Below are 144179 nucleotides of genomic sequence, written 5' to 3' on the forward strand. Positions count from 1 at the left end.
CAAATAAAGAAAAACCCTGGAATGAGTAGGTGTCCAAACGTTTGACTGGTACTGTATATCATTGAGTTAATAACGCTGCATATAAACATGGTCTCTTTTTTTATTTCTTGAGTAAAGCAGCTCAAAAATGCAGCTGTTTCAGCTTAGCTCATTGCTTTCTGTGGTGGTGGGGCAAGCCAGCAGTAAATACAGAGCGTTGTGCCGTGATTGGCTCAGTGTTCTCTCACTCATGGGGACACTGCGTCACTACCAAGTCTAAGGGTAGATGTAGATAATTCTAGCCCCTTGGGTGCTGCCATAGAGTTACATTAGAAGTCTCCATCCAAGAAGGCTCAAGGTAATTAATTGGCCACAGATAAAATGTCAAATCCTCATATCTACAGTAGCTTTGATTGGACTGATTATGTCAACATCACACTTTCAAAATCTTCGCTAGCAGTCATCATCATGAATCAAGTCGACAATCTACTGGCAAATCCTTTTTAATCCTTGTCAATTGAAGAGAAATAATGAAGAGAAATTATAGATAAAACGTATTGGTGCTCATCGGCCATTGGACATAAACGTTACACAAAAAGTTGGAAATCGCAAATTCAACAATGATTGGTTTGGAAGGAATCAGTGGCTAACTGCAGGCATCGCCAAACAATCATTAGCCTTCTATTCAGTGGAGTGGCTGTGACTGTGTGGTCCCAAGTCTAAGATTAAGGGTCTTTTTTCCTAGTTTAAAATGATAAACAGTCAACATTGACCATGCTGTCAATGAAGAATGATTTGTGCCCCGCTCAAAACAACTGTTAACTTGGAACTGCAAAATCTGACTTTAGTAAGTTCAAGACAACTGGGAACTCTGGAAAAACGAGCTACGACTGGGAAAAAATATTTTGAACGGTCATCCAACTCGGAATTGTAAATCGGGAACTCAGGCCTCTTTCTAGAGCTACGACATGAAGATCACTGACGTCATCATGATTCAATTTTTTTTCTTCTTCTTCGATTTCCCAGTTGTTTTGAAAGCACCATTAATCCAGAGAATGCAAGACTTTGATGACAAAGTTTGATGACAAAAGAAATTACCATTACACCACCTTCCTGTTCAAGTGAGAACAGCACAACAAGGTGAGTCCAAAAATGTATTGTATGCCGCTGCATAAATGATGCAATATACCAGAGAGATATGCATACTGTAGCTAATAAAGAAATGCTAAGTATATGTTTTGTAGTAAGCTGTTAGTAGCGCGATATCAACCCAGAGCATATCGGACTGCATGATATCAACACGATATCAGCGCGATATCAACCCAGAGCATATCGGACTGCATGATATCAACAAGATATCAGCGCGATATCAACCCAGAGCATATCGGACTGCTTCTCTCTACCATATCACCGGATTCCTGCCGCTCAGGATCATTACACCGGATCATTACTCCGGATCATCGCAGCTAACTAGCTGCAAACGAGTGGCTACTGTTAACTAACGCCTCTGTCCCGAAGCAAGCACCAGCTAGCCTTGAGCTAGGCCCAAATACCAGCTAATTCTAGGGCTACAATACCTCCTTTGCCAATTGGCCTGGACCCTTTATTGTCGACACAGAGTCCAGCCATCACGACTGGACTGCCGACGTGATCGCCCGATGTGGTCTCAACAGGCTATTCTGTTACGATGTCACCAAAGAACCATCTACTAGCCCCGGCCCGCTAACTTTTCTGAATGCTGTGTCCCCTGCTCGCCTAGAGTAGTAGTGACTATCAAACGGCACCCTGACTCACCTATTGCTGCTCTTGTGACCCTATGATCCCTCGGCTACACAGCTGATGCCCCCTGGACTGTTTCAATAACACGGTAAACATTTTGTTTACCTGTCGACCCCAGCCTCGAACTCAGGTCCTGTATGTACCTAACTGACCCGCTCTGCACATTCATTGCCATTTACCCATTGTTGTCTTAGCTCTCCTGATCAACAACTGTGATTGTTATGCCTCTCTCTAATGTCAATATGCCGCTCTGTCTTGGCTAGTACTTATTTTTATTTCACTATAGAGCCCTGAGTCCCGCTCAAAATGCCTTTGATAGCTCTTTTGTCCCACCCCACACACATGCGGAGACCTCACCTGGCTTAACTGGTGCTACCAGAGACTGGTGCTCTCTCATCGTCACTCAACACCTAGGTTTACCTCCACTGTACTCACATTCTACCATACCCTTGTCTCTACATTATGCCTTGAATCTATTATTCCACGCCTAGAAATCTGCTCCTTTTATTCTCTGTCCCCAATGCACTAGACGACCAGTTCTTATAGCCTTTAGCCATACCCTTATCCTACTCCTCCTCTGTTCCTCTGGTGATATAAAGGTTAACCCAGGCCCTATAGCCCCCAGTTCCACTCCTATTCCCCAGGCGCTATCATTTGTTGACTTCTGAAAAGTGTAAATGCCTTGGTTTAATGCATGTTAACATCAGAAGCCTCTTCCTAAGTTTGTTTTATTCTCTGCTTTAGCACCGCCAACCCTGATGTCCTAGCCGTGTCTGAATCCTAGCTTAGGAAGGCCACCAAAAAATCTGAAATTTCCATCCCCAACAACATGGTTAAATAAAGGTTAAATATATATCTTTTTTTTTTAAGTAGCCCATGTGCCTTACCCTAATAATTTAGTCTATTTTCCCCTCTTAATTTCCGCTACTGTTCTGACTTTGTGGTTCACATGTAGCCTATAACCTGTTAATGAGAAATGTAATCATTGAATATTGTAATTTATTGCTTGCCTACATTGTACTCCCTCCTCGATTTTTAGCCTGCCAAAATCCCCACTTCTAATTTCCTTAATTTTGTGTCTAGAGTCAAATACTTTCTATTGAACAAACTTCATTTCAGGATAGGCAACCGAAATTAATAATTAATGTATGTGTGTTATATTAAACAGAGAGGGAGTAAAATGTAGAAAAGCAATAAACATTTCAGATCAACTACTATTCGAATAAGACATGGGAGAGATGACGAAGTTTGGCAAATAGATTTATTTATAGACTAATACACTTGAAACAAATAGCCAAACCGAAAACTGCAGACATTACTAGTGCCTCCCCCGCGATCAAACCGATATAAAAAAAATAATGAAACGCAGATCAGAAATATCAATTAGCATGCAAATCGAAGCAATGAAGAATTGAGTGTGTGTGCGTTCACGCGAAGTGGGGAGGAGGATTCTGGCAGGGGGGAAATTTTCGGCACAACACCGGCTCCTTTGGTGGTGGAGGTGATAGGAACCTTGGAAGTATAAAGATTAAGAAATTTACACCAGGAGGGGGAGCAGCGTCAACAAGAACTGCAAGAACTCGAATAACAATGAGCTGTGGCTCATGCAAGGCGAGGAGTCCGCACCTAGTGTTCCTACACGCGCCACAAACAGTGCTCTGTTTTGCCAGGGAGATGCTGCTGGCGGTGGCGCCTCAGACTACAGGGCTGAACAGGACTCAGCCACAGGAACAGCGCTAACCGGGTTGGCTACTGGTTGGACAGGTGAAGGCATTACCGGTATGATATGCAACAAAAGCGGAGATTGCAGAAGGGACCCCGACATTTCTGGGAGCCTGTCCTCCATCATATTTTAGGCAGGAGAAGCAGACAGCAGGAATAGTTGAACCCGACGACGGGAAAAGGCAGTCTAGATGTAATTCAAGAGTCGCCAGCATGGACGGTTATATTACCTCAGCGGGGACCTTAGCACAGGGGCAAGGGACCGAGGTGACCGGGGCAACAACTACTGCCACTGTGAAAAAGGACCCCCGAGTTTCCTTCTCAAATGCCCCTAGTAGAAAAGCATCGTCCTCTGTACAGAACCAACAGAAGATGAATTCTGTCTCATGTTTTAAATCTGAGGATATATCCCAGGTTGTGACAGATGAATGGGAACCAAATGACAATCGAACATACATGCAGCGGCAATTTAGTTCCATGCTTCAGCCTGGAGTTAATAAATTTTCACTGCGTATGTTTGGGAGCCAAAAAGCTGTTGAAAAGGAACAACAGCGCGTCAAATCGGCCGGTAATTGGATTATTCATCCATACAGCGATTTCAGGTAAGTGTAAAGTGGCACTGAGGTTGGGCGCAAATCGGTCATCCATGGGCTGAACAAGTATAATCATTTAACCAAGACACATAACTTTAATTTAAATCACAATTAACCAAATTGATATTACGCATTGGAAGTAAACTATGGAGGAATGTTAAATGTGCAGATTTGTTGACATCCATTTTTTGCTGTCAGTGAGGTTTGCAGCTTTTCATCAGTAATGTATCGCCACTAAATGCAAATCTGAAATTATAGACCAAAAAATATTGTCAAAACACCGAATCTAAAACCCGAAAAAGTAGTTTATACATTCTCCTCATCATTGCGCAGTTTTGATAGATTTGTGTCTCATGACCTTTTCCATGATGGAACATAGTTGGTTTAGGGACGCGTGTTGTGTACTGCTCAAAACTTAGTAGTTAACATACAAAGGAAAGGCCTATTTATAGTAATGTCTCACGTTTGTAATGAATAGTCTGGGATTTGCAGTGATGCCTCCTGCATAAATCAACTGACCAAAAATTACTTGTTGGTGGTGAAGTTACTTGGTAAACATAATATTAAACTATTATTTAGGCAGGCTAGCCTAGTGGTTAGAGCGTTGGGCCAGTAACAGAAAGGTTGCCAGAAGTTGACTGGCCACCCCACATAGCCTGGTTCCTCTCTAGGTTTCTTCCTAGGTTTTGGCCTTTCTAGGGAGTTTTTCCTAGCCACCGTGCTTCTACACCTGCATTGCTTGCTGTTTGGGGTTTTAGGCGGGGTTTCTGTACAGCACTTTGATATATCAGCTGATGTACGAAGGGCTATATAAATACATTTGATTTGATTTGATTTGTTGCTACATCGAATCCCCGAGCTGACAAGGTAAAAAAAAAAAACGGTCCTTCTGCCCAGTTAACCCACTGTTTCTAGGCGGTCAGTGTAAATACAAATAGGTTCTTAACTGATTTGCCTAGTTAAATAAAATATTAAAGCTGCAATATGGAACTTTTTGGGGACTAGATCAAATTCACATAGAAAAGTGAGTTATAGATCTGTCATTCTCATTGAAAGCAAGATTAAGAAGCAGGAGATCTATTCTATGTGAGCTATTTCCATGCTTCCCGTTCTTAAGTTTCATTTTTTAGTCTTTTACTTTCGGTTTTGTACACCAGCTTCAAATAGCTGAAAATACAATATATTTCACAGCTGTTTAGATGGTACAATGATTATCTACACTATCCTTGCTTGTTTTATCACATAAACTGAAATTAGCAAGCAGGAAACAGAGGAACAATTTCTGCATAGTGTATCTTTAAATACACCTGAAATAATTGTCCTATAGTTCCTTTATAAAAAAATGCTTTATGGGCAATTTATTAAGCATGCTTTCAGTTTATTTTTATTAAAGTCAGCCTTTTCTATTATAACACATTTTGTAAAATTCCCTTATCGTGCCTGATTGATTACAGCGTTGTACACAGATATCTGATATTTTTTTTGTTAAATAACTTGGTAAATTGAGTACAGTATGAACCATAATACCCATAAAACCTAGCTGTAAAACCCGAAAATGGTTTCAATTGTTTTTTCACCATTCATTTTTCCGTAGGGTAATTTCAAACTACTTCATAAGGTTTGTGTTTTGTGTATGCTTATCCTGGCATTATGTTTTGATAACCATAGACAAGGTAACTTTTATCAGTATATTCTTCTGTAATAACTTTCCAATAATAAAATGCTAATTTGCCGCTAATGTGGCTATCATACAGAACTACACATCCTGATGCAAGTTTTGACGTAACCACTCAAGGCGCAGGGTGGAAAGAACCTCCACATTTCTTCATGCAAACTCATCCATAAGTAACCTAGCAAGTAGATATTACAGCCTTTCTAGTTTCTCGTGTAAATAATTGATATTTTGTATTTCTTGTGTGTATTCTTGTTTAGCATTTTTCAAATGACCTAGCTAGCTACCGTAGCATTTTTCATTACTCTCATTTTTTAAATTACCCTGGCCTTTTTAGCTAACTAGCTAACCTTAGATCTCTCCGTCGATCAGAAGCAAGGATGGTTCTGTGCTCTACACCGGATTGTAACAAGTAACGTTACTTTGATAAGCACACGTGTATTTGATCGTTTTCCGTCCTCTGAGTGAGAGGCTTCGCTGGAGTTGTGTGATAAGGTAAGCCCTGTTTGCTAGCTGCTAACAAGCTATTTTGGTCAAAGAGCTGTGGTTAGCTAGATGCTTTTGAAAATTAGCTAGATAATCACCGACTGTAGTTACGTGTACAACACACTTTACTTTCCTTACAAGTAAAAAGAAAACCAACATAGGATAGCATAATGACTGTTTTGATATTTTATTATTTACCTATTATTAAGTTATTTGTGAGCTAGCCAGCTACATAACGTTAGCTCACAGTTTGCGTAGTCATACTTTTTCACTTGGTGACATGCTAGCTAACGTTAGCCTACCAGGGCAGATATACAGCTAGCTGAATATCGCCTGGTGAGCTAGGTAGTTAGGCACCTTGGTTGGCTAGTTATCTACATTAGCTAACATTAGCTAGCTAACGTTGCACGATATCTCACCCTGGTGTAGTGGGACTTTACCAATAAGCGGTGACATGTTGAAACAAATCAAATTTGATTTGTCACATGCACCGAATACAACAGGTGTGTAGACCTTACCGTGAAATGCTTACTTACAAGCCCTTAACCAACAATGCAGTTTTAAGAAAATAGAGTTAACAAAATATTTACTAAATAAACAAAAGTAAAAAGTGAAAAATAAAAAGTAACACAATAAAATAACAATAATGAGGCTATATACAGGGGATACAGAGTCAATGTGCAGGGGTACAGTTTAGTCGAGGTAATTTGTACATGTAGTTAGGGGTAAAGTGACTGCATAGATAATAAACAGCGAGTAGCAGAGGTGTAAAAACAAAGGGGGGTCAATGCAAATAGTCCGGGTGGCCATTTGATTAATTATTAAGCAGTTTTATGGCTTGGGGGTAGAAGATGTTAAGAAGCCTTTTGGACCTAGACTTGGCGCTCCGGTACCGGTTGTCGTGCGGTAGCAGAGAGAACAGTCTATGACTTGGGTGACTGGGATCTTTGACATTTTTTGGGGCCTTCTTCTGACACCGCCGAGAATATAGGTCCTGGATGGCAGGAAGCTTGGCCCCAGTGATGTACGCACTACCCCCTGTAGCGCCCAGGGTTGGGTAGGTCACTTTCTAAATGTAATCCATTACAGTTATTACTTACCTGTCCAAAATTGTAATCAGTAACGTAACTTTTGGATTACCCAAACTCAGTAACGTAATTTGATCACATTCAGTTACTTTTAGATTACTTTCCCCTTAAGAGGCATTAGAAGAAGACAAAACTGTACAGTTTAAGTCGGAAGTTTACATACACCTTGTAAACTCAGTTTTTCACAATTACTGACATTTAATCCAAGTAAAAATTACCAATCTGAGGTCAGTTAGGATCACCACTTTATTTTAAGAATGTGAAATGTCAGAATAATAGTAGAGACAATGATTTATTTCAGCTTTTATTTCTATCATCACATTCCCAGTGGGTCAGAAGTTTACATACACTATATTAGTATTTGGTGGCATTGCCTTTAAATTGTTTAACTAGAGTCAAACGTTTTGGGTAGCCTTCCACAACCTTCCCACAATAAGTTGGGTGCATTTTGGCCCATTCCTCCTGACAGAGCTGTTGTAACTGAGTCAGGTTTGTAGGCCTCCTTGCTCGCACACGCTTTTTCAATTCTGCCCACAAATTTTCTATGGGATTGAGTTCAGGGCTTTGTGATGGCCACTCCAATACCTTGACTTTGTTGTCCTTAAGCAATTTTGCCACAACTTTGGAAGTATGCTTGGGGTCATTGTCCATTTGGAAGACCCATTTGCGACCAAGCTTTAACTTCTTGACTGATGTCTTGAAATGTTGCTTCAATATATCCACGTAATTTTCCTCCCTCATGATGCCATCTATTTTGTGAAGTGCACTAGTCCCTCCTGCAGCAAAGCACCCCCACAACATGATGCTTCCACCCCCGTGCTTCACGGTTCTTTGGCTTGCAAGCCTCCCCCTTTTTCCTCCAAACATAACGATGGTCATTATGGCCAAACATTTCTATTTTTGTTTCATCAGACCAGAGAACATTTCTCCAAAAAGTACAATCTTTGTCCCCATGTGCAGTTTCAAACCATAGTCTGGCTTCTTCCTTGCTGAGCGACCTTTCAGGTTATGTCGATATAGGACTCGTTTTCCTGTTGATATAGATACCTTTGTACCTGTTTCCTCCAGTATCTTCACAAGGTTCTTTACTGTTCTGGGATTGATTTGCACTTTTCGCACCACAGTACGTTCATCTCTAGGAGACAGAACGCATCTCCTTCCTGCGCGGTATGACAGCTGCATGGTCCCATGGTGTTTATACTTGCGTACTATTGTTTGTACAGATGAACGTGGTACCTTCAGGCATTTGGAAATTTCTCCCAAGGATGAACCAAAGTTGTGGAGGTCTTGGCTGATTTCTTTTGATTTCCCCATGATGTCAAGCAAAGAGGCACTGAGTTTGAAGGTACGCCTTGAAATACATCCACAGGTACACCTCCAATTGACTCAAATTATGTCAATTAGCCTATCAGAATCTTCTAAAGCCATGACATCATTTTCCTGAATTTTCCAAGCTGTTTAAAGGCACAGTCAACTTAGAGCATGTAAACCTCTGACCCACTGGAATTGTGAAACAGTGAATTGTAAGTGAAATAATCTGTCTGTAACCAATTGTTGGATAAATTACCTGTGTTGTGCACAAAGTAGATGTCATAACCGACTTGCCAGAACTATAGTTTGATAGCAAGACATTTGTGGAGTGGTTGAAAACAAGTTTTAATGACTCCAACCTAAGTGTATGTAAACTTCCGACTTCAACTGTATGTTACCAATTGAACGATATCTATTGCAGGATAAATCAATGTTAAAGTTTACATAGCTGGCCATATATAGATGTTAAATGGTTTTTTTGTGTTGGTAATGTAGGCTTCTTCTAACCCATTGCTTTCTACTACATATAATAATATTATTAAATTATATCTTTACATTAAAAACCAAAGTCTGTCAGAATTCCAGTCATTTCAATAAATGTTATACCCCTTGATCTTCAAGAATAGTACTTGGAAATATGGAAGTATAGATTAGCCAAATAGTTTTTACCTGAGCATAACCCCAAAACTAAGGACTTATTAGCCAGCCCTACTCTGTTGTTTATGATTTTGTTGTCATAGAGACCTGATTGGGGCTCATTGATTCGAGTTGAAAAATAAATGCTGCGCTCATGGAATGGCATGCTTTGAGCGCCACTAAAAAGTGCTATTTACATGTGAAAAATGTATGTCATATGCTGTATTTGCTATAGGCCTATTGTTTACATTTTTGTTGGTGACACTTTGATATCTTGATAATATGCAGCTGTTTAAAGGGAAAATCATCAGATGAAAAAATAACAAAATTGTTGGACCTCTGTTTTGGTAAAAAGCTGAGGGATAGGCCTGGAGAAATGTAACCACTCTCAGATTAATAGACAGGGCTATGAATTTAAAGACTGGCCATCCATGATAGCAACATGATTGTTTTAACCATATTATGAGGGTATACAGTGTGTATTTACATTTACAATGTTTACAAACATTGGAGAAAAACAAGCTTATATTTTGGGTTCTCATGGAGTGTTACAGTTATGTTATATTCTTCAAGAATTAAAATATATAGAGTACCAGTCAAATGTTTGAACACCTACTCATTCAAGGGTTTTTCTTTATTTTTGACTATTTTCTAAATTTCTTCATAATAGTGAAGACATCAAAACTATGAAATAACACATATGATATCATGTAGTAACCAAAAAAGTGTTAAACAAATCAAAATATATTTTATATTTGAAATTCTTCAAAGTAGCCACCCTTTGCCTTGTTGACAGCTTTGTACACTCTTGGCATTCTCTCAACCAGCTTCTCCTGGAATGCTTTTCCAACAGTTTTGAAGGAGTTTCCACATATGCTGAGCACTTGTTGGCTGTTTTTCCATCACTCTGCGGTCCAACTTATCCCAAACCATCTCAATTGGGTTTAGGTCAGGTGATTGTGGAGGCCAGGTCATCTGATGCAGCACTCCATCACTTTCCTCCTTGGTCAAATAACACTTACACAGCCTGCAGGTGTATTGGGTCATTGTCCTGTTGAAAAACAAATGATAGTCCCACTAAGCGCAAACTAGATGGGATGGTGTATTGCTGCAGAATGCTGTGGTAGCCATGCTGGTTAAGTGTGCCTTGAATTCTAAATAAATCACAGACAGTGTCACCAGCAAAGCACCCCCACACAATCCCACCTCTTCCTCCATGCTTCATGGTGGGAACCACACATGCGGAGATCATCCTTTCACCTACTCGTCATTTCACAACGACGGTTAGAACCAAAAATCTCGAATTTGGACAGATTTCCACGGGGTTAATGTCTATTGCTCATGTGTCTTGGCCCAAGCAAGTCTCTTATTCTTATTGGTGTCCATTAGTAGTAGTTTCTTTGTTCCTTGTTTGTCAACAGTTGATGTTGAGATGTGTCTGTTACTTGAACTCTGTGAAGCATTTATTTGGGCTGCAATCTGAGGTGCAGTTATTCTAATGAATTTATCATCTGTCTCTGCTAGGTAAAGCCCTGCCTTATCTCAGCTCACTGGTCACCTTAGCAGTATCCACCCATAGCACGCGCTCCAGCAGGTATATCTCACTAGTCACCCCCAAAGCCAATTCCTCCTTTGACCACCTTTCCTTCCAATTCTCTGCTGCCAATGAACTGCAAAAATCACTGAAGCTGGAGACTCATATCTCCCTCACTAGCTTTAAGTACCAGCTGTCAGAGCAGCTCACAGATCACTGCACCATTACATAGCCCATCTGTAAATAGCCCATCCAATCTACCTCATCCCCCTACTGTATTTATTTATTTATCTTGCTCCTTTGCACCCCAGTATCTCTACTTGCACATTCATCTTTACATTAATCACCCCAGTGTTTAATTGGTATATTGTAATTACTTTGTCACCATGGCCTATTTGTTGCCTTACCTCCCTTATCTTACCTCATTTGCACACACTGTATATAGATTTCTTTTCTACTGTAAATATTGACTGTATGTTTGTTTATTCCATGTGTAACTCTGTGTTGTTGTATGTGTCTAACTGCTTTGCTTTATTCTTGGCCAGGTCACAGTTGTAAATGAGAACTTGCTCTCAACTAGCCTACCTGGTTAAATAAAGGTGAAATAAATAAAAGAATCTGCAGCAGATGTAACTCTGGGTCTTCCTTTCCTGTGGCGGTCCTCATGAGAGCCAGTTTCATCATGGTGCTTGATGGTTTTTGCTACTCCACTTGAAGAAACTTTCAAAGTTCTTGATATTTTCCACATTGACTGACCTTCATGTCTTAAAGTAATGATAGACTGTTATTTATTAACTACAGGTTACCCCTTTAAGTCTATCAAATGTGTGCGAGTTTGAGCATGTGTCCATTAGGCCTATAGATTTTTTTTATCAGCGTATATTACATTGGCTGGGATCCGCACTATGCAGCTGTTGCAAGAGCGCATTTTTCACTGGTTGTCCACTGGTTTCAAAAACAATGATTAAACTTCTTGAATTCAACCATTATTGGGTTCAAATACACATTTAGATTTGTGAACCACCATCCACAACGACCACAATCTGTAAATCGCAAATAGCTAAAGGGAGGGAGCAGCAGTGTGATTCACATACATGCGCTATGAAGAAATCAATAAGTGTTATCTGTATCGCCGTAGACTACATCACTGCTGTCATCCTTACCTCCAAGCCTTTATGGAAGTTGGATAATCTTTGGATGCCGACAGCAGTCGCACCATTGGAAGACATACCTTGGACCAAAGCCTATTGCTGTGCTTTTCCCACGATCGATCAAACACATTTGGTGTGTCATCATAGTGGTCTCTGTCTTGTGGTCAGACTCGCTCAGGTGGAACAAACTTAAACGTGCGCAATTTTTCAATGCTGATTAGAATGTCATTGAGAAAACAGGAAAGTGTGAAATATGTTTTTCTCGAAACATCCTTTCTGAATTGAAAAGTAATCCTTGAAGTAATCATCTAGTTTTTCCAAAGTATCTGTAATCTGATTATATAATTTTTTCTTGGTAACGTAATGGATTACATTTACCATTTTTTTTGTAATCCCTTAAATGTAACATGTAATCCTTTACTCCCTAGCCCCGTTAGCGTCTTACGGTCAGATGCCGAGCAGTTGCCATACCAGGCGGTGATGCAACCGACCAGGATGCTCTCGATGGTGCAGCTGTATAACTTTTTGAGGATCTATGGACCCATGCCAAATATTTTCAGTCTCCTGAGGGGGAAAAAGCCACATCTTCATTACTTTCTTGGTGTGTTTGGACCATGATAGTTTGGACACCAAGGTACTTGAAAATCTCGACCCGCTCCACTTCAACTCCAACGACGTGAATGGGTGCTTGTTCGGTCCTCCTTTTCCTGTAGTCCACGATCATCTCCTTTGTCTTGTTCATGTTAAGGGAGAGGTTGTTTTCCTGGCACCACACAGTCCCCGGCCACTAGAAGCACCGCTTCTGGATGAGCATTTTCTTGTTTGCTTACGGCTTTATACAGCTCGTTGAGTAAGGTCTTAGTGCCAGCTTCGGTTTGTGGTGGTAAATAGGCGGCTACGAAAAATATAGATGAAATCTCTCTTGGTAGATAGTGTGTTCTACAGGTTATCATGAGGTACTATACCTCGAGACTACCATTAACTACTCACCGACGAATACTCACAAGGCACCCTGACCTCCACCCCCTGTATTTACTTATTTTCTTCACGTGAATGACAGGGATTTGGGCCTTGTCTGGGAGCAACATTACTTATATCCTTTGCGTCGGACTCATTAAAGAAAAAATCTTCATCCAGTTCGAGGTGAGTAATCGCTGTTCTGATATCCGGAAGCTCTTTTCGGTCATAAGAGATGGTAGCATCAACATTATGTACAAAATAAGTTACAAACAGTGTGAAAAAATACACAAAATAGCACAATTGGTTAAGAGCCCGTAAAACGGCAGACATCCCCTCCGGCGCCATTCTTCTGAATTAGCAAATGTGCCTAACGTTAGTGATTAGCGCTAACTAGCTAACATTATTTAACATTAATTAACATGTCACCACAGGGAAAAGTATGACTACATGAACGGTGACCTAACGTTAACTAGCTGGCTATCAAAGGACTTGTGGGTTCAATGTTTTCCCGTACAAAACACAAAACGGTTTTGTTCCACGAGTGCATAGTTACACGACTAATAAAATGACCTGTGAAGTCAGTTATACACGTCAACAGGGATGGAAATTAAACTAGCCCGAGGATAGTACTTTTCAGACTGGGCTAGTAGACAATGTGCCAAACTAGCCTGACACAACAGTGAAATGGCTGTGAAATGAAAATGTGCCAAAATTTACAAACATCGCATGCCACAGATTTAGGACCCGGGCTAGTAGAAAATTGTGGTCTGCTGGCGAGTGCCCAAAATCCTTATGTTCCATCCCTGCATGTCAGTCCCTTTCAGATGATCCCCCTATCACTGTTTGTCCTCCTCAACGACCTCACCGCTGAGGGTTTTAACTTCCCCGTTGATAATTAGAATCAGAAGTACAGTCGTATAGCTCATCACAATACTAAACCTCTTCGGCAAATAGTACTCTAGACAGTCCTGATCATCTAGTTGAGCATTCCAGATAATTCCATCCCAGCAGAAATGTCCCATTCACATTGTAGGATTTTAGATGTGCAGATAGAGATGAAAGCCCAGTCCATTTTACAGTTACTTTAGTCAAGTGTAGATTTTAATATAGATTTGACCATTTTACTAATCAACTTAGCTAGCTAGTAAAAGTTTTTTTTTAAATCTTTCAGGTTGGTGGACTGGAAACCCAGTGGCAACAATCAGGTCTGTATCTGTAATTTTCCGGTGGGAAAGAGAAATGGCCCTGTATTTACCAGAGAAAGATCCAGACTGTTGATTGGGAAAAAAGAACGAACAATGAGGCATGAGGATTGGGTGTTGAGGGACCATTTGTCACATTGTCCAAGGTGGGTTTGTGTTATGATAAACAATGCATTTTCTGTCCAGATAAAGATGTTGATAGGGCATTGAGAAAGACCCACCACTGACCTAATGTCTCTTTGTTTTCCAGTCCAAAAGGAGTGCATCCCTTGTGCCATCTGGTGCACGGACATCCTTTGCCAGTGTGATCTGAGTGCAAGTGTCAAGTTGTAGAGACTACAACAGATCGAGCCTGTGGACGGACAGGTCAGTAACTCGTCAAATATGATACAATATTGTGTAAAACATAGAATTCATAAATGCATCCACATTTTTACTTTATGTCCCCTTTTCCCCATGTTTTAGAGATGTGGAGTGACATGCGAAACACCAGGCTCACCCCACGAGATCAGTGCATAATCAACGCCATCCTCAGCAAGGAGATATGCTGGAAATGAGTTACTCTCTCTAACTCTGGGGGTAAGACGTAATTTAAACATCACAGCTATAAATTCCCACTGTGCCCATTATAAAATGCAATATGAATTGTGTCGTACTAGTGAATGAAACTGGGAGGAGATGCACTCAGACCAGCCTTTGTGATTGAACTTACGTTAACTACATTACTTTAGTTGGCTGCTTTGAGCAACACTTGAATGTAATATAACCTATTCTAGGAGCCTATTGTTTGTGTATGATCTTTATTCATTGTTCACTTGTTTTTCAACAATTTCAGGTATAGGCAGGGATGACTGGGACCTTCAGCTAGTAAGACACAGGGAGCAAGAAATTATTTGAACATCACAGATAAATTCCCACTGTGCCCATGATCAAATTAACTACATTACTTTAGTTGGCTGCTTTGAACAAAACTTGTATGTAATATAACTATCACTTTTCAGGTATGAGCCAGATGCAGACAGTGTCGAAGAATCAAAAGTTTATTTCTAGTACAGGGGCAGGCAAACAACAGGTCAAAGGGAGGCAGAGGTCATTAATCCAGAGAGGGTGCAAAAGGTCCAGAACGGCAGGCAGTCTCAGGGTTCGGGCAGGCAGGGGTCAATAGACCAGTGAGGTGGGGCAAGGTATAGAACGGCAGGCAGGCTCAGTGTCAGGGCAGGCAGAATGGTCAACACCGTGAAGGACTAGAAAACAGGAGAAAGAACAAACAGGAGCAGGGGAACAAACACTGGTAGGTTTCACGAAACAAAATGAACTGGCAACAGACAAACAGAGAACACAGTGATAAATACACAGGGGATAATGGGGAAGATGGGTGACACCCGGAGGTTGGTGGAGACAAGCACAAAGACAGCTGAAACAGATCAGGGTGTGACAATTACCTATTCTGGGAGCCTAGTGTGTTTGTATGAACTATGTGGAATAATTTTGGACCATTGGCTTCCCTGAAAACAGTTGCTGACAAGCGGAGCAATAGGAGTCTGTCAGACATTGTCATGCTGGATGGGGATGGTGATGGAGGCTTTGGTGGTTCACACAACGAAGAAGCAGATATCCCTTCCAATGATGTGGAGTTGACGTTGGACCTGGTGCCAGGAAGGATTGTCTTCACAGAGGCAGTAAAACCCTCCTTCCTTCATATAGGAATCCTTCAACTTCACTGTCTCTTCAATAGTAAGGTCCCTTGCACCATAGGGACACTTGACCTCCAACACAGCTGTGGTGCCCACCCAGAATCCCAGACCCCGTGAACAAAAGCCCTCCTGCACATCCATCCCTGTAGCCATTTGATCTGAGGACCCTTTTTTAGCAGTGATGGAGTAACACGCTTGGCCCTAACCACTGCTCCATAATTTATGGCTGTCAACCTCCATCTTCTCATGGTGTGTCAGTTGGGGTTGGTGCAATGTCGAACTGTTGCCTGCCATATAGCTTTCGGCTGCTCCACCAACAGCGCCATGCCAACCAGGATGCCAGTTTGCCCGAGGTGCCTTTTTTAAATTTAAATTTAAATTATTTTTTACAATTTCCAGTACAGACAGGAATGACAGGGAGGGTAGCAGTTGTTCTGGCTCAGGTTCAGGGAGACATGCCATTCCACTGAACCTGCCCCAGAGATGGTTCCTTAGCTACTGAAGATCCTCCTCTGTGGGCTCTCAGGACAGAGGGTTGTAGTCTTCAGCCAGGTACAGGTCCTCCACTGACTGCACCTAGTTGGGCACGGCTGGCTTCCTCCATTAGCATTCCACATCCGTACGGCTGAAATTGTGACCCACCAAAATAGGCTGCATGGCTACCTGTATGTATTCAGCTCCACGGAGGCATAGAGGGAATCACCTGGTCACCTACAGAGACCTGCCAAGATGGAAGATGTTAAGTGCCACATGCCTTTCAATACATTCATTTGAACACCTTGAAATACATAAAAAATGTGCTGTATAAATAAAGTTTGATTTGAATGATGATATATTCTGGTTAATGATAATTGATTAAGTGTATCTTTCTTTGTAGAATGTTGACAGCTGTATAGAACACATTGTATTGCTAAGATTCTCAAACTTAACTTGATAGCTACACTCCGATACAGGATAAACTTTTTCTCTCATATTGGCCCTGACCAAACCAATAAGTTGCCCCTCACTATAGCTGTACTTCTCCACATGGTATCATGGTATCAAGGTATCAACTGTCCCAGATGCAGACAGTTGTGAAGTAACAAAAGTTTATAATAAAAACGGGGGCAGGCAAACGACAGGTCAATGGCAGGCAGTGGTCAACAATCCAGATCAGAGTCCGAAACAGGAGACAAAGGGCTGTGAGACATAGTTTTAATCCTAGACACATGAAAAGTGGGATGTATACGGAGGGTACGGGGCAACAGAAGATGAACAGCAGAAGGGGCTAATCATTGTGAGGATGGGGAAAGGGCCAGTACAATGGGGGGAAAGTTTGCAGGACTCCACCCGGAGGGGCAGATCTCAAGTAGACAGCCATACCCTCTTCCCGAGACGACACCGGGGAGCCGGAGTCCGGTGTCAGTCCGCTTGTCGCCTATACCTGGAGGTAGTCTTGAGAAGAGCCGACTGGGCTCTCTTCCAGGTACGGCGACAGTGGCGGACAAACATCTGGCCCGATGGTATGCCGGCCTCTTCCTCTTGCTCCGGGAAGAGCAGGGGAGGGTGTTGCCCTCGAAAGGCGAGAGTCTGTTGGCAGAGCAGGGGATGGTGTAGCGGGCTTATTCAACACACACGAGTTGCTGGCTCCAGGTGGTGGGGTTGACGGAGACAAGGCAGCGTAGAGTGGTCTCAAGGTCTTGATTGGCTTGCTCTGACTGGCCGTTGGACTGAGGGTGGAACCTGGAGGACAGGCTGGCCGATGACCCAATGAGTGTGCAGAACGCCTTCCAGAACCGGGACTAGAACTGAGGAACCCGGTCGGAGACCATGTCCACCGGGAGTCCATGGATCCGGAAGACGTGCTGCACCATGAGCTGGGCCGTCTCTTTGGCAAATCAAATCAAATCAAAATCAAATTTTATTTGTCACATACACATGGTTAGCAGATGTTAATGCGAGTGTAGCGAAATGCTTGTGCTTCTAGTTCCGACAATGCAGTGATAACCAACAAGTAATCTAACTAACAATTCCAAAACTACTGTCTTATACACAGTGTAAGGGGATAAGGAATATGTACATAAGGATATATGAATGAATGATGGTACAGAGCAGCATACAGTAGATGGTATCGAGTACAGTATATACATATGAGATGAGTATGTAGACAAAGTAAACAAAGTGGCATAGTTAAAGTGGCTAGTGACATAAGAATGCAGTCAATGATCTAGAGTACAGTATATACATATGCATATGAGATGAATAATGTAGGGTAAGTAACATTATATAAGGTAGCATTGTTTAAAGTGGCTAGTGATATATTTACATCATTTCCCATCAATTCCCATTATTAAAGTGGCTGGAGTTGGGTCAGTGTCAATGACAGTGTGTTGGCAGCAGCCACTCAATGTTAGTGATTGCTGTTTAACAGTCTGATGGCCTTGAGATAGAAGCTGTTTTTCAGTCTCTCGGTCCCAGCTTTGATGCACCTGTACTGACCTCGCCTTCTGGATGATAGCGGGGTGAACAGGCAGTGGTTCGGGTGGTTGATGTCCTTGATAATCTTTATGGCCTTCCTGTAACATCGGGTGGTGTAGGTGTCCTGGAGGGCAGGTAGTTTGCCCCGGTGATGCGTTGTGCAGACCTCACTACCCTCTGGAGAGCCTTACGGTTGAGGGCGGAGCAGTTGCCGTACCAGGCGGTGATACAGCCCGCCAGGATGCTCTCGATTGTGCACCTGTAGAAGTTTGTGAGTGCTTTTGGTGACAAGCCGAATTTCTTCAGCCTCCTGAGGTTGAAGAGGCGCTGCTGCGCCTTCTTCACGACGCTGTCAGTGTGAGTGGACCAATTCAGTTTGTCTGTGATGTGTATGCCGAGGAACTTAAAACTTGCTACCCTCTCCACTACTGATCCATCGATGTGGATAGGGGGGTGTTCCCTCTGCTGTTTCCTGAAGTCCACAATCATCTCCTTAGTTTTGTTGACGTTGAGTGTGAGGCTATTTTCCTGACACCACACTCCGAGGGCCCTCACCTCCTCCCTGTAGGCCGTCTCGTCGTTGTTGGTAATCAAGCCTACCACTGTTGTGTCGTCCGCAAACTTGATGATTGAGTTGGAGGCGTGCATGGCCACGCAGTCGTGGGTGAACAGGGAGTACAGGAGAGGGCTCAGAACGCACCCTTGTGGGGCCCCGTGTTGAGGATCAGCGGGGAGGAGATGTTGTTGCCTACCCTCACCACCTGTGGGCGGCCCGTCAGGAAGTCCAGTACCCAGTTGCACAGGGCGGGGTCGAGACCCAGGGTCTCGAGCTTGATGACGAGCTTGGAGGGTACTATGGTATTGAATGCCTAGCTGTAGTCGATGAACAGCATTCTCACATAGGTATTCCTCTTGTCCAGGTGGGTTAGGGCAGTGTGCAGTGTGGTTGAGATTGCATCGTCTGTGGACCTATTTGGGCGGTAAGCAAATTGGAGTGGGTCTAGGGTGTCAGGTAGGGTGGAGGTGATATGGTCCTTGACTAGTCTCTCAAAGCACTTCATGATGACGGAAGTGAGTGCTACGGGGCGGTAGTCGTTTAGCTCAGTTACCTTAGCTTTCTTGGGAACAGGAACAATGGTGGCCCTCTTGAAGCATGTGGGAACAGCAGACTGGTATAGGGATTGATTGAATATGTCCGTAAACACACCGGCCAGCTGGTCTGCGCATGCTCTGAGGGCGCGGCTGGGGATGCCGTCTGGGCCTGCAGCCTTGCGAGGGTTAACACGTTTAAATGTCTTACTCACCTCGGCTGCAGTGAAGGAGAGACCGCATGTTTTCGTTGCAGGCCGTGTCAGTGGCACTGTATTGTCCTCAAAGCGGGCAAAAAGTGATTTAGTCTGCCTGGGAGCAAGACATCCTGGTCCGTGACTGGGCTGGGTTTCTTCTTGTAGTCCGTGATTGACTGTAGACCCTGCCACATGCCTCTTGTGTCTGAGCCATTGAATTGAGATTCCACTTTGTCTCTGTACTGACGCTTAGCTTGTTTAATAGCCTTGCGGAGGGAATAGCTGCATTGTTTATATTCGGACATATTACCAGACACCTTGCCCTGATTAAAAGCAGTGGTTCGCGCTTTCAGTTTCACGCGAATGCTGCCATCAATCCACGGTTTCTGGTTTGGGAATGTTTTTATCGTTGCTATGGGAACGACATCTTCGACGCACGTTCTAATGAACTCGCACACCGAATCAGCGTATTCGTCAATATTTCCATCTGGCGCAATACGAAACATGTCCCAGTCCACGTGATGGAAGCAGTCTTGGAGTGTGGAGTCAGCTTGGTCTGACCAGCGTTGGACAGACCTCAGCGTGGGAGCCTCTTGTTTTAGTTTCTGCCTGTAGGCAGGGATCAGCAAAATGGAGTCGTGGTCAGCTTTTCCGAAAGGGGGGCGGGGCAGGGCCTTATATGCGTCGCGGAAGTTAGAGTAACAATGATCCAAGGTTTTACCACCCCTGGTTGCGCAATCGATATGCTGGTAAAATTTAGGAGTCTTGTTTTCAGATTAGCTTTGTTAAAATCCCCAGCTACAATGAATGCAGCCTCCGGATAAATGGTTTCCAGTTTGCAAAGAGTTAAATAAAGTTCGTTCAGAGCCATCGATGTGTCTGCTTGGGGGGATATATACGGCTGTGATTATAATCGAGGAGAATTCTCTTGGAAGATAATGCGGTCTACATTTGATTGTGAGGAATTCTAAATCAGGTGAACAGAAGGATTTGAGTTCCTGTATGTTTCCTTCATCACACCATGTCTCGTTAGTCATGAGGCATACGCCCCCGCCACTCTTCTTACCAGAAAGATGTTTGTTTCTGTCGGCGCGATGCGTGGAGAAACCCGTTGGCTGCACCGCCTCGGATAGCGTCTTCCCAGTAAGCCATGTTTCTGTGAAGCAGAGAACGTTGCAGTCTCTGATGTCCCTCTGGAATGCTACCCTTGCTCGGATTTCGTCAACCTTGTTGTCAAGAGACTGGACATTGGCAAGAAGAATGCTGGGGAGTGGTGCGCGATGTGCCCTTTTTCGGAGTCTGACCAGAACACCGCCTCGTTTCCCTCTTTTTCGGAGTCGTTTCCTTGGGTCGCTGCATGCGATCCATTCCGTTGTCCTGTTTGTAAGGCAGAACACCGGATCCGCATCGCGGAAAACATATTCTTGGTCGTACTGATGGTGAGTTGGCGCTGATCTTATATTCAGTAGTTCTTCTCGACTGTATGTAATGAAACCTAAGATGACCTGGGGTACTAATGTAAGAAATAACACGTAAAAAAACAAAAAACTGCATAGTTTCCTAGGAACGCGAAGCGAAGCGGCCATCTCAGTCGGCGCCGGAAGTACAAGTGGCAGAGGGGTAGCTTGGGGAGAGGAATGAAATGGGAGGCTTTGGAAAACAGGTCCTCTACTGTCAGGATTGCAGTGTTGCCATCAGACGGCGGGAGACCTGTGGAGAAGTCCAGGGTTTTATGAGACCAGGGACGGTGAGGGACAGGCAATGGTTGAATGAGACCAGCTGGAGCTTGCCAAGGAGTCTTGTTCTGCGCACAGATAGTGCAGGCAGCGATGAATGCGGAGATGTCCGGAACCATGGTAGGTCACCAAAAGCGTTGCCGCACAAAGGCCAGGGTCTGATGGGAGCCCGGGTGGCAGTCTAGCCTGGAGGATAGGTCCCACTCCAGGAGCGAGGGGTGGACAGCATCAGGATCAAACATCTGGTTATCTGGGCCCCCCAGGGTTTTGCTGGGAACATTGCACCTCATGGACCTGCTTCTCTATTCCCCAGCTGATTAACGTCGCCAGGCACGAGGAGGGAAGGATGGTCTCGGGGTCCGAGGGTGTAGCCGCGGGGCTATAGTGGCATGGCAGCGCATCCGGCTTGATATTCTTGGATCCCTGTTGGTAGGAGAGGGAGAAGTTAATCCAGGTGAAAAGTAGGGCCCACCTAGCTTGCCTGGAATTGAGACGCTTGGCGGTGTGGAGATAGTCCAGGTTCTTGTGATCAGTCCTCCAACCAGTGTTTCCACCCCTACAACGCCATCTTCACTGCGAGAAACTCACGATTCCCCACATCGTAATTCCTCTCTGTGGCGTTGAGGTGATGGGAGAAGAAGGCGCAGGGGTGTAACTTGAGGTCCAGGGCATAACGCTGGGACAGGACAGCCCCACTCTGACATCCGAAGCATCGGCCTCCACCACGAACTGACGGGACGGGTCAGGAGGAACCAATATGGGAGCTGTGGTGAAGCAGTGCTTGAGGTCCCGTAATGCCCGGTCAGCAGCTGGGGACCACGTGAACGGAACCTTGGGCGAGGTGAGTGCATACAGCGGGGAAGCCAGGGTGCTCTAGTCCCGGATAAAGTGGCTATAAAAGTTGGCAAAATTCCAGGAGACGTTACACACTGCACTCTGGACGTAGGCTGGTGCCAATCCACTACCGCTCTCACCTTCCCGGGATCAATCAATCTGTTCATTTCCTGCAGCGATGATGTAATACAAGAAGGGGATGGAATTCACATTTCTCCGCTTTCACAAAAAGCTGGTTCTCCAGGAGGCGCTGGAAGACCTGTCGGACATGGAGCACGTGTTCTTGGGCTGAGTGGGAGAAAATGAGGATGTCGTCGAGGTAGATGAAGACGAACCGGTTCAACATGTCTCGGAGAACATCCTTAACCAGGGCCTGGAACACAGCTGGAGCATTGGTAAGGTCGAATGGCATGACCAGATATTCGTAGTGACCGCTGGCTATATTGAAGGCAGGCTTCCACTCGTCCCTTCCCTGAATCTGCACCAGATGGTAGGCGTTCCGCAGGTCAACTTGGAGAAAACGGTGGCTCCCTGGAGTGACTCGAAGGCCGAGGTGATGAGTGGTAGCGGTTATTCACTGTGATGTCATTGAGGCCCCGGTAGTCGATGCACGGGTACAGGGTTTTGTCCTACTTCTCCACAAAGTAGAACCCTGTGCCGGCGGGGGAGGCAGAAGGACAGATACACCCTGCAGCTACGGAGTCCTCAATGTAGTTCCCCATAGCCTTGGTATCCGGACCCAACAGAGAGTACAGTCATCCCTGGGGCGGGGTGGTGCCAGGGAGAAGGTCGATCCCACGGTCATAGGGTCGATGCGGAGGAAGTGAAGTGGCCCGGGCCTTACTGAAAACCTCCTGTATATCCTGGTATTCCACGGGAATGGCAGAGAGGTCCGGGGCAACTACCGAGTCCACAGGAAGACTTCCCAGGGCAGGCTGCGCTGACTTCAAGCAATGGGTGTGGCAGAACAGGCTCCAGCCAATGATGGCTCCAGCAGTCCAGTTAATGAGGGGATTCTGTCACTGGAGCCAAGATGATCCCAATACCACAGGAACCTGAAGAGACTTAATTAGCATGAATTGGACTGCCTCGCTTTGTTTCCCTGACACTCGTAGGTTGATGGGAGTGGTATTGTGGGTGACCAGGCCTATAGAGCGCCCGTCCAGTGCTCTAAGATGCATGGGAATGGAGAGGGGCTCAGTGGGGATGCCCAGTTCGGACATCATGATAGCTTACATAAAACTCCCATCGGCCCCAGAGTCGATGAGTACGCAGAGAGATTTCGACTGATTACCCCACAGCAACATGGCATGGAAAGGGGTGCGAGTAAGGGGAGAGGAAAAGTTCTCCTTATGGCCCACCAGAGTACTCATCCCTACTGGTGAGCCTGATCTCTTAGTGGACAGGAGGACACATAATCACCAGTAGTCCCGTAATACAGGCAACTCTTCGTGTGAAGCCGGTGTAGGCATTCGGCTGGAGACAGCCTAGCTCTGCCTAGTTGCATCGGCTCGGGAAGAGGTGAATTGGCAGACTTTGGAGACTCTCGGGTAGCCTCGGGTCCTCTCGGCCATGGATGACATCGGGGTCTTCCGGGATACCTCGGAAGCGAGGTGAAATCTTTGGGAGGGCGTGTGACCTCCTCCTTCCTACATTACCGTAGCCTCCAATCGATCCGGATGGTCAAGGCAATGAGCGAGTAGAGATCCGTCGGTAGATCTCGGGCTGCTAGCTCGTCCTTAACTTCCTCCGATAATCTGTGCAGGAACGTGTCGAACAGCGATTCCAGGTTCCAGGCACTGTAAGTTGCCAGAGTCCAGAAATCCCCCGCATAGTCTGCCACACTGAGGGAGTCTTGCCAAAACTGCAGTAACTTCCGGGCAGCCTCTCTCCCAGACAATGGAGAATCTAAAACCTTCTTCACCTCCACCACAAACTCCTCCAGACTGAAGCATTTGGCCGACTGTTGTTCCCAAACGGCCGTAGCCCAGGCGAGAGCCCTCCCGGACATCAGCCTGATAAGGTATGTTATCTTCGAGCGATCCGAGGGGAAGGAGGAGGGCTGCAGTTCGATGATGAGAGAAACGCCGGACAGGTTCCGACTCTCCAGCGAAGCATTCTGGGGGAGGTAAGCAGAGTTCTTGGGAAACCGGGGGTGGCCGGGGCGGCCGTGCTGCTAACAGACGGGTTACTGAGGGCTGGGAGGTTACCATCGTGGTAGGCGGCCAGAGTGACAACCTGCGGAATTCCTCCAGCAATGTGTTCAACATGCGGTCATGGCGTTCGGCCAAGGTTTGGAACCCTTCCATAAGACCACGAAGCAACTCCTCATGCCTTCCAATGGTGGCTCCTTGGGAGGAGAGGGCATTGCGGAGCTGGTCCGAGTCTGCTGTCCGTCATGGCCAGACCCAGATGCAGACAATTCCGAAGTAAGAAAAGTTTATTACAAAAACAGTGGGGCAGGCAAACAACAGGCCAAGGGCAGGCAGAGGTCAGCAATCCAGAGCACAGTCCGAAAGGTACAAAACGGCAGGCAGGCTCAGGGTCATTCAGGGCAGGCAGAGGTCAGTAATCCAGGGTGGTGTGACAAGGTACAGAACAGCAGGCAGACTCAATGGTCAAAACTGGGAAAACCAGAAGACAGGAGCTAGAGAAAGACAGGAGCACGGGAAATACACTGGTAGGCTTGACGAAACAAAACAAACTGGCAACAGACAAACAGAGAACACAGGTATATATACACTGGGGATAAATGGGGAAGATGGGGCGACACCTGGAGAGGGCAGGAGACAAGCACAAAGACAGGTGAAACAGATCAGGGTGTGACACATGGCCAGACTTATAGTGGTATTTTCCCCTTTTAAATGCTCTAATGCGCATCATTGAAAAATGCCATAAGGTCTGAAATAGACACCAAAGTTGACATACTGTACAAACAATTATCTAGTAATTATCTAAGTAATACAAAATACACTTTTGATCTGCTGGAGTTTAGTCAGTGGCTAGCTAAGACAAAGGGGACAGAAGAAGTTCAACACTTTATTCAATTCATTTCAATACAGCACATGGATTCATCATGTATTGTGCACAGGTATCTGATCGTGCTAGTGAACGGTAGCTGACAGTGTCGGCTAGAGATGACGTGCAGGAGCTTCCTGCATACATTTGTAGTCTTGCTGAGGTCTTCTCTGTTGCTAATTAGCATTTGACATTTTTGATAGTAAATTGAAGCAAATATATTGATGAAACTGACCTTGTCCGAGAGGTTAGTTTCATGTTATCAAAACATCACGCCAAGGTAAGCCTACACGAAACACATACTTTATTTGAAGTGTTTGTAAAATTCACAATGTGTAAAATGAATGATGAAAAGATCATTGGAACCATTCCGTGTTTGACTGCTAAGTTTTATGGGTCATACGTTTATTTATTTTTTGCACCATTACATATTAATACAATTATTTTACCTTTATTTAAAGTCAGTTAAGAACAAATTCTTATTTTCAATGACAGCCTAGGAACTGTGGGTTAACTGCCTGTTCATGGACAGAACGACAGATTTGTACCTTGTCAGCTCAGGGATTTGAACTTGCAACCATCCGGTTACTAGTCCAACACTCTAACCACTAGGCTACCCTGCCGCCCCATTATGTTACATGAACGGAACCATGACTGCAATGATATTATTGACCTGCAAATATTGGATGCCATACTATACATTTTCTGATGCACCAATTTAGTTTGGTCTTTGGGATTTTGTTTGGGTGCATATCAGTGTTTGAAATGTTATTTGAAGTGTTTGTAAAATTCATAATGTGTAAAATAAATGGTGGAAGGATCATTGGAACCATTTCCGTGTTTGACCGCTAGGTTTTATGGGTCACCATACATATTCACCATTACATATTCATAAAATTATGTTATTATCATTATGTTACATGAACAGAACCATGCTTGCAATGATATTATTTTCCTGCAAATATCAGATGCCATATTATAAATATTCTAATACACCAATTTAGTTTGAACTTTGGGATTTCGTTTGGGTGCATATCAGTGTCAAATACTCTTTAATTCAATTCAGAAGAATTTCTCTCATGAATGCAAAATCATCAGCAGAGGCAGCTGTAACATTCAGGAAGATGTGGACAGACTGTAAAGTCTCACCTGGATGTCCTGCCAGTGTGAGCACTCGAGTGAATGTTGAACTGGATGCCGAATTGGAATGAGCTGGACGGATGGATGAGCTACCTGGATGTCTTGGGGACAGCATAAGCTCAGCTGAGTTACATCCAGCATCCAGCTCAGAATTACATTCAGCATCCAGCTCAGAATTACATCCAGCAAGTGATTATTTGTAAATATTTTATTTATTTATTATTAACTTTTCAAATTGTACAACTATAAATGGCAGTTGGATTATACATAGAAAATGCAAATACATACCAAACACAAGTTTGAGAAGAATAACTAAATAATACAAAAAGAAAAAACTAAAAGGCATTTTTCAAATGTCACTGTCACGCCTTGGTCATTGTATTTTGTGTTTTTGTCATATGTTTGGGTAGGCCAGGGTGTGACATGGGTTTATATGTTATGTTTCGTATTGGGGTTTGTATTATTTGGGATTGCGGCTGATTAGGGGTGTGGTAAAGGATTGGCTGCCTGAGGCGATTCCCAATCAGTCAGGTGATTCTTGTTGTCTTGGATTGGGAACCGTATTTAGACAGCCTCAGTTTCGCTTGGTATTTCGTGGGTGTTTGTTCCTGTCTCTGTGTTGTAGTCACCAGATAGGCTGTAATTAGTTTCACGTTCCGTTTGTTGTTTTTGTATTTCAGTTATTTCATGTACCGTCATATCTTTCATTTAAGTCATGAGTAACCTACACGCTGCATTTCGGTCTGACTCTCTTCATTCTACAAACGAAGAACGCAGTTACAGAAACACCCACCACTCACGGACCGAGCAGCGTGTAAACTGGCAGGAGCTAAAGGACGACGTTATGGACAGCAGAAGCATGGAGTATACGACGTGGGAGGAAATCGACAGGTGGGCGGCCAACCCGGAGAGAGTGCAGGAGCCCGCCTGGGATTCGCTTCAGCAGTGCGAAGAGGGCTACAGGCTAATGGAGTCAAAAAGGAAAACACGGTGTCGCAGAGCGAAAACCGAAAGTAACGGGAGAGCGCAGAGAGAGAGTAGCTGAGTCAGGAGTCAGACCTGAGCCTACTCTCCCTGTTAATCGTGAAGAGCAGTTGCAGTGGGAGAGGCTGCACCACTTGGAGATTTGGACATGGGAGGAGGAATTAGACGGTAAAGGACCCTGGGCTCAACCTGGAGAATATCGCCGTCCCAAGGAAGAAATAGAAGCGGCTAAAGCGGAGAGGCGCAGGTATGAGGAGGCAGCACCGGCGACACGGTTGGAAGCCGGAAAAGCAGCTCGAAAAAATTATTGGGTGGGGGCTAGAAGGGAGAATAGTTATGCCAGGTAGGAAACCTGCGCATACTCCCTATGCTCACCGTTGGGCTAGAGAGACCGGGCAGGCACCGTGTTATGCTATGGAGCGCACAGTGTTTCCAGTGCGGGTGCAGAGCCAGGTGCGGCACATACCAGCCCTTCCTATTGGCAGGGCTAGAGTGGGCATCGAGCCAGGTAAGCTTGGGCAGGCTCGGTGCTCAAGAGCTCCAGTGCGCCTGCACGGTCCGGTCTATCCAGAGCCACCTCCACACACCAGTCCTCCGGTAGCAGCTCCCCGCACCAGGCTTCCTGTGCGTGTCCTCGATCCAATACCACCAGTTCCAGCACCACGCACCAGGCCTTCAGTGCACCTCGCCTGTTCTACACAGCCAGAGCCTTCCTTCCCTTCTACGCTGTCGGAGTCTCCCGCCTGTTCAACACAGCCAGAGCCTTCCTTCCCTCCTACGCTGTTGGAGTCTCCCGCCTGTTCAGCGCAGCCAGAGCCTGTATCCTCTCCTGCGCTGCCTGGTCGGAGGAGCCTGAGCTGCCAGTCTGCAGAGAGCTGTCAGTCTGCCAAGTGCTGTCAGTCTGCATGAAGCAGCCAGAGCTGTCAGTCTGCCCAGCGCCGCCAGTGCTCCCAGTCTGCCCAGTGCCGACAGTGCTCCCAGTCTGCCCAGCGCCGCCAGTGCTCCCAGTCTGCCCAGCGCCGCCAGTGCTCCCAGTCTGCCCAGCGTCACCAGTCTGCCCAGCGTCGCCAGTCTGCCCAGCGTCGCCAGTCTGCCCAGCGTCGCCAGTCTGCCCAGCGTCGCCAGTCTGCCCAGCGCCGCCAGTGCTCCCAGTCTGCCCAGTCTGCCCAGCGTCGCCAGTCTGCCCAGCGTCGCCAGTCTGCTCAGCGTCGCCAGTCTGCCCAGCGCCGCCAGTCTGCCAGGATCCGCCAGAAGTGCCAGTCAGCCAGGATCTGCCAGTCTGCAGAGAGCTGTCAGCCTGCATGGAGCAATCAGAGCTGTCAGTCTGCATGAAGCAGCCAGAGCTATCAGTCTGTAAGAAGCAGCCAGAGCTGTCAGTCTGCATAGAGCAGCTAGATCCGCCAGTCAGCCATGATCTTCTAGATCTGCCAGACAACCAGTCTCTTCCAGATCTGCCAGACAACCAGTCTCTTCCAGATCTGCCAGACAACCAGTCTCTTCCAGATCTGCCCGACAACCAGTCTCTTCCAGATCTGCTCGACAACCAGTCTCTTCCAGATCTGCCCGACAACCAGTCTCTTCCAGATCTGCCCGACAACCAGTCTCTTCCAGATCTGCCCGACAACCAGTCTCTTCCAGATCTGCCCGACAACCAGTCTCTTCCAGATCTGCCAGACAACCAGACTCTTCCAGATCTGCCAGACAACCAGTCTCTTCCAGATCTGCCAGACAACCAGAATCTTCCAGATCTGACAGACAACCAGAATCTTCCAGATTTGCTTGTCAACCTGCATCTTCCAGTTCCGCCAGCCAGCCAGGATTTACCGGAGCCTACTACCTGCCTGAGCATCATCTCAGTACTGGGCTGCCTCTCAGTACTGGGATTCCTCTCAGTACTGGGTTTCCTCTCAGTACTGGGTTTCCCCTCAGTCCCGGGCTGCCTCTGTCCCGAGCTGCCCCTCTGTCCCGAGCTGCCCCTCTGTCCCGAGCTGCCCCTCTGTCCCGAGCTGCCCCTCAGTCACGAGCTGCTCCTCAGTCCAGTGGGGATCTGGGTGAGGACTATTAGGCCATGGTCGGCGGAGAGGGTGGATTACCCCAGGACGCGAAGGGGAGGAACTATTACATTAATGGAGTGGGGTCCACGTCCCGAGCCAGAACCGCCACCATGGACAGAAGCCCACCCGGACCCTCCCTATGCTCTTGAGGTGCGTCCGGGAGTCCGCACCTTAGGGGGGGGTTCTGTCACGCCTTGGTCATTGTATTTTGTGTTTTTGTCATATGTTTGGGTAGGCCAGGGTGTGACATGGGTTTATATGTTATGTTTCGTATTGGGGTTTGTATTATTTGGGATTGCGGCTGATTAGGGGTGTGGTAAAGGATTGGCTGCCTGAGGCGATTCCCAATCAGTCAGGTGATTCTTGTTGTCTTGGATTGGGAACCGTATTTAGGCAGCCTCAGTTTCGCTTGGTATTTCGTGGGTGTTTGTTCCTGTCTCTGTGTTGTAGTCACCAGATAGGCTGTAATTAGTTTCACGTTCCGTTTGTTGTTTTTGTATTTCAGTTATTTCATGTACCGTCATATCTTTCATTTAAGTCATGAGTAACCTACACGCTGCATTTCGGTCCGACTGTCTTCATTCTACAAACGAAGAACGCCGTTACAGTCACAAGTATTCAGACCTCTTGACTTTTTCGTTACAGCCTAATTCTAAAATTGATTAAATAAAAACAAATTCTCAGCTATCTACACACAATACCTAATAATGACAAAGTGAAAACAGGTTTTCAGAAAACAGAAATACCTTATTTACATACGGTTGAAGTCGGAAGTTTATATACACTTAGGTTGGAGTCATTAAAACTAGTTTTTCAACCACTCCATAAATTTCTTGTTAACAAACTATAGTTTTGGCAAGTCATTTTTCCAACAATTGTTTACAGACAGATTATTTCACTTATAATTCACTGTATCACAATTCCAGTGGGTCAGAAGTTTACATACACTAAGTTGACTGTGCTTTCAAACAGCTTGGAAAATTCCAGAAAATTATGTCATGGCTTTAGAAGCTTCTGATAGGCTAATTGACATGATTTGAGTCAATTGGAGGTGTAGCCTGAAGGTACCACGTTCATCGGTACAAACATATAGTATTTATGCAAGTATAAACACCATGGGACCACACAGCCGTCATACCGCTCAGGAAGGAGACATGTTCTGTCTCCTAGAGATGAACGTACTTTGGTGTGAAAGGTGCAACTCAATCCCAGAACAACAGCAAATGACCTTGTGAAGATGCTGGAGGAAACAGGTACAAAAGTATCTATATCCACAGTAAAACGAGTCCTATATCGACATAATCTGAAAGGCCGTTCAGCAAGGAAGAAGCCACTGCTCCAAAACCGCCATAAAAACACAGACTACAGTTTGCAACTGCACATGGGAACAAAGATCGAGAAATGTCCTCTGGTCTAATGAAACAAAAATAGAACTGTTTGTCCGTAATGACCATTGTTATGTTTGGAGGTGAAAGGGGAGGCTTGCAAGCCAAAGAACACCATCCCAACCATGAATCAGCATCATGTTGTGAGGGTGCTTTGCTGCAGGAGGGACTGGTGCACTTCACAAAATAGATAGCTTCATGAGGGAGGAAAATGATGTGGATATATTGAAGCAACATCTCAAAACATCAGTCAAGAAGTTAAAGCTTGGTCACAAATGGGTCTTCAAAATGGACAATGACCCCAAGCATACTTCCAAAGTTGTGGAAAAATGGCTTACAGACAGCAAGTCAAGGTATTGGAGTGGCCGTCACAAAGCCCTGACCTCAATACTATAGAAAAATTGTGGGCAGAACTGAAAAAGCGTGTGTGAGCAAGGAGGCCTACATACCTGACTCAGTTACACCAGCTCTGTCAGGAGGGATGGGCCATAATTCACTCAATTTATTGTGTGAAGCTTGTGGAAGGCTACCAAATGCTAATTGAGTAAACTTCTGATCCACTGGGAATGTGATGAAAGAAACAAAAGCTGAAATAAATAATTCTCTCTACTATTATTCTGACATTTCACATTCTTAAAATAAAGTGGTGATCCTAACTGACCTAAAACAGGGATTTTTTACTTGGATTAAATGTCAGGAATTGTGAAAAACTGAGTTTAAATGTACTTGGCTCAGGTGTATGTAAACTTCCGATTTTAACTGTAATTAGCTATTTTAGCATGATTTGTTGAACAGCTAAGAAAGTGTAAATTGATTGGTCTGGCTAGGTTCACCAAGTGTACAGTTGAGGACGCAGCTACTCCAGGAATTTCTAAGAAAGCGAAGCCTCCTGGCTTCATAACTCATGAAGCCGATGCAGTAAAAGACACTAATCTGATCGTGTCAATTAATTTAATATCTATCAGCAAGTATCCCCCACAAATGACATGTTAACAAAGACATAAACAATTGACACAGTGATGAACTTGTGATCATTGCAAAATGTGTTGTTTACTCAGGAATTCTTCAGCTAATGTTGTTAGCATACTAGCTAATGGTTAGCGGCTAGCTAGCTAGCTAAAGGACATTTCGGACTGCTCGCTCACTAGCTGTTGTGACAGTAGACCTTTCGTTTTTAGCCTGTATTACATGTTGACAGTTAAAAGACATTAACCTCCTAGTTATGTTATTTACTCATTATGAATTTCATGTCCAAATGTTGCTTCATATGTAAGTGCTCTTTTGGAGTTTGTAGCTATATGAACTAATAATTTCTGCTAGCTAACTACCATAGTAACTGAAGTGGTTTATCTTTATGAATAGCTATCCCATTAATATCTGGGGACTGCAGCAACTACAAGCCGTGCCCACTACATATTGTGCCCACTGCCATTGTGGGTACTCGTGACAGTATGACCCTCATTAGCATTACATCGCTACAGGCCGCGCCCACCAGCATTAGCCAGCAAGGTTATACACATATCTGCTGGAGCCAGACCCTATTGAACCCTATTCTCGCATTGCACTACTTGGTGGGCGGGGTGTGTAGTCGATCGCCACTACACTACAAGCCATGCCCCCCCAGTCTGCGGTCCACAGATAGACCCTACTTGCCTAGTTATCTGTTTTCCATTTGTCTAAGTAGCCAGTTGGCTCTTTGCTATACTAAATGTGTTGTTGTTTTATAACAAATGTCTCTAATTCATGAATGTTGGGGCATTTACCCACTCAGTTAGGGTAGCATGTACTTTTCTAATAGTAGGGTATGAGGGAACTTTACAGTGATCATAACTGTAGTTACCATGTTGATCATTTTGAATTTGTCTAGCTACTGTTACCGACTTTTATGTAGACCCACAACTTTTGTTTAGTCTGGACAATATTGCAAAACATGTTGATGCTTTCAGTAGCACTGAATGTGTTGACTCATACTGCTTTTTCGATTCCTTTGCATGGGTGAACGGGATGGATGCCACACACCAATAACTCAAGCTGAACTGGAAGAGGTGGCTGCAGCTATGGTCCATGTTGTATCTACAATTGTCTCCCTACTGACAGGACAATACATACACTGTTTTGAAGGATCCTGCCCAACCTAAATGCTTCAAGTGGCACAATTACGTAAGAGGCTTGAACAAACACTTGTAGCTGAACGCATTGCTAATACCGTGCCAGAAACATTGCCATTCCCATGCTGTTTCATTCTGTGTATCTCAAATAAATGTCTGCGTGTGATACGTTGTGGTATTTCTTTCCCTGTGTTGACAGTTGCAATGGGTAAAATAACAAGCATTACAAATGTATTTTCATTTTCTTTCTTTAATTTTGGTCTAGGTGCCAGTTCCCACATCTTAAGTTGTGTACTCTGTAGGGTTTTCTCTCTATATAATATTACTTGTTGATGAAACTAATTCATACGCTGTAAAATATAAAGTACCAGTCAAACGTTTGGACACACCTACTCATTCCAGAGTTTTTATTTGGGATGGTGTGGGTGTGCTTTGCTGGTGACACTGTCAGTGATTTATTTAGAATTCAATACACATTTAACCAGTATGGCTATCACAGCATTCTGCAGCGATACGCCATCCCATCTGGTTTGTGCTTAGTGGGACTATCATTTGTTTTTCAACAGGACAATGACCCAACACACCTCCAGGCTGTGTAAGTGCTATTTAACGAAGAAGGAGAGTGATGGAGTGCTGCATCAGACGACCTGGCCTCCACAATTACCCGACATCAACCCAATTTAGATAGTTTGGGATGAGTTGGACCGCAGAGTGATGGAATAGCAGCCAACAAGTGCTCAGCTGGTTGAGAGAATGCCGAGTGTGCAAAGCTGTCATCAAGGCAAAGGGTGGCTAAATTAAATAATGTATATATAACATTATAACATATATTTTGTTTGTTTAAAAATGTTTGGTTACTACAGTATTCCATATGTGTTATTTCATAGTTTTGATGTCTTCACTATTATGTAGAAAATAGTCAAAAATAAAGAAAAACCCTTGAATGAGTAGTTGTCCAAACTTTTGACTGGTACTGTTTATACAGTGAGCTCCAAAAGTATTGGGACAGTGGCATTTATTTTTTATTTTTTTGCCTCTGTACTCCAGCACTTTAGATTTGAAAGTGCAGACTGGCAGCTTTAATTTGAGGGTATTTTCATCCATATCGGGTGAACCGTTTAGAAATGACTTTTTGTACATAGTTCCCCCATTTTAGGGGACCAAAAGTATTGGGAAAAATTCATTTATATGTGTATTAAAGTAGTCAAAAGTTTAGTATTTTGTCCCATATTCCTAGCACGAAGTGATTACATCAAGGTTGTGACTCTACAAATGTGTTGGAAGCATTGGTATTTAGTCAGCCACCAATTGTGCAAGTTCTCCCACTAAGAAAGATGAGAGGCCTGTAATTTTCATCATAGGTACACTTCAACTATGACAGACAATATGAGAAAAAAAAGAAAAGGAAAAAGAAAATCACATTGTAGGATTTCTAATGAATTTATTTGCAAATTATGGTGGAAAACAAGTATTTGGTCAATAACAAACAAGCAAGATTTCTGGCTCTCACGGACCTGTAACTTCTTCTTTAACTTCTTGCGACTGGCCTCCCGGGTGGCGCAGTGGTTAAGGGTGCTGTACTGCAGCGCCAGCTGTGCCATCAGAGTCCCTGGGTTCATGCCCAGGCTCTGTCGTAACCGGCCGCGCCTGGGAGGTTCGTGGGGCGACGCACAATTGGCCTAGCATCATCCGGGTTAGGGAGGGCTTGGTCGGTAGGGATGTCCTTGTCTCATCGCGCACCAGCGACTCCTGTGGCGGGCCGGGCGCAGTGAGCGCTAACCAAGGTTGCCAGATGCACGGTGTACCCTCCGACACCGACACATTGGTGCCTCCGGGTTGGATGCGCGCTGTGTTAAGAAGCAGTACGGCTGGTTGGGTTGTGTATCGGAAGACGCATGACTTTCAACCTTCGTCTCTCCCGAGCCCGTACGGGAGTTGTAGCGATGAGACAAGATAGTAGCTACTACAACAATTGGATACCACGAAATTGGGGAGAAAAAAGGGGTAAAATAAAAAATAAAAAAAATAAAAAAACTTCTTGCGACTAGCAATACCATATCCGGGAGCGTAATCATAGCCTCAAGCGCATTACCATAACGCAACATTTCCTATTCATGAAAATCGCAAATTAAATGAAATAAATATATTCAAACACAAGCTTAGCCTTTTGTTAACAACACTGTCATCTCAGATTTTCAAAATATGCGTTACAGTCAACGCTAGATAGGCAATTGTGTAAGTTTATCATGGCATAATGCTATGCTAGGCTCTGCTGGCAGCAGGCAACATTTTCACGAAAATAAGAAAAGCAACCAAATTAAATCATTTACCTTTGAAGAACTTCAGATGCTTTCACTCAGGAGACTCCCAGTTAGATATGTTCCTTTTTTCCCAAAATATTATTTTCCTGATTGGATTTTTATCTGGGTTTTTCCTGTTACATCAGTTCTGTGGCACTCACAGACAATATCTTTGCAGTTTTGGAAACGTCAGAGTGTTTTCTTTCCAAAGCTGTCAATTATATGCATAGTCGAGCATCTTTTCGTGACAAAATATATCAACTCGTCGTGTTTGGAGGACAAAGAATGATGAGTTGCATCCAAAGAACACGATACCTACCGTGTAAAGGAAAGAATGAATGGGGCCATGTATCGTGCAATTTTGAGTGAAAACCTCCTTCCATCATCAAGGGCATTGAAGATGAAACGTGGCTGGGTCTTTCAGCATGACAATGATCCCAAACACACTGCCCGGGCAACGAAGGAGTGGCTTCATAAGAAGCATTTCAAGGTCCTGGAGTGGCCTAGCCAGTCTCCAGATCTCAACCACATAGAAAATCTTTGGAGGGAGTTGAAAGTCCGTGTTGCCCAGCAACAGCCCCAAAACATCACTGCTCTAGAGGAGATCTGCATTTAACATTTAAATTTAAGTCATTTAGCAGACGCTCTTATCCAGAGCGACTTACAAATTGGTGCATTCACCTTATGACATCCAGTGGAACAGTAGTGCATCTAAACCTTTTAAGGGGGAGGGGGGGTGAGAGGGATTACTTTATCCTATCCTAGGTATTCCTTGCATGGAGGAATGGGCCAAAATACCAGCAACAGTGTCTGAAAACCTTGCGAAGACTTACAGAAAACGTTTGACCTCTGTTATATACCCTTTGTTGGCAATGACAAAGTATTGAGATAAACTTTTGTTATTGACCAAATACTTATTTTCCACCATAATTTGCAAAATAATTCGTTAAAAATCCTACAATGTGATTTTCTGGAATTTTTTCTCTCTCATTTTGTCTGTCATAGTTGAAGTGTACCTATGATGAAAATTATAGGCCTCTCATCTTTTTAAGTGGGAGAACTTGCACAATTGGTGGCTGACTAAATACTTTTTTGCCCCACTGTATGTAGCTGTAGAGGGATAAGTGTGTTGACGACCTATGCCACCCCAGGTTTAAACGAGAGCATTGGGAGCGATGCCTAGAAATACAGTACAATACAGGTTCCTAGATTTGGTGGGAGCTCACATTGTTTCGCCCAGGGAAGAGGCTGAGACTGATGTAACTTTCCGGGATTTTAGACATTTTCACTTTTAAAGATAGATAGATGCAGATGTAGATGCATCCGTTCTGGTCAGAGGCAACCAAACTTGATTTTGGTTAACACAAACAAAAGGGTGGGTTAACAGCATGACGTTGTGTATATCTGTGCCTTAACAATTAATTTTATGACATTCCATCCTGGGGTTTTACTATTGAAATGAAATAAAATATAAATTAAAAAACGTTCATGAGAAATCGTGGGACTCTTATTTTGAGATTGGAAATGCAGGACTTATTTTGGCATGACAAAGCAAGGGAGTCTTATTTTGAAATCAGAAACCACAGGACTTTTATTTTAGCATGACAAATCAAGGGACTCTTATTTCGAAATCGGTAATACAGGCCTCTTATTTTGAAGTGTGTTATGCTGGATGTAACTCTGAGCAGGATGCTAGATGTAACTCTGTGCTGGATATTGGATGCTGGATGTAACTCTGAGCTGGATGCTGGATGTTGTTAAACTCTGCACGGGATGCCATACTGGATGCAACATCCAGCATCCAGCTCAGTGTCACAGCCCCCACTGATCATCAGCTTGAGCTACACTGAGTGTACAAAACATTAAGGGCCGCTTATTTTGAAGTGTGTTACATCCAGCTCAGAGCTGGATGCTGGTTTCTGGGTGTAACTAAGCTGAGCCGGATGCTTGATGTAACTCTGTGCTGGATTCTGGATGTAACTAAGCCGAGCCAGATGCTTGATGTAACTCAGCTGAGCTGGATTCTGGATGTAACTCAAAATTAGGAAGGTGTTCTTTATGTTTTGTACACAGTGTATATCCCCTCACCTGCTTTGTCCTTATCCCTCACTATTCTCATCCCATTTTCACAGATCCCAAACAGGGGCGGATTGGGACATGAATTTGACCCTGGCATTTTATCCAGCCCACACCACTGCATGTGTCACCAACTTTTTTTTACAATCCATGACCATGGCGGTTTAACTGATGACAGAATCAGAGCTGGTCTCTTTGCTCTTTGCTAATGCCATGTTTTACGTTTAATGTGAGTTTGCTTGACCTCAGCTCAGCCTATCAGCAAACACAACAAGCTCTCACATCAGAATTAAACGTTCATCCATGTTTCTCGTACAGAAAATGTTGAAGTTGTTCCAAACATCACATTTTGAAGTGTTTAAAGTTAAGTTTAGGCATTAACTCAGAATTCTAAAGGTTAGGCATTAACTCTGAATGTTTAAGTTTAAGGATTAAGGTTTGGGATAGGTTTAAAATAAAAATCTGAAAAATACTTTCTATTGCTGGATTCAGACATGGATGGACCTCGAATACGGACTTGTATCACGGGTGACCTGGCTGAGAAAACCGGGCTGGCCCATTTTGATAGGCGGGCAGGCCGGCCATTTCCCATTGATCAGCCAAAGGCTCATTATAGATTTGATTAACAGAAATTGCACTCAAATATTTTGTCTTTAAAATATGCCCATATCATCCTTTTCATTGTTTTATTTGTATATAAAAATAAGTATATTTGTGAGTGTCAATTTCGACCAGTCCACCCCCAAAAATGTTTTGTCTAGCCCATCTGGCATTTGACAGAATTGCCAGAAGGCCCGTCTGCCCCTGCTCCCAAATCAGTGGCTTCTGTCTAAGACAGCCTCTCCCTCCTATGGTGACAGCTATTTTTAAGCCAACTGATAATCAATGCCATTATGCACAGTACCATTCTAAGAAGCTCCAGGATTTTTTATTTAGTCGATTCCAGGTCTTGATTTGCCAAGAAAGAGTTAAGATATTATCTATTCTAGATTTAATGTAGGAGTGGTTTTTAAGGTGAAGGATGAATTATGCTATTAAACAGCGCACCCTCCACTCTTTCCCTCTTTCCTAATCATGAACTCATCTTTTAGAGAAATAAAAATTACCAAAAGGGACTTACAATGACCCATAAGACTTCTTAGTGATGTAAATGTAAAGCATTACTGTTATGTCATGTTTGTAAGGTAGCGTACAGTTTTCAGGCTAGGTTGACATAGGAAGAAATATTTAGGATACGTTCTCATGAGGTCATTGGTGAGAAAATGGGGAGAAACAAGGGTTTTAGTCTAATATTACAGGCAGCTTTGATGAAACTGCTTTAAAACTCTGTGTTGACATGTCAGTGGTGAGTTTGACTTTCTTGTAAACTTGACAGAGACACTTTATAGCCAAAGGAGGTTACTCTGAACTGTTACGACTGCGAACAATGGGCTCCTGTGTTGTGACCTCTGAAAAGTCTTGATTGCAAATGTGATAGTCATGGTTTTGTAGAATATGCACATTTGACAGTTAGCCTATAGTCATATGTTTGAGTTTGATTGCGGCCTGTTATGAAGTTATTAATTTTCCATTGAAAGACAAAACTGCCAACATGACATACCATACTGACACATTTGAAAACTTGTCTGCAAAATGTATGGCATTTTTGTCATGTAGCCAACTGCAGAAACTTCCCGTTATAATTATGATAGGCCTACATCTCATCACTTACACAGTCGAGTCATCGATGTTAGATTCCAATCTAACAGGATCAGTCAGTCAAGACATGACTCAGCACCACTCACCTATCAGTTATGCTCTTCACAAGCATTAGACTCCCGTTACCTTGAGTTGATTAGACAGCAATATTGATATCCACTGATATTATACTAGGTGCAATATTCAATATGTTTTTTAAGTTGTGCTCTTCAATATTAATCTATGTTATTGTCAAATGTAATATTCCATACAGGCCTACTTGTCATTTAAAGTGTGACTATCTCAGGCTACTTAGCAGTCACAATAATTCAAATATGCTGATACTATCCTGGTTACACTTACACTATATATACATTTAAAATTTACATTTAAGTCATTTAGCAGACGCTCTTATCCAGAGCGACTTACAAATTGGTGCGTTCACCTTATGACATCCAGTGGATCAGCCACTTTACAATAGTGCATCTAAATCTTTTAAGGGGGGGGGGGGGGGGTGAGAAGGATTACTTTATCCTATCCTAGGTATTCCTTAAAGAGGTGGGGTTTCAGGTGTCTCCGGAAGGTGGTGATTGACTCCGCTGTCCTGGCGTCGTGAGGGAGTTTGTTCCACCATTGGGGGGCCAGAGCAGCGAACAGTTTTGACTGGGCTGAGCGGGAACTGTACTTCCTCAGTGGTAGGGAGGCGTATGTGTATGTGGACTCCCTTGCTGACAGGTATATAAAATCGTGCAAACAGCCATGCAATCTAAATTGACAAACATTTGCAGTAGAACGGCCTTACTGAAGGAGTCAGGGACTTTCAATGTAGCACCGTCATAGGATGCAACCTTTCCAACAAGTCAGTTTGTCAAATGTCTGCCCTGCTAGAGCTGCCCTGGTCAACTGTAATTGATGTTATTGTGAAGGGGAAGTCTAGGAGCAACAACGGCTCAGCCGTGAAGTGGTAGGCCAGTCAAGTCACAGAACAGGACCGCCATGTGCTGAAGCCCGTAGCGCCTTAACATCGTCTGTCCTCGGTTACCACACCCACTCATGAGTTCCAAACTGCCTTTGGAAGCAACGTCAGCACAATAACTGTTTGTCTGGACCTTCATGAAATGGGCTTCCATGGCCGAGCAGCCGCACAATAGCCTAAGATTGTCAGGCGGTGGGTGTAGCTGGTGCATGAAGTCAGGCGCAGGAGAGCAGAGATAAGTGAACAACGCACTTTAATAAAGGCAAATGCACAAAGTCACAAACCCAATGTGCGAAGAAAATAACGGTTACCACTAAACACGGGTAAAAGAGCACCCGGGAATAAACCAGCCCGGAAACGTACCGACCTAACAATAAACAATCACGCACAAAGACATGGGGGAAACAGAGGGCTAAATACACAACACATAATGAGGGAAATGAAACCAGGTGTGTGGTAAAACAAGACAACACAAATGGAAAATGAAAAATGGATCAGCAATGGCTAGAAGACCGAACACTGTCCGAACAAGGAGAGGCATCGACTTCGGAAGAAGTCGTGACAAAGATGTATTTTACATTTTTTACATTCCCTTAGTTCCAGGGAAGGGAAATCTTAATGCTACAGCATACAATCACATTCTACACAATTCTGTACTTCAAAATTTGTGGCAACAGCCTTCCCTTTCCTGTTTCAGCATGACAATGCCCCCATGCACAAAGTGAGGTCCATACAGAAATGGTTTATCGAGATCGTTGTGGAAGAACCTGACTGGCCTGTACAGAGCCCTGACCTCAACCCCATCAAACACCTTTGGGATGAATTGGAACGCAGACTGTGAGCCAGGCCTAATTGCCCAACATCAGTGCTCAACCTCACTATTGCTCTTGTGGCTGAATGGAAGCAAGTCCCCATCTTGTGGAAAGCCTTCCCAGAAGAGTGGAGGCTGTTATAGCAGCAAAGGCGGAACCAACTCCATATTAATGCCCATGATTTTGGAATGAGATGTTTGATGAGCAGTTGTCCATATACTCTTGGTCATTTAGTGTATGTCACCCTTTGTTATTGTAGCAAGGATTTAGAATCAATTCACCATCCAGCGCTACTCTCAGAAGACCCCCTCTCTCTTCTCGGCTCCCCTAGTTAGAGTAAGCAGAGAGGGTACTTGTCAGATGGATACTGGCATGATATCTTTACTGGCGTGATATGCACAGCAAACAGCAACAGAGAACATTTTCTCATAATGAAAACAACAGTTTCCACTTGCACTCAAACTCATGATATACCCCAGTGACTTACTGTACTTTTACTGTTATTACAATGAGTAACAGCCCATCAATTTCTACACTTTTGAATGGACGATTGAATTGCCAATTGATCCACATCATCATTCCTACAATAGAATGATGAATACAACAGAATACAATAGAATACAATACAACAGATGACTTTAATAAGAATTCAATTCATATATCTGTGTGATTTTTTTGTTTTGTTGTGATAACCAGTTGAGAGGGGGAAGGTGGATATTTTGTATAATCTTCCATCTCCCCTGATCCAACAGTTGATGAAGAATGCCATTGTGGGAGTCAACTGTTTATACCTAACCTTACCTGGAGTTGAAGTTCAGGTTTCCTGAGTTCCTCCACCTTAACTGTCTCTCTGTCCCCTAACCTGCTTCTCCACTTTGCTCTCTAGGTTCTACTGGGATTTCACCATGTTGATGTTCATGGTGGGCAACCTCATCATCATCCCAGTGGGGATCACCTTCTTCAAGGACGAGACCACCGCGCCCTGGATCATCTTCAACGTGGTCTCTGATACCTTCTTCCTCATGGACCTGGTCCTCAACTTCCGCACAGGCATCGTTTTAGAGGACAACACTGAGATCATCCTGGACCCCAAGAAGATCAAGAGGATGTACCTGAAGACCTGGTTTGTGGTGGACTTTATCTCCTCCATCCCTGTTGATTATATCTTCTTGATCGTGGAGAAGGGGGTCGACTCTGAGGTGTATAAAACAGCCAGAGCCCTGAGGATCGTGCGCTTTACCAAGATCCTCAGTTTGCTGAGGCTGCTCAGGCTGTCCAGGCTAATTCGCTATGTCCACCAATGGGAAGAGGTAAGCTGGGCTCTAGAACTTACTTTGTCCAACAGTAGGAGGAGATGGGATTTGCAATACTTTCCTATAATTTACACAGGCCAATAGACGCGTGGGTTGTTATTAAGCAACAAAATGGTTGTGTGTGCAAATTCAGGGCAAAACAACTGTGAACTCAAAATAATTAATGACAACATGTAACAACATGCACAAGCATTATTTTCGTGACGTCAGGCAGCCCGTCTATGAGAGGCTACACACCATGGGTCAAGTACTTGCATTGACCAATGGAAAGAGGGGGTAGGATGGACAAGGCATAGGCCAGAATCCCTTTTATAATACAATTTCAAGGCAGCAGTAGCAAGAAGAAAACCCAAGTGAGTCAGATTGAACATCATCAACCCATCCTATTTCTGGGAAGTCTCACTATCACAGGCCTTCAACACTGCTGTCTCTGTACCTGAAGTGATGTATATCAGCAGGATGCTGAGATTCACAGCTTTGCTTTCTCAGCAGTCAGTGGTCATCATCACAGCATTGGGCCATGGAGTGCAGCGAGTCACATATAGCGACAACATGAAAGACCGCAGTTCATGTTCAAAGGGAAAGAACATGAAAACAGCATACCCACAACAAAGACGGTTTTGAATGAATTCCTGTGATCAGCAGCTGTCCAGACAAGCAGTATGGCTTATTAATCACACAGTCTCGCTGTCTTCATGTATATTTCCTGTCTTAGATCAAAACCAAACATCCCATTTGATCAGCATGTGTGTTTATTGACTGTCTTGAATCTGAGGTGTGAATGTTAATGAGATGTGATTAAGTGGACTGCCTAATACAGCACAGGGGAACTTCTAATGGTGCCTTCATAGACAAACAGCTCTATTACACATCTCTGACAGGAATAAGTCAAGTTTCCATTCTACACTGGATAATCTATTTATATTTAAGGATACAGTGCATTCGAAAAGTATTCAGACCCCTTCACTTTTTTCCACATTGTGTTACGTTACAGCCTTATTCTGAAATTGCTTAAATAATTTTTTATCCTCATCAATCTGCACACAATCTGCACACAATACCCCAATAATGACAAAGCGAAAATAGGTTTTAAGAAAGGTTTGTACATGATTGATTGTACGTGATTTGGAAAGGCACAAACATGTCTATATAATGTCCCACAGTTGACAGTGCATTTCAGAGCATAAAACCAAGCCATGAGGTTAAAGGAATTGTCCGTAGAACTCCGAGACAGGATTGTGTCTAGGCACAGATCTTGGGAAGTGTACCAAAACATGTCTGCAGCATTGAAGGTCCCCAAGAACACAGTGGCCTCCATCATTCTTAAATGGAAGAAGTTTGGAACCACCAAGACTCTTCCTAGATCCAGCCGGCCGGCCAAACTAAGCAATCGGGGGAGAAGGGTCTTGGTCAGGGAGGTGACCAAGAACCCGATGGTCCCTCTGACAGAGATCCAGAGTTCCTCTGTGGAGATGGGAGAACCTTCCAGAAGGACAACCATCTCTGCAGCACTCCACCAATCAGGCCTTTATGGGAGAGTGGCCAGACGGAAGCCATTCCCCAGTAAAAGTCACATGACCGCCCTCTTGGAGTTTGCCAAAAGGCACCTAAAGGACTTTCAGACCATGAGAAACAAGATTCTCTGGTCTGATGGAACCAAGACTAAACTCTTTGGCTTGAACGCCAAGCATCACGTCTGGGGGAAACCTGGCACCAACACTACGGTGAAACATGGTGGTGGCAGCATCATGCTGTGGTGATGTTTTTCGGCTGCAGGGACTGGAAGACTAGTCAGGGTCGAGGCAAAGGTGAACTGAGCAAAGTACAGAGAGATCTTTGATGAAAACTTGCTTCAGAGTGCTCAGGACCTCAGACTAGGGCAAATGTTCACCTTCCAACAGGATAACAGCAGTGCTTCGTCTCCGATTGATTTAGAGATTCAAGGGGCTATCATCGTTAAATAATATAACTGATTTTAATAACCTTTATTTAATTGGCAAGTCAGTTAAGAACAAATTCTTATTTACAATGACATCCTACCAAAAGGCAAAAGGCCTCTGACGGGGAAGGAGCTCAGATAATAAAAAAAAAGAAAAAGAAATATAGGACAAAACACACATCACGACAAGAGAGACAACACAACAGTACGTAAAGAAAAACCTAAGACAACAACATAGCATGGCAGCAACACATGACAACACAGCATGGGAGCAACACAACATGACAACAACATGGTAGCAACACAACATGGCAGCAGCACAACATGGTAGCAGCACAAAACAGGCTGCAAACATTATTGGGCACAGACAACAGCACAAAGGGCAAGAAGGTAGAGACAACAATACATCACGCAAAGCAGCTACAACTGTCAGTAAGAGTGTCCATGACTGAGTCTTTGAATGAAGAGATTGAGATAAAACTGTTCAGTTTGACTGTTTGTTGCAGCTCGTTCCAGTCGCTAGCTGCAGCGAACTGAAAAGACAAGCGACCGAAGGATGTGTGTGCTTTGGGGACCTTTAACAGAATGTGACTGGCAGAATGGGTGTTGTTTGTGAAGGATGACGGCTGCAGTAGATATCTCAGATAGGGGCCTAAGAGGGTTTTATAAATAAGCATCAACCAGTTGGTCTTGCTACGGGTGTACAGAGATGACCAGTTTACAGAGGAGTATAGAGTGCAGTGATGTGTCCTATAAAGAGCATTGGTGGCAAATCTGATGGCAAAATAGTAAAGAACATCTAGCTGCTCGAGAGCACCCTTACCTGCTGATCTATACATTTTGTCTCCGTAATCAAGCATGGGTAGGATTGTCATCTGAATCTGGGTTAGTTTGGCAGCTGGTGTGGAAGAGGAGAGATAGAGGAAACCAAGTCTAGATATAACTTTAGCCTGCAGATTTGATATGTGTTGAGAGAAGGACAGTGTACCATCTTGCCATTCTCCCAAGTACTTGTATGAGGTGACTACCTCAAGCTCTAAACCTTCAGAGGTAGTAATCACACCTGTGGGGAGAGTGGCATTCTTCTTACCAAACCACATGACCATAGCCTAGTGGTTAGAGCATTGGGCCAGTAACCGAAAGGTTGATGGATTGAATCCCTGAGCTGACAATGTAAACATCTGTCATTCTGCCCCTCAGCAAGGCAGTTAACCCACTGTTCACCTTGCACCGAAGACATGGATGTCGATTAAGGCAGCCCCCCACACCTCTCTGATTCAGAGGGCTTGGGTTAAATGCGGAAGACACATTTCAGTTGAAGGCATTCAGTTGTACAACTGACTAGGTATCTCCCGTTCCTTTGTTTTGTAGGTGTTCAGAACAAGGTTAAGGGCTTAAGCTTAAGCTTTGTTGTAGAGCGTTTCACACAAAATCCGGGGAGGGGCCAGCTGAGTATAAGACTGTATCATCTGCATATAAACGGATGCGAGAGCTTCCTACTGCCTGAGCTATGTTGTTGATGTAAATTGAGAAGTGCGTGGGGCCCAGGATCGAGCCTTGGGGTACACCCATTGGTGACAGGCAGTGGCTGAGACAGCAGATGTTTTGACTTTATAGACTGCACTATTTGAGAGAGGTAGTTAGCAAACCAGGCCAAAGAGCCCGAAGAGAAACTAATTCTCCTTAGCTGGCCCACAAGAATGGAATGGTCTACCGTATCTAAAGCTTTGGCCAATTCAATAAAAATAGCAGCACAACATTGCTTAGAATCAAGGGCAATGGGGACATCATTGAGGACATTTAAGGTTGCAGTGACACATCCATAACCTGAGCAGAAACCAGATTGCATTCCAGAGAGAATACTATAGACATCAAGAAAGCTAGTCTGTTGATTATTGATTATTATTCCAACACTTTTGATAAACAGGGCAACATAGAAATAGGCCTATAACAGTTAGGATCAGCTTGGTCTCCCCCTTTAAATAAAGATCGAACCGTGGCTGCCTTCCAAGCAATGGGAACCTCCCCAGAGAGGAGGATCTTACTTACGAATGTTTTTAATAATGTATGTGTTTTGGAAAACTAATGAATTTGCACGTTGATTCATGTTCGATGAAGAAGTCCATGTTTGTTTTTTTATATCAATCATTGACAGGTGTGATCTTTGAAATGGTTATGTTCAGTGGTAGAAAATGCTGCAACAAATACATTCTAAAAGCTTTAACAAGAGCAATGTATTGTGTTTCATTTGAAAACAGCATCACATTTTGTAAAAGGAGAATATTTCAGGTCCTCCTACCCCCCTAACCTTTGACCCCCTAACAGCTAATTCCATGGGTGAAAGCACATGATAAGCACATGAAAAGGTCAGAGATAGGCTTGGCAATGATAGGGTCAGCAACCTTAAAGAAGAAAGGGTCTAAACCATCTGACCCAGATGTTTTTTTGTGGTCGTTTAACTTCTTGGTGACAGGGGGGCAGTATTGAGTAGCTTGGATGAATAAGGTGCCCAGAGTAAACTGCTTGCTACTCTGTCCCAGATGCTAATACAGTCTATGCATATGTTTAGTAGTATTGGTTAGAAAACACTCTGAAGTTTCTACAACTGTTTGAATGATGTCTGTGAGTATAACAGAACTCATATGGCAGGTGAAAACCTGAGACAAATCCAACCAGGAAGTGGAAAATCTGAGGTTTGTAGTTTCATTTAAGTGATTGCCTATCCAATATGCTGTGTCTATGGGGCCAGATTACACGTCCACGGCTTCCAGCAGATGTCAACAGTCTTGAGAAGTCTTGAGTCTTGAGAAAGTTGTTTGAGGCTTCTATTGTGGAAGGGTGTCGAATAAGAGCTGTTTCAACAAGTGGACTAGGCTGAGGCCAATCAGTTGTTTACTGTGCGGTCACGCGGGCGCGCCGTTCCTTCTTTTTCCTCTGTAATGAATACGCTATTGTCCGGTTGAAGATTTATTATAAAAAGACCCTAAGGATTGATTGTAAACATCGTTTGATATGTTTCTACAAACTGTAATGGAACTCTTTTGACTTTTTGTCTGGATTTTGCGCTCGCGCATTGTGCCTTTGGAATAAAACGGAGGTATTTGGACATAAATATGGACGTAATCGAACAAAACTAACATTTCTTGTGGAAGTGGGAGTCCTGGGAGTGCATTCCGATGAAGATCAGCAAAGATAAGTGAATATTTATAATGCTTTTTATGACTTTTGTTGACTCCACAATTTGGCGGGTAACTGTATGGCTTGCTTTTGTGGCTGAACCTGTTCTCAGATGATTGAATGTTGTGCTTTTGCCAAAAAGGTTTTTTGAAATCTGACACATCGGTTGCATTAAGAACAAGTTTATCTTTAGTTCAATGTAAACATGTATCTTTCATCAAAGTTTATGATGAGTATTTCTGTTATTTGATGTGGCTCTCTGCAATTTCTCCGGATGTTTTGGAGGCATTTCTGAACATGGCGCCAATGTAAACTGAGGTTTTTGGATATAAATATTAACTTGATCGAACAAAACATACATGTATTGTGTAACATTGAGTCCTGGGAGTGTCATCTGATGAAGATCGTCAAGGGTTAGTGATTAATTTTATCTATATTTCTGCTTTTTGTGACACCTCTCTTTGGTTGGAAAATGGCTGAATGCTTTCTGTGACTAGTTGCTGACCTAACATAATGATATGTTCTGCTTTCCCCTGAAAAGCCTTTTTGAAATCGGACACTGTGGTTGGATTAATGAGAAGTGTATATTTAAAATGGTGTAAAATACTTGTATGGTTGAGGAATTTTAATTATGAGATTTCTGTTGTTTTGAATTTGGCGCCCTGCAATTTCACTGGCTGTTGGCGAGGTGGGACGCTAGCGTCCCGAATGATCCCAGAGAGGTTAACTTCTTACGGCTGAGATCCCGTTAAAGGGATCGATATGACAACAGCCAAATTCAAACAACAGAAATCTCATAATTAAAATTCCTGAAACATACAAGTATTTTACACCATTTTAAAGATAAACTTGTTGTTAATCCCACCACAGTGTCCGATTTCAAAAAGTCTTTACGACGAAAGCACACCATCTTATTATGTTAGGTCAGTACCTAGTCACAGAAAAACACAGCCATTTTCCCAGCCAAAGCAAGGAGTCCCAAAAAGCAGAAATATAGATCAAATTAATCACTAACATTTTGACGATCTTCATTAGATGACAGTTATAGGACTTCATGTTACACAATACATGTATGTTTTGTTCGATAAAGTTCATATTTATATCCAAAAATCTCAGTTTACATTAGCGCGTTACGTTCAGTAACGTTTTGCTCCCAAAACATCCAGTGATTTTGCAGAGAGCCACATCAATTTACAGAAATACTCATAATAAACATTGATAAAAGATACAAGTGTTATGCATGGAACTTTAGATAAACTTCTCCTTAATGCAACCTCTGTGTCAGATTTCCAAAAAGCTTTACCGAAAAAGCACACCATGCTATAATCTGAGAACAGCGCCCAGAGACCAAAACAAGCCATACAGATATCCGCCATGTTGTGGAGTCAACAGAAGTCATAAATAGCATTATAAATATTCACTTACCTTTGATGATCTTCATCAGAATGCACTCCCAGGAATCCCAGTTCCACAATAAATGTTTGATTTGTTCGATAAAGTCCATAATTTATGTCCAAATACCTCCTTTTTGTTCGCACCTTTAGTTCACAAATCCAAATTCACGACGCGCAGGCCAGACGAAAAGTAAAACAATTCTATTACAGTTCGTAGAAACATGTCAAACGATGTATAGAATCAATCTTTAGGATGTTTTTATCATAAATCTTCAATAATGTTTCAACCGGAGAATTCCTTTGGAGTCAACATTGTTAATGTTTTGTGGTCATTTGATAATTAGAAAATAAATGATCAAGCATTTTAACCTTCAATCATGACTTGAAAAAAGTATTTAGTACACAATTATTATCATGGGGGAAAAAAGTATTTTTATTTTTGCAAAACTATATATTTTTGTGTCCCTTGCTTGAGCATAGTACTTTGACATTTTGGAATGAGGAGTTTGTGGGGTGGCAGGGTAGCCTAGTGGTTAGAATGTTGGACTAGTAACTGGAAGGTTGCAAGTTCAAACCCCTGAGCTGACAAGGTACAAATCTGTCATTCTGCCCCTGAACAGGCAGTTAACCCATTAGGCTGTCATTGAAAATAAGAATTTGTTCTTAACTGACGTGCCTAGTAAAAACATTTAAAAAATATTTAAAAAATGCACCATATAAGAGCAGGGAATATACAATAACAGGAGGGAACAACACCAAAAGAGAAGGGAACTAATTCTGCAGTACACAGGACTTGAAACACCATAATAGTGTTTTTAAACTTTTCCCAGCCTCTGGCAAGGTGTTGCACATCTCCTGATTAGGTGGTGTGTGGTACCATTTCATGTTTCAGAACACCTCACGGTGAATGTTTCAGCACACCTTAAATCTGTCCCAATACCCTCACAACCATGTGTTTCAAACCTCCAGCAAAGTTAAGGTGCTGTCTCCTTTAAGGTATTGGCAGCTCAGTTACCACTAGTTTTAGTGTTTTAGTTGGCGTGAGTGAGGTCTTGTAAGATGACTGAATCGCCTGGTTCACACTCTGTTGGAGCTCTACATTGTAAACAACAGTCGGGAGCATCTCTTCTCTCCCCTGTCTTCGTAGAGGGGTGTTAATGGCCTAGTTACTATATAGGGCAACTTCTCCTGTCTCAGGTGTGGTAGCCTTTTGGTCTTATGTTTTTGGGGGCTTAATTGGTTCTCCTGCAGGGCTTTTCTGGAACACACACGCATGCACACTTGCACGATAGGGAGACAGGCCCTTTGACCACAGCCAAAGGGCCACAGCTGAGAAGTGTTTACAAGGCTGTGACCACAACACCAGTGCATCACTCAGGGCTGGGTGTTCTAAACAAACACTCACCATAATAGGACAAGCCTTGGTCTTGGAGAGGGAAGGAAAGGGGAGGGAGGGAGGAAGAGGAGGAGGGGTGGGTGGAGGAAGGGAAGGAAGGGAGAATGAGGGAGGATAGCTGTCTTATGTCTGATTGATTGAGATTTTTGACATTCCACACTTACTGTATCTCTCTTGATCATGTTCATCTCAACAGAGCTATTAGTGCCTGATGAGTGCAGGAAATTAGTGGCATCATCGCAGAAGTTATTTGGTGTGCTTCATTTCTCAAGGTAACTTACGAAAATGCAACAGCTGTGTGTTCAGAAAAGCAACTGTGCATAATCGGTATCGGCAAACTTACTTACTGAATTTCGATAACTAATCCAATCATGAATCCAAATCCTGTCCATATCCTGTTGTAACCAGATAATGCAAATAATGTAATCTGGCTCCATCTTTTTACATTTTTTATCATGTGTTCATTGTCTTTGTTAACGTAAGCTAAGTCCATGTGAAATTGTGAATGAATAAGGTGTTACACACCACTGACTGTCCTCTCTTTCTGTCCCTCTCGTGACAGATCTTCCATATGACCTATGACCTGGCCAGTGCAGTGATGCGTATCTTCAACCTGATTGGTATGATGTTGCTGCTGTGTCACTGGGATGGCTGTTTGCAGTTCCTGGTTCCCATGCTGCAGGATTTCCCCCAGGACTGCTGGGTCTCCCTTAACAAGATGGTGGTAAGTGCTGCTAATGCCATGTTCAAAACAACTGGGAACTCTGAAAAATATTAGGTCAAATCATGATGTCAGTGATCTTCAGGTCAGGAAGTGGCGTTCGCGAAAGAGGCCCAAGTCCTCGAGTTGGAATTCAGAGTTGGAATACCGCTCAAATCGAGTTCTCAGTTGCTTTGAATGCACTGAAGTTAGAATATCGAGGATTTCCGAGTTCCCCTTTCCCAGTTGTTTTGAACGCGGCATTAATACACACTCTAGAGCAGGAGTGTCAAACAAATTTCCCCTGAGGGCCGCATTCTGTCTTCAATGAGGTCCGGAGGGCTGCACTGAAAATAGGTTACATTTCCTCGCGGTCCAAATGCTAAACATAGTCCTGTATCAATCGTTTTTTGAATTTTCGCTCCCTGAATGTCTAGCTTTCATTTCTGTGATTATTGTGAGCTGGACACAGTCAAGAGACTGTATGAATTTAAGTCCACTATTATTTCTAGAGTTTCGATTTGGTTTTAGTAATTTAAAAGTATACTGGGTTTTGTTTTCCCCGCGGGCTGTATGTTTGACAACCCTGCTCTAGATTTTAGATCCATTCCGTACTCTAGGGGCCTGTTCCCGTATACCAGACTGGACTCACTGGACATACGTTTGGTATTTTACGTTAATGTTTGCATCTACGAAAGTATGAGGTGTTACATTTTCTCTGGCTACTGAAGACAGAAGGTTTACATAGGAGCTGCGGCAATTTTAGCATGTAAATATTGGTGGGGCAAAAAATATATATATTGGGGTGTGCATGCCAGCAAAATCACTACACAACACAACACTAAACAATACATGAATCACACTATAACGGTGACAAACGGTACCCACAAACTGTTAGGACCAACATAAAGCTGTCCCAACAGCAGTACCAACAGCAGTCCCAAAACCTTACCACTGCTACACCTGGCTATCAGCGGAGCCTTGTCCGCTTGCCCTGCGGTAGCAGAGAGAACAGTACCGCTTGCTGAATAGTGCCGCTTGCCACACGGCAAGCAGAGAGAACAGTCTATGACTAGAGTGGCTGGAGTCTTTGACAATTTTTAGGGCTTTCCTCTGACACCGCCTCGTATAGAGGTCCTGGATGGCAGGAAGCTTGGCCCCAGTGATGTACTGGGCTGTTCGCACTACCCTCTGTAGTGCCTTGCAGTCAGAGGCCGAGCAGTTGCCATACCAGGCAGTGATGCAACGAGTCAGGATGCTCTCGATGGTAGATGGTAGCTGTAGAACCTTTTGAGGATCTGAGGACCCAAGCCAAATATTTTCAGTCTCCTGAGGGGGAATAGGTTTTGTCGTGCCCTCTTCACAACTGTCTTGGTGTGCTCGGACCATGTTAGTTTGTTGGTGATGTGGACACCAAGGAACTTGAAGTTCTCAACCTGCTCCACTGCAGCCCCGTCGATGAGAATGGGAGCATGCTCGGTCCTCTTTTTCCTGTAGTCCAGAATCATCTCCTTTGTCTTGATCACGTAGAGGGAGAGGTTGTTGTTCTGGCACCACACAGCCAGGTCTCTAACCTCCTCCCTATAGGATGTCTCATTATTGTCAGTGATCAGGCCTACCACTGTTGTGTCATTGGCAAAACTTGATGATGGTGTTGGAGTCGTCCCTGGCCGTGCAGTCATTAGTGAACAGGGAGTACAGGAGTCGACTGAGCACGCACCCTTGAGGGGCCCCTGTGTTGAGGATCAGCGTGTCGGATGTGTTGTTACCTACCTTTACCACCTGGGGGCGGCCCTGTTTGTGGGTGAGTCCCAGAAAGAGGGCCAATTATTTACAAATTCTACCTATTGGGAGGGGCAGAAAACAGTTTTCAGCCAGCGTTTGAGTTGTGAGACTCTGTTGTAGAGCTCATCACTCCCCCTAACTGGTAGGGGGCCAGAGACAATTACTCGATGACGACACATCTTTCTGGCTAATTTACACGCTGAAGCTATGTTGCGCTTGGTGACCTCTGACTGTTTCATCCTAACATCTTTGGTGGATAACAATACCCCTCTATAGTCTCTACACTCGCCAGTTTTAGCTTTAGCCAGCACCATCTTCAGATTAGCCTTAATGTCGGTAGCCCTGCCCCCTGGTAAACAATGTATGATCGCTGGATGATTCGTTTTAAGTCTAATACTGCGGGTAATGGAGTCGCTGATGACTAGGGTTTTCAATTTGTCAGAGCTAATGGTGGGAGGCTTCGGCGTCCCAGACCCCGTAATGGGAGGTGTAGAGACCAGAGAAGGCTCGGCCTCTGACTCCGACTCGCTGCTTAATGGGGAGAACTGGTTGAAAGTTTCTGTTGGCTGAATGAGCACCGGTTGAGCATTCCTACAGCATTTCCTTCCATAAGCTATGAGAAAGTTATCCGGCTGCAGGGACTGTGCGAGGGGATTTATCATACTATCTGTACTTACTGGTGGCACAGACAGACTCTGTTTCATCCTTTCCTCCACTTGAACATAGCCTTATTTGTATTATAGCACATTAGATGACTATCATTCATATCCCACTAGCCCAGCTCAATGTAACATCGATAGGTTTAGGCTACTACATGATACTAAAATTTTCCCAGTACCCATCAAGAGATTGCTACAACCTAGCCTATGAATGAAAGTTTGCAACGTGGGTGCACAGGTCATGATCATTTTTTGTAATCAAGGTGACAGACAGTGACACATTCAATACCGGATTGCACACTCTTGCCTGCATCTAGGTTATAATCATTAGTCCAACAGTTGCAAATGAGAGTTTCTATTGGACAAATTCAGGTATGTTTATCTCCATTTGGATTGCTTCCGTTAAGAAACGTTTTTCAACGATGAATACACCCCTGATCATGTGCAAACACAGATCACTTTCATAGCAGCCACTTACAAACAGCTTGTTGTATATATAATTCCTTCTCACATCTATCTATATTCTCTCCTCCTTTCACCTTTTTCCTTCACTTGTGGACCAGACGTGTTTAGATAATTTACCTAAACACATCAGCTGTCTGTGACCAGGCGAAAAAACATTTGCAACCTGCATATCATGACTGCTAACCACTACACACAGCCTACATCATTGTCACGTCATAGTCAACATAGCTAGTAGAAGTAACGCGTTAGTAAACCAGCTACAATCATGCAGCACAGTGTACACTCAGCTGCAAGCAATTTAGCGGTTAAACTGGTGGAAGAGTTCTAGTGTTGGATTGCCATAGTCAGCTAGCTAACATAGCATCCCTTTCTGTTTGTTCCAGGTGTTTGAGTAAGCTAAACTAGCTTGCTGCATTCGATGCTAGCTAAGAAGGTGAAAGTGAAGTGAAGAAAATCTATACTATGAAATATAGCTAGCTCTCTCTCTCGCTTCTCCTTAATTTTGGAAGAAATTAATGTGTTCAAAACTGTTGTCTTTCTCCCTATTTGAGTCAACTACTCATCACATTTTATGAACTGTAGCGCTAGCAAGATGTAGCTTATGCTTTCAGTACTAGATAAATTCTCTGAAGCTTTGATTGGGTGGACAACATGTCAGTTCATGCTGCAAGAGCTCTGAGAGGTTGGAGGACGTCCTCCGGAAGTTGTCATAATTACTGTGTAAGTCTATGGAAGAGGGTGAGAACCATGAGCCTTCTAGGTTTTGTATTGAAGTCAATGTACCCAGAGGAGGATAGAAGTTAGTTGTCCTCGTGCTACACCATGGTGCTACCCTACAGAATGCTGCTGAGGATACTGTAGACCTTCATTGCAAAACAGTGTGTTTTATTTGGTGATGTGAATATATTTAGTATAGTTTTTATCTAAAAATAAAAATATTTTAATGTTTCACTATTACATTTTTATGAAATTCATTGAGGAGGATGGTCGTCCCCTTCCTCCACTGAGGAGTCTCCAAATGTCCTCCAAGACGTATGATAAGTTACATCATCCAATTCGTATGCTATTGTACGACTGGGGTAAGACATATGATACTATACGTCCTCTAATTAATATGATATTGCACGACCACTATTCCATTCATAATGTAACGTAAGGTACTAAATGTAATGTAATGTATCGTACTAAATGGAAGAGAACAGATTTACATACGGAATCTCATGAATTGCCCTGAGGCCAGGTTGAGACACAGATTAAGCCTATTCCTGGACTAAAAACACTTTCAGATTGAGATTCTCCACTGAGGATGCTTTATAGTCCAGGAGTAGATTTAATCTGGGTCTGGAAAATCTACCAATCTACCTCAAAAGAAGTCTGAAGTAACTCATCCATAGCTCACTACACTTTAGTAAGGGGATGGGTTCAGTACACCTCACTGCATTCTGTATCAGAAAGTAGGCTGGCCCTCTTTGAAGTTGTAGATCGATGCTTTGCACTCTTTATGTTTATAAACCCTTCTGCATAAACTTCTGCCTACCTTACTTCATTGTTAACTTACAGACGTACAATATACCAGACCCAGTCTCAGGAATAGCTAACCTGGGAGATTCTGTAAATCTGCTTTTAGTTTTTTCGCACCTTCCTTGTTGAATAATCTCCAAGGCTCTCTAAAATGTGACGAATTGGTGACTCTAAGGCAATTGAAACGGCTGACTGAGGACCTTTTTACTGAAGAATGTGTTTGTTTTCTATGATTGTGTTTAGATTTTAGTGTATTGATGTGAAGATTAATGTCTATATTAATGTGTGTTGATGTGACTCAGAATATTGATGTGTATCGTGTATTGATGTGTGTACAGGAATCTGTAAAAGGGACCTTGGTCTCAGCATGACATCCTGCCAAAATGAAGGTTAAATAAAAAAATAAAGAGAAAACACACACGAACACACGCATCTCGGTCCCTTTACGTTGCTCAGAGCTGGGCTCTCTCTCTGTGTGTACTCCGCGCCAGTTTCCCTGAGAACAGTTGTCCCGGTGATCAGTTGCAGCCTGAGAGCAGGCATATCCCAGCAATCAAGGTCATCATCTCTCCAGAGGCGAATGGCTTCAAATGAAAGACGCAGCGTTAAATGATCCATCTCCATGTCACTCGAGACTTGTTCACTTTGAGTGGCTGCCTGACTACTCACTGCATCCCGCTCCCCTACACGGCAAGCTCTGCAACCTCCATGCTGCTCAGAGAACAGAGAGAAATACACACACATTTTTGTTTTATGCCTTCCCCAAGCCATAGCCCTAACTTTAACCACTTGGACCTAAACTTAACCCTTTGAGTTCTTGTTGTAGACTCAGGTGTGAGAGGCTTTCTGCCGACTAGCTTTAGGCCCTGTGGGAGAGAATTGCCAGAAGGTCTCTCCATCAAACAGTCAGTCATCATGTTAGTATGCGTTACCTGACCCTCCCTGATCTGACCATTGACACAGACTGTTCTGCTATAAGCCAGGATTTAAGTTTACAGCAGGCTGATCAAATTAAATCAAATAAAAAATGTGCCCTCTGTTATGTAATTCAGGGCCAGGTGCTTTCATTTGATGTACCGTATACTGTATAGGTCTTAGATCAATGGAATTATAATAAATCCCTGGATCTGGGTAGAGTAATCCGAATCCCTTGCCAGGGATCATCCGGTTAGAGGACGCAGAACAGCCATGGGAAATACAATTACTCATATGAATGACATATGCACTTACACACGCGTGCGAACGTGTGCATGCACACACACACACAAAGTATACTTGACTGATGTGTGTGTTATATCACTGTCTCTTTATCTTTAACCCCTGCAGCATCAGACAAGAACTCACTCACACACACACACAGTAGCTGATCATTAATATTTCAAGCATCCTACCATGCCTACACCTGGCCCTTAGGGTTGGCAAAAATGCCCATACCAGTTAAGGCAGCTAATATGGTAAATGTAGCTGAAGAGGTTACACGTAAACTCCGAGCCACAGCAACCATTACACACACACACACACACACACACACACACACACACACACACACACACACACACACACACACACACACACACACACACACACACACACACACACACACACACACACACACACACACACACACACACACACACACACACAGCATGGTGGGTAAATATTGGTATTGTCCTACCGAGACACATAGGAAATGAATGTGTCAGTGCAGTGGAGGTTGTTCAGTCATCTGCACTGGGGACTGGGTTTATAGATCACAGACACTCTGTGTGTGTGTGTGTGTGTGTGTGTGTGTGTGTGTGTGTGTGTGTGTGTGTGTGTGTGTGTGTGTGTGTGTGTGTGTGTGTGTGTGTGTGTGTGTGTGTGTGTGTGTGTGTGGTGTGTGAGGCAGCATAGAGACGTTAGTATAAAATCCTGTAAATTCAGATAAGCTACAGCGAGCGGGCCGAGCCAGAGCAGCTCGCTACAACATGCCTCCAATAGTGGCCCTTTTTCATCCATGTTTGTACCGTTACCTCTGGCTCTGGCACAGTTATTTGCTACCTAAACTCATATGTCAAATAGGCCTGGTGATTGTGAGTATACACCATACTGATAGATTTTTTTTTTATTGGGGCTTCATCTTCCATTAGATGGATGAGTGTGTTTCCTTGCACATAGTGTATGTGTGTGCATGAATGTGCGTGTTTATTTCCATCTCAGAGCTTTGTGAGGGGCTGCTGCTGGTGTTTGCCTGGCAGGCACACTCTGTAGGCAGCATGCTGATAGACCAGAGAGAGAGTTAGAGAGAGAGAGCAACCTTGGGAAAATCCTCTGCATTATCATTAACAGCAGACTCACACATTTCCTCAATGAAAACAATGTACTGAGCAAATGTCAAACTGGCTTTTTACAAAATTACCTTACAACAGACCACTTATTCACCCTGCACACCCTAATTGACAAACAAACCAAAACAAAGGTCAAGTCTTCTCATGCTTTGTTGATTTCAAAAAAGCTTTTGACTCAATTTGGCTTGAGGGTCTGCTGTAGCCCCCGTCCACTAGAACTGCAGCCCCCGTCCTCACCCTACTAGAATCTGAAGTCAAGTGTCTACTGTTTGCTGATGATCTGGTGCTTCTGTCCCCAACCAAGGAGGGCCCACAGCAGCACCTACAGCTTCTGCACAGATTCTGTCAGATCTGGGCCCTGACAGTAAGACAAAAATCGCGGTGTTCCAAAAAAGGTCAAGTTGCCAGGACCACAAATACAAATGCCATCTAGACACCGTTGCCCTGGAGCACACAAAAACTATACATACCTTGGTCTAAACATCAGCGCCACACATAACTTCCACAAAGCTGTGAACGATCGTAGAGACAAGGCAAGAGGGGCCTACTATGCCATCAAAAGGAACATAAAATTTGACCTAGCAATTAGGGTCAGGCTAAAAATACTTGAATCATTTATAGAACCCATTGCCCTTTATGGTTGTGAGGTCAGGGGTCCGCTCACCAACCAATAATGGGACAAACACCAAATTGAGACTGCATGTAGAATTCTGCAAAAATATCCTCTGGATACAACGTAAAACACCAAATAATGCATGCAGGGCAGAATTAGGCCGATATCCGTTAATGATCCAAATCCAGAAAAGATACGTTAAATTCTACAACCACCTAAAAGGAAGCGATTCCCAAACCTTCCATAACAAAGCCATCACCTACAGAAATATTAATCTGAGTCCCCTAAGCAAGCTGGTCCTGGAGAATATAACACAATTAGACCCAGCCAAATCATGAGAAAACAAAAAGATAATTACTTGACACATTGGAAAGAATTAAGAAAAAAACTGACCAAACTAACTGACCAAACTAGAATGCTATTATCAAACTAGAATGCTATTAGAAAACAAACCCAATTGTTATAAACTCCCATATCTATTGAGTGAAATACCAGGGTGTGCCATCACAGCATCAAGATTTGTGACCTGTTGCCACAAGAAAAGTGCAACCAGTGAAGAACACCGTTGTAAATACAACCCATATTTATGTTGAATTATTTTCCCTTTTGTACTTTAACTATTTACACATATGACATTTGTAATGTCTTTATTGTTTTGGAACTTTTGTGAGTGTAATGTTTACTGTTCATTTGTATTGTTTATTCCACTTTTGTTTATTGTTTAGTTCTCTTGCTTTGGCAATGTTAACATATGTTTCCCATGCCAATAAAGCCCGTAAATTGATTTGAAGTCGGGGGCTGAAGCTGCCCCTAGCACAGAGAGAGAGAGGAAGGGCCATATGAGCACACATGCATACACATCCGTTGGCAGTGCTGAGTGCCCCCAAGATCAGCACCTATCTATCACCGTCCCATTATTTCCTTCCATCCACGTCCCTCTGTCACATTTTAAAACAATCTGATGCCTCCCTCACATTTCCCTTTATTTCCCCCTGAACCATTTCCCAACAAAATCATTTTTAATGGAATGCAAATGGGGTCGAGTGAAATTCAAAACGGATACAATCCAATCCAGAAGGAGTCAATCAATGACAGTTGGGACTGCTCTCTTTGGCTCTGCTTTGTACAGCTAGGACAGTCTAACTCCGAACCAACAGTCCTACAATTAGCTGAGTAGAAGCAGTGACATCACTCTAAAGGATTACACCTGTAGCCAGGCAGCGTTTCTTAGTCAGTGTTGCTGTTAGCGGGCTGAGGAGAGAGTGTTTAACATTTCTCTAGTCTCACTGTATAGACAAATCAAAGGCAGAGTGGCTCCTCATTAGAGCCCAGTCTGAAGTGGCCTTCTACACCTGAACCAACAGCACTGTGCTGGAGTGATTAGGCCTTCAACAAGCAGCTTGCTAGCACAATGGAGTCATAATGTCTTAGCTACTACAGAAGTGGGATTGCAGCTTTCTTTCACACACTTTCTTTTATTGCCTCTCTCTATCTCCATCTTTCTCTCTCTGTCTTTCCACTATCTTTTCATTTCTCACTGAAGCCTTAGAATTTGAGAGTTTTAGGTTGACCGTAGTCTTGTTCGGCACAGTGATATTGAAAATGTGGTTTTATTGCAGTGTTACTCTTTCTCTATAATGCACTCTTTTGTAATAGAAACCCTGCTCTTTCTCTCCCAACAGAATGACTCGTGGAGCGAGCTGTACTCCTTTGCCCTGTTCAAAGCCATGAGTCACATGCTGTGTATCGGTTATGGGCGCCAAGCCCCAGAGAGCATGTCTGATATCTGGTTGACCATGCTCAGTATGATCGTGGGAGCCACCTGCTACGCCATGTTCATCGGCCATGCCACCGCCCTTATCCAGTCCCTGGACTCATCCCGGCGCCAGTACCAGGAGAAGGTAGGTACACCTTCCAACTCATCCCAGGCCGTCAATGAGGTCTAAGCCATTTAACAAAAAAAGAAAATGATTTTTATTGAACCTTTATTTAACTAGGCAAGTCAGTTAATAAGAACAAATTCTTATTTACAATGGCGGCCTACCCCGGCCAAACCCGGAGGATGCTGGGCCAATTTACAATGACCAGGTGAAAATTCAGGGCCATAGACATATAACTATGGCCTGGAGTTTTCCCTGGTTAAGTCACAAACTCAGGAAAATTCCTGTCACTGCCAGTGTCACTCAGTCTCAGTGTCCTCACTGATTATCAAAGCACGTGGTCATGTCTCTTAAGAAGGAGAACATTGCTCTATAAGGATATTGCTTCTTAGATCCTCTGTGATCTGGCAGTGTGTTATTTAGTCCGTAGCAGCACGTCCCCCTGGGTTGCAGTAATTGGTCCGGCTTTGTTGTCTAATTGCAGCATCTGGCTAATGTTGAGAACAAAGGAGCACAGATGAGAACAGTACCTCCAACTCTGCTTCTGTCATCTACTGTTTGGCTCCTCTTGTCTCTTGTTCCTGGCCCTCTCAAACGTAGTTTTTAAAATGATCTTGGAGAGATAATCATCTTGTTTTCTGGGTCACAATACAGTATCAGGGAGCAACTAGGGGAAATGAGGAGTTTATACAGTATTCAGTATTTTTGGTTAAAGCTATGATTTGAAGATGTTATCGCAGGTGTAGAGGAATAGTTGTGTTTCTAGCTCCTATAGTGCAGTAATACAGTTGCCTTCAGAAAGTATTCACACTTGAACTTTGCCACATTTTGTTATTACAAAGTGGGATTAAAATGTATTTAATTCAAATCAAATCAAATTGATTTATATAGCCCTTCGTACATCAGCTGATATCTCAAAGTGCTGTACAGAAACATTTACATTTACATTTAAGTCATTTAGCAGACGCTCTTATCCAGAGCGACTTACAAATTGGTGCATTCACCTTATGACATCCAGTGGAACAGTAGTGCATCTAAATCTTTTAAGGGGGGTGAGAGGGATTACTTTATCCTATCCTAGGTATTCCTTAAAGAGGTGGGGTTTCAGGTGTCTCCGGAAGGTGGTGATTGACTCCGCTGTCCTGGCGTCGTGAGGGAGTTTGTTCCACCATTGGGGGGCCAGAGCAGCGAACAGTTTTGACTGGGCTGAGCGGGAACTGTACTTCCTCAGTGGTAGGGAGGCGAGCAGGCCAGAGGTGGATGAACGCAGTGCCCTTGTTTGGGTGTAGGGCCTGATCAGAGCCTGGAGGTACTGAGGTGCCGTTCCCCTCACAGCTCCGTAGGCAAGCACCATGGTCTTGTAGCGGATGCGAGCTTCAACTGGAAGACAGTGGAGGGAGCGGAGGAGCGGGGTGACGTGAGAGAACTTGGGAAGGTTGAACACTAGACGGGCTGCGGCGTTCTGGATGAGTTGTAGGGGTTTAATGGCACAGGCAGGGAGCCCAGCCAACAGTGAGTTGCAGTAATCCAGACGGGAGATGACAAGTGCCTGGATTAGGACCTGCGCCGCTTCCTGTGTGAGGCAGGGTGGTACTCTGCGGATGTTGTAGAGCATGAACCTACAGGAACGGGCCACCGCCTTGATGTTAGTTGAGAACGACAGGGTGTTGTCCAGGATCACGCCAAGGTTCTTAGCGCTCTGGGAGGAGGACACAATGACAACTCCAGGACAACTCCAGGACACAATGGAGTTGTCAACCGTGATGGCGAAACCCAGCCTAAAACCCCAAACAGCAAGCAATGCAGGTGTAGAAGCACGGTGGCTAGGAAAAACTCCCTAGAAGGCCAAAACCTAGGAAGAAACCTAGAGAGGAACCAGGCTATGTGGGGTGGCCAGTCCTCTTCTGGCTGTGCCAGGTGGAGATTATAACAGAACATGGCCAAGATGTTCAAATGTTCATAAATGACCAGCATGGTCGAATAATAATAAGGCAGAACAGTTGAAACTGGAGCAGCAGCACAGTCAGGTGGACTGGGGACAGCAAGGAGTCATCATGTCAGGTAGTCCTGGGGCACGGTCCTAGGGCTCAGGTCCTCAGAGAGAGAGAAAGAAAGAGAGAATTAGAGAGAGCATATGTGGGGTGGCCAGTCCTCTTCTGGCTGTGCCGGGTGGAGATTATAACAGAACATGGCCAAGATGTTCAAATGTTCATAACTGACCAGCATGGTCGAATAATAGTAATTGTAATTTGTTGTCAACGATATACACAAAATACTCTTATCAAAGTGGAAGAAAAATTCAAACATATGTAAAAATATATATATATATAAATAAAGATGAAAAATAAAGCACTAATATACACTACATGACCAAACGTATGTGGACACCTGCTCGTCGAACAGCTCATTCCCAAATCATGGGCATTAATATGGAGTTGGTCCCCCTTTGCTGCTATAACATCCTCAACTCTTCTGGAAGGCTTTCCACTCGATGTTGGACCATTGCTACAGGGACTTGCTTCCATTCAGCCACAATCATTAGTAAGGTCGGGCACTGATGTTGGGCGATTAGGCCTGGCTCGCAGTTGGCGTTCCAATTCATCCCAAAGGTGTTCGATGGGCTTGAGGTCAGGGCTCTGTGCAGGCCAGTCAAGTTCTTCCACACCGATCTCAACAAACTATTTCTGTATGGACTTCGCTTTGTGCATGGGGGCATTGTCCTGCTGAAACAGGAAAGGGCCATCCCCAAAGTTGGAAGCACAGAATTGTTTAGAATGTAATTTTATGCTGTAGCATTAAGATTTCCCTTCACTGGAACTAAGGAGCCTAGCCCGAACCATAAAAAACAGCCCCAGACCATTAATCCTCCTCCACTAAACTTTACAGTTGGCACTATATATTCGAGCAGGTAGCATTCTCCTGGCCTATCCCAAACCCAGATTGGTCCGTTGAACAGCCAGAAGGTGAAGCGTGATTCATCACTCCAGAGTCCAATGGCGGCTAGCTTAACACCAGTCCAGCCAACGCTTGGCATTGCACATGGTGATCTTAGGCTTGTGTGCAGCTACTCGGCCATGGAAACCCCTTTCATGAAGTTCACGACGAACAGTTATTGTGCTGACCTTGCTTCCAGAGGCAGTTTGGAACTCGGTAGTGAGTGTTGTAACCAAGGACAGGTGATTTTTATGCGCTTCAGCGCTCGGCGGTCCGTTCTGTGAGCTTGTGTGGCATACCAATTCACGTCTGAGCCGTTGTTGCTCCTAGACGTTTCCACTTCACAATAACAGCACTTACTGTACAGTAGACCGGGGCAGCTCTAGCAGGGCAGAAATTTGATGAACTGACTTGTTGGAAAGGTGGCAAACTATGACGGTGCCACGCTGAAAGTCACTGAGCTCTTCAGTAAGGCCATTCTACTGCCATTGATTGTCTATGGAGACTGTATTGCTGTGTGCTGGATTTTGGTTAGCAGATGTTAATGCGTGTGTAGCGAAATGCTTGTGCTTCTAGTTCCGACACTGCAGTAATAACCAATGAGTAATCTAACCTAACAATTCCACAACTACTACCTTATACACACAAGTGTAAAAGGATAAATAATATGTACATAAAGATATATGAATGAGTGATGGTACAGAACGGCATAGGCAAGATAGAGTAGATGGTATCGAGTACAGTATATACATATGTAAACAAAGTGGCATAGTTTAAAGTGGCTAGTGATACATGTATTACATAAAGATGCAGTAGATGATATAGAGTACAGTATATAAATATACATATGAGATGAGTAATGTAGGGTATGTAAACATTATATTAAGTGGCATTGTTTAAAGTGTCTAGTGATATATTTTACATCAATTCCCATTATTAAATTGGCTGGAGTTGAGTCAGTGTGTTGGCAGCAGCCACTCAATGTTAGTGGTGGCTGTTTAACAGTCTGATGGCCTTGAGATAGAAGCTGTTTTTCAGTCTCTCGGTCCCTGCTTTGATGCACCTGTACTGACCTCGCCTTCTGGATGATAGTGGGGTGAACAGGCAGTGGCTCGGGTGGTTGTTGTTCTTGATGATCTTTATGGCCTTCCTGTGACATCGGGTGGTGCAGGTGTCCAGGAGGGCAGGTAGTTTGCCCCCGGTGATGCATTGTGCAGACCTCACTACCCTCTGGAGAGCCTTACGGTTGTGGGCGGAGCAGTTGCCGTACCAGGTGGTGATACAGCCCGACACGATGCTCTCGATTGTGCATCTGTAGAAGTTTGTGAGTGCTTTTGGTGACAAGCCAAATTTCTTCAGCCTCCTGAGGTTGAAGAGGCGCTGCTGCGCCTTCTTCACAACGCTGTCTATATGGGTGGACCAATTCAGTTTGTCCGTGATGTGTACGTCGAGGAACTTAAAACTTAAAACTTACTACCCTCTCCACTACTGTCCCGTCGATGTGGATAGGGGGGTGCTCCCTCTGCTGTTTCCTGAAGTCCACAATCATCTCCTTTGTTTTGTTGACGTTGAGTGTGAGGTTATTTTCTTGACACCACACTCCGAGGGCCCTCACCTCCTCCCTGTAGGCCGTCACGTCGTCGTTGGTAATCAAGCCTACCACTGTGGTGTCGTCCGCAAACTTGATGATTGAGTTGGAGGTCTGCATGGCCACGCAGTGTGGGTGAACAGGGAGTAAAGGAGAGGGCTCAGAACACACCCTTGTGGGGCCCCAGTGTTGAGGATCAACGGTTGGAGATGTTTTTACCTACCCTCACGCCTGTTAGGAAGTCCAGTACCCAGTTGTACAGGGCGGGGTCGAGACCCAGGGTCTCGAGCTTGATGATGAGTTTGGAGGGTACTATGGTGTTAAATGCTGAGCTGTAGTCGATGAACAGCATTCCTCTTGTCCAGATGGGTTAGGGTAGTGTGCAGTGTGGTTGCGATTGCATCGTCTGTGGACCTATTGGGGTGGTAAGCAAATTGGAGTGGGTCTAGGGTGTCAGGTAGGGTGGAGGTGATATGGTCCTTGACTAGTCTCTCAAAGCACTTCATGATGACGGAAGTGAGTGCTACGGGGCAGTAGTCGTTTAGCTCAGTTACCTTAGATTTCTTGGGAACAGGAACAATGGTGGCCCTCTTGAAGCATGTGGGAACGTAAACACACCAGCCAGCTGGTCTGCGCTTGCTCTGGGGACGCGGCTGGGGATGCCGTCTGGGCCTGCAGCCTTGCGAGGGTTAACACGTTTAAATGTTTTACTCACGTCTGCTGCAGTGAAGGAGAGTCCGCAGGTTTTGGTAGCGAGCCGTGTCAGTGGCACTGTATTGTCCTCAAAGCGAGCAAAAAAGTGATTTAGTCTTTCTGGGAGCAAGACATCCTGTTCCGCGACAGGGCTGGTTTTCTTTTTGTAATCCGTGATTGACTGTAGACCCTTAAGCTGACGCTTAAAGTTAGAGAGGGAGATATAAGAATCCAGCTTCAGAGATTTTTGCAATTCGTTCCAGTCATTGGCAGCAGAGAACTGGAAGGAAAGGTGGCCAAAGGAAGTGTTGGCTTTGGGGATGACCAGTGCCATATACCTGCTGGAGCGTGTGCCATGGGTGGGTGTTGCTATGGTGACCAGTGAGCTGAGATAAGGCAGGGCTTTACCTAGCAAAGACTTGTAGATGACCTGGAGCCAGTGGGTTTGGCGACGGATATGTAGTGAGGGCCAGCCAACGAGAGCATACAGGTCACAGTGGTGGGTAGTATATGGGGCTTTGTTGATAAAACAGATGGCACTGTGATAGACTACATCCAGTTTGCTGAGTAGTGTGTTGCTATTTTGTAAATGACATCACCAAAGTCAAGGATCGGTAGGATGTTCAGTTTTACGAGGGTATGTTTGGCAGCATGAGTGAAGGAGGCTTTGTTGCAAAATAGGAAGCTGATTCTAGATTTAATTTTGGATTGGAGAATCTTAATGTGAGTCTGGAAGGAGACTTTACAGTCTAACCAGACACCTAGGTATTGTCAAGCAAATAACTGTTGGTCTCACAGTAATTGACCGTTAATTAACATAAACACATTTAGCATCTCCTGGCTTCCAGCCACTGCCGACCTTTGGAACATCTACATTTTAAAAAGTCTAATAAATCCATGTAATATAGCCTACACCTTCACAATGAATCCATGATTTATTTTAGACAGGTCTAAAGAAACATGATATGATGAAAATGTAGTCTATTTCAGAAGAACAGAATAGCGTACTCTGAGTTGTCCTCAGGTTAAGTCCTGATCTGGCTATGCCAAATGGCTGTGCGCTACACTAGTTCTTATAGTAGACAGGATTTTCTTAACATTTTGTGGCATTATTTTATAGTATGACGAATACAGTTGAACAAAGCTGAATAAAATACAAAGGATATTTTCTCCAAACGATTTGAGGGAGTGCGCCCATGGGCTATTCTGTGTTGAGCGGTCAACAAATAACAAATAAATAGGTACTCCTATTTCTTTGTCTATTTCTAGCAAGGCCCCCATTAACATCAGCGTGGCTGTAGTGGAGCGGTTCGAGAGTTTCAAGTTCCTTGGTGTCCACATCACCAACAAACTATCATGGTCCAAATACACCAAGACAATTGTTTGGGCCTTCCTCTGACCCCGCCTAGTACATAGGTCCTGGATGGCAGGAAACTTGGCCCCAGTGATGTACTGGGCTGTGCACAGTACCCTCTGTAGCGCCTTACGGTCGGATGCCGAGCAGTTGCCATACCAGGTGGTGATGCAACCGGTCAGGATGCTCTCGATGGTACAGCTGTAGAACTTTTTGAGGATCTGAGGACCCATGCCAAATCTTCTCAGTCTCCTGAGGGGGAAAAGGCATTGTCGTTCCCTCTTCACGACTTTCTTGTTGTGTTTGGACCATGATAGTTTGTTGGTGATGTGGACACCAAGGACCTTGAAACTCTCGACCCGCTCCACCCATTGATGTGATTGGGGCCGTGTTCGACCTCCATTCCTTTTCCTGTAGTCCACGGTCATCTCTTTTGTCTTACTGACATTGAGGGAGATGCGAGTCTAATGATGATTTGAAAAAAGTTGCTTGAAAGGCATGAGCTCTGCTAAGTTTTTTAAAGGTTGGGAATAAGATTAGCAGTATGGTTATGGTTAAGCTAACGTTAGGTTTAAAATCACATTTTAAGATGATCAGTTGTACAAATAGGCAGGGTTTATAACTTTGTGGCTGTGGTAACTAGTGATGACCTGACACAACACATCCATCCCTACTACTCCCTATTCAGGGACCAAGATTTCCTTGACTAACTGGTGCCCCCGCACGTTGACTCTGTACCGGTACCCCCTGTATATAGCCTCACTATTGTTATTTTACTGCTGCTCTTTAATTATTTTTTAACTTTGATTCCTTATTCTGTTTTTTTAAGGTATTTTAATTTTATTTTTTAAACTGTGTTGTTTGTTAGGGCCTGTAAGTAAGCATTTCACTGTAAGGTCTACACCTGTTGTATTTGGAGCATGTGACATACAATTTGATTCAACCTGATTTGAGAGAGAGATAGATCGCTAGCTAAAGAGATGCACACGTCTCCTGTCCCTGGAAAAGCATGCAAAGCCACGAAGGCCCACGTTCTTCCTGGAACTGCACTCTCTCTCATGCTCCACTTCTATAATGTCTAAACTATGTGACTATCGTGGTCCAGCTAAGACAGCTCATCACATCCAGATCTCCCTCAGGCCCACATACATTATGGCTTTTTATTAATCATCAACTTCTTAACTACAGTATACTGTGATACACACTGAAGCAGCCATCAGATAACATAGTGATAATGGTATAATGAGTCTGAAAGTTTCTTTGTACAGGATAGTGTAAAAGCAGATGACAATGCGGGGTAGTATTGACCCAGCTCAGTGTAAACAGTTGGTCATGGTTTCGGTGTTGAAATAGAATTGCCATAATACTTTTGGCACCCAGCAATCCTCTTTTCCATATACTAGCGTCACAAATGAGAAAAAGCTATAGTCATTGTTTGCACGGTCCACACTGTTAGACATTGCGTAGGCTACTGATTTATCAGAATGCACACAGTGTGGTGTCTAGGCTTCAGTGCATTAGGCGGTCAGGGCTTTTTGTTTCTGATTAGACACACTAAAGGTACACTCTGTTCCTCTCAATCTACCTCTCTCGGTCACACAGTCCATGTAGACGAACACATGCTCACATGGACGCACATATGAACGCATCACACACAGACACACACAGACACACAGAGATACACACACTGAGATACACAGACACACACATAAACACACAGATACACTGAGATACACACACATAAACACACATGGGCATGTCTGCTGGGTGGCTTCTCTAGTTTTCTCATATAGGATACACTGTCATTAACCTGTCTGTCTGTCATATTGAGGACAGTGCAGAAAGAGTGCAGCAGCAGCATGTCCCTGTGTCCTCTCCTCTACTGTTGGAGGTGACACAACCCCCATCCCTCTCTCATCTTGACGTCCTTGGGGTCCTTGACGTCTAGCTGGATGAAACACAATTTGCCTGAGGACACAGCGTTCCCACGGCCACCCCACCTTGAGCATTAGGCGTCATGTTACTGTCCTCCTCCGGAGGGATGGAGCAGCACTTATAAATAGGTTCTGAGGAAAATGTGACCCAAGCGGCCTTTAGGAAGGTACAGTGCTCCACTCAACCGACTGTCACCATTTACTCAACGCAACCCCTAACGAGCCAATATTTCCATAGTGTGATGGGTATGTATTTGCCTGAACCTTTGCTACTTGTGAAAGCTCGTAGTAATAATAGTCTAGAAAAATTGAGCAAGCTTTAAAGACCTACTCCTTCTGTCTGACTTCTAGTGAAGTGGAATATCTAATACAGTAACTGTCGTATGACGGACTCTCCATAGACTCACATAGGGGTCCTTCTCACACAAGATTTGTATGGGTCTTTGTCTTGTGCATTGTTTGCAGGCTCTATGTGTGTGTTTAATTGCTATGGGGTCCCTTTATCATATACGTCCTGCTCAGTTTGATGTTGCTGCTCATTGGCCTGCAGTTAAACAGTGAGTCAGAGCTGTAGAGATCAGAGCTACAGACTAACATCCATCAGCTACCTGCACCCACCAACAGCCCGACAATTTAGTAGTAGGGCTGGGTACAGTACACACTCTGGTTCAGGAAAACCGCAAACCCAGTGGGGGAACCCAAACATTTTCCTTGTCAGGTCAAAAGGTCAGGAAAAACTATTGGCCAGTGATGTAGTGGAGGGTATATGCAGGCATACGTCGTATATACCACTTACTTTTCAATGGACATTGTGTATACTCATTATTTAATCCCCACTATGCATACCAAAGTAGTCTACTGGAGGTATACGCTGTATAAATTAATTGGGCTGATGGAACAGATCAGAATGTTTAGCTTAAAATGTTGATAAGTTATTATTTCTTCCATTTTTTGGGCGGAGCAATGTGCACGGTTGTAGAACGCTGTTCACATGTGAGTGGTTTCATGGACAGAGATGGAAATGTCCATTCGAAATTTAGAAAGAGGGGAGATCTAAAGATGCAACAATTGTCATGGATTGCTTATATTGTATGACTAGGATAATGCCTTTGGCTGCTAGACAATGAAAATAAGTTGAAAGGAAACCAATAGAACAGGAGAACGCATATGAGGAAGTCTTTATAAAATAATTGCCTCCATCTTTCTATGGTGTAATTTTAACTATAGGCAACTTTGAAGCAAGGTAAGACATGCCTCAATTTTAAGTAAAACGTCCAGGTTTCAAACAATTAAGGAATAGGAAAAATAGACCTAACCGTCTTCTGGAAGATGGAAAGGCTTTCCCAAAAACGTTAACTATGTTAAATACCATAAAACTTAAATCAAACTCAGTCACATTTCAGCAAAATAAATGCCTGTTTCAAATAAACGGCTGGTCTAAATGAATTGTTAATGAGGTTACCATGAATTGTTTATGACATTTGTTTGATTTGTTCCATTAAATAATTCAATAATGACTCAAAAAAATTATGGCAAAAATCAATTTTTATCACAAGTAAGACACTGCTAGCCATTGGCTGCGAACGGCTGAGAAGCAACCAATGGACCCTCAGACAATCGTCCAAAAGTAAAAACTGTCGAAAACGCACAGTCAAAGAGGAGAATAAATGAGTTTGTCAAGGATAATACAGTTGAAGTCGGAAGTTTATATACATTCAGGTTGGAGTCATTAAAACTTGTTTTTCAACCACTCCACAAATTTCTTGTTAACAAACCATAGTTTTGGCAAGTCGGTTAGGACATCTACTTTGTGCAAGTCATTTTTTCCAACATTTGTTAACAGACAGATTATTTCACTTATAATTCACTGTTTCACAATTCCAGTGGGTCAGAGGTTTACATACACTAAGTTGACTGTGCCTTTAAACAGCTTGGAAAATTCCAGAAAATTATGTCATGGCTTTAGAAGCTTCTGATAGGCTAATTGACATCATTTGAGTCAATTGGGGGTGTACCTGTGGATATATTACAAGGTCTACCGTCAAACTCAGTGCCTCTTTGCTTGACATCATGACACAATCAAAAGAAATCAGCCAAGACCTCAGAAAAAAAAATGTAGACCTCCACAAGTTTGGTTCATCCATGGGAGAAATGTCCAAACGCCTGAAGGTACCATATTCATCTGTACAAACAATAGCACACAAGTATAAACACATGGAAATAGAAACATATGGGACCACACAGCCGTCATACCACTCAGGAAGGAGACACATTCTGTCTCCTAGAGATGAACGTACTTTGGTGCGAAAAGTGCAAATCAATCCCAGAACAGCAGCAAATGACCTTGTGAAGATGCTGGAGGAAACAAGTGCAAAAGTATCTATATCCACAGTAAAACAAGTCTTATATCGACATAACCTGAAAGGCCGCTCAGCAAGGAAGAAGGCACTGCTCAAAAACCGCCATAAAAAAGCCAGACTACGGTTTGAAACTGAACATGGGGACAAAGATTGTACTTTTTGGAGAAATGTCCTCTGGTCTGATGAAACAAAAATAGAACTGTTTGGCCATAATGACCATCGTTATGTTTGGAGGAGAAAGGGGGAAGTTTGCAAGCCGAAGAACACCATCCCAACCTTGAGGCACAGGGGTGGCAGCATCATGTTGTGGGGGTGCTTTGCTGCAGGAGGGACTGGTGCACTTCACAAAATAGATGGCTTCATGAGGGAGGAAAATGATGTGGATATATTGAAGCAACATCTCAAGACATCAGTCAGGAAGTTAAAGGTTGGTCGCAAATGGGTCTTCGATATGGACAATGACTCCAAGCATACTTCCAAAATTGTGGCAAAATGGCTTAAGGACAACAAAGTCAAGGTATTGGAGTGGCCATCACAAAGCCCTGACCTCAATCCCATAGAACATTTGTGGGCAGAACTGATGAAGCGTGTGCGAGCAAAGAGGCCTACAAACCTGACTCAGTTACACCAGCTCTGTCTTGAGGAATGGGCCGAAATTCACCCAACTTATTGTGGGAAGCTTGTGGAAGGCTACCCGAAATGTTTGACCCAAGTTAAAAATTTTAAAGACAATTCCACCAAATACTAATTGAGAGTATGTAAAACTTCTGACCCACTTGGAACGTGACGAATGAAATCAAAGCTGAATAAATCATTCTCTGCTATTATTCTGACATTTCACATTCTTAAAATAAACTGGTGATCCGAACTGACCTAAAACAGGGAATTTTTACAAGGATTAAATGTCAGGAATTGTGAAAAACTGAGTTTAAATGTATTTGGCTAAGGTATATGTAAACTTCCGACTTCAACTGTATATATATATTACACTGCTCAAAAAAATAAAGGGAACACTAAAATAAATGAATGAATGAATGAAATATTCTTATTAAATACTTTTTTCTTTACATAGTTGAATGTGCTGACAACAAAATCACACAAAAATTATCAATGGAAATCAAATGTATCAACCCATGGAGGTCTGGATTTGGAGTGACACTCAAAAAGTGGAAAACCACACTACAGGCTGATCCAACTTTGATGTAATGTCCTTAAAACAAGTCAAAATGAGGCTCAGTAGTGTGTGTGGCCTCCACGTGCCTGTATGACCTCCCTACAACGCCTGGGCATGCTCCTGATGAGGTGGGGGATGGTCTCCTGAGGGATCTCCTCCCAGACCTGGACTAAAGCATCCGCCAACTCCTGGACAGTCTGTGGTGCAACCTGGCGTTGGTGGATGGAGCGAGACATGATGTCCCAGATGTGCTCAATTGGATTCAGGTCTGGGGAACGGGCGGGCCAGTCCATAGCATCAATGCCTTCCTCTTGCAGGAACTGCTGACACACTCCAGTCACATGAGGTCTAGCATTGTCTTGCATTAGGAGGAACCCAGGGCCAACCGCACCAGCATATGGTCTCACAAGGGGTCTGAGGATCTCATCTCGGTACCTAATGGCAGTCAGGCTACCTCTGGCGAGCACATGGAGGGCTGTGCGGCCCCCCAAAGAAATGCCACCCCACACCATAACTGACCCACCGCCAAACCGGTCATGCTGGAGGATGTTGCAGGCAGCAAAACGTTCTCCACGGCGTATCCAGACCCTGTCACGTCTGTCATGTGCTCAGTGTGAACCTGCTTTCATCTGTGAAGAGCACAGGGTGCCAGTGGTGAATTTGCCAATCCTGGTGTTCTCTGGCAAATGTAAGCACAACCCCCACCTGTGGACGTCGGGCCCTCGTACCACCCTCATGGAGTCTGTTTCTGACCGTTTGAGCAGACACATGCACATTTGTGGCCTGCTGGAGGTCATTTTGCAGGGCTCTGGCAGTGCTCCTCCTGATCCTCCTTGCACAAAGGCGGAGGTAGTGGTCCTGCTGCTGGGTTGTTGCCCTCCTACGGCCACCTCCACGTCTCCTGATGTACTGGCCTGTCTCCTGGTAGCGCCTCCATGCTCTGGACACTACGCTGACAGACACAGAGTTCGGGTCGAGAGCCAGACCCTGTCCCCCGGTTCAAACACGGGGGCCTCACTGCGGTGGCGGTCAGCACTCCTCTTCTGCCGTCCACTGGTTTCTTGGAGGGATCCCTGGATGGTCCTCCAGGTCTCCTTGGAGCGCTGCACCCACTCCTCCACCGCAGGAGCCTCGGTCTTGCTCGGATGCCATGGTGCCAGGACCGGCTGGTACCCCAACACGCACTGAAATGGGGACACGATAGTAGAGGAGTGGCGTAGTGAGTTCTGGGCCATCTCAGCCCAGGGGATGTATCTCGCCCACTAACCTGGCCGGTCCTGGCAATACGACCGCAGAAACCTACCCACCTCCTGGTTCACTCTCTCCACCTGCCCATTACTCTTGGGGTGATAACCGGAGGTCAGGCTGACCGAGACCCCCAGACGTGAACTGGGGACCCCGATCAGAGACGATGTCCTCCGTTACCCCGTAGTGCCGGAAGACGTGGGTGAATAATTCCTCCGCAGTCTGTAGGGCTGTAGGGAGACCGGGCAACGGGAGGAGACGGCAGGACTTAGAGAACCAATCCACAATCACCAAAACTGTAGTGTTCCCCTGAGACAGGGGGAGATCGGTCAGGAAATCTACGGATAGGTGAGACCATGGTCGTTGTGGAACGGGGAGGGGTTGTAAATTCCCTATAGGAAGGTGCCTAGAAGCCTTACTCTGGGCGCATACCGAAAAGGAAGAGACATAAACCCTAACGTCCCTAGCCAAGGTGGGCCACCAATACTTCTCCCGGAGGCCCCCCCCACTGTGCTTGCCACCCCAGGGTGACCCGAGGAGGGTAGGATGTGAGCCCACCGAATCGGTTGTTCCCGGACACCAAGCGGCATGTACTTCCGCCCAGCCGGACACTGAGGAGGCGCGGGCTCCGCCCGTAACGCCCGCTCAATGTCCGAGTCCACCTCCCATACCACTGGTGCCATCAGCCTCGAGACGGGAAGGTTGGGAGTAGGCTCAGTGGACCGATCCTCCGTGTCGTAAAGGCGGGACAGTGCGTCAGCCTTTACGTTCTGGGAGCCCGGTCTGTATGACAACATAAAACGGAATCGGGTGAAGAACATGACCCACCTTGCCTGACGTGGTTTCAGTCTCCTAGCTGCTCGAATATACTCCAGATTCTGGTGGTCGGTCCAGATAAGAAATTCTGGTAGTCGGTCCCTCAAGCCAGTGTCTCCACACCTTCAGAGCCCTGACCACCGCTAACAACTCCCGGTCCCCCACATCATAGTTACGCTCCGCTGGACTGAGCTTCCTCGAAAAGAAAGCGCAGGGGCGGAGTTTTGGTGGCGTACCCGAGCGCTCACCTCCACTATGAATGCTAGAGAGGGGTCCGGGTGCGCTAACACGGGTGCATCCGTGAACAGCGCCTTCAACCTGTTGAAAGCTCTGTCCGACCCTCTGCTGACCACCGCAAACGCACCGGGCCCCCCTTCAGCAGTGAGGTAATGGGAGCCGCTACCTGGCCAAAACCCCGGATAAACCTCCGGTAGTAACCCCCAAAAACGCTGCACCTCCTTCACCGTGGTCGGAGTCGGCCAATTACGCACGGCCTTAATGCGGTCACACTCCATCACCACCCCCCGAGGTGGAAATGTGATAGCCCAGGAAGGAGACAGCTCATTTGGAGAACACACACTTCTCAGCCTTGACGTATAGGTCATGCTCCAGCAGTCTACCAAGCACCTTGCGTACCAGAGACACATGCGCGGCGCGGGTGGCTGAGTAGATCAGAATGTCATCGATATAAACAACCACGCCTGAGAATCTCGTCTACAAAGGATGAAAGATGGCTGGAGCATTCTTTAACCCATACGGCATGGCGAGGTACTCATAGTGTCCCGATGTGGTACTAAACGCGGTTTTCCACTCGTCTCCATCCCGAATACGCACCAGACTATACACGCTCCTGAGATCCAGTTTTGTGAAGAACTGTGCTCCGTGAAATGATTCCAGTAGCGATGAAAGGTAGTGGGTACCTAAACCCCACTGTGATGACATTTAGACCTCTATAATCAATACACGGACGCAAACCTCCCTCCTTTTTCTTCACAAAAAAGAAACTCGAGGAGACGGGTGAGATGGAGGGCCAAAAAGAAACTCGAGGAAACGGGTGAGATGGAGGGCCGAATGTACCCCTGTCCCAGAGATTCCGTGACATATATTTCCATAGCCAACGTCTCCTCCTGGGACAATGGGTACACGTGACTCTTGGGAAGCGCAGCGTTTACCTGGAGATCTATCGCACAATCCCCTCCCGGTCTATGAGGTAGTAATTTTGTCATTTTCTTTTTACTGAAAGTGATTGCCAAATCGGCATATTCGGGGGGATGCGCACCTTGGAACTCTGGTCTGGACTCTCCACCGACTTGGCACCGATGGAAACTCCCAGACACCTTCCAGAACACTCCTCTGACCACCCCTGGAGAACCCCCTGTCTCCACGAAATCTTAGGATTGTGCCGAGCCAGCCAGGGAATCCCCAGCACCACTGGAAACGCAGGCAAATCAATAATAAAGAGACTTATACGCTCCCTGATTCCCCTGCGTCACTATGTCCAGTGGAACCGTGGCCTCCCTGACCAACCCCGACCCTAATAGCTGGCTATCTAGGGAGTGCACGGCGTTTTAGATATTTCAGAAACTGTCACTGTTTCATATAGAATGTTTCACACAGGGCACATTTCCTTCACCGGGTGGGCTGTTTGGGAAATGTTTGGCAAAATTAGAGTATACCCACTTTTCCAGGAACCACTACACCACTGCTCTTGGCTTTCATGGTAAATCTGCTGGGAGATCGCTCAAGTTTTAAGTCTAAGTTAGACATCCCATCCTGGTCGCAAGAACGTCTAGAATTGCCTTCAAAACCAGCCACTAGGGGCAACGGTGAACTTTATTACCTTTGAGTAAGCTGGCAGCTTTTGCTAGGGTGCTGTGAACTGGGATAGTGATTGCATTCCCCTGCATCAGTCCACCATTACCATCATTTCACTTCAGTTTGGAGTTGTGGCAGTTTATTTTTTAGGGGAAATTGTAAGATTAAAATGATGCCACTGACCTTCATTTTCTCCATTCTCTTTATTCCAAATGTCCAGTTTTCAATGGATGGTAAAACTCATAGAGCTGGCAGTTGATAAAAGGCAACATCCTCCAAAACCTTGGAATAGAGATAGTGAGTCAAGTGTATAATTGTATTTATTATGGATCCCCATTAGGTACACTTCCTGGGGTCCAGCAAAACTAAGGCAGTTATAAAAAAATGTCAACATTACAATACATTTACAACAGATTTCACAACATATTAAGTGTGTGCCCTCAGGCCCCTACTCTACTACTAAGTATCTACAACACAAAATCCTTGTGTACATGTGTGTATTGTGCTATCAGGGATCAAGGCAAGACCCAGGTGCAGACTGTCGAGGTAACAATGTTTATTGTCACAACAGGGGCAGGCAAAGACAGGTCAAGGCAGGCAGGGGTCGAAGATCCAGGGTAAGGCAAAGGTACAGGACGGCAGGGGGAAACAGGGTCAGGGACAGGCAGAGTTCAATAATCCAGAGGTGGAGCGAAGGTACAGGACGGCAGGCAGACTCAGGGTCAGGGACAGGCAGAGTTCAGTAATCCAGAGGTGGAGCGAAGGTACAGGACGGCAGGCAGACTCAGGGTCAGGGACAGGCAGAGTTCAGTAATCCAGAGGTGGAGCGAAGGTACAGGACGGCAGGCAGACTCAGGGTCAGGGACAGGCAGAGTTCAGTAATCCAGAGGTGAGGCGAAGGTACAGGACGGCATAAGGGGTATTTTTATCAGTAAAAAAAACATCAAATTCTACTGCTTGCATTAGTTACTTGACGTGAAATAGAGTTCCATGAAGTCATGGCTCTATGTAGTACTGTGCGCCTCCTTCACTTTGAGCCAGGAGAGATTGACATGAACATTATTAATGTTAGCTCTCTGTGTACATCCAAGGGTCAGTGTCACATAGTCGATTTAGAGCCATCACTAATAAACCCAATGTGTCTTCAATGTTAGTGACATACTGCAAATTTGTAAAGTTTAAGTGATACAGCTTTAGTCATTCTTTACCTGTTGCTGTGGTTTCATAGCATTAGAAAAGTAGACACCCTTACATTGTCCTACCTACCTTGATATTGACTACTATGGAAGATGATTGTGAACTGAATACTGCTCTCTCCAGTCAAGCAGCCTTGTTTAACACCTTTGAATAACAGTCATAAATATTAATAAGCATTTTAAACTTTCAAGCATGACAAATTACAAGCATCATAGAGATAACTAAATAATCTATGAACATTGATTTTGCAAAATGTTTTATAGGAAGGTACAAGGAGTGAGAATGACATGCTTCAGTGGATGTTTATGCCAGGACCGATTGCAATTAAGAATGAATTAGATTATGATTATGAGGAAAACAAAATAATAAGATTAAATGTTTCGAGGGGGATTTCCATACCTAGTTAATTAGAGAGAATGATATTAACAGCTACTTGTTCTTATAGGTATCCAGATGTGAGTGAGTGTGTGTCCCTGCCACAAGGACTGGAGCCCTACATAGGGTCACAACTGTGTTTCTGACATTACCCTCTGTAACCTTCCCATTGTGTTACACTGTCACTTGTCCAATGTGCTTGTAATACAATGAAGGTGCCATAACAGAGAAGAGCGCATTATAGGCTACATCTGCATGGCTTGTCAACCATAAGACTACTCTAGCAGAGAGTCAACAGACAGAGAGCCAATCTGTGAGCTCAGGGTCAGAATGAACATGTAACTCTGTCGTGTATCAGGACTTAGAAATACTGCAGGCAGAAATACAGGAAAGCACATTCATACCCCAAAGAAACTGACATCTCGCTGTACGGCACAAACGGGCCTAGACACAGGCCCGACTACCGTTCTGTTTTAGCTCAGCCTGCCCCTCCAGTTATCCACAACAACAAAACATGAAGAGAGGTAGAAGGGGAGGGGTAGAGATGAGAGAGAGACTAGAGAGAAAAAGGGATGATGGATAGAGGAAAGGTAGATCAAAGAGAGAGGAAATTGAGGTAGAAAGGAGAGAGAGTGAGAGAGATGACAGAGATATGGAAGAGAGGTAAAGAGAGGAGGGACCAGTACGGAGGTAGAGGTAGAGAATGGTAGAATGGAGAGAAGTGTGGAGAGGATATAAAGATAGAGAGAGGAGATAGAGGTATAAAGGAAAGATGGTTGGGGAGGACGGACTCTGTGTTGTCCTGAAGAGAGTAATGATACCAGGCGATGGAAGCAGACAGGGTCACATCTCATCACATCAAACTGCCCATATGTCACTTACCTCCTCAGCAGTGGCAAAACAGGCGAGATCATTGTTGCTTCCATCCTCCCATTCATATAAATCCTGCCTGTTGGGATGGGCTATTGACATGCATGGCAAACATCAGCACTCTAAATTAATGCATGCATTACGTGTCTGATGATACTTTACTGAATTCCCCTCATTTGGTGATGTGATGCATGTCTTATGTGATGCATGTCTTATGTGATGCATGTCTTATGTGATGCATGCTATATGTTGAAAGGATACATCCATGTTCGATACACATCTGTCAGTCTGAAAGAAACAAGGATTGCGTCTGAAATTACACCCTATTCCCTAGATGCCATGATTATACGATGGGAGTGACCATGTTACTCGTGTAGCCTTGATTGATTTCCTGCTTGACAGGAACAGTCCATTTTAGCACATATTTCATATTGTTGATATAAAGTGGAAAGGAATATTTACAATTGAGCCAGACAGTATAAACAATCATCAGTACTATGACAATCCACTGTATGACTAACTTCGACAGTATGTTCAATGAAAAAGCTAAGCACATAATATACCTCCCCAGTGAGCCCAGTAGTGAGTCCTGAATCTGTATTGCAGCAATGAGAGAGAGATTGTTAATACACTGTATATATATATATATATAATATGACATTTGTAATGTCTTTATTGTTTTGAAACTTCTGTATGTGTAATGTTTACTGTTAATTTTTATTGTTTTTCACTTTATATATTCACTTTATATATTATCTACCTCACTTGCTTTGGCAATGTTAACACATGTTTCCCATGCCAATAAAGCCCTTGAATTGAATTGAATTGAATTGAATTGAGAGAGAGAGAGAAAGAGAGAGAGAGAGAGAGAGAGAGAGAGAGAGAGAGAGAGAGAGAGAGAGAGAGAGAGAGAGAGAGAGATTATGCAACATCCTCCTACTTCAGATAGGGCTAGCATCACTACACTATTATCAGTCTATGTGGCTTGTCAATTAGTCACTTTGAATCAATAGGACCACAACTTCCTGTTGGTTCATTCATGTGTAGATTCATTAACACTTCCCCCTCCATGATGTTATGGTGGGTAGGGCCAAATGGGTGGTATGAAAAACAAGGCTGTTGATTTCAAACACAACATATTTCCCCATTGTTTGTGGCTGTTTCTGCATCTGTTTTTGTACAATATTTTATTCACATTTTTTATAACTAAATGGAAAGGGAAAAGGTTGTCCATGGTTGGAGGGGTGTTGTTCACTGTATTGCTCTAATACACAAGCTGCGTCACATGGTTAGGCTACCGTTTTCTTCTCTCACCACTAGCTTTGTTGTGTGACAGGAGTGTGCATTGTTTACTGAAACCCAATGATGCTCGAAACTGGGAGAAAACCCAATTATCTGCTCTTATAAAACCTAGACAGCATTGTCAATGGATTAGCAAATACCCTGTTTATTCTTCTGTTCAGCAACAAAGACATTATACACTGACTGTACAAAACATTAGGAGCACCTTCCTAATATTGTGTTGCTCTCCCTTTTGCGCTCAGAACAACCTCAATTCATCGGGGCATGGACTCTACAAGGTGTCGAAAGAATTCCACAGGGATCATGGCCTATGTTGACTCCAATGCTTCCCACAGTTGTGTCAAATTGGCTGGATGTCCTTTGGGAGGTGGATCCCAGCAGCGTTGCAGTTCTTGACAAACTCAAACCAGTGCACCTTGCACCTACTACCACACCCCGGCACTTTAATCTTTTGTCTTGCCCATTCACCCTCTGAATGGCACACATACACAATCCATGTCTCAATTGTCTCAAGGCTTAAAAATCATTCTGTAACCTTTCTCCTCCCCTTCATTTACACTGACTGAAGTGGATTTAACAAGTGACATCAATAAGGGATCATAGCTTCACCTGGATTCACATGGAGAGTCTATGTCATGGAAAGAGCAGGTGTTCTTAATGTTTTGTACACTTAGTGAACATTAAAGGGCATCATAAGACAATACTGGAGCTACAGTATATCTTTCATAAAAGTAGGTGTAAAGTGTGTTTTAAGTGAGCACAATTGACACAATTTGATTGGCAGCTCCCTCAAAGAGAGAGAAGGAAACACTAAATTAAACTTAAATTGTGTAAATCATAAAAATTACATTTGAGCAGGGATCTTCTCTCTATGAATAAGCATAGAATATACTTAGCCAGCTACCGCTTTACAAACCGCTTTAAGCTACCCCTGTGCATATACCCATCAATTCCATTTAAAATAGTGTACATCTAAGCCTCTTAGAACTGTGTCCAAGTACAGAAATGCATGCTGCTCACATTAATAACTAACCCTGTCTTCCACTGAATACAGTCATCATCATACCAAAGAGTGGTTCCATGTCCAATAATAGGACTACTGTAGGCAGCTAAACAGTTGTGGCAGGGTTATGTTGGTTTGTGTTGACTGAGAGCAGGCCTGTGTTTGGATATACATTAAATATAGCAGGTACACTTCTCCACTGACAGAGTAGAGCATGAATAAATCTCTGTAGGTTTCCGGAGCTGTCACGTTTCCTCAAACTTTTTTTGGTCCTCCCAACAGCTCTCTAGCATATATAGGTCAGGAGATGGCTGTGAACGTGTCCTCCCAGTCTTTCCTATATGTTCAATGTACACCATGAGGCATAGGAAACATATAGTATCACTGAAAGATGTTTAGCTCATGGTTTAGAGATATGCAATCTGTTTTTATGGTGAATTATATTGAATGAGAATGCATATATCGACCACAATGCGTTGAATACTAGTATTAATGTTCGTATGACATTGAAAGAATAGTTTGGTTAAAATGTACATTTGTCAAACATCGTCTTATACAGTCTACAGATGCCATTGAATATTGACTTTCGGAAATGTTGGACTAGCTTATATATACACACGTCTTTGTCCCCCAAACTTTAATTTGGGGAATAACTTTTTCCTTTAATAAGCAGGTGCTGTAGAGCATATTCCACATTCTCCATTCATATAAACAGAATGCTGTTTACTTTGACCTTTTTCTTCCCTCCCTCTGTCTCTCTCCCTCTGTCTCTCTCCCTCTGTCTCTCATTCTATAGTACAAACAAGTGGAGCAGTACATGTCTTTCCACAAACTGCCAGCTGACTTCCGACAGAAAATCCATGACTACTACGAGCACAGATACCAGGGCAAGATGTTTGATGAGGAGAGCATCCTGGAGGAGCTTAATGAACCACTGCGGGAGGTAAAACAACAAAACACACCATCAAAACTCTGACAATGTCTCACACTTAAAGAGTGGAACAAAGGAACCAAAAATACATTGATTTCTCTACAAAGCTTCATCGTTGTCTTTTGCAAATATGTCCCTTAACAACATTTGAAGTTCTGAACCTCATTAAACCAAACAAATGAGTCCATACATTTTGTTTCCATTTCCCCACCTTTGCTATGTTAGATTTAGACCTAACAAAATTGCAATTCAGTAAAAGTCATGATATTTACCCTTAGGAAATTGTCAACTTCAACTGCCGTAAGCTGGTGGCGTCCATGCCCCTGTTTGCCAACACCGACCCCAACTTTGTGACGGCTATGTTGACTAAGCTCCGCTTTGAGGTCTTCCAGCCTGGAGATTACATCATCAGGGAGGGCACCATCGGCAAGAAGATGTACTTCACCCAACATGGTGTGACCAGTGTCCTGACCAAAGGAACCATGGGCATGAAGCTCTCAGATGGATCCTATTTTGGAGGTGTGGATGGTCAACAATATACAGTATTACTACTTTTCTAGGATTTAATTTTCTACAACTTTCCTAAGATCTGCTGCTGCTGGAAAACCTGGGATCAATAGATTCTATATTATTCTATTCTATAATGGTGCTAATAACACACATCTACTATAGAACAGAAGTTGTATACATTACAGTACATTCATGTAGACTTAATTCATGTTCTTTGCTCCGTATAAATCCAATGGTTTACATTAAAACTGTAGCAGACAAGAGAATGAAAAGGAAAAGAAAAACACCCTGACATTTGAGTTTGACTTCTTCTCGCTAGTCTTCTCGCCCCGCAGCCAGTTTTATCCCACTTCCCCATGCAGCCTGTCCTCCCCCCACAAAAAAGCAGTCATTTTCTTAGGGTCTGGGGACATTCTTCACACCCGGCTCCTCTTCAGATGAGTTTCCACTAATTACCACAGCCACAAAGGCATTTGTAAAAATGTATGAATCGAAAATGAGCTTTAATCACTTAGCAGTGTGGTCAAGGTTAGGCTAACGTTAGGTTTAAAATCACATTTTAAGAAGATCAATTGTAGAAATAGGCAGGGTCCATGACTTTGTGGCTGTGGTAACTAGTGACGACCCTTTAGAAGAGCAGAGTTCACTTCATTGGTGCTGTGGGTTGGGCTGTGAGGTGACAGGAGCATGGGCGGGTGTGGAGCATGGGCGGGTGTGGAGCATGGGCAGGTGTTGAAGGAATGTCTGAGATCCACAGCAGCACAAATGCCCATTAATAACAGCTAATTAGTCCACAGAACACTGATGACAGAGCCATTATATGCCACTAGGAAGCCAACCTTTTTTACATGGCATGGGTTAGGAGGAGAATACTTGATCAGAATATTTGTTAGATTTGTGGTGGTGTTTGTGGTTGATTCATCTGCTATTGCTGACAATTTATATTATTGCTGGAGAAAATAGGAAGAGGGAATATGGAATGAAGGTAGAAACAAGGTAATGGAGTGGCAGGTAGCCTAGTGGTTAGAGCGTTGGGCTAGTAACTGAAAGGTTGCTTGATCGAATCCCTGAGCTGACAAGGTAAAAATCTGTCATTCTACCCCTGAACAAGGCAGTTAACCCACTGTTCTTAGGCATTCATTGTGAATAAGAATTTGTTCTTAACTGACTTGCCTAGTAAAATAATTAATAATGTTACGTTTATTTAACTGGGCAAGTCAGTAAGTCAGTAAAGTTAATAAATTCTTATTTTCAATGATGAGGGATTAAATGTGGGCATTAGGGAAGTATATGTCATCTCTACACGACATAGCCCATATTTGTTTTTAAAGGGTGAGTAAGTGGGTGTAGTAGGGTCAGAAAAGTCACATCCCAGCATTGAGTTCTGCTGCTTGCCTCTGCATCGCTCAGCACAGCTGAGAAAACAGAGTATGATTAATCTTGTGAAGAACTGTAAATCTCCCACTAAATAGCGAAGAGACACATGGCTGCGCTGACACTCAAGGTCACACTTTAATACCCTCTGAATAAGGAGCCATTTTGAGAGTGGGGGAGCGGATCTGGGGTGGAGAAGGTCATTGAGGTTATTATGTAAATGTATAACTCATGTATAGAACATCACTTTGTTGCTATTTAATGGTGTGTGGGCGTCTATCCCGCGGGTGGAAGCTGATATTGACTGAGCTTGTTAATTCCTCTATTTCCATGGCCCCCAGGGGGTTTGCCTACCGCTGGAGAGGCTGATCTGTAGAGTGGAGCCAGTGCAGGGTTTCCACTTGTTACCAAAGCCACAAAGGCGATATTCTAAAAATTAGTAAAAGCAAGTAAATGACTGCATACAGTAAATGACATTCCAGTGGGGGGTTTTCTTCACTGAGAGCCAGAAGATACCTTTCACACGTGACAGGGGAGTGAGTCGGGAAAGCCGGGGAGGCAGCGGAGTAAAAAGAGCACATGGTTGCCAAGACAACAGTCAGTCACAAGGCCAGAGAAGGAAGGGTAACACCTGAATGAAATGAACCTTGGCTCCACCACCTCTCCAGCCCTGCAGCTCCCTCCCTTCACTAAGCTGTCACAGTTAGGCCGTTAAAACAAAGACCCATCTCCTCAGTAAATGACCAATTTCCACGTGCAATAAATTGATACTGTAGGATTGTGTGTGCTTTGTATTTGATTCCTACTAGTGTAACCATGTTTTTTCTGAGGTTAGAACAACAGGACTAAATGAGCGTGTCATGTCCAAGTGACTTTTGTCATGAGCATGACATTCAAATGGCTCATGTTTCTTTGACATGTTTCTGTAGCTGAGATATATTAATGATGGTCCCTCTGGCTGTGTAGTAATTGTGTCTGTCTCTGACACTCCTGTCTCTCTCTCCCTCCCACAGAAATCTGTCTGTTGACCCGAGGCAGACGGACGGCCAGTGTGCGAGCGGACACGTACTGCCGTCTCTACTCCCTGTCTGTGGATAACTTTAATGAGGTGCTGGAGGAGTATCCCATGATGAGACGAGCCTTCGAGACTGTGGCCATCGACCGACTGGACCGGATAGGTGAGACCAGCCTACCACCAATAAAAAAAGCCGATACATGATTAGCTATGGGCATAGTTGAGGCATTTTGTGTCATTCATAGAATCAGCAGAACAAAGGCGAACATATCTATCGATGAAACCTATTGTAACTATGCAACTAATAATTTATCTTTGATTTCCCTTTTTTATATGTCATATTAACATGTCATATTTATAGCTATCTAAAGGATATGACTTTTGCAAGATATGATTATTGTCTATGACTTGAGTGTGCCATACTCCCCTGGGTTTACACTAAATGTGCTCACAGGATGAGTGATGCTCATTTGTAAAAGTGATTTATCAGCACACTGTCTAAACAGCTGTCAATGCTCTCGTGTGTGGGAAGGAGGGAGCCGTTTTCCCTCAGTTGCTGCTCTTACCGCTAGAGTTGCTACGCTGTCAGTCGCTCAACTGTCATCGGAAAGCACCTGGTTAGTGAATTCCGTGCCATGAGTGTAAACAAATCATATATTTTTGCTAAACGGAGCAGGCAAGCCCCCTGTCTCGCCCAGGTTAATGTGATGATGACGTTATCCCTCGTTCACGTGACCTCACATGTTTACAAAAGGGGCCCTGCATCCCCCACCTGCCAGTGGTTGCCATGGCAGCTAGATTCCACATCACGTACGAGCTGTTCGTTTCACTCATTTGGAGGAGATTAAGGTGTCTTTGGTCATTGACAACAGGCTAACAGCTACCCTGAACAGAGCATAGTGGAACATAGGACTAGGAATATTCTGTTTAATTTGCCTGCTGTTTCCTGACAGCAGAAGTCTCTTGCATCAAAGGCTCAGTATTTCATGTGGCCTGACTAACAAGTATAGAAAGCTAATTAATTCCAAATCTAAACAGAAATTCAAAGGAGGATGACAATTATCTTTCAACCTAGGAGTTTTTTTGGAACACAGTCTTTTTCCGAGACCTTCAACTGAAGCCCCAAAGAAATCATGTTTATATATTTAATATCTGCTGTCTCACAGTTTACATATTGTGTACTACAACGCTCTGGCTCCTTAAGATGTCTATGGGAGAGACAGCCCAGAAAACTGGGAACATTCCCAGAACATTAGCTAAGATACCCATTACTTTCTAGTTAGGGTTTTATCTAACATTAGTATGATAGCATCCCAAAAACATTCAATTGATAACATATATTTGTGTTCGCATAACATTCACAAAAATGTTGTGCACAACATCTTTAATAACCACAACAGAACATTCCCCAAAAGTCCTCATTAGGTTTCCAGGTAATGTAATAACCCAATTTACCAGAAGAAAATGGTTCTGTGAAAGTTCCCAGAACATTTGTTAGGTTGCGGCAAATGTTAACATAAAATTGTCCAGTCGTGCTGATGATTATACAATGTTTCTATAAAATATTCACCTGATGTTGACAGAACATTTCCAGAACACATGTGGGGGCGTCACAAAAGATATGTTTTAAAACAGGAGAAACTGTCCAGTTGTGCGAGTAATTATACAATGTAAATTGCCATTAAATCTGGAGAGAAACATAATGGAGATGTTTTCCAATCTGCTTAAGTTTTAAGGAGCTACAAACTTGTGTGCTGAGAATGTTGTGGTAAAACGGACATTTTCTGAGGACCTCCAAGACCAGTTATTAAAATGTATATTACGTGAACATCAATGGAATATTATGTTAAACCTAAAACAAATATTTTATTTTAACCACATCAAATGGACTATTTTGGAAATTGTGGAACATTGTGGGAATTGTTCGATTTTTTATTTGATCCTTATTTTACCAGGTAAGTTGACTGAGAACATATTCTCCTTTTTATTTATTAAATGTTATATTTCACCTTTATTTAACCAGGTAGGCTAGTTTGCAACTAGTTTGCAACTGCGACCTGGCCAAGATAAAGCAAAGCAGTTCGACACCTACAACAACACAGAGTTACACATGGAATAAACAAACATATAATCAATAATACAGTAGAAAAATCTATATACAACATGTGCAAATGAAGTAGAATAAGAGGTAAGGCAATAAATAGGCCATGGTGGCGAAGTAATTACAATATAGCAATTTAACACTGGAATGGAAGAATGTTGCAGAAGATGAATGCGCAAGTAGAGATACTGGGGTGCAATGGAGCAAGATAAATAAATAAATAAATACAGTATGGGGATGAGGTAGCTTGGATGGGCTATTTACAGATGAGCTATGTACAGGTACAGTGATCTGCTCTGACAGCTGGTGCTTAAAGCTAATGAGGCAGGTAAGAGTCTTCAGCTTTAGTGATTTTTGCAGTTTGTTCCAGTCATTGGCAGCAGAGAACTGGAAGGAGAGGCGGCCAAAGGAATAATTGGCTTTGGGGGTGACCAGTGAGATATACCTGCTGGAGCGCGTGCTACGGGTGGGTGCTGCTATGGTGACCAGTGAGGTGAGATAAGGTGGGGCTTTACCTAGCAGAGACTTGTAGATGACCTGGAGCCAGTGGTTTTGGCGACGAGTATGAAGCGAAGGCCAACGAGAGCGTACAGGTCACAGTGGTGGGTAGTATTTATGGCTTTGGTGACAGAACAGATGGCACTGTGATAGACTGCATCCAATTTGTTGAGTAGAGTGTTGGAGGCTATTTTGTAAATGACATCGCCGAAGTCGAGGATTGGTAGGATGGTCAGTTTTACGAGGGTATGTTTGACAGCATGAGTGAAGGATGCTTTGTTGCGAAATAGGAAGCAATCATTTGAGGAACCATGGCTGTTGAGTCTGCCAATAAGAATGTTGTGATTGACAGAGTCGGAAGCCTTAGCCAGGTCGATGAATACGGCTGCACAGTACTGTCTCTTATCGATGGACCTTGAGCATGGCTGAGGTGCACCCATGACCAGCTCTGAAACCAGATTGCATAGCGGAGAAGGTACGGTGGGATTCGAAATGGTCAGTGATCTGTTTGTTAACTTGTCTTTCGAAGACCTTAGAAAGGCAGGGTAGAATAGATATAGGTCGGTAGCAGTTTGGTTCTAGAGTGTCTCCCCCTTTGAAGAGGGGGATGACCGCGGCAGCTTTCCAATCTATGGGAATCTCAATCGATACGAAAGAGAGGTTAAACAGGCTAGTAATAGGGGTTGCAACAATTTCGGCAGATAATTTTAGAAAGAGAGGGTCCAGATTGTCTAGCCCTGCGGATTTGTAGGGGGCCAGATTTTGTAGCACTTTCAGAACATCAGCTATCTGGATTTGGGAGAAGTGGAGGAGTTTGGGTGAGTTTGCTGTGAGGGGTGGAGGGCTGTTGATCGGGGTAGGGTTAGCCAGGTGGAAAGCTTGGCCAGCCGTAGAAAAATGCTTATTAAAATACTCAATTATAGTGGATTTATCGGTGATGACACCTCTTCCCAGCTGCCCACTAAGTTCAGTGGGCAGCTGGGAAGAGGGGCAGCTGGGAAGAGGTGCTCTTATTCTCCATGGACTTTACAGTGTCCCAAAACCTTTGGGAGTTTGTGCTACAGGATGCAAATTTCTGCTTGAAAAAGCTAGCCTTAGCTTTCCTAACTGCCTGTGTATATTTGTTCCTAACTTCCCTGAAAAGTTGCATATCACGGGGGCTGTTCGATGCTAATGCAGAACGCCACAGGATATTTTTGTGCTGGTCGAGGGCAGTCAGGTCTGGAGAGAACCAAGGGCTATATCTGTTCCTGGTTCAATTTTTTTTGAATGGGACATGCTTATTTAAGACGGTGAGGAAGGCCCTTTTAAAGAATAATCAGGCATCCTCTACTGATGGGATGAGGTCAGTATCCTTCTAGGATACCCCGGCCAGGTCGATTAGAATGGCCTGCTCGCTGAAGTGTTTTAGGGAGCTTTTGACAGTGATGAGGGATGGTCGTTTGACCGCAGACCCATTACGGATGCAGGCAATGAGGCAGTGATCGCTGAGATCTTGGTTGAAAACAGCAGAGGTGTATTTGAAGGGCAAGTTGGTTAGGATGATATATTTGAGGGTGCCCGTGTTTACGGATTTGGGGTTGTACCTGGTGGGTTCATTGATCATTTGTGTGAGATTTAGGGCATCAAGCGTAGATTGTAGGATGGCCGGGGTGTTAAGCATGTCACAGTTTAGGTCACCTAGCAGCACGAGCTCTGAAGATAGATGGGGGGAAATCAATTCACATATGGTATCCAGGGCACAGCTGGGTGCAGAGGGTGGTCTATAGCAAGTGGCAACGGTGAGAGACTTGTTTCAGGAAAGATGGATTTTTAAAAGTAGAAGTTCGAATTGTTTGGGTACAGACCTGGATAGTAAAGACAGAACTCTGCAGGCTAACACCGCTCTTTTTGGCAGTTCTACCTTGTCGGAAAATGTTATAGTTAGGGATAGAAATTTCAGGGTTTTGGGGTGACTTCCTAAGCCAGGATTCAGACACGACTAGGACATCCGGGTTGGCAGAGTGTGCTAAAGCAGTCAATAAAACAAACTTAGGGAGGAGGCTTCTAATGTTAACATGCATGAAACCAAGGCTTTTACGGTTACAGAAGTAAACAAATGAGAGCACCTGGGGAGTAGGAGTGGAGCTAGGCACTGCATGGCCTGGATTAACCTCTACATCACCAAAGGAACAGAGGAGAAGTAGGATGAGTACGGCTAAAGGCTATCAGGACTGGTCGTCTAGATTGTTCAGAGCGGAGAGTAAAAGGATCAGGTTTCTGGGCGTGAGAGAATAGATTCAAGGTACAATGTACAGACAGAGGTATGGTAGGATGTAGGTACATTGGAGGTAAACATAGACATTGAGTAATGGTGAGAGAGATATTGTCTCTAGAGACGTTTAAACCAGGTGATGTCACTGCATATGTGGGAGGTGGAACTAAATGGTAGGTTAAGACATATTTACAGCAACAACCTGGGGAATAGTTACAGGGGAGAGGAGGGGGGATGAATTAGCAAATTTGAATGTTCGTTGCAACCTACATTACCAGTCAAAAGTTTGGGCACACCTACTCATTCCAGAGGTTTTCTTTATTGTCACTATTTTCTACATTGTAGAATAATAGTGAAGACATCAAAACTATGAAATAACACATATGGAGTCATGTAGTAGCCAAAAAACTGTTAAACAAATCAAAATATATTTTAAAATTATTCAAAGTAGCAACCCTTTGCCTTGATGACAGCTTTGCATACTCTTGACATTCTCTCAACCAGCTTCATGAGGTAGTCACCTGGAATGCATTAGTTGAAAATTAATTTGTGGAATTTCTTTCCTTCTTTATGCCTTTGAGCCAATCAGTTGTGTTGTCACATGGTAGGGGTGGTATACAGAAGATAGTCCTATTTGGTAAAATACCATATTATGGCAGGAAAAGCTCAAATAAGAGAAACAACAACAAAAGTTGTGGCAAAATGGCTTAAGGACAACAAAGTCAAGGTATTGGAGTGGCCATCACAAAGCCCTGACCTCATTCCCATAGAAAATGTGTGGGCAGAACTGAAAAAGCGTGTGCGAGCAAGGAGCCCTACAAACCTGATTCAGTCACACCAGCTCTGTCAGGAGGAATGGGCTGAAATTCACCCAACGTATTATTGGAAGCTTGTGGGAGGCTACCCGAAACATTTGACCCAAGTTAAACAATTTGAAAGCAATGCTACCAAATACAAATTGAGTGTATGTTAACTTCTGGCCCACTGGGAAAATGATGAATGAAATCAAATATATATATTTTTTAAAATTTTCCTTTATTTAACCAGGCAAGTCAGTTAAGAACAAATTCGTATTTACAATGACAGCCTAGGAACAGTGGGTTAACTGCCTGTTCAGGGGCAGAACGACAGATTTGTACCTTGTCAGCTCTGGGGTTTGAACTTGCAACCTTCCGCTTACTAGTCCACCGCTCTAACCACTAGGCTACCCTCTACTATTTTCTCTATTATTTTAAAATAAAGTGTTGATCGTAACTGACCTAAGACAGGGGATTTTTACTAGGATTAAATGTCAGGAATTGTGAAAAACTGTGTTTAAATGTATTTGGCTAAGGTGTATGTAAACTTCTGACTTCAACTGTATATGTATATATATATATGTATATAGGTAAGCGTATGTATGCATGTATATGGATATATAAATATATGGGTGATTGGAAATGATGCAGACAATTACATTGATGGAAGCAACAATCTATCGGCAACATTAAAGCTGACCCAGCCCCTAAAAACCCCCAACATAAAACCTTATACAAATCTGTTCATATACACCCTATAGAAGAATATTACACTTTTTAAAAACTTTTTCTGAGAAGCGAATACTTAGATATGTTCATTTTCACATTTTAATATATTTTTTTGAATGTTTGGGAATTACAGAGACCTTTGTAAAAATTATATAGTAATATAGAGTGGGAAAGCAACCGTGCTTTTGGACAATTAATAGGACACTGCAGTATATAAAACCGAATAAAAATATCTGTCTTGTCCAGGACCAGAGTCTACGCAGACCGGTGCACCATAGCCAACCAGAGCTACAGTAGGCCTTCATGCAAACAAGCCATTTGCCACATAGGCCTGTCATCATTCACTTTGAACTGGACTGTGTGTTTACAGGCAGTAGGACCTGTCATCATTCACTTTGAACTGGACTGTGTGTTTACAGGCAGTAGGACCTGTCATCATTCACTTTGAACTGGTCTGTGTGTTTACAGGCAGTTGCAACAGAGTGACTTTAGATCACTAGAACACATTCTCCAAAAGCCACCTGAATGGATTTCAACAAATATGTTCATACCACAGGAGTCCTCTTACATTTGTGAACTGTACAGTAATCAAACAACTATGAATGTTGTCCACTTAGGTCTCTCTTTATGTTGTGTTCTCCAAAATATCGAGTCATTGACACTGAAACAGTGCATGCCGAATGGAGGCAGCTAACAAGTTACCAAACCAGCTGTGATTTACAACCTGAGAGCAACATTCATTGGACTACCAACAAATGTACTGGTGAATTATATTAATCATGCATTGACCTGCATCCATCTATTCTGTCAACAAAGCCTTAGTGTACATCATCAAATGTTGAGTCAAACATAATTTATTTTTAAAACCTAAAGTTGTTTTTGTAGCATAAACTGGGAATTTTATATTTTTGACTGACATTATAATTGTCTGTATGGAAATGCTATCAGTTCCACATTAAATAACAGATTAAATATGTACTAGGAACATTCTTGCAACATTAGTTGAATGCTTTTTGGACCCTAAAAGAAAGATTGCAGAATCATCCGCACAACTGGACAGTTGTTGAGTTTTGTGTACAGTACTGTGCAAAAGTTTTAGGCAGGTGTGAAAAAATGATGTAAAATAAGAATGCTTTCCAAAATAGACATGTTAATAGATTATATTTATCAATTAACTAAATGCAAAGTGAGTGAACAGAAGAAAAATCTACATCAAATCCATATTTGGTGTGACTACCCTTTTCCTTCGAAATAGCATCAATTCTTCAAGGTACATTTGTATTTATTATTTATTATTTATTTATTATGTATTTATTATGGATCCCTATTAGCTGCTGCCAAAGCAGTAGCTACCCGTTTATACAATTTTAAAAACATTACAATACATTCACAGATTTCACAACACACTGTGTGCCTTCAAGCCCCTACTCCACCACTACCACATATCTGCAGAACTAAATCCATGTGTATGTACAGTGCACATGTTATCGTGTGTGTGTGTGTGCGTGTGTGTCTGTGTGTGTGTGTGCATGTGTGTGCGCGTCTGTGCCAATGTTTGTGTTGCTTCACAGGCCCCGCTGTCCCATAAGGTGTTTTTTCATCTGTTTTTAGAAATCTTATTTTATTGCTTGCGTCAGTTACTTGATGTGGAATAGAGTTCCATGTAGTCATGGCTCTATGTAGTACTGTGTGCCTCCCATAGTCTGTTCTGGACTTGGGGACTGTGAAGAGACCTCTTGTGGCATGTCTTGTGGGGTATGCATGGGTGTCTGAGCTGTGTGCCAGGAGTTTAAACAGACAGATACCTCTCATAAATAAAAGTAGTGATGAAGTCAATCTCTCCTCCACTTTCAGCCAGGAAAGATTGACATGCGTATTATTAATATTAGCTCTCTGTGTACATCCAAGGGCCAGCCGTGCTGCCCTGTTCTGAGCCAATTGCAATTTTCCTAAGTGTCACGGCTGGCTGAAGGACTAGACCAAGGTGCAGCATGATAAGCGTACATTTTCTCTTTATTAAAAATGACGCCGACAAAACAAAGAACAAAACCAAACCGTAAAGCTTTGGGCTATGTGCCCTGAACAAAGTCAAAGTTAACTTCCCACAAAACAGGTGGGGGAAAAGGGTAGAGACAACGATAGACAGCTGTCCCTGATTGAGAACCATACCAGGCCAAGACATAGAAATACAAAACATAGAAAAAAGGACATAGAATGCCCACCCTAGTTACACCCTGGCCTAACCAAAATAGAGAATAAATAGCCTCTCTATGGCCAGGACGTGACAGTATCCCCCCCTCCAAAGGTGCGGACTCCGGCCTCAAAACCTGACTCTAAAGGGGAGGGTCCGGGTGGGCCTTCTTACGGTGGCGGCTCGGGTGCGGGACGTGGACCCCGCTCCACCTCAGTCTTGGCCCACGTAGGTGGCGCCTCTGGAGCGGGCCCCGGACTGAAGACCCTTGTAGAGGGCGCCACTGGACTGAGGGGAGCCTCTGGACTGAGGGACGCCTCTGGACTGAGGGGCGACTCTGGACTGAGGGGCGACTCTGGACTGAGTTGCTGCGGCTCTGGCAGTTCCGGACAGGAGGGCGGCTCTGGCAGCTCCGGACAGGAGGGTGGCTCTGGCAGCTCCGGACAGGAGGGCGGCTCTGGCAGCTCTGGACAGGAGGGAGACTCTGGCAGCTCCGGACAGGCGGGACACTCTGGAGGGAGGAGACAGAGAGACAGCCTGGTGCGTGGGGCTGCCACCAGAGGCCTGGTGCGTAGTGGAGGCACTGGATACACAGGGCCATGGAGGCGCACTGGCGGTCTCAAGCGCAGAGCTGGCCCCACCCGTTCTGGCTGGATGCCAGCTTCCCCCCGGCAAATGCTGGACGCTGGCACCGAGCATACAGGCCTGTGAATACTCCGCCTCGGTACCGTGCGCATCACCCCATAGCACGGGGCCTGACCAGTCCCATGAATGCCACGGTAAGCACGGGGAGTTGGCTCAGGTCTGCTTCCAGACTCTGCCACACTCCCCGTGTGCTCTCCCCAAAAAAGGTTTTTGGGGCTGCCTCTCTGGCTTCCTTACCAGCCGTGTTCCCACATACCGCTGGTTCCTCTCTCCGGCTGCCTCTGCTCTCCTAGCTGCCTCCACCTGTTCCCATGGAAGGCAATCCCTTCCCACCAGGATCTCCTCCCATGTGTAGACTCCCTTGCCGTCCAGAACGTCCTCCCATGTCCAGGAGTCCACCTTACCATGCTGCTTGGTCCGTTGGTGGTGGGAAGTTCTGTCGGTGTCATTTTTAAATAAAGTTAAAATGTACGCTTACCATGCTGCATCTTGGTCCAGTACTTCAGCCAGCCGTGACACTAAGTCCTTTTTTGTGGCACCTGACCACACAACTGAACAGTAGTCAAGGTGTGACAAAACTAGGGCCTGTTGGACTTGTCTTGTTGATAGTGTTGTTAAGAAGGCAGAGCATTGCTTTATTATAGACAGACTTCTCCCCATCTTAGCTACTACTGCATCAATATGTTTTGACCATAACAATTTACAATCTAGGGTTACTCCAAGCAGTTTAGTCATCTCAACTTGCTCAATTTCCACATGATTTATTACAAGATTTAGTTGAGGTTTAGGGTTTAGCGAGTGTTTTGTTCTAAATACAATGCTTTTACTTTTAGAAATATTTAGGGCTAACTTATTTCTTGCCACCCAGTCTGAAACTAACTGCAGCTATTTGTTGAGTGTTGCAGTCATTTCAGCCACTGTAGTAGCTGACGTGTATAGTGTTGAGTCATCCCCATACATAGACACTCTGGCTTTACTCAAAGGCAGTGGCATGTCGTTGGTGAAAACTGAAAAAAGCAAGGGGCCTAAACAGCTACCCTGGGGAATTCCAGATTCTAACTGGATTATATTTGAGAAGCTTACATTTACATTTACATTTAAGTCATTTAGCAGACGCTCTTATCCAGAGCGACTTACAAATTGGTGCATTCACCTTATGACATCCAGTGGAGCAGCCACTTTACAATAGTGCATCTAAATCTTTTAAGGGGGGGGGGGGGTTAGAGGGATTACTTTATCCTATCCTAGGTATTCCTTAAAGAGGTGGGGTTTCAGGTGTCTCCGGAAGGTGGTGATTGACTCCGCTGTCCTGGCGTCGTGAGGGAGTTTGTTCCACCATTGGGGGGCCAGAGCAGCGAACAGTTTTGACTGGGCTGAGCGGGAACTGTACTTCCTCAGTGGTAGGGAGGCGAGCAGGCCAGAGGTGGATGAACGCAGTGCCCTTGTTTGGGTGTAGGGCCTGATCAGAGCCTGGAGGTACTGAGGTGCCGTTCCCCTCACAGCTCCGTAGGCAAGCACCATGGTCTTGTAGCGGATGCGAGCTTCAACTGGAAGCCAGTGGAGGGAGCGGAGGAGCGGGGTGACGTGAGAGAACTTGGGAAGGTTGAACACCAGACGGGCGGCGGCGTTCTGGATGAGTTGTAGGGGTTTAATGGCACAGGCAGGGAGCCCAGCCAACAGTGAGTTGCAGTAATCCAGACGGGAGATGACAAGTGCCTGGATTAGGACCTGCGCCGCTTCCTGTGTGAGGCAGGGTGGTACTCTGCGGATGTTGTAGAGCATGAACCTACAGGAACGGGCCACCGCCTTGATGTTAGTTGAGAACGACAGGGTGTTGTCCAGGATCACGCCAAGGTTCTTAGCGCTCTGGGAGGAGGACACAATGGAGTTGTCAACCGTGATGGCGAGATCATGGAACGGGCAGTCCTTCCCCGGGAGGAAGAGCAGCTCCGTCTTGCCGAGGTTCAGCTTGAGGTGGTGATCCGTCATCCACACTGATATGTCTGCCAGACATGCAGAGATGCGATTTGCCACCTGGTCATCAGAAGGGGGAAAGGAGAAGATTAATTGTGTGTCGTCTGCATAGCAATGATAGGAGAGACCATGTGAGGTTATGACAGAGCCAAGTGACTTGGTGTATAGCGAGAATAGGAGAGGGCCTAGAACAGAGCCCTGGGGGACACCAGTGGTGAGAGCACGTGGTGTGGAGACAGATTCTCGCCACGCCACCTGGTAGGAGCGACCTGTCAGGTAGGACGCAATCCAAGGGTGGGCCGCGCCGGAGATGCCCAACTCGGAGAGGGTGGAGAGGAGGATCTGATGGTTCACAGTATCGAAGGCAGCCGATAGGTCTAGAAGGATGAGAGCAGAGGAGAGAGAGTTAGCTTTAGCAGTGCGGAGCGCCTCCGTGATACAGAGAAGAGCAGTCTCAGTTGAATGACTAGTCTTGAAACCTGACTGATATGGATCAAGAAGGTCATTCTGAGAGAGATAGCGGGAGAGCTGGCCAAGGACGGCACGTTCAAGAGTTTTGGAGAGAAAAGAAAGAAGGGATACTGGTCTGTAGTTGTTGACATCGGAGGGATCGAGTGTAGGTTTTTTCAGAAGGGGTGCAACTCTCGCTCTCTTGAAGACGGAAGGGATGTAGCCAGCGGTCAGGGATGAGTTGATGAGCGAGGTGAGGTAAGGGAGAAGGTCTCCGGAAATGGTCTGGAGAAGAGAGGAGGGGATAGGGTCAAGCGGGCAGGTTGTTGGGCGGCCGGCCGTCACAAGACGCGAGATTTCATCTGGAGAGAGAGGGGAGAAAGAGGTCAGAGCACAGGGTAGGGCAGTGTGAGCAGAACCAGCGGTGTCGTTTGACTTAGCAAACGAGGATCGGATGTCGTCGACCTTCTTTTCAAAATGGTTGACGAAGTCATCTGCAGAGAGGGAGGAGGAGGGGGAGGGGGAGGAGGATTCAGGAGGGAGGAGAAGGTGACAAAGAGCTTCCTAGGGTTAGAGGCAGGTGCTTGGAATTTAGAGTGGTAGAAAGTGGCTTTAGCAGCAGCGACAGAAGAGGAAAATGTAGAGAGGAGGGAGTGAAAGGATGCCAGGTCCGCAGGGAGGCGAGTTTTCCTCCATTTCCGCTCGGCTGCCCGGAGCCCTGTTCTGTGAGCTCGCAATGAGTCGTCGAGCCACGGAGCGGGAGGGGAGGACCGAGCCGGCCTGGAGGATAGGGGACATAGAGAGTCAAAGGATGCAGAAAGGGAGGAGAGGAGGGTTGAGGAGGCAGAATCAGGAGATAGGTTGGAGAAGGTTTGAGCAGAGGGAAGAGGTGATAGGATGGAAGAGGAGAGAGTAGCGGGGGAGAGAGAGCGAAGGTTGGGACGGCGCGATACCATCCGAGTAGGGGCAGTGTGGGAAGTGTTGGATGAGAGCGAGAGGGAAAAGGATACAAGGTAGTGGTCGGAGACTTGGAGGGGAGTTGCAATGAGGTTAGTGGAAGAACAGCATCTAGTAAAGATGAGGTCGAGCGTATTTCCTGCCTTGTGAGTAGGGGGAAGGTGAGAGGGTGAGGTCAAAAGAGGAGAGGAGTGGAAAGAAGGAGGCAGAGAGGAATGAGTCAAAGGTAGACGTGGGGAGGTTAAAGTCGCCCAGAACTGTGAGAGGTGAGCCGTCCTCAGGAAAGGAGCTTATCAAGGCATCAAGCTCATTGATGAACTCTCCGAGGGAACCTGGAGGGCGATAAATGATAAGGATGTTAAGCTTGAAAGGGCTGGTAACTGTGACAGCATGGAATTCAAAGGAGGCGATAGACAGATGGGTAAGGGGAGAAAGAGAGAATGACCACTTGGGAGAGATGAGGATCCCGGTGCCACCACCCCGCTGACCAGAAGCTCTCGGGGTGTGCGAGAACACGTGGGCGGACGAAGAGAGAGCAGTAGGAGTAGCAGTGTTGTCTGTGGTGATCCATGTTTCCGTCAGTGCCAAGAAGTCGAGGGACTGGAGGGAGGCATAGGCTGAGATGAACTCTGCCTTGTTGGCCGCAGATCGGCAGTTCCAGAGGCTACCGGAGACCTGGAACTCCACGTGGGTCGTGCGCGCTGGGACCACCAGATTAGGTGGCCGCGGCCACGCGGTGTGGAGCGTTTGTATGGTCTGTGCAGAGGAGAGAACAGGGATAGACAGACACATAGTTGACAGGCTACACAAGAGGCTACGCTAATGCAAAGGAGATTGGAATGACAAGTGGACTACACGTCACGAGTGTTCAGAAAGTTAAGCTTACGTAGCAAGAATCTTATTGACTAAAATGATTAAAATGATACAGTACTGCTGAAGTAGGCTAGCTGGCAGAGGCTGCGTTGTTGACTATGTAGGCTAGCTGGCAGTGGCTGCGTTGTTGACACTACACTAATCAAGTCGTTCCGTTGAGTGTAATAGTTTCTACTGTGCTGCTATTCGGGGCCAGCTGGCTAGCTAGCAGTGTTGATTACGTTACGTTGCGTTAAAAGAACGACAATAGCTGGCTAGCTAACCTAGGAAATCGCTCTAGACTACACAATTATCTTTGATACAAAGACGGCTATGTAGCTAGCTATGTAGCTAGCTACGATCAAACAAATCAAGCCGTTGTACTGTAATGAAATGAAATGAAAAATGTGATACTACCTGTGGAGCGAAGCGAAATGCGACCGGATTGTTGAGTGCGGAAGTTCTGTTCGGTAGACGTTGGCTAGCTGTTGGCTAGCTAGCAGTGTCTCCTACGTTAAGGACGACAAATAGCTGGCTAGCTAACCTCGGTAAATTAAGATAATCACTCTAAAACTACACACTCTAAACTACACAATTATCTTGGATACGAAGACAGCAAAGACAACTATGTAGCTAGCTAACACTACACTAATCAAGTCGTTCAGTTGAGTGTAATAGTTGTGCTGCTAATCGGTAGACGGTGGACGTTAGCTAGCTGGCTAGCTGCAGGGCAGATAGCAGTGTAGACTGCGTTAGGACGACGAAATACGATAATTACGCAATTATCTATGATGCAAAGACGGCTATGTAGAAGAAATTGCTAAGATTAGACAAATCAAACCGTTGTACTATAATGAAATGTAATGAAATGTAATACTACCTGCGGACCGAGTGCGGATGCGACCGCTCGCTCCAACCCGGAAGTTCTTCTGTGGATAAAGTAACCCTTTATCCACATTATAGCAGGGGATGTAAAGCCATAACATATACGTTTTTCCAGCATCAGACTATGATTGATAATGTCAAAAGCTGCACTGAAGTCTAACAAGACAGCCCCCACAATCATTTTATCATCAATTTCTCTCAGACAATCATCAGTCATTTGTGTAAGTGTTGTGCTTGTTGAGTGTCCTTCCCTATAAGCATGCAGAAATTCTGTTGTAAATTGGTTTACTGTGAAATAGCATTGTATCTGGTCAAACACAATTTGATAACTGGCTGATTGGTCGGCTATGTGAGCCAGTAAAGGGGGCTTTACTATTCTTGGGTATCGGAATAACTTTAGCTTCCCTCCAGGCCTGAGGGCACACACTCTCTTGAAGACTTAAATTGAAGATGTGGCAAATAGGAGTGGCAATATCGTCTGCTATTATCCTCAGTAATTTTCCATCCTGATTGTCAGACCCCAGTGGCTTGTCATTCACCTCTTCCACACTGACTTCACGGAATTCAAAAGTACAATTCTTGTCTTTCATAATTTGGTCCGATATTCTTGGATGTGTAGTGTCATCGTTTGTTGCTGGTATGTCGTCCCTAAATTTGCTTATCTTGCCAATGGAGAAGTCATTAAAGTAGTTTGCAAAATCAGTGGGCTTTGTGATGAATGAGCCATCTGATTCAATGAATGAAGGAGCCGAGTTGGCTTTTTCCCCCAACATTTTATTTAAGGTGTCCCAAAGCTTTTTACTATTATTCTTTATATAATTTATCTTTGTTTCATAGTGTAGTTTATTTTTTATTTAGTTTAGTCACATGATTTCTTAATTTGCAGTACGTTTGCCAATCAGTTTGGCTGCCAGACTTAATTGCCATACCTTTTGCCTCATCCCTCTCAACCATACAATTTTTCAATTCCTCATCAAACCACGGGGATTTAACAGTTATTACAGTAATTTTCTTAATGGGTGCGTGCTTATTAGCAACTGGAATAAGTAGTTTCATAAATGCGTCAAGTGCAGTGTCTGGTCGCTCCTCATTACACACCACAGACCAGCAAATATTCTTTACATCATCAACATATGAATCACTACAAAACTTATTGTATGACCTCTTATACACTATTTTAGGCCCAGCCTTTGGAACTTTGGCTTTCCTAGATATGGCTATTATATTGTGATCACTACATCCTATGGATTTGGATACTGCTTTAAAGCAAATATCTGCAGCATTAGTAAAGATGTGATCAATACATGTTGATGATTTAATTCCTGTGCTGTTTGGTTGTAGGTTGACCAGGGTAGTTACCCTTACACAAAGTCAAGGATTTTGTAGGCATATAGTCAGGTGTATGATTAAACAATTATACCAAACAGCTACTAATAATCATCAATCCAATATGTAGGTTGAAACACAATCATTAACTGAATCAGAAATAGCTGCGTAGCTGGAATAAAACTGGGTGAGGAACAGCCAAACTCAGCTAACAAGGTGAGGTTTCTGAAGACAGTTTTACTGTCAAAAGTTATACACCATGGCAAGACTGAGCACAGCAACAAGACCCAAGGTAGTTATACTGCATCAGCAAGACATTTCAAGGCAGACAGGGGTTTCCATATTTGCTATCCAAGCTCTTTTGAAGAAGCACAAAGAAACGGGCAATGTTGAGGACCGTAGATGCAGTGGTCGGCCAAGGAAACTTACTGCAGCAGATGAAAGACACATCATGCTTACTTCCCATTGCTATCAGAAGATGTCCAGCAGTGCCATCAGCTCAGAATTGGCAGAAAACAGTGGGACACTGGTACACCCATCATCTGTACGGGGAAGTCTGGTCAGAAGTGGCCTTCATGGAAGACTTTCTGCCAAAAAGCCATACCTCCGATGTGGAAACAAGGCCAAGCAACTCAACTATGCATGAAAACACAGGAACTGGGGTGGAGAAAAAGGGCAGCAGGTGCTCTGGACTGAGGAGTCAAAAGCTGAAATATTTGGCTGTAGCAGAAGGCAGTTTGTTTGCCAAAGGGCTGAAGAGCGGTACACGAATGAGTGTCTGCAGACAACAGTGAAGCATGGTGGAGGTTCCTTGCAAGTTTGGGACTGCATTTCTGCAAATGGAGTTGGAGATTTGGGTAGAATTAATGGTCTCCTCAATGCTGAGAAATACAGGGAGATACTTATCCATCATGCAATACCATCAGGGAACCATCTGATTGGCCCCAAATTTGTTCTGCAGAATGACATCGACCCCAAACATACAGTCATTAAGTCATTAAGAACTATCCTCAGTGTAAAGAAGAACAAGGAGTCCTAGAAGCGATGGTATGGCCCCCACAGAGCCCCGATCTCAACTTCACTGAGTCTGTCTGGGATTACATGAAAAGAGAGAAGCACTCGAGGCTGCCTAAATACACAGAAGAACTGTGGTTGGTTCTCCAAGACTTTTGGGCTAACCTACTTGCCGAATTCCTTCAAAAACTGTGTGCAAATGTACCTAGAATAATTTATGCTGTTTTGAAGGCAAAGGGTGGTCACATCAAATATTGATTTGATGTACATTTTTCTTAATTTCACTCACTTTGTATTTTTTTAATTGATAAATATAAACTATTTTTGAAAGCATTCTTACTTGACAGCATTTTTTCACACCTGCCTAAAACATTTGCACAGTACTGTATATCATTTGTGATGTCCCCACAATCCAATGAAAAATTCTGGAAAACCTTTAAAGATTAAATGGGTTCTAGGAAGGTTTTTGCAGCACCAGACAAATGTTTTATTCAAATATTCTATAATTATCAGGACGACTGGACACTTTTTGTGTTATGAGAACATTTGCCAGACCTAACAAACACTCTGGTAACTTTCACTGAACCAATTTTGGCTTGCTGGAAGTAGACCGGATTCACTGAACTCTATCCTGACCCTAAAGACTCATCATGCAATTAGCCTTTTTGACTTGACGCGTAGGCTACTGTACAGAGCATCCGCCCACTGCTGTGAACTAGACTCAGTTGTATCATACTAGCTAGTTATGCAGCTTGAATAAGAGAGAGTTAATGTGCCTGTCAGACTGCACTGTGTTCCATCTCCTCCCAGTCCCTCAGACTATCTCATGTACCAGTTGGAGCCCAATTCTACTTGATGTTTTTATGTGGGTGTCGCTCTATTTGTTTTTAAGAGCCCAATAGAGACAGACAAGTTGAAAATCCCCTGCTGATGGGAAAAACAAAGAGTAAAGATGCAACTCAGAAACATGAGAGGGGAGTGGAAGTAATAATCAGAGGAGTTTTTATGTGTTCAATTAGAAATGGTTTGAAAGCTGGGGAGAGATGGATCTGGGATCTCACTGGCTGCCTGTGTAAGCTCCGTGAAGGAAGCAATTTCAGCTGCAAATTGGTTTCTCCCCCTAAACCACTACCAACCCAGTCACACACACACACACACACACACACACACACACACACACACACACACACACACACACACACACACACACACACACACACACACACACACACACACACACACACACACACACACACACACACACACACACACACACGCCATAGGCAGGTGTTCCTCCTCCTCACGTCTTCTCTGGGTGACTCTGCAAAAATACTGGCCACCCATCCTCACCGCAAGAGATCTGTGTGTGTGACATAATTTGTGTTTACAATTCAGCTTGGGGGCATACACACAACACAAACACACACAAGTAAAAACATCTACAGTGAACTCACTGACACACATACTGATGCTCAAGCGTCTCTTCCCTTGTCAGTGCAAAATTACCGTCTGTGAATTCAATTAAAGACTAACCTCCAGATAGGCAGGCTGAAACAGTGTATAAATACATGTCTGTCTTGCTTCCAGCTGCCCCAGACTCTTTTCTGCTATGCCAGTGACTGCTCTAATACCAACCAATTAGGGGGGAGAATTGTAGGGCACTATCAGGAGTAGTCATTGAACCATTTGGCTATTACTTTGTATAATGTATTGATTATGCTGATTCTACAGAGGAACAGTGTCTGCTCAGTCTCATCTCCCGTCTTCTGTCTCGCCTCCGCAGGGAAGAAGAACTCGATCCTAATGCACAAGGTTCAGCATGACCTCAATTCGGGCATCTTCAACAACCGGGAGAACGAGATGATCCAGGAGATTGTGAAATATGACCGTGAGATGGTGCAGCAGGTGGACCTGAATAGGCCACGTGCCATGTCCATGTCCAACCCACCCACACATGGCGGGATCTTCACCCCCCCTGGCCCTCCCCAGAGCTCAGCCATCGCCACCCTCCAGCAGGCTGTGGCCATGAGCTTCTGTCCCCCCATGGTAGGCCCTCTGGCAGGGGCTGGGGGCCTGCAGTCCCCTCGGATGGTGCGGAGGTTCAAGGTGATGCAGAGTGTATCCAGCCCAGTGCCAGCCTCCCCTCCCCCACAGACCCAGCAGACCATGCATCCCCAGCTATATGCCAGTGGTGCATTCGTCACGGCCCTCTCCAGCCCCCCCATCCAGAGCCCCTTAGCGGCTGGGGGACGGACATTCCAGTACGGGCCCTCTTCTGGCTCCCAGGTCTCCCTGGTTCAGCAAGTTGTGCCCAGCCCCACACACAGGCCCAACATCCATAACAGCACCCGGTCTCTGCACATGGGCAGTCTGGGTCAGAATGCCAGGGCACTGTCCGCCTCTCAGCCCTCCCTGCCCCAGGGAGGGGCTCAGCCCGTGGCTCCCTGCCCATCACAGTCTGCCCGTGTCTCCTCCACCTCCATCGGGCCCCCTCAGGCCTCCTGGGGCAATGCAGGGGTCAGGAGCGCTATGACTCATAGGATGGTGCTTCCCCACCAGATGTCTGCGGGGGCGTTCCCTCTAGCCTCCCTCCCGGGGACTGTTACATCGCTGGGAATGGGCATGGGGATGGGCATGGGCACGGGAGTGGGCATGGGGGCAGGCTTGGCACCAGCCCTGCTGGACTCAGGATTACCCAAGAGTGATTTTATAGCCAGCCTCCCTGAGACAGACCGTGCCAGATCGAGGCTCTCTTCCAATTTGTGACCTTTATTAGATTCCTGCAGAGCCAGTGCTTTTTGGTTGTGGGAACTCTAGTCGTTTCTTCCTTCTACCCTATAATTCTCCCTGTCAGGCAGGGCTAAATCTGACTTAAAATGTATGCTGTGTGACTGGTGATGACAGGGAGAGAGAGACAAGAGCTGATGGAAAATGTATGACTAACAATATGAAGTCTGTATACAGTTATTGTCAAAGGTGGGATGTTTCTACTCCATCCACAGACAGATACTGACCATACGTAATGGTAGCACCTTGTCCCCACATCTCTTCTCCTTTATTTTCTGTGTTTACTGTAACCATATTCAACATACATAACATCTGTCACCCACTATCTATATACTCCCAACAATACAAACTGGCTGGGACAAGAAGAAAATCTGTGACCTGCTTCAGATGACAACGATGACATCCACACTTTGCAGAAGTGTTCTGAGATTTCCTCTTTTGTCTGTGGACCGGCTTTAGCACAAGTTCTACTCATGCCACCGTAATATTGTTTCAGAAACAATAAAATGCTAAATGTTATTTTTTTCCACACCACATCTTAAATTAATGCATTCAAAGGCTATAAAGGGAATTGTTTGACATTTGTATTTTTAATCAAGACTTGTACAAACACAACATGGCCTGGGATTAGTAATATATCACTGAAGAAAAGAAAACTATGATTGTAACATTTGAAGCCATGCCCTTCGTCCATAAGTGTGTGTATGGGTATAAGTATGACTGAGTTTCTTCATAGGGAATTCATATAATATATAACTCATCCCCCCTCTCTCAAATGGTCTTTGCAGAAGACGGTGGAGGTATGTTTAATTTTTTTGCTATGGAATCTACCATATCATACATGACATTCCGTTCTGACTTTGCCTTTTCAAAACACTACAGCTTGGGATCAAGTGATACAGTTTCAATGAGGTCATCCGACCCCATAGGATGATGCATATGCATGTTGATATGGGTTATGAGTCACATGAATATCAACATACTGTAAATCAACATACTGTATTTCAATAAACCCTGATGGAATTTCATATCAGGTTATTTGCATAGTTAAGTTTAGAATAGGCAGTTCATAGTTTTGCTTTCTTTGAAATATATCCAAGATAATAGTCTGGCTGAAGTTCTGAATGCACTTTGCAGCGTTATTGACGATGCTAATATCCAGACAGAGCATGTCCAGACAGAGACTGATGCCTCGAGGTTAGATTGCATAAATAATTCCTTTTAATGAATACATTAAACATTTCATTGATACATTTCATCTCATCTGTATTGTCCATCCATTATAAGACTTTTTTTAGATTAATAGAAATTCTAAACAAATCTATTTTTTCCCCACTTTCAAACCAAAGTCATACAGTAATATAACATCTCATTAAGGTAGACTGGGTGTTCAATGTGCATAATGCTTCTGCAATGCTCCCAGCTAAATGCTCCCATTCTATTCTAATCTGTAGCAAAGGCAGTGCAGACATTTTGGAGGGTGATGTGTTTCCTACCCCAAGTGTTGCCACTAAATGTGTTTATCGGCCTGAGCGGCCTCCGCTGATTAGTGTCCAAAAGCATCCAATTTATCTGCATCTCAATCACCCGCCCTTCCCCCAAGTACAGTGCCTTCAGAAAGTATTCATACCCCTTGACTTATTCAACATTTTGTTGTGTTACAGCCTGAATCCAAAATGGATTGAATGGATTGATTTTCTCAGCCGTTTACACTCAATACCCCATAATGGCAAAGTTAATCATTTACGTAAGTATTCACACCCCTGTGTCACAATTAATACTTTGTAGAAGACCTTTGGCGGCGATTAAAGCTGTGAGTCTTTCTAGGTAAGTCTCTATGAGCTTTCCACACCTGGATTGTGCAACATTTGCCCATTATTATTTTCAAAATCCTTTGAGCTCTGTCAAATTGGTTGTTGATCATTGCTAGACAACCATTTCCAGGTCTTGCCATAGATTTTCAAGTAGATTTAAGTCAAAACTATAATTTGGCCTCTCAGGAACATTCCCTGTCTTTTTAGTAAGCCGTGTCTTCTTACAGTGTAGATTTGGCCTTGTGTTTTAGATTATTGTCCTGCTGAAAGGTGAATTCCTCTCCCAGTGTCTGGTGGAAAGTAGACTGAACCAGGTTTTCCTCTAGGATTTTGCCTGTGCTTAGCTCCATTCTGTTTCCTTTTTATCCTGAAAAACTCCCCAGTCCTTAACGATTACAAGCATACCCATAACATGGTGCAGCCACCGCTATGTTTGAAAATATGGAGAGTGGTACTCAGTAATGTGCTGCATTGGATTTGCCCCAAACATAACACTTGTATTCATGATAACAAGTTCATTACTTTGCCACATTTTTTGCAGTATTACTTGAGTGCCTTGTTGCTAACAGGATACATGTTTTGGAAAATGTGTATTCAATACAGGCTGAATTTGTATTTAGTATTGTGGAGTAACTGCAATGTTGCTGGTCAATCCTCCGTTTTCTCCTATCACAGCCATTAAACTCTGTAACTGTTTTAAAATTACTATTGGCCTCGTGGTGAAATCCCTGAGCAGTTTCCTTATTTTCCAGCAATAGGGTTAGGAAGGATGCCTGTATCTTTGTAGTTACTACACCATCCAAAGTGTAATTAATAACTTCATCATGCACAAAGGGATATTCAGTGTCAGCTTTTTTTTTACCCATCTACCAATAGGTGCCCTTTTTTACGAGGCAAAACTAATTTCACTTTGACATTATGGGGTTTTGTGTGTAGGCCAGTGAGACATTTTTTCATTTAATTAATTTTAAATTCAGGCTGTAACACAACAAAATGTGAAAAACGTCAAGGGGGTGTTAATACTTTCTGAAGACACTGTAGATGGTTTTAATGGCTGAATTCTGGTCAGACTATTTGAAGAGCAATAAATGAGGAACCTTTACAAAAAAAATCTATAAATACAATATCATAAAATGTTGTGGAATTTTGAACTGCCGATTAATGTTTGTTTTCGGAAGCCTTTCTTAAAAGTACATGGCAAATCCGTTCTGAAGCCCCTATATACATTTTCTTCAGGGTCTAATTTCTCAAATAACACTTATCCTCTCCAATAGCTAATATTGCTGTCACGTGTTTAGCCTTTTTCCAACATCTTTCTTGGGATGTTTGTTGTAACTTGTAATTTGAATAAATATATGAAGCAATAACAAGTGAAATAAGAAAAAGTTATTGATGTTTTGGTTTACATTTCCAGGGAGAGACTTTTAATTAACTTTAAGCCTTGAGGCTTAACTGTACATATTGGTCATATTTTATAACAATTAATATATTTTTTGTTCTATTCAGAGGAACTGAAATTATTAAACTTGTGGCACTGTGTTATTCAACTCTATACACAGCAGCAACTCTATCAAGAATTTGACAGATGTGCATATTTGCTTATTTATTTTTGAAAGCATCAAGTTATTTTTCTGGTGCAATACAACAATTCTAACATGAAATATATGTAAATACTATCTTCAGGGCATTGTTGTCTCTCAGCTTTGCAAATTTTCGTGAACACTTCTCCTGAAGTATCCTCAAACCAATTACCAAGTTAGCCCTTGACTCTTGACTCTGGTGTAGACATTTTCTCACTGTCAGACTTCAGAGAAAGTTTAAAAAGGTCACCCCTATGCTAAGTTAAGTGTCTATGTTCTCCAAATAGTTTCTTACCCCCTGTCCGAATTCAGTGTACTTTATAGGAACTGTGACGGTTTGAAAAATGTGGTAACTTATGGATATGCTGATGTACAGTGTATTCAGAAACTATTCAGACCCCTTGACTTTTTCCACATTTTGTTAGGTTACAGCCTTATTCTAAAATGGATGAAATTATATATTTTTCTCCTCAATCTATACACAATACCGCAAAAGCGAAACACAGGTATTTAGAAATGTTTGCAAATGTACTAATAAAAACAGAAATACCTTATTTACATAATTATTCAGGCCCTTTGCTATCATATTTGAAATTGAGCTCAGGTACATCATGTTTCCATTGATCAACTTCGAGATGTTTCTACAAATTGTATGGCGTCCACCTGTGGTAAATTAAATTGATTGGACATGATTTGGAAAGGCACACACCTGTTAAAATAAGGTTCCACAGTTGACAGAGTAAAAACCAAGCCATGAGGTCGAAGAAAATGTCCGTAGAGCTCCGAAACAGGATTGTGTCAAGGCACAGATTTGGGGAAGGGTACCAAATAATTTTGCTTTGAAGTTCCCCAAGAACACAGCGTTCTCCATCGTTCTTAAAGGGAAGAAGTTTGTAACCACCAAGACTCTTCCTAGAGCTGGCCGCCCAGCCAAATTGAGCAATCGGGGGAGAAGGGCCTTGATCAGGGGAGGTGACCATGGTCACTCTGACAGAGCTCTAGAGTTCCTCTGTGGAGATGGGAGAACCTTCTCTGCAGCACTCCATCAATCAGGCCTTTACGGTAGAGTGGCCAGACAGAAGTCACTCCTCAGTAAAAGGCACATGATAGCCCTCTTGGAGTTTGCCAAAGGACTCTCAGAGCATGAGAAAAAATTTGATCTTGTCTGATGAAACCAAGATTGAAGTCTTTGTCCTGAATGCCAAGTGTCACATCTGTAGGAAACCTGGAACCATCCCTACGGTGAAGCATGGTGGTGGCAGCATCATGCTGTGCGGATGTTTTTCAGCGGCAGGAACTGGGAGACCATTCAGGATGGAGGGAAAGATGAACGGAGCAAAGTACTGAGAGATCCTTGATGAAAACCTGCTCCAGAGCGCTCAGAACCTCAGACTGGTGCGAAGGTTCACCGTCCAACAGGACAACAACCCTAAGCATACAGCCGAGACAACACAGGAGTGGCTTCGGGAACAAGTCTCAATGTCCTTGAGTGGCCCAGCCAGAGCCTGGACTTGAACCCGATTGATTGAACATCTCTGAAGAGACCTGGAAATAGCTGTGCAGCGACGCTCCCCATCCAATCTGACTGAGCTTGAGAGGATCTGCAGAGAAGAATGGGAGAAACTCCCAAAATACTGGTGTGCCAAGCTTGTCGTGTCATACTCAAGAAGACTCAAGGCTGTAATCGCTGCCAAAGGTGCTTCAACAAAGTACTGAGTAAACGGTCTGTACACTTTATTTTTTATTTTTTATATAAGGTTGATAAAAATTAAACTGTTTTTGCTTTGTCATAATGGAGCATTGTGTGGAGATTGATGAGGGGAAACATATTGAATCTGTTTTACAATAAGACTAACAAAATTTGTAAAAGTTAAGGGGTCTGAATACTTTTCCAATGCACTGTATTACTGGCAGTTTTTTCTATGATGCTGAGTAAGTAATTGTGGAGAATGAGCATGTAAAGCTGGGAGATAAATCAAGTAAGAACGTGTATTAGAGAAGGATGACACAGAGATTTAATGCTCACAAATGAAATATTCATATAGTTGCTCCGGGGTAATTTTGAAGAGTGGGCCAATCATGGTGAAGAGAGAGTGTTTGGAGAAAGTGTTGCGTGAGTTGACATTTTCAGGCTTTGTAATCTACCTCACACACTCAATTCTAGAGGAGATATTAACTCACAATTAGACAGACATCCTGACTGGGGCCAGAACTACTACAAACACAGTAGGGCTTCATTTCAAATTTGAGATACAAACTTGAATTTTTCAAATAAATCCCATTGACATTTCTGTGTGGTGGGGGCCCAGACCCGGGTAGAAATATAAGCTTATTTAAGTGTTTTTAATTTTTTGTGTGTTTTAGTATTTTACAATAATTTGGCTGAATCAACTATTTCTATTTGAAGTATTTGAAGGTATTATCAAAAAAAATAATGTAAATACAATTTGAAATGATTTTCAAATAATTGTTTCCAAATACATTTCAAATACCCATAGGACCAAGCAGACCTGGGTTCAAATGCATGTATTTGAATACTTATATTTGAAATTACACTTGTCTGTGTATTTGAGAAATTTAAAATACAATATTTTCCAAGTGTATTTCCAAATACATTTCCAAATATTCAACTACTTTTAGTGGCTTGCGAAAGTATTCACCCCCTTGGCATTTTTCCTATTTTGTTGCCTTACAACCTGGAATTAAAATTGATTTTTGGGGGGTTTATATCATTTGATTTACACAACATGTCTACCACTTTGAAGATGCAAATGTTTTTTTGTGTTAAACAAACAAGAAATAAGAAAAAAAACAGAACTTGAGCATGCATAACTATTCACCCGCCCAAAGTCAATACTTTCTAGAGCCACCTTTTGCAGCAATTACAGCCCAAGTCTCTTGGGGTATGACTCTATAAGCTTGGTACATCAAGCCACTGGGATTTCTGCCCATTCTTCAAAGCAAAACTGCTCCAGCTCCTTCAAGTTGGATGGGTTCTGCTTGTGTACAGCAATCTTTAAGTCATACCACAGATTCTCAATTTGATTGAGGTCTGGGCTTTGACTAGGCCATTCCAAGACATTTAAATGTTTCCCCTTAAACCACTCAAGTGTTACTTTAGCAGTATGCTTAGGGTCATTGTCCTGCTGGAAGGTGAATCTCCGTCCCAGTCTCAAATCTCTGGAAGACTGAAACAGGTTTCCCTCAAGAATATCCCTGTATTTAGCACTCTCCGTCATCCCTTAAAATTCTGACAAGTTTCCCAGTTCCTGCCGATGAAAAACATTCCCACAGCATGATGCTGCCACCACCATGCCTCCCTGTGGGGATGGTTTTCTCGGGGTGATGGGAGGTGTTGGGTTTGCGCCAGACAAAGTATTTTCCTTGATGGCCAAAAAGCTTTATCTTATCTTTTATTTTATCTGACCAGAGTACCTTCTTCCATATGTTTGGGGAGTCTCCCACATGCCTTTTGGTGAACACCAAATGTGTTTGCTTATTCTTTTCATTATGCAATGGATTTTTAGCTCATAGTGGTCCTATGGAAATATACTCCAATCTCCGATGTGGAGCTTTGCAGCTCCTTCAGAGTTATCTTTGGTCTCTTTGTTGCCTCTGATTAATGCCCTCCTTGCCTGGTCTGTGGGTTTTGGTGGGCGGCCCTCTCTTGGCAGGTTTGTTGTGGTGCCATATTCTTTCAATTTTAATAATGGATTTAATGGTGCTCCGTGGAATGTTCAAAGTTTCTGATATTTTTCTATAACCCAACCCTGATCTGTACTTCTCCACAACTTTGTCCCTGACCTGTTTGGAGAGTTCCTTGGTTTTCATGGTGCCGCTTGCTTGGTGGTGCCCCTTGCTTAGTGGTGTTGACTCTGGAGCTTTCAGAACAGGTGTATATATACTGAGATCATGTGACAGATCATGTGACACTTAGATTGCACACAGGTGTGTCACATTCTGACCTTAGTTCCTTTGTTTTGTCTTTGTTTTAGTATGGTCAGGGCGTGAATTGGGGTGGGCAGTCTATGTTCCTTTTTCTATGATTTGGGATTTCTGTGTTTGGCCTGGTATGGTTCTCAATCAGAGGCAGCTGTCAATCGTTGTCCCTGATTGAGAACCATACTTAGGTAGCCTGGTTTCACCTTTGAGTTGTGGGTGATTATTTTTCCGTTTCAGTGTTTGCACCATTCGGGACTGTTTCGGTTTTCATTTTGATTTTCTTGTTCTTTTGTATTTTGTATTCATTTTTCCATTAAACTGCATTATGGATACATACCACGCTGCATTTTGGTCCTCCAATCCTTCCTACTACTCCTCCTCAGAGGAGGAAGAAGAAACCCATTACAAGGTGGACTTTATTTAACTAATTATGTCACTTCTGAAGGTAATTGGTTGCACCAGATCTTATTTAGGGGCTTCATAGCTAAGGGGGTGAATACATATGCACTCACCACTTTTCTGTTTTTTTTGTTTTGTTGTTTTTTAAACATGTTATTTTTTCATTTCACTTCACCAATTTGGAATATTTTGTGTATGTCCAATACCTGAAAAATAAAAATAAAAATCCATTTAAATTACAGGTTGTAATGCAACAAAATAGGAAAAACACCAAGGGGGATGAATACTTTTGCAAGGCACTGTATACTTTCTTTGCAATTACATCTAAATATTTACTTTGAAATGTATGTGAAAGTAATGAAAATACCTGCCTGTGGAATAATCACTCCACCAAATCAAATACATGATCAGTTATTCATTTCAGTTGAACTTTGTGTTCAAGTGATGCCATATTACACAAATATTTGAGACATTTGGACAAAATCCGGTTTTCTTGGTTTATTACCGATATTCTAAACTCTAAGCAACAAGATAGATGGTATTCATGAATGTTATTCTAAAAGGGCTGTATGTTTAAGTAGCAAGTAGGAAATAATCTCTCTTTTCTGATCAGTTCACATGTTCAGCCACAGATTTGGGTGTAGTGTTGTTTCTCATAATCATAACCTTCATATCTTACTCTCATCCAGTAGTTCTCTCTGGAGAATACTCTGTATAGAACTAACAGTTGACGTTTCTGTTTGTTTGGTGCTGTCCATTATGACATCTCTATTGGTGAACACTGTTGTGACTGATGTGATTACATGAATGCAACATGTACAGTATGCTGCTTTTTTACTGTTCTTTTCTATGCTGAACACATGCAACCTGCCCCTTTTAGCTGTGTCACAGACTATTGATAACATTTGAGTGAGTGTTTGAGTGTATATGGACAATGAGAGAGATTGGGGGGAGGAGACTCCAGACAAATTATGCTTTGAGCACAAAGTGGCAGCATAGACTGTTATTGCCAAACCGTGGCCCTAAACTACAGCACTCAATTAATTTAACAGCTGATGGCCTCTTTTAAAAGATTTTTGGAAAAACAGGCTTGCCATGAAGCAAATAGGCTACTTACAGCTAGTCAGAGGATATTACAGACTATGACAGAAACAATAAAGGTACAAATGCTCATGGGAATAAGGTCCTAGTTATTTTATAGAACAGTAAATGTGTCATATTTCTTTAAAAGTCATCCCCAATAACATGTACTGTATATACCTAGTGCCTAGCTTACCTAGTTCCCATATACTGTACATTTAGACTATTTTCTCTGTGAGTGGCTGTAAAATGGAAGGTCTGCAAATACATACCAACCCAGTTGTGATTTATATCTTATTGCACTACATGTAATGAGGAAAGTTAATAAATACCATTTAAATGACAATGTTTGTTGTTTTCTGACCAGATCATAACAATGCACACATTGCACTACTAATAGATGTGTAAAGGGATTTTTGTATTGTTATAATAATCAACTGGTGTTTCCCTGTTCTCCGCACCCCTACTTTTGATGGACATATTATATTATCAAATACACCATTTATTGTGTAATAAAGCATTGACTCATAAGATCACATTGCTTTTTCCTCCATTAATGACAATTTAACTGCATCAACATGACTAAGTGGTCATGACCCTTGACATGAATTGTCAATGTCTATATTGATGGAACATCCTCTTGACTGTTCTTGGTTGAATTATAATTGTACACAGCGAAATATTGGCAAGGTTTTGAATACATTCTTCCAATGTCAATTTACTCAACGCAATGATGTCCCAGCCCAATAATATTACGGATTCACACACACAGGCACACTCAAGCTGCTTCATCACTCCTCCGACTCTGTGGCTTGTATTGAGCAGTCAGTGAAAGTAGCTAGGTTCACTGCATCAGTGGTGAGGTGTGTGTGACAGTCAGTGAGCCACACCACCCATCATTGTGCATCAGAGCCCAAGGTCAGACCAAGTAGACTCCTCCCCAGACTCTACCCTCCAGACACAGCACTCTACCTCTCTGCACCCTTGCCCACTGCCCCCTTACCCGCCTCTGGGGCTGCCAGTCCCCCCAGCCGGCCCTGCTGAGAGGTGGACACACATCACGCCACGGGGCAGCAGATACGCAGTGATACTGGAGGAGCCTGGCAGATGACTGTAAGTGCTCTCTCAATGAGTGAGTGGCCTGGCTATCTGACAATGGCTAGCACATGGGGACATTTTGATCCCTTACAGCAGTGCTTCCCAAACTCAGTCCTGGGGAGCTTAATGATGAGTTATTTGAATCAGCTGTGTAGCGCAATGGCAAAAACCAAAACAGGCACCTATTGGGGACTCCAGGACCGAGATTGGGAAACACTTGAGCCATGCTAAACGCCCTAGGCTGCTTCAACAGCTAGGATGGGTTGTGTGCAACTGGGTCCTAGACTTTCTGACGGGCTGCACCCAGGTGGTGAGGGTAGGAAACAACATCTCCACCCCGCTGATCCTCAACATTGGGGCCCAACAAGGGTGCGTTCTCAGCACTCTCCTGTACTCCCTGTTCACCCATGACTGCGTGGCCATGCATGCCTCAAACTCAATCATCAAGTTTGCAGACGACACTACAATAGTAGGCTTGATTACCAACAACGACGAGACGGCCTACAGGGAGGAGGTGAGGGGCCAAGGAGTGTGGTGTCAGGAAAATAACCTCACACTCAACGTCTACAAAACAAGGAGATGATCGTGGACTTCAGGAAACAGCAGAGGGAGCACCCCCCCCCTATCCACATCGACGGGACAGTAGTGGAGAAGATGGAAAGTTTGTGAATCGTTTTTGGTGACAAGCCAAATTTCTTCAGCCTCCTGAGGTTGAAGAGGCGCTGTTGAGCCTTCTTCACCACGCTGTCTGTGTGGGTGGACCAATTCAGTTTGTCTGTGATATTTACGCCGGGGAACTTAAAACTTTTACAGATGCACAAACGAGAGCATCCTGTCGGGCTGTATCACATCCTGGTATGGCAACTGCACCGCCCTCAACCGCAAGGATCTCCAGAGGGTGGTGCGGTCTGCACAACGCAATCTGAAGATTTTCCTTGGTGCCCCGACTTCCTAGTTAATTACATTTACATGATTAGTCTATAAATTAATCACGTAATAATTATTGCAGAGAATTGATTTGATAAAATAACCGTCTTCACTTTAATGATACTAAAGATGCAACTTATATTTTTATTTTTTTATTTTTTTTATTTCACCTTTATTTAACCAGGTAGGCTAGTTGAGAACAAGTTCTCATTTGCAACTGCGACCTGGCCAAGATAAAGCATAGCAGTGTGAACAGACAACACAGAGTTACACATGGAGTAAACAATTAACAAGTCAATAACACAGTAGAAAAAAAAATGGGCAGTCTATATACAATGTGTGCAAAAGGCATGAGGAGGTAGGCGAATAATACAATTTTGCAGATTAACACTGGGGTGATAAATGATCAGATGGTCATGTACAGGTAGAGATATTGGTGTGCAAAAGAGCAGAAAAGTAAATAAATAAATAAATAAAAAACAGTATAAAAACAGTATGGGAATGAGGTAGGTGAAAATGGGTGGGCTATTTACCAATAGACTATGTACAGCTGCAGCGATCGGTTAGCTGCTCGGATAGCTGATGTTTGAAGTTGGTGAGGGAGATAAAAGTCTCCAACTTCAGCGATTTTGCAGTTCGTTCCAGTCACAGGCAGCAGAGTACTGGAACGAAAGGCGGCCAAATGAGGTGTTGGCTTTAGGGATGATCAGTGAGATACACCTGCTGGAGCGTGTGCTACGGATGGGTGTTGCCATCGTGACCAGTGAACTGAGATAAGGCGGAGCTTTACCTAGCATGGACTTGTAGATGACCTGGAGCCAGTGGGTCTGGCGACGAATATGTAGCGAGGGCCAGCCGACTAGAGCATACAAGTCGCAGTGGTGGGTGGTATAAGGTGCTTTGGTGACAAAACGGATGGCACTATGATAGACTGCATCCAGTTTGCTGAGTAGAGTGTTGGAAGCCATTTTGTAGATGACATCGCCGAAATCGAGGATCGGTAGGATAGTCAGTTTTACTAGGGTAAGCTTGGCGGGGTGAGTGAAGGAGGCTTTGTTGCGGAATAGAAAGCCGACTCTTGATTTGATTTTCGATTGGAGATGTTTGATGTGAGTCTGGAAGGAGAGTTTGCAGTCTAGCCAGACACCTAGGTACTTATAGATGTCCACATATTCAAGGTCGGAACCATCCAGGGTGGTGATGCTAGTCGGGCATGCGGGTGCAGGCAGCGATCGGTTGAAAAGCATGCATTTGGTTTTACTCGCGTTTAAGAGCAGTTGGAGGCCACGGAAGGAGTGCTGTATGGCATTGAAGCTCGTTTGGAAGTTAGATAGCACAGTGTCCAATGACGGGCCGAAAGTATATAGAATGGTGTCGTCTGCGTAGAGGTGGATCAGGGAATCGCCCGCAGCAAGAGCAACATCATTGATATATACAGAGAAAAGAGTCGGCCCGAGAATTGAACCCTGTGGCACCCCATAGAGACTGCCAGAGGACCGGACAGCATGCCCTCCGATTTGACACACTGAACTCTGTCTGCAAAGTAATTGGTGAACCAGGCAAGGCAGTCATCCGAGAAACCGAGGCTATTGAGTCTGCCGATAAGAATATGGTGATTGACAGAGTCGAAAGCCTTGGCGAGGTCGATGAAGACGGCTGCACAGTACTGTCTTTTATCGATGGCGGTTATGATATCGTTTAGTACCTTGAGCGTGGCTGAGGTGCACCCGTGACCGGCTCGGAAACCAGATTGCACAGCGGAGAAGGTACGGTGGGATTCGAGATGGTCAGTGACCTGTTTGTTGACTTGGCTTTCAAGACCTTAGATAGGCAGGGCAGGATGGATATAGGTCTATAGCAGTTTGGGTCCAGGGTGTCTCCCCCTTTGAAGAGGGGGATGACTGCGGCAGCTTTCCAATCCTTGGGGATCTCAGACGATATGAAAGAGAGGTTGAACAGGCTGGTAATAGGGGTTGCGACAATGGCGGCAGATAGTTTCAGAAATAGAGGGTCCAGATTGTCAAGCCCAGCTGATTTGTACGGGTCTAGGTTTTGCAGCTCTTTCAGAACATCTGCTATCTGGATTTGGGTAAAGGAGAACCTGGAGAGGCTTGGGCGAGGAGCTGCGGGGGGGCGGAGCTGTTGGCCGAGGTTGGAGTAGCCAGGCGGAAGGCATGGCCAGCCGTTGAGAAGTGCTTATTGAAGCTTTCGATAATCGTGGATTTATCGGTGGAGACCGTGTTACCTAGCCTCAGTGCAGTGGGCAGCTGGGAGGAGGTGCTCTTGTTCTCCATGGACTTCACAGTGTCCCAGAACTTTTTGGAGTTGGAGCTACAGGATGCAAACTTCTGCCTGAAGAAGCTGGCCTTAGCTTTCCTGACTGACTGCGTGTATTGGTTCCTGACTTCCCTGAACAGTTGCATATCACGGGGCTATTCGATGCTATTGCAGTCCGCCACAGGATGTTTTTGTGCTGGTCGAGGGCAGTCAGGTCTGGAGTGAACCAAGGGCTGTATCTGTTCTTGGTTCTGCATTTTTGAACGGAGCATGCTTATCTAAAATGGTGAGGAAGTTACTTTTAAAGAATGACCAGGCATCCTCAACTGACGGGATGAGGTCAATGTCCTTCCAGGATACCCGGGCCAGGTCGATTAGAAAGGCCTGCTCACAGAAGTGTTTTAGGGAGCGTTTGACAGTGATGAGGGGTGGTCGTTTGACTGCGGCTCCGTGGCGGATACAGGCAATGAGGCAGTGATCGCTGAGATCCTGGTTGAAGACAGCGGAGGTGTATTTGGAGGGCCAGTTGGTCAGGATGACGTCTATGAGGGTGCCCTTGTTTACAGAGTTAGGGTTGTACCTGGTGGGTTCCTTGATGATTTGAGTGAGATTGAGGGCATTTAACTTACATTGTAGGACTGCCGGGGTGTTAAGCATATCCCAGTTTAGGTCACCTAACAGAACAAACTCTGAAGCTAGATGGGGGGCGATCAATTCACAAATGGTGTCCAGGGCACAGCTGGGAGCTGAGGGTGGCCGGTAGCAGGCGGCAACAGTGAGAGACTTATTTCTGGAGAGGGTAATTTTCAAAATTAGTAGTTCGAACTGTTTGGGTATGGACCTGGAAGGTATGACATTACTTTGCAGGCTATCTCTGCAGTAGACTGCAACTCCGCCCCCTTTGGTAGTTCTATCTTGACGGAAGATGTTATAGTTGGGTATGGAAATCTCTGAATTTTTGGTGGCCTTCCTGAGCCAGGATTCAGACACGGCAAGGACATCAGGGTTAGCAGAGTGTGCTAAAGCAGTGAGTAAAACAAACTTAGGGAGGAGGCTTCTGATGTTGACATGCATAAAACCAAGGCTTTTTCGATCACAGAAGTCAACAAATGAGGGTACCTGGGGACATGCAGGGCCTGGGTTTACCTCCACATCACCCGCGGAACAGAGAAGGAGTAGTATGAGGGTGCGGCTAAAGGCTATCAAAACTGGTCGCCTAGAGCGTTGGGGGCAGAGGATAAGAGGAGCAGGTCTCTGGGCATGGTAGAATATATATGATGCCCCGTGCGAGGAATCTAAGATAGAATTGGACTTTGCTGTTGAATTTTATAAATCAATTGTGAAATTGTACAAACAGACTGCTTTGTATACAAATTAATTGGTTGTGTGTTTCCATTTGAACAAGCTACGGAGAGTGCCTCGGGTCGTGTGTTGTTAGCGTCAGAGCAATGAGTGATAAATTCCATGATTTAGTCAGTTAGGCCAAACGGGAATATTTCTGTCGGTCAATATTAATTTCTGTATGTAAGGGCATAGAGCCAGTAAGGTTATAAATTAGATTATAGATCTGTTCGGCGACCGAGCCGAAGTATTCTGTCGGCCTACCGCAGTGTGGGTAAATAAAATAAAAGGCCAATAAAAGGCTAGCAAAGTATGCCAAATGGGATCATGTGAGACGTCACTAGTAAAAAAAAAACTTTCCAGGGTGAAGGGGACCCTAATTTGCACTTGGAAGTGAGATTTCTGAACAAAGTAGGATTAGCTTGCATGAGATGCTAAGCTAACAACGGGGAAACAGTATTTTATTTTTCCTGTGTCCTGTTTAAATTCCTCCGCCTGGCGCGACGGCAGTCCCACCCTTTGTACTTCCGTTTGATTTCAGCATTCTGTGATCACGGGTGCTGAAGAGTCTCCAGTATATCTCTTGGAAAAATAAGTATGTGACACCCAAACGTGGATCACATTAAGATATCCAGCCAATCGTAGTTGACTGGATATCGACGTCTCATTCAATTTAACTAACAAGTGAAATTGCCAGATTTACCTTTCAAGTCGATCTTTTAAATAGTATCCAAATTGATTGGGTTTCTACAATGAGACAAGCTAAAAACTTCTTATGGCATTCCGCTGAAAAGGCAGCGCCCGAAATTCCAAAATATTTTTTGAAATATGTAACTTTCATACATTAACAAGTGCAATACACCAAATGAAAGATGAACTTCTTGTTAACTTCATATGGCTGCAGGGGCAGTATTGATTAGCTTGGATGAAAAGGCGCCCATTGTAAACGGCCAGCTCCTCAGTCTCAGTTGCTAATATATGCATATTATTATTAGTATTGGATAGAAAACACTCTAAAGTTTCCAAAACTGTCAAAACATTGTCTGTGAGTATAACAGAACTGATATTGCAGGCGAAACCCTGAGGATAATCAAAGCAGGAAGTGGCTTCTATTTTGAAAACTCCATGTTCCATAGCCTCCATTTGCTCCATTTATAGGGATATGAACCAGATTCCTTTTCCTATCGCTTCCTCAAGGTGTCAACAGTCTTCAGACATAGTTTCAGGCTTTTGAAAAATGAGCCAGAACGATAACATCGCATCAAGTGGTCACATGAGTTTTCCTTGCGCAACAGATTTTGGACAGCCATTGTTTTCCCCTCTCCTACTGTGAAAGACATTTGTTGTTGATATATTATCGATTATATATTTTAAAAACAACCTGAGGATTGATTGTAAAACACGTTTGACATGTTTCTGTGGACATAATGGAAACTATTTGGAATTTGTCTGCGTTGTCGTGACCGCTCTTTCCTGTGGATTTTTGAACATAACGCAACAAACAAACGGAGGTATTTTGGATATGAAAATCATCTTTATGGAACCAACGGAACATTTATTGTGTAACTGGGAGCCTCGTGAGTGAAAACATCCGAAGATCAAAGGTAAACGATTAATTTGATTGCTTTTCTAATTTTCGTGACCGAGCTACCTGATGCTAAGTGTACTTAATGTTTTATCGTGCGATCGATAAATTTACACAAACGCTTGGATTGCTTTCGCTGTAGAGCATAATTTCAAAATCTGACATGACAGGTGGATTAACAAAAGGCTAAGCTGTGTTTTCCTATATTGCACTTGTGATTTCATGAATATAAATATTTATAGTAATATTTATTGTATGCTATGCTATTCAGCGGTTGTTGATGACACTATATCCTGATTGCAGCCATAACAGGTTAATCTCCCCATCGTGTCCGATTTCAAAAAGGCTTTACAGCGAAAGCACAACATATGATTATGTTAGGTCAGAGGCTAGTCACAAAAACACACACAGGCATTTTCCAGCCAGAGGAGTCAGAAAAAGCAGAAAAAGAGATAAAATGATTCACTAACCTTTTGATGATCTTCATCATAGGATTTCATGTTACACAATACATGTATGTTTTGTTCGATAAAGTTAATATTTATATACAAAAATCTCAGTTTACATTGGCGCGTTACTGTTCAGTAATGTTGTGCCTCGAAAACATCCGGCGAATTTGCCGAGAGCCACATCAATTTACAGAAATAGTCATCATAAACCTTAAGTGTTATGCACAGAATTAGACATATACTTCTCCTTAATGCAACCGCTGTGTCAGATATAAAAAAAAATGTTACGGAAAAAGCAAACCATGCAGAAATCCGAGTACAGAGTTCAGACAACAAAACAAGCCATACAGATATCCGCCATGTTGTGGAGTCAACAGAAATCAGAAATAGCGTTATAAATATTCACTTACCTTTGATGATCTTCATCAGATTTCACTCCCAGGAATCCCAGTTCCACAATAACTGTTTGATTTGTTCGATAAAGTCCATAATTTATGCCCAAATACCTCCTTTTGTTAGCGCGTTCAGTTCACAAAACCAAATTCACAACGCGCGGGCAAGTCCAGGCGAAAGTTCAGACGAAAAGTCATATTACACTTCGTAGAAACATGTTAAACTAAGTATAGAATCAATCTTTAGGATGTTTTTATCATAAATCTTCAATAATGGTCCAACCGGAGAATTCCTTTGTCTGTAGAAATGCAATGGAACGCAAGCTAACTCTCACGTGAGTGCACGTGATCAGCTCATGCCACTCTGGCAGACCTCTGACTCATTCAGCTCCAATCTTCCTCACAGTAGAAGCATCAATCAAGGTTCCAAAGACTGTTGACATCTAGTGGAAGCCTTAGGAAGTGCAATTTGACCACATAGACACTGTATATTGGATCGTCAAAGAGTTGAAAAACTACAAACCTCAGATTTCCCACTTCCTGGTTGGATTTTTCCTCAGGTTTTTGCCTGTCATATGAGTTCTGATATACTCATAGACATCATTCAAACAGTTTTAGAAACTTCAGAGTGTTTTCTATCCAAATCTACTAATAATATAATTATATGCATATCTTTCAGTGTCTTTGCAAGTCATGTACACAGTTTGGATCAGTGACATCCTTTCGAAGTTGAGTTTAAGTTGGAGACGCTTGGTCAGGGGCGAGGTAGCTTGAGTGAAACTTTGAAGATTCGTGTCACAACGTTCCGTTTTCAACCAATTAATAACTTTCAGCAAAACGCTGGGTCAACTTGCCCTTTTAAGTTCATCCAGCAAAATTTCAGATATGAGGGAAATTGTCGAACCCGAATCTATCAGAGCATCACAGGTCAAACAGTCCTCTAAGACTGCTCTAAAGTATGGCCTGTTCGAGTTGGGTTAATCTCATCATATCTGTGTCGATCTGTGTCGATTTTCAAGACAGATAACCCACCTTCGTGGGTCCTCTTTCGGAATAGGAGAGTAATCATCTGTTGCAACGCTGCTTACATTGTGCGTCTCCACATTCGTATCAAAGTCTGTAGACAAAACCTGCGGGCTAGAATGAGCGGTCCCTGGACAGGGATTTGAGTGAGGGCGGGGGTAATGGGAATATTGACGTCCTCACTAATTGCGTGAATTTCGGCGGACAACAATTTTACGCCTAGTCATGATGACTTATCCTTGTCCTCTTTCTCAAAAATGTTACGTTGGTTTGTGGGTGTTCATTTCGTGTTTGTTTGATATTGTTAGCCAATGAGCTGTAGTGTTTGCGAATCGCAGAACCACTGAATTCTATTTTCAAAACCGTGGCAAGTTTAGCTTAGTTGTTTTGTACGTGTTGCTCTTGTAGACGGATGAACCTTGTCATGTGTCTGTTGGACGTTCGCTTCAACAGGTAGAGCCTGTCCTGTCGGCATTCGTAGTGTTTGGGTAGCCATCCAAGGTGTCCTCTATGTCTGCTAAGAATGTCTCAGTGTCGTTTGGCTTTCCTGGAATGGGGTCAAGGAGGCGGAAGTTTTTGACGATTTTGTCAAGGCGATCTCTGCCAAGAGCATGGGGAGAATCTGCACCCCGTTCAAGTCAAGCTGTGGTTGTGTTGGCGAGGAGGCACCATGTCACTCTGGGCCGAATGGCCAAGAGGAAAAGGCTGACATCTCCTGTCGTCTACAATCCCTCGTTCCCTGAGCTCCGGATGGGAGCTAGGTTGCTTGGTTCGGTCGTCCCACGATAACGCGTGACTGTTCTGGAGTTACTCCAGATGATACCTACGGGTGGTATTCTGCTGCATCGATAAGTATGAGTCCACCTGGGAGTAGAGGGTGTTCATTTTAGACACATAGGTGTTGCACTTACTCCGCTTGGCCTCATACTTATCTGTCATGGTTTGCAGGGAGAGGTCTCGAGTGTGGAGCGAGAGATCCAGTGATGAGATGTCCTCCTTTTGCATAGAGGTCACGTTTTCCAACTTTCTCACCTGGTCATCTCGTCCTTCATTAAATCAGCGACTTCAAGGAGTTCTGCTGTTTTGCCATCCAACTTTGTGTTCTTTAACTGCTTGTCTTTGGTCTGCAACTTTTGGAATAGAACATTATTGATTTGAATGGTTTCATTCAAATCCGTTTGCCCGAGCATCAAGTTGCTTGTCCCTGTTTTTAGCTAGCTCGTCAACTTCATCTAGTTTTGCGTGGACTTCATTGTATTTAGTTTTGGCTAAAACTAGTTGTTCTTGTAGAATACAGACTTGGTCAAGAGTTTGTTCGCATTCTTTGTCATAAGTGTTAGCCAGAACATTCAATTGATCTGTTCTCAAACGCAGTTCCTCGGCTAGCAGTAGCTTGTCTTTTTTGGCTTTTAACGCCAACTTCTTGGTCCTCTCCAGCTGTCCCTTGAACTCCACAGCTTCCTGCTCGTGCCTCTGCTGGGCACTGAGGTATTGGACGACTACATTTCTGCTGGTGGACATAGTTGAGGGCTAAACTGTAGAGAACCTTCACAAGGCCTGTGCCTGATGGTCTATTATGGAGAGTGTCTGTCGCAATGTCTGCATTTTTTCCGCCTATGGCATCTAAATCCAACATTTTCAGCCCCTTGGCATAGTTAGGATGCATAGTTAGGATTTGCATCGCTGCTGAGGTTAGCGATCAATCTTTCCGTGGGTGAAGGTTCACTTATTAGAGGGGGAATGGGTGGAAACCCATCTGATAGTGTGTTCATTTGTCACATCTTCTAGAAGTAGTGGGTTTGGAGTCAGGCACAGAGAGCAGAGGGTTCGGACAATCGTATTTTATTCCGGTACAAACGGTCACGCCAAAACACTAGGCGTATAAAACTGACAGGCCCAAACACAGGACCCAAACAGTCCGGAGAAAATAAAATACAAATGCACATCCACAAACTAACAGAGGAACAATCCTGCACAAACATAGGCGGGCCTAACAGACTTAAATAGATATAAATCAAGAAACAAAATAAGAGACCAAACGAACAGAAAAGGAAAAAGGGATCAGTGGCGGATAGTAGACCGGCGACGACGTACGCCGAGCGCCGCCCGAACAGGCAGGGGAGCCACCTTCGGTGGGAATCGTGACATCATTATTATGATTATCAGTTATTTCAATTTATGTAAAGTTTGGGTTTTGAGCTGGAAGCTGCAAACACGATTTCAATCTGTTTATAAATGTCAATGAATCATCAAGACTGGGCCAGTAATGTGGAAGTTGGGCTATTAATAAACTTGCAAAAGCAAATTTCATTAATACAATGAGCTCACAGAACAGGGCTCCGGGCAGCCGAGCGGCAGCCGAGCGGAAATGGAGGAAAACTCGCCTCCCTGCGGACCTGACATCCTTTCACTCCCTCCTCTCTACATTTTCCTCTTCTCTCTCTGCTGCTAAAGCCACTTTCTACCACTCTAAATTCCAAGCATCTGCCTCTAACCCTAGGAAGCTCTTTGCAACCTTCTCCTCCCTCCTGAATCCTCCTCCCCCTCCCCCCCCCCCCCTCCTCCCTCTCTGCAGATGACTTCGTCAACCATTTTGAAAAGAAGGTCGACGACATCCGATCCTCGTTTGTTAAGTCAAACGACACCGCTGGTTCTGCTCACACTGCCCTACCCTGCGCTCTGACCTCTTTCTCCCCCCTCTCTCCAGATGAAATCTCGCGTCTTGTGACGGCCGGCCGCCCAACAACCTGCCCGCTTGACCCTATCCCCTCCTCTCTTCTCCAGACCATTTCCGGAGACCTTCTCCCCTACCTCACCTCGCTCATCAACTCATCCCTGACCGCTGGCTACGTCCCTTCCGTCTTCAAGAGAGCGAGAGTTGCACCCCTTCTGAAAAAACCTACACTCGATCCCTCCGATGTCAACAACTACAGACCAGTATCCCTTCTTTCTTTTCTCTCCAAAACTCTTGAACGTTCCGTCCTTGGCCAGCTCTCCCGCTATCTCTCTCAGATTGACCTTCTTGATCCAAATCAGTCAGGTTTCAATTCAAGTCATTCAACTGAGACTGCTCTTCTCTGTATCACGGAGGCGCTCCGCACTGCTAAAGCTAACTCTCTCTCCTCTGCTCTCATCCTTCTAGACCTATCGGCTGCCTTCGATACTGTGAACCATCAGATCCTCCTCTCCACCCTCTCCGAGTTGGGCATCTCCGGCGCGGCCCACGCTTGGATTGCGTCCTACCTGACAGGTCGCTCCTACCAGGTGGCGTGGCGAGAATCCGTCTCCACACCACGTGCTCTCACCACTGGTGTCCCCCAGGGCTCTGTTCTAGGCCCTCTCCTATTCTCGCTATACACCAAGTCACTTGGCTCTGTCATAACCTCACATGGTCTCTCCTATCATTGCTATGCAGACGACACACAATTAATCTTCTCCTTTCCCCCTTCTGATGATCAGGTGGCGAATCGCATCTCTGCATGTCTGGCAGACATATCAGTGTGGATGACGGATCACCACCTCAAGCTGAACCTCGGCAAGACGGAGCTGCTCTTCCTCCCGGGGAAGGACTGCCCGTTCCATGATCTCGCCATCACGGTTGACAACTCCATTGTGTCCTCCTCCCAGAGCGCTAAGAACCTTGGCGTGATCCTGGACAACACCCTGTCGTTCTCAACTAACATCAAGGCGGTGGCCCGTTCCTGTAGGTTCATGCTCTACAACATCCACAGAGTACGACCCTGCCTCACACAGGAAGCGGCGCAGGTCCTAATCCAGGCACTCGTCATCTCCCGTCTGGATTACTGCAACTCGCTGTTGGCTGGGCTCCCTGGCTGTGCCATTAAACCCCTACAACTCATCCAGAACGCCGCAGCCCGTCTGGTGTTGAAACCTTCCCAAGTTCTCTCACGTCACCCCGCTCCTCCGCTCTCTCCACTGGCTTCCAGTTGAAGCTCGCATCCGCTACAAGACCATGGTGCTTGCCTACGGAGCTGTGAGGGGAACGGCACCTCAGTACCTCCAGGCTCTGATCAGGCCCTACACCCAAACAAGGGCACTGCGTTCATCCACCTCTGGCCTGCTCGCCTCCCTACCACTGAGGAAGTACAGTTCCCGCCCAGCCCAGTCAAAACTGTTCGCTGCTCTGGCCCCCCAATGGTGGAACAAACTCCCTCACGACGCCAGGACAGCGGAGTCAATCACCACCTTCCGGAGACACCTGAAACCCCACCTCTTTAAGGAATACCTAGGATAGGATAAAGTAATCCCTCTCACCCCCCTTAAAAGATTTAGATGCGCTACTGTTCCACTGGATGTCATAAGGTGAATGCACCAATTTGTAAGTCGCTCTGGATAAGAGCGTCTGCTAAATGACTTAAATGTAATGTAATGTAAATGAATGATAAATCAAACCTGTATAGGCTATTTGGAAATTACATTTGAATTAACCTGAAAGCAATGCTGTAAGTTTAGCAATGTCTCATTTGATGGAACACATCAGTTTGTGTATTATCTCAATAAACAACCTGAAAAGGTGGTATGGCAATTTAACTTGTTCACGCTACCACGTTCCCCTAGGGCACCCCCCCCCACGCTCAACTCAAAAGATGGCGCACAGAATGCAAAAATATTCTTAGAAATATTTAACCTCCACACATTATCAAGTCCAATAGCTCAAATGAAAGATAAACACCTTGTTCGTCTACCCAGCGAGTCAGATTTCTCAAATGTTTTACGGCGAAAACATAGCACATATTTATGTCAAACCACCACCAAAGACACAGCCGATATACAGCCATTTTGTCGAACAAAGGATGCAATCACAAACGCAGGATTAAAATTAAAATAATTCACTAACCTTTTGAAAATCTTCATCAGATGACAGTAATAGGACATGTTACACAGTACATTTATGTTTTTTTCAATAATATGCCATTTATATCCATAAATCACCGTTTACATTGACGGCCATGTTCAGAAAATGCTAAACAATGTTCGGAGAAATTATATATAACTCCGACCAGATAACGCCAGATAACAGCAATACACATCATAAACTTTGACTAAATATACATGTTCTACATATAGTTAGAAAGATACACTGCTTCTTAATGCAATCGCTTTGTCACATTTCTTTTTAACGTTACAGAAATCATTCATTTTTCAATAATCTGAGACGGCGCTCAGACATAAGCAATATTTCTCCGCTATGTTGGAGTCAACAGAAACACAAAATTACAACATAAATATTCCCTTACCTTTGATGGTCTTCGATCATAATGTAGTGGAAGAAGTCATACTTACCCAAAACATCGTTTGGTTTCAATTCGTGTGTCTTTGTATTAGCAAATGCTGCAAGTTCCAGCTGAAATACTACCAAAAATTACTTCTGGTCACGAACAGTTGCGCATCAAAACTTCAAAATTACATATTATATGACGACTAAACTGGTCAAACTAAGTGCAAAATCAAGCTTTAGATTGTTCTAAACGTACAAAACTATTATCTAATCTCTCGGACGAACGTGCTTCTTGGCAGGCGATCTGGAACAAAGGAACGTGTCTCCATAAAGCGCGCTCTCGTAACATTGAATTTTCTCGCGACACTCAGTCTTTTGCCTACTAAAGGCTCAAAACACGCGGGATTTGCACAATTAAACGCTGTACTGAATGAGGACATCTAGTGGAAGACATAGAAAGTGTCTCCAGATCCATAGCTGGTTGGGAAGGGTGGGGGCGATGACGTCAAAGTTGCCCCAAGTTTGAGGCTCCCAAAAATAGTTTGGGAGATTGCCTGCCCTGTGAGTTCTGCTATACTTACAGACATAATTCAAACGGTTTTAGAAGCTTTAGAGTGTTTTCTATCCAATAATAAATATTATATGCATATATTAGCAATTTTGGACAGATTCTTTTTCAGTTTACTATGGGCACGCAATTCCTCCAAAGCAGTATTCTGCCTAGCCTTAACTGGTTTAACTTATGTATTAAATTGAATGAGACAATGGTATCCAATCAGTTGAGATTTGTTGGACACCATACAGTGTAACCTGAATTATTTAAAAACAATTACGATTCTCCACCAGAGGTCGCTGATAGCACAAGCTGAAATCACACGGGATTCCCGCACGACGCAGGATTTCACTTTGAACAAAGGGGGGGGGGGGGGGGGGAATGGCTGCTCCCCTTTGTTAGCTTAGCATCCCTTTGTTAGCTTAGCATCAGGTGCAATGGTTAGCTTCACTTGTTTGGGATTTCCACGTTCAAGCACATGGAAAGTTCCCTCCAACAAGGGAACAGGTTTACTAAGTGACGTCTCATGTTCAACCCTTAAGCTCTTCACGTTACCAAAACACGAGCGGTAGAGAGATAATGACTTCACTTCGGTCAAACTAATATATCTACTCAAATTTCCGTAATGGCCGGCTCATATGTCCTCAGCTCTATCGCTCCTGAAAGCGCTAGACTGAAACACTATGTTGGGCCCAACCAGTATTATTCTCAGAATGTCTGCATCGGCTTGTACATATGCCCTAGCTCGTAGCATTCAGTAAATCCCCACACACACTGGCTTTCGTCAGATATACAACACAAACACAGTATCTGTGTCTAAAGGAAAACCACACACATGCCCCTCTCAACAATAATTTTGCATATAGTTATTATTGGTATATATGTATCTTGCTACACAATTGGTATGGAATTAACACGGGGCGCCATATATGTTGTGACGTTGGATTGTGTGGTCCACGGTAACCTGACCCGAACAGGCCAGTCATGGCTATACTGATTCTATAATTCAGAGTTGGGGAAATTACAGCTAGGCTAGGCACTCACTCTGTGCATAGCTGTTCTATCTTAACTACTACATGTACTGTATGATGGTGAACCTATTATGTGAGAGGAACAAAATGATCTGATTAAATTGTATCACAGCCATGCTCAACTGGTGGACCCGAGACCGGTCCGCTGGTTTTGCAGGAAATTAGCTTTAAAACTGCTACGGTGTCTCTACGCCCCATGACAAAGTATGTATAATTGCAGAAAATTTCCTTTAAAACTGCCAAATGTTGTCTCTGGAAACAAGAGGGAAGTGAACAGTTTGAACAGTTTGGGGTCGCATGAGTCACTATGCCAGTAAATGACAATATCCACCCAGACCATTGTCTCATGAGACATTTGTGTGACAGGACCTTCTCAAATAGTACTTGAGTACCTCTGTTGTATAACAATGTACAGCTAGTATTCATTCCCTGTATCCTGTTAGAGGAGACAGCCAGGGGTTACCTTGGTGATGGCCTCTGTGGTTTGGACACAAAGCAGACCACCACACCTGCCTGAGTCATGTAAGAAGATTATGCATGGTGGATGGAGGTGGGAAGACAATTAATGGTAATCAATTTTATGCAATTCAGCTGCTGGTACCAACCATCCTCTACAGATGGACGGAGAGAGGTTACACAACCACAAAAGCCTCCTTCAGAACTGACGGGAGGGCAGATGTGGTGCTGACAGAACAACTGACACTGTAATCAATCATCGTCTGTGCTATCGGGATTATACCTGGGATCTGATGGACAGAATTCACAGGTTGCATAGAAGGCAGAGAGAGAGAAAGACAGAGAGAGAGACAGCGATATAGAGAGAAAGAGAGGGAGAGCGAAGCAGAGAAAGATAAACAGAGAGAGCGAGAGAGAGATGCAGAGGGCAAGAATGATGCATAGAGAGTGCGTCTTTTCATAAAATAAAAATGCGTCTTTTCATAAAATAATTCGTAGCGTCCGAATTATGACCCCTCCATGGAAAGATGAGAATGTCACAAACACGATGGTGTTCTCCGTTTTGCTCTACGACTCCCACAAGCGTCTTGGGACTCGACTGAAGTCAGAACAGCCGATCTGCCAACTTCTGTCTGTATCATAGGAACAGTTTGGGCTACATGCCAACCTTTATAAAGGTGAGACTGTCACAAACACGTACATGTTGGTTGTTTTACTCTAGGACGCCCATAGGCCTCACAAGACTTGTCTGAAGGTTCCCTGGTACTAGAAAACATGAATGGAAGTACAGTGCATTCGGAAAGTTTTCAGACCCATTGACTTTTTCCACATTTTGTTACTGTTACAGCCTTATTGTAAAATTGATTGAATATCTTTTCCCCCCATTTTCAATCTACACACTGTCTTGTCTTTGACATCATTAAACTGAAGACTGTTAGTTTATCAAATAAATTCTCTGTAATTATTATTATTAACTAAACAGGTAGATGTAATTAACTAGGAAGTCGGGGCACCAAAGAAAATATTCAGATTACAAAGGTTTAATTTTCCTAATATAACTTTCAGACATTTTATTATCTGATCAATTAGTCAGTGCACGCTAACCAAGGTAGGGATATCCTTGTCTCATCGCGCACCAGCGACTCCTGTGGCAGGCCGGTCGCAGTGCACGCTAACCAAGGTCGCCAGGTGCACGGTGTTTCCTCCGACACATTGGTGCGGCTGGCTTCCGGGTTGGATGCGCGCTGTGTTAAGAAGCAGTGCGGCTTGGTTGTGTTGTGTTTTGGAGGACGCATGGCTTTCGACCTTCGTCTCTCCCGAGCCTGTACGGGAGTTGTAGCGATGAGACAAGATAGTAATTACTAACAATTGCATACCACGAAATTGGGGAGAAAAAGGGGGTAAAAAAAATAATTAAAAAATTAAAAAGAAAAAGAGAGTGGCTGTCCCATGACACCAGGTCAATATCTGTCCTCTGTCCTCTAGGAATTTATGACCTGCCCGACAGAGCCTGGGTGCAGGTGGAAGAGAGAGAGGCGGCGAGAGAGAGAGGGGATGGTGCTTGCTGCACCCAAAGAGGGCCACGTCATGACAGTCCCCCCTTGTGGTTTGGATCTTGCGATTATCCTGCAAAGTTACAAATCAACATAAAAATAATGACCACGTGATGTCCTATTTATAGATCATCGTTGCGGTCCCCTCTGGTGGTTGAACGTGGTAGGCTCTCTGAAGGCGGAGCAGTCCACCACAAGGATGGGCAGTTGATGTCCGGTTGGTGATCGCCGTTGCGGTCCCCTCTAGTGGTTTACCTTGGTAGGCTCTCTGACAGCGGGGCATGCTGCCACAAGGATGGGCAGTGGGTGTCCGGATTTGGCATCGCCGTTCCAGACCAGTCAACTGGTCGTCCAGACTGGAAGATCTGGGCAGTAACTTAGGCAGATGTTAACCTCTTAAGTCGACCCTCTACTTTTTTGAACATTCTGTTAAAAATCGCGCAACATTTCAGCGCCCTGCTACTCATGCCAGGAATATAGTATATGCATTTGCTTAGTCTGTGTGGATAGAAAACACTCAGACGTTTAAAAAACTGGTTAAATCACTGCTGTGGCTTTACCAAAACGGCATTTACATCGAAAAGCACAGGAAAAACTGATCACTGAAAATGGGAAAATATATCCATGCGCTACTTGAACCCATTGATAAAGGTGAACCACAATTAATTGACTGAGGTTGCAGTACCTACAGCTTCCACACGGTGTCTAGAGTCTTGTCATTTCCCTTCGAGTTTTTTCTTGGTCAAACACATGCAGGGCACCGTATCTCCTTAGGTCTAGGACCGGATATTTTCGTTGAGTTTCTAGCCGGACATTTTTCCAGACGGACAGCTAATGATCTTTACATCGCCTCCTGATGAATTTTATCGCTTATTAACGTTTACTAATACCTAAAGTTGCATTACAAACGTATTTCGAAGTGTTTTGTGAAAGTTTATCGTCGACTTTTTGAATTTTAAAAAATGACGTTACGTTTTGAAACAATGTTTTTTTCGTTTATCACACAGTCTACATATAACGATATCTAGGCTTTATATGGACCGATTTAATCGAAATAAAGACCCAAATAGTGTTTATGGGACATCTAGGAGTGCCAACAAAGAAGATGGTGAAAGGTAATGAATGTTTTCTATTTTATTGTGCGGTTTGTGTAACGCCGAAATGCTAATTATTTTGTTTACGTCCCCTGTGGGTCTTTTGGGGTGTTACATGCTATCAGATAATAGCTTCTCATGCTTTCGCCGAAAAGCATTTTAAAAATCTGACTTGTTGCCTGGATTCACAACGAGTGTAGCTTTAATTCGATACCCTGCATGTGTATTTTAATGAACTTTTGAGTTTTAACTAATACTATTAGCATTTAGCGTAGCGCATTTGCATTTCCAGAGCTCTAGTTGGGACGCAAGCGTCCCGAGTAGAAGCAAGAGGTTAACAATGCACACACACTCATAAAATATATATAATTACATTAATTCCCCAATGAGCGGCGTTGTGGCCCTAAGTGATGGTTGTATGGGGACTTTGTTTATGGCTATATCACTTCCTAAGTGTCAAAGGAACTGAACCGAAAAGGAATGAAAGCATAAACAAAATATATAAAAAATGTATTTCTTACACAAAAATCATCTAATTGAACTGTATTCTATATACGTCCAATGTCCTGGCAAAATGACTATCATGGCATTGTCTCTAATGCCATATCTGAGGTTTTCCTATTTGGTGTGTTGCTTAGGCACTATCCTAAGTTGATAACTATATGATAAGTCTACAGCTGTAAGGCACTAGTTTTGGGCAGTCTACAAGGATGACCTATGGACTTCTGGGAAGAAAACTGGTGAGTGCTGTAGAGTCGAAGGCCTCAAAGTAAACGTTCAACTTTACTAAGGCTGGTATTTTGCTTGGACCCTTAAGTGATCCTAGCATAAATCCTAATTGGATGTTCCGTTGTGCATGTGTGTTTATGCATACACAAGCGCACATGTCAAGGGAAGAAAACCAAGTATCCTGACAGATTACAACTTGTTCAGAATGAGTCTGGTAATTTTCAGGTCAATGCCTGGAGGTCAGTCAGAATTGGTGTCGAGGGAGTCTGTAGTGGTTTTACTACTAGTCACTGTGTCTTCCACTGTTGTAGTGGCGATAAGTATGAAGAAGTCTATTTCATAGCTATGTTATCCACGGAGGAGCTGACCTCAGGACTGAAGTACTCTTTAAGTATTTTTTATTTATTTATTTTATTTTACCTTTATTTTACTAGGCAAGTCAGTTAAGAACAAATTCTTATTTCAATGATGGCCTAGGAACAGTGGGTTAACTGCCTGTTCAGGGGCAGAACGACAGAGTTGTACCTTGTCAGCTCGGGGATTTTAACTTGCAACCTTCCGGTTACTAGTCCAACGCTCTAACCACTAGGCTACCCTGCCGCCCCGTGGACCAGTCGTACGTGGTGTGATCATGGTTCATGACTTCTAATAATTTCCCTCCTGAATGGAGGATTCTATTTATTAGTGGCATGTGTGTTGCATGTGTGTTAATCATTGGAAGAGTGCCCTGGAGATTCCCTTCCCCGTGTTGCACTCTGAGTGACTCCTAACTACTATGTCGCTCTTATCAAGGGTAATTTGATTGGCTTGGTCTCTAACCTTCTTACTGATTGTAGCTGGACTGACTGTTGCTGGTATTGGTACTGGTACTCAAGTGGACCAGTTATCCTCCCGATTATCCTCCCGATCGGAACACATGATTGGAGCATTTTACTAGTTGTATTGTAGTTGAACCTACACATGGCAAGGAATGATTATTGTTGCCATTTGTTTTGGAGATTGGACAAGTCCACTGGACTTCCTTTACGACCAGTGTGGTACACCTAGGTACTATCTTAGATGTGTTCTAAGATAATCTCTGTCTAGGGGTCTGTCTGCTCCTCACTGTTCTCATAGGGGAGTTTACAACTAGATTTGATTCATGCTCTGGCGGCCTCGTTTGGTTTTGTCCGTAGTCTCGACCCCCCCACCGGCCTCGATGAGGCTCATCATGGGTCTGGGCTACTATTCCCCCCCACCAGCAGGTGGTGTTTGTGTCCGAGACGCAAACGAAAAGGTCGGACCCTATGTACGAGTTGTCAGCGGCCTCGTTATGAGAATGGCTGTAACCTTTCAACCAAATCTCCTAGTGTTTGTGCTTCAACACCCTTAGTGGCTGTCGAGCCTGTCAGTCACCACCGCGTCCGCATGTGGCAACCTCTTCAGTACCTGCAAACTGAGAAGAGGATATCGGTCTGTGATATCGCCAAGTGTTTCACCAGTGGGAGTCATCGGGTCAGTTGCTGGACTGACGCCATTAGTGTCATTGTAAGGGGTGACAGTCCCCCACAAAGCGGAAGGTGTATCATCGGAAGCAAAGTATACTCTGCGTATCAATGTTTTTCTTGCTGAGACGGCTGCAGCGCTTGCGGAAGTGTCCGAAGGGCAAGAGAAGTTAATCTCAACTACCGTATTGCACGACTGCAAGGAGAAGGGATGTTGCTTATTCACAGAGACAGCTGGCTCGAAATCATGAAAAGCATGGTAAATCAGGTTAGCTGAATGGGCAATGACTCCAAGCATTCTTCCAAAGGTGTTGCAAAATGGCTTAAGGACAACAAAGTCAAGGTATTGGAGTGGCCATCACAAAGCCCTGACCTCAATCCCATAGAAAATTTGTGGACAGAACTGAAAAAGCGTGTGCAAGCAAGGAGTCCTGCAAACCTGACTCAGTTACACCAGCTCTGTCCGGAGGAATGGGCAAAAGTTCACCCAACTTTTTGTGGGAAGCTTGTGGAAGGCTACCCAAAACATATGACCCAAGTTAAACAATTTAAAGTCAATGCTACCAAATACTAATTGAGTGTATGTATGTGACCCACTTGGAATGTGGTGAAAGAAATCAAAGCTGAAATAAATCATTCTCTCTACTATTATTCTGACATTTCATTTTTTTTAAATAAAGTGGTGATCCTAACTAACCTAAGACAGGGACTTTTTACTAGGATTAAATGTCAGTATTTGTTTAAATCTATTTGGCTAAGGTGTATGTAAACCTCAGACTTCAACTGTTTGTTCATATTCCATTCATCCCTTTACATTTGTGTGTACAAAGTAGTTGTGAATTCGTTAGATTACTTGTTAGGTATTACTGCTGTTGAATTTATTATGGATAAATGAATAAACAATATCCCCATTTGAAATAGAATTGTAACTAGGTAAACTTATACTTTGTTTTATAAGTGATTGACAATATGAGTTCATAAGAAGGGATTGTGTGACACGGACAAGGAGTAATAAAAAGTTAATGAACACCATTTCAACTAGGCAGAAACAAATGGGTTGTGGACTGTGTAAACACATAAGGTCGTTAGCCTATGGTTGACCCTACTGAAACTTAGCTCTGTTTTTTTTTTTAGATAAGGCAGTGAGTGCATTCCTAGGTTTTCTGTTAATTAAAACTGTCAGTTCAGTGGTGATCGATAATGTTGAGGGGTCAAAAGTTATCTGGGAGTGTGTTAGTAAGTTAGAATGAACTTTTCACCTTACTTTGTCCCGGTCGAGAGGAGGGGATTCTGTTAAAGCAGTGAAATGACGTCATGATCTGTATATAAACTGATGCATGTGTTTGAGTGGTAGCGCACTCCGAGAATAAATTCTATTACCTATTATTTAAAGACTGGTCTGCGTCTATTTTATGCAAACAAGAAATCTTACAAATTCTCATAAAATAGATTAAGGGCTTTCAATTGATGAAAGCACATTGGCATAATTAAATTACAGTAACAACTGCATAGTCAGAACTAGAAACACAAGCATTTCGCTACACTCGCATTAACATCTGCTAACCATGTGTATGTGACCAATAACATGTGATTTGATTTGATGATAGAACACTAACACGAACCAACACCACTACTCAACTCTCCAGCTTAATTGACACAGGACTAGTCAGACTGCTTTAGTGAATTATGGTATGGTCTCCATTGGGGTCGCTCAACTTGTCCTCTCCAGTCTGTCTATATTGTGTGAATGAGAAGATCTAAACTAGGTTGATGGAGCCTCAGAAATAAAATCCCTCTGAGAGCAAGGATAGGAAGACAGTCACAGACCCTGATCATGTTTTTAGAGCACCGCCCCTTGCCTTTGTGTTCAATTGTCTATGTAATGAGGGAAGAGCACTTTGAGATTTAAACATGACAAGAAATAACAATACTGTGAAATAACCGTTTCAATGCTAATCATTGTAGATTGTTTGAAGACGTAACAGTTGGATGCTCTTTTCTTAGCATAATTCACACAGAAATGCCAATATGGTAATTCAGCCATTATGGCAGAACCGAAGCAACGCAATTTAGTCTTGTTGACACCTCGGAGTCACGAGGAACAGGCTAACACAGATATCTATACTGTGTGATGGCCCTCTGTGACAGAACGCAACTCCAGGACATATGGCTCTGCCTGCTGCCATCAGCTGTAAAGGCATTTATTAATGGCCAGGCAGCCAGTGGTGTAAAGTAATTGACTAGCCACCAGGGAAGGCCTTTACAGGTTAGTGTACTACCACACCTGGCTACAAGGAGCTATGTGCTAAGATCTTAAAGGTTAAGAAGGAGTGATGAAGGTGAAGATGGTACAGTACTTCAGTACCTTGTTCTTAGTGTCGACTGTGAGGGGATAGGTCCAGAAGCAGTCGTGGACAGAGCCAAACATCAGGCTGGCGCTGGAGATGCACAGAGAAGTAGATAAGAGACGTAGGGATAGGATAGGGTGGAAAGAAATTGTGGTGGAAACTGGATACCGTAACATGAGGTTACACAGCCTGAGACATACTGAGATTTGACTACGACAGCAGTTTATGGGATCAAATAGAGATGGTTATTTAGATGGGTCTTCCCTGGAGACTTCCGAAGGGTCTTAAGAGACAGTGTATCAGCTGAATGTTGATAGAGCGGTCAGCATCACGTGTATAGAGTCCAGAGCGTGGATGAAGTTCAGGAGGGAAGGCATTCTTTGGTATCACTGTGGTGTCCTGCGGAAAGAAAACAGGACAGTTGTTCACAACAGGAGAAGACACACAGTGTGTCTCTCTCACACAGCCACAGCCACAGCCACACACAATTAAGTCCCTGATGATGCAAGCGCCTGAAAAGCCGGTGTCTATGTCCATGAATCAGTGCACAGGTAGGTCGCAGTATGATTTATGAACTAATGACAAACAAACAGGACAGATGTTCAACTGACAAAGAAGGCGTCTTACCAACACAACTGCACTCTATACTTCCACTTCCGATAGAGGTCGTGTTTAAGCTTTAGAGCTGGGAATTGCCAGGGACCACACAATACGATATTATCACGATACTTAGGTGCCAATACAATATGTATTGCGATTCTGACGATTCTATATGTATTGCGTATCAATACTGTGATTTTATTACGATTGGATGTTCCAAACATATTGCTCACCATACGTCTGCTGCAGATGGACAAGAGAGAGCCATGAGAAAAAATGACTTTTGATCAGTCATGTAAATAAAAAACCTGAAAACATGTTGACTCCCTACTTAAAAAGAAGCTGGAGAACAAGCTATGAAGGAAAAATACTGGCATTTTGATGCAGGTACAGCCAACTAGCACAAAAATAATATAGCGATAATGCCAAATCGATACGATATATCGGCAAACATAATATCCTGATATGTAACTGTATAGATTTCCCCATCACTAGTAAGCTCCCAGCTAATTGGGTGTTGGCGAGTAAGGAAAACATATTGCAGGCTTAGTAGCTGTTTTGGCCACTGTCTTGGAGAAATGTAAATGTGCATTGACCTCTGCTGAAAATGAGCACTTTCCCAATCTGTATATGCACACATTATCCTCATTAGTATGGGCCCCTGCCATTCCAATCCTCTGCTCCAGTGCACTTTTAATGGGGATGGAGTACAGGGGGATAATAGGTTGGGCTGCACCCAGCAGCACAGACTAGACACAGGCATGCCATCTATACAGGTGTCAACTCCACTCCGCTATTGGGCTATTTGGCTGGAACTGTATCAGTGCTCAGCCTGTATTAGTGCTCAGGGGCAACGTCTACCTATCTAGGCTGTAAACTCTGTCTCTTTATGGGGAACGGGATAGACTGTGAGTTTAGCTAAAAGCATTTTAGCAACAGTTAGTGACTCCAGGGCTGGTTATTGTATGAGTTAGACCACTACCACCAGCCAGTCTATTTGAGTGTTGGTCATGTACCTGAGAGATGGGTAGAGGGCTGTAGCCACAGCAAATCACTCCACCTCATTACTTATTTACATTATTTTAAAGCCTTTAATTAGAGAGAGAGAGAGAGAGAGAGAGAGAGAGAGAGAGAGGTCAACCCTTCTACAGAGGAAGGACTTCCACCCTGCCACAATCCAAAGAATAAACACCAGCCTCTCCCGGGACTGTGCCCTGCGACTCAATGTACACCTGGCCCACCATCCCACCCTTGATCTGGACTGTCTCTTTGACCATGTTCACTTGTACAGGGAGACAGTCCCCTTCCTTGCTAATACTCCCAAGGACGTTGCTTTAAACCGCAGCCCGACCTGTTCCTGGGTGAATTCTTTATCAGGAGAATTCTTTATCTGGTTAAAAATCAACAAGGAGGCTATCTTAACAGATAAAAACGTCTTCCTCTGTGACACATACATTCCCCCCTCAGAGTCACCCTACTTCAATGAAGAAAGTTTCTCCCTTCTAGAGGGGGAGATTAGTCACTTTCCGGCCCAAGACAACGTACTGGTCTGTGGAGACTTGAATGGTAGAACAGCAGAAGAACCAGACACTATTAACAGTCATGGGGGCAAACACATACTGGGAAGAAACAACCTTTCCCGCCACACGTACCCCCCGAGAAACAAGTAGGACAAAGTGAAAAACAGAAATGGACTACAGTTTCTGAAGCTCTGTCGAACACTGGGTCTGTACATTGTCAGTGGTAGGCTGAGAGGGGACTCTTTTGGTAGGTACAGCTACAGCTCATCCCCTGGCAGCAGTACTGTAGACTACTTCATCACCGATCTCAACCCAGAGTCTCTCAGAGACTTCACAGTCAGCCCACCAACACCTCTCTCAGACCACAGTAACAGTGTATCTGAGAAGAGGGGAACCCAACCATGAAGCATCACGGCCCAATAAATGACATGGAACTAAACAGGCCTATAGATGGAGTGCAAACAGTACAGAAATATACCAAAAAGCAATTAGTTGTCAAAAAAGACAATCTCTCCTGGACAACTTTTTAGCCTTAACATTCTCCAAACAGCAATGAAGGTGTACATTTGAAAAAAGATTTGTTCTATTTGAACACACCAAAAACGACACGTATCTAGAACTAAATATCAGCAACACAGGTAGCTTTCACATGGCTGTGAATGAGCTGAGAGACAAAGCAATAAGAGTATAGTGTGTATGTATAGTGTGTATGTATAGGAGTGATCGATATAAATCGTGTGTATGTATAGGAGTGAAAGATAGTGTGTATGTATAGGAGTGATACATATACATAGTATGTATCTATAGGAGTGATAGATAGTGTGTATGTATAGGAGTGATACATATACATAGTGTGTATGTATAGGAGTGATAGATAGTGTGTATGTATAGGAGTGATACATATACATAGTGTGTATGTATAGGAGTGATAGATAGTGTGTATGTATAGGAGTGATAGATAGTGTGTATGTATAGGAGTGAAAGATAGTGTGTATGTATAGGAGTGATACATATACATAGTGTGTATGTATATGAGTGATAGATAGTGTGTATGCATAGGAGTGATAGATAGTGTGTATGTATAGGAGTGATAGATAGTGTGTATGTATAGGAGTGATAGATAGTGTGTATGTATAGGAGTGATAGAGAGTGTGAAGGAATAGGAGTGATATATATAGATAGTGTGTATGTATAGGAATGAAAGATAGTGTGTATGTATAGGAGTGATAGATAGTGTGTATGTATCGGAGTGATAGATAGTGTTTATGTATAGGAGTGATACATATAGATAGTGTGTATGTATAGGAGTGATACATATACATAGTGTGTATGTATAGGAGTGATAGATATAGATAGTGTCTATGTATAGGAGTGATAGATAGTGTGTATGTATAGGAGTGATAGAGAGTGTGAAGGAATAGGAGTGATATATATAGATAGTGTGTATGTATAGGAGTGATAGATATAGATAGTGTCTATGTATAGGAGTGATAGATAGTGTGTATGTATAGGAGTGATAGAGAGTGTGAAGGAATAGGAGTGATAGATATAAATTGTGTGTATGAATAAGAGTGATATATAGTGTGTATGTATAGGAGTGAAAGATAGTGTGTATGTATAGGAGTGATACATATACATAGTATGTATGTATAGGAGTGATAGATAGTGTGTATGTATAGGAGTGAAAGATAGTGTGTATGTATAGGATGATACATATACATAGTGTGTATGTATAGGATAGATAGTGATATGTATAGTGTGTATGTATAGGAGTGAAAGATAGTGTGTGTGTATGTATAGAGGAGTGATAGATAGTGTGTATGTATAGGAGTGATAGATAGTGTGTATGTATAGGAGTGATAGATAGTGTGTATGTATAGGATAGTGTGTGATAGATAGTGTGTATGTATAGGAGTGAAAGATAGTGTGTATGATAGTGATGTATGTATAGGAGTGATAGATAGTGTGTATGTATAGGAGTGATAGATAGTGTGTATGTATAGGAGTGATAGATAGTGTGTATGTATAGGAGTGATAGATAGTGTGTATGTATAGGAGTGATAGATAGTGTGTATGTATAGGAGTGATAGATAGTGTGTATGTATAGGAGTGATAGATAGTGTGTATGTATAGGAGTGATAGATAGTGTGTATGTATAGGAGTGATAGATAGTGTGTATGTATAGGAGTGATAGAGAGTGTGTATGTATAGGAGTGATAGATAGTGTGTATGTATAGGAGTGATAGATAGTGTGTATGTATAGGAGTGATAGATAGTGTGTATGTATAGGAGTGATAGATAGTGTGTATGTATAGGATGAAAGATAGTGTGTATGTATAGGAGTGATACATATACATAGTGTGTATGTATAGGAGTGATAGATAGTGTGTATGTATAGGAGTGATAGATAGTGTGTATGTATAGGAGTGAAAGATAGTGTGTATGTATAGGAGTGAAACATATACATAGTGTGTATGTATATGAGTGATAGATAGTGTGTATGCATAGGAGTGATAGATAGTGTGTATGTATAGGAGTGATATATAGTGTGTATGTATAGGAGTGAAAGATAGTGTGTATGTATAGGAGTGATAGATAGTGTGTATGTATAGGAGTGATAGATAGTGTGTATGTATAGGAGTGAAAGATAGTGTGTATGTATAGGAGTGATACATATACATAGTGTGTATGTATAGGAGTGATAGATAGTGTGTATGTATAGGAGTGATAGATAGTGTGTATGTATAGGAGTGAAAGATAGTGTGTATGTATAGGAGTGATAGATAGTGTGTATGTATAGTGAAAGATAGTGTGTATGTATAGTGATAGTAGTGTGTATGTATAGGAGTGATAGATAGTGTGTATGTATAGGAGTGAAAGATAGTGTGTATGTATAGGAGTGAAACATATAGATAGTGTGTATGTATAGGAGTGATAGATAGTGTGTATGTATAGGAGTGATAGATAGTGTGTATGTATAGGAGTGATATATAGTGTGTATGTATAGGAGTGAAAGATAGTGTGTATGTATAGGAGTGATAGATAGTGTGTATGTATAGGAGTGATAGATAGTGTGTATGTATAGGAGTGATAGATATATGTATAGTGTGTATGTATAGGAGTGATAGATAGTGTGTATGTATAGGAGTGATAGATAGTGTGTATGTATAGGATAGATAGTGTGTATGTATAGGAGTGATAGATAGTGTGTATGTATAGGAGTGATAGATAGTGTGTATGTATAGGAGTGATAGATAGTGTGTATGTATAGGAGTGATAGATAGTGTGTATGTATAGGAGTGATAGATAGTGTGTATGTATAGGAGTGATAGATAGTGTGTATGTATAGGAGTGATAGATAGTGTGTATGTATAGGAGTGATAGATAGTGTGTATGTATAGGAGTGATAGATAGTGTGTATGTATAGGAGTGATAGATAGTGTGTATGTATAGGAGTGATAGATAGTGTGTATGTATAGGAGTGATAGATAGTGTGTATGTATAGGAGTGAAAGATAGTGTGTATGTATAGGAGTGATACATAACATAGTGTATGTATAGTGATAGATAGTGTGTATGTATGAGTGATAGATAGTGTGTATGTATAGGAGTGTATGTATAGATAGTGTGTATGTATATGAGTGATAGATAGTGTGTATGCATAGGAGTGATAGATAGTGTGTATGTGAGTGATATATAGTGTGTATGTATAGGAGTGAAAGATAGTGTGTATGTATAGGAGTGATAGATAGTGTGTATGTATAGGATGATAGATAGTGTGTATAGGAGTGATAGATAGTGTGAAGGTGATAGATAGTGTGTATGTATAGGAGTGATAGATAGTATGCATAGGAGTGATAGATATAGATATATGTATAGGAGTAATAGATAGTGTGTATGTATAGGAGTGATAGATAGTGTGAAGGTATAGGAGTGATAGATATTGATAGTGTGTTTGTATAGGAGTGATAGATATAGATAGTGTATCTATCACTCCTATATAGACACTATATTACTCCTATACATATACACTATCTATATCTATCACTGTATATACATACACACATACATATCTATCACTCCCTATACATACACACGATTTATATCTATCACTCCTATACATACACACTATTTATATCTATCACTCCTATACATACACACTATCTATATCTATCACTCCTATACATACACACTATCTATATCTATCAATCTTATACCTTCACGCTATCCATCACTCCTATTCATACACACTATCTATCACTCCCATACATATAGATAGTGTGTATGTATAGGAGTGATAGATAGTGTGTATGTATATGAGTGATAGATAGTGTGTATGTATAGGAGTGATAGATAGTGTGTATGTATAGGAGTGATAGATAGTGTATATGCATAGGAGTGATAGATAGTGTGTATGTATAGGAGGGATAGATATAGATAGTGTGTATGTATAGGAGTGATATATAGTGTGTATGTATAGGAGTGATAGATAGTGTGTATGTATAGGGGTGATAGATAGTGTGTATGTATAGGAGTGATAGATAGTGTGTATGTATAGGAGTGATAGATAGTGTGTATGTATAGGGGTGATAGATAGTGTGTATTTATAGGAGTGATAGATAGTGTGTATGTATAAGAGTGATATATAGTGTGTATGTATAGGAATGATAGATAGTGTGTGTGTATAGGAGTGATAGATAGTGTGTATGTATAGGGGTGATAGATAGTGTGTATGTATAGGAGTGATACATATACATAGTATGTATGTATAGGAGTGATAGATAGTGTGTATGTATAGGAGTGAAAGATAGTGTGTATGTATAGGAGTGATACATATACATAGTGTGTATGTATAGGAGTGATAGATAGTGTGTATGTATAGGAGTGATAGATAGTGTGTATGTATAGGAGTGATAGATAGTGTGTATGTATAGGAGTGAAAGATAGTGTGTATGTATAGGAGTGATACATATACATAGTGTGTATGTATAGGAGTGATAGATAGTGTGTATGTATAGGAGTGAAAGATAGTGTGTATGTATAGGAGTGAAACATATACATAGTGTGTATGTATAGGAGTGATAGATAGTGTGTATGCATAGGAGTGATAGATAGTGTGTATGTATAGGAGTGATATATAGTGTGTATGTATAGGAGTGAAAGATAGTGTGTATGTATAGGAGTGATAGATAGTGTGTATGTATAGGAGTGATAGATAGTGTGTATGTATAGGGTATAGAGAGTGAGTATGTATAGGAGTGATAGATGTGTATGTATAGGAGTGATAGATAGTGTGTATGTATAGGAGTGATAGATAGTGTGTATGTATAGGAGTGATAGATAGTGTGTATGTATAGGAGTGATAGATAGTGTGTATGTATAGGAGTGATAGATAGTGTGTATGTATAGGAGTGATAGATAGTGTGTATGTATAGGAGTGATAGATAGTGTGTATGTATAGGAGTGATAGATAGTGTGTATGTATAGGAGTGATAGATAGTGTGTATGTATAGGAGTGATAGATAGTGTGTATGTATAGGAGTGATAGATAGTGTGTATGTATAGGAGTGATAGATAGTGTGTATGTATAGGAGTGATAGATAGTGTGTATGTATAGGAGTGATAGATAGTGTGTATGTATAGGAGTGATAGATAGTGTGTATGTATAGGAGTGATAGATAGTGTGTATGTATAGGAGTGAAAGATAGTGTGTATGTATAGGAGTGATACATATACATAGTGTGTATGTATAGGAGTGATAGATAGTGTGTATGTATAGGAGTGATAGATAGTGTGTATGTATAGGAGTGATATATAGTGTGTATGTATAGGAGTGAAAGATAGTGTGTATGTATAGGAGTGATAGATAGTGTGTATGTATAGGAGTGATAGATAGT

The 144179-nt window shown here is 43.5% G+C and overlaps 1 long non-coding RNA gene and 1 pseudogene across 1 annotated transcript; both read left to right on the forward strand.

Moving 5' to 3' along the window:
* Positions 1-3347: 3347 nt before the first annotated feature.
* LOC115109265 (potassium/sodium hyperpolarization-activated cyclic nucleotide-gated channel 2-like) lies at positions 3348-106831 on the forward strand (annotated as a pseudogene).
* On the forward strand, positions 12302-16638 carry LOC115109266 (uncharacterized). The gene is made up of 4 exons (XR_003860489.2): positions 12302-14259; positions 14364-14479; positions 14579-14692; positions 15629-16638. It is a non-coding gene; the product is annotated as an uncharacterized LOC115109266 (long non-coding RNA).
* Positions 106832-144179: the final 37348 nt, after the last annotated feature.

The sequence above is a fragment of the Oncorhynchus nerka genome, linkage group LG25, assembly GCF_034236695.1.
Source record: "Oncorhynchus nerka isolate Pitt River linkage group LG25, Oner_Uvic_2.0, whole genome shotgun sequence".
Lineage (NCBI taxonomy): Eukaryota > Metazoa > Chordata > Actinopteri > Salmoniformes > Salmonidae > Oncorhynchus > Oncorhynchus nerka.